Source organism: Crinia signifera, chromosome 1 (assembly GCF_055691185.1).
Source record: "Crinia signifera chromosome 1, ASM5569118v1, whole genome shotgun sequence".
Classification (NCBI taxonomy): Eukaryota; Metazoa; Chordata; class Amphibia; order Anura; family Myobatrachidae; genus Crinia; species Crinia signifera.
The window spans coordinates 161,246,048-161,390,226 of NC_139217.1; the positions used below are offsets into that span (position 1 = coordinate 161,246,048).

A 144,179-nucleotide genomic window follows, 5' to 3' on the forward strand; every position below is an offset into this window, starting at 1 on the left:
TCCCCTCGCGGGGCTCGCTGCGCTCGCCACGCTTCGGGCTCGGTGGCTCGATGCGCTTGCCACACTTTCTATTCTCAACTCCACGCCGACGTGGATAGTGGGGGTATGAAAAGGTCATAGGACTCATACCGCCGCCCCACGCGGGCTCGCTGCGCTGGCCACGTTTTGGGTTCACTTTTTTAGTAGGGGGTTGGCGTGGGGCTGCATTTACATCGTAAGCACCCATTTGGGTGCTTAAAAGCACCCTTTAGGGTGATTATACAATTTTTAATCGTATAGGGGGCATACATACACCATAGTATATGCACTTTAGTATTTTGCATCGCACCCATCGCATTCATTGTACATATAAAACTACATACAATCCATACAATTGACTCGACATACAATCATCGCACGCATCGCGTACATCGTACATCGCACATGAATAAAGTAAACGATGAGTGCGATGCATGCGATTTAAACGCATACATCGCAGTCATCGCATCGCACGCATCGTAGCTTACTATACTACTGTTTTTCATACGATACATGCGATTTAAAAACCGAAATCGCACGTATCGTTTAGATTGTATGCCATATAAAAATTTATATGATTAATGCGATGGGCGCCGTGCTAGGAAAGCAGTACCTTTTTCAAATATTGAATTTTCCCAATTCCCGACAAATCGCTGATAATCGATGTTTTGATCTCCAGTTTTTATTGCTGCTTGGCAGAATTGATTTACATTGAGGAATTGGGGATTGCGCTGATGTATGTCCCGCATAAGATGTGCCAGTGAAAGTAAACAAAATTAACCAAGTGGGCTTATTAGCAACAGGCGGGATAATCAGCAAACAAAGGTTGAATCCAAGATGTGTAAGCCAAGTGAGAATGAGAAAGAAACCCTCTGACATTAATATAATATGAGGTATATACTATAAAAGTATATGCTATTGCTGTGGGTGGAGCTAACTGATATTGGATTAGATGGTGATGTACAGATACGTCAGTATCTAGGTAATTCTGTATTATATCTAAGTAATACCGGGGTTTGTCATTTTGGATTTTTTTCTTTAGTTTGTGAGTCAAACTTTTTGTTTTTAGACTAGGGCAGGGGTTTCCAAACTTTTTTGAATCACAGCAGCCTAGAGTATGAGAATGTTTTTCACGGTACTTCTAAGCCAAAAGTTTCTTATTGTGAAATGTAAAAAAAAATTGCATTAAGTAAATTGTGCTAATATGTCATCCTTAGGATCAGATATGTGATTGTCCACATATTTTCTGACTAGCATTGCTTGGGTTTGGTTGTGCAATTAGCATCACTTGAACTTTATCCTTCTCTTGGGTTAAGCTTGGCAGCTCTTCCAACAGGCCCAAGAGGTGGCTGCCTAGTGTCATCTGAAGTTCTTATTCAAACCTGTCCAGCGGAAGGCCCTGAACATGCTCCCCATGCCCATGGTGTGCCCGGCATACACCTCTCTGTGGCTGGCTCCGGGATCTCAACACATTTATATGTCCTCTACCCCCTCTATGTTATGCAACTTTGCCATATATCTTGCTTCGCTGACCAACTTTGTGTAGTGGCCAGACCGTTTTTTGGAGTCTTAGTGGCCGGTAACATATTCTGGGCCCAATCAAGCCACCACATGCTGGTTTCATCCAAACCAGTCCAAGACCTATGCCCATGACACTTTTTTTCTTAAACCCCATGTCCTCTACCCCCTCTATGTTATGCAACTTTGCCATATCATGCTTCCCTGACCCACTTTTTGTAGTGGCTGGACCCCTTTTTGGGCCCTGAGCAGCCCCACAGACTCAGGATCTGGGTTTTAGTGATCTAATCTTGACTCAATTAAGCCACCTTGTATTTGTTTCATCCAAATTGGTCCAACAGTGTCCGAATGCATACCGGACAAACAAACAAATAACAGACAACAAATATGTAAGAGATGGGAAGTCACAAGCACTAGTTTTGCCTGTTATACTGACCAATTTGATTTTTAATTACTGATCCTGAACCACCAACCCGAGGTACCCCTGCAAGAGTTTCATGGCACCCCAGAGTGCCACGGCACACAGTTAGGGAACCAGTGGACTAGTAACCAGCCTCGAACCTCTCATGGTATGGGAAAGTGTGTGTGTGTGTGTGGGGGGGGGGGGGGATTTGAATGTATTTGCATTCACTTACCATTGAATAGATTCCCCCCCCCAACCCACCCTCCGTGTATGCAATGGCTGAGTAGCTCTGGACCTACTTAGTGCTGCAATAGATTTCCTATGATCAGGGCCACTGCAGACATCAGATGCCCTCCCATAAAATGTCTGGGTTCCATCTGCGATTTTCGGATCCTCCCTGAAAACACCTGGGTCCCTCCTCCAAACCCCGGCCGGCTGGCAATCTTCTTGCAAACGACGAGCAATGAAAAGCTATGACTGGCTTTGCACGCATGGGGACCATGCGCATGCAGATAGCGTACCGTGCGCATGCTATTTGTCAGCCCTGCAAATTGGTCTGAATTGAGCCCTATAGAAGGAGGACAAGCAGCATATTCCTTTTTTCCTTTTTAATATCAAACAATTCTGTTGGTTTTTTGGTAGAAATGTTATTGTTATCTATTATGTGTACAAAGTATTGTAATTAATATTTAAAATGGATAAAAGCGCTGAACATATTTTCTAGATGCACTACATTTGTTTCATTTGAATCCTGTTATTTTTATAAAGTCATATAACCACTATTATTCTCTCTTTATGCAGTGATAAATTATATTTATTGTGCTGTACTCTCTGTCTTCTCTATGTGTGATTGAGCAGGATGCTAAATCAACAAACAGTTGACAAAGTCCTGATGGGAAGGATGATGAATTGATTGTCATTACTGCAAAGATTACCAGCTGACATTATGAATTTTCTTATTAATACAACTTGTGTAGTCTATCATCCATTAAAACGATTTTAAATCAGGCTTTCCTATTAAGTCTGTCGGCCAAACAGCTTCTATAATTACAGGTCTACACATTATGTCTCACTTTGTCATAGGTAGCATTGGGTTAGTGTTGACAGGAATCTGTGGTGGTGCTTGCTAGTTACCGGAAAAGTAATATAAAGAGTAACATGTGTACAGTGTCTTTGGACGCTGATCCTCCTGGCGCTTTAAATTAATCAAATATAGATAGATATAAACAAGTGGTCCATGGGATTGGCAGTCCCAACCCAATGTGGATTATAACAAAGAAAAAACATTCAAATAGGAACACTGCGCTTGGGAAGATCTGTTCATTAATATTATAATTGCTCTAATGGAAATATGCAACTAAGCGTGATACTTATAACACATTTATTAGAGCATATTTCTATAGTATAAACATAAAGTTGCAACACATAAAATGCAATAAATAAAAAAACAGATGATAATTAAAATTGGGGTTAATTGGTTATCACACCCAATATTTAGCTAACAAAATATCTCATTTGTATGTCTATAAATGATGGTCAAAGTATAGAAAACCACCTGTGGATATTTGGGAATTGGACTTGATTCTCCACTGGACAATAATATAGATGTTTTCAAATTCCTACTGTTTAGGATATAGAATGCCGGCATCCCAGCAGACCAGGGAGACAGAGGTTCATACAAATTGTGATTTAAAAGTTCCTTTAGTAATGTGGGCAAATTTGCTGCCAGCAGGAGCGTTCCTGTGCAGGTTGTGTGGGAGTTTCCACTCTTCGTGTGGTGTTCCGGTGCTGCACTGCCGAAGAGGTGTGTGAACATGTTGGCTCTCCGTGCTGTGTCCTGGGGCTGCACCGACAAGGATGTGAGTATGCAGGCTGGCGTGCCCGTGCCTTAGGCTTGTCAGTCAGACAGCATGAGATGCAATCAGCAGCAGGGAGGCAGCAGCTGTTCTCAGGGGCGTAACTAGATATTCGTAGGCCCCATAGCAAAAGTTTGTAAGGGCCCCCGATTTAGCAACTGATGGTGATAAATGTATGTAAAACATATTACTTAGACAGTAAAGATGGGCCCCCTTCAGCTCTGGGCCCCATAGCAGCTTCACCCCTAGCACCTATGGTAGTTACGCCTTTGGCTGTTCTCTGCTACGATGGTGTGCACCTTTGACCAGGTACAGTAGCTCTGTTGGGATTTTTACGGTGTTTTCGGGGATTTAGCTGCAAACATTGTTTGATAAATTAGCCCCTTAAGCACTGAGTGCCGCTGTAGGGTCTGTGCTGCCCGAGGTGCTCTAGATTGTAATTGTCGGAGGAATGAAGGTCAACGCATTTCGTCCCTTAGGGCAGGGCAGTCTTTTTGTATGGGCTTATTGGGCACTTTCCCAGGGGTCCTCTCCTGATAGCTGAGGATCCCCTTTTTCCAGGGATACCAGAATTTAGGAAATCGGCCCTGGGGAACTGGAGATATCCAACTCCAAAACAGCAGTCCACATCCGACCTGTTAATTGCAATTCCGAGTCATATATCTCAGGTTCTCTCTGACTTAGAGTTATCTGAGAGTACATTCCAAAAGCTGGGACTCTTCCCTTTCTGTCGACACTAGCGGCTTGTCTCTATCATGCCCAGAACTAGAGATATCAGCCTTCCAGCAGCCGGTCCCTGCGCCAGTAGTGTAGCTAGGTTTCACGGTGCCCGGAGCAAGGGCATGTTTCGCGCGCCCCCCCCCCCCCCCCTGATTTGTAGTAGGTGGGACCCTTGCGTGGCAAAAAGGGGGCACAGCCTAACATTATACCACGCACCGTAATGCCCATTACACATAAAGACACATGCCGTAATGCCCATTACACATAAGGCCACACATGATGCCCATGATTGGTGGCGTGGGTGGGGGAGTGGTGGGTGCTGAGTTACTGCAGTTATCAGCGGGGCAGATGTGGGGTGGGCGCAGGTGTGGGAGCATAATACAGGTACACCGTAATAAATAATAACACCAGTACTCAGTCACCAACAACATACTGTATGTAGCACCTAAACCAGCATCTAATGCTGGTGTTGGAAACACACAATAATTAGCTGTTACACACTTTTAACAAAACCATTTATAAGCACTTACTGTTACAAGGGATGCAAACAGTTAAAGTGCTCCAGACACATGCAGCTTGCTCTGTGTAGCAGCAGCATGATGACAGTAGGGAGGGCTCCGTAATTTGAGTGCAGTGCAATAGTTCCTAGCCTTTTGCAAGGAACAGAAAGTAACACTAGTAAGTCACAGTACTAGTGTTTGGCTGCTTGTGAGGACTGTGGACGGGCTCCGTAGTTTTAGGCTGTCAGGGTCTGCCCTGTACTGTATGCTCTGCTCGGACGGAGGGGAGGGAGGGAGCTGTATGCTCTGCTCGGACGGAGGGGAGGGAGGGAGCTGTATGCTCTGCTCGGACGGAGGGGAGGGAGGGAGCGGTATGTCTGCTCGGACGGAGGGGAGGGAGCTGTATGCTCTGCTCTGCTCTGCTCGGACGGAGAGAGGAAGGGAGGGACGGTTGACATCGCTGCTGCCCTGAGTGGGATAGCTTACCTTAGGTACAGCGGCAGCACACAGCAGCGCTGCCGAGCACACAGACACAGCTGTGGGGATGGAGAGGCTAGAGAGAGCTCCTCCCTGCACTGTGGAGCGGCCGCTCTGTAGTGTCAGACTGGGGAGCGGGCGAGCAGGGCAGGGGGAGCCGGTGGCAGAGCTCCGGCGCCAGTTGACATGTCTGCGCCCGGAGCATGTGCTCCACCGGCTCCACCGTAGCTACGCCTCTGCCCTGCGCCCCCATTGATCCTAATTAGGGTAATCCTGACATAGGGCCAGATGCACTAAGCTAAAAAAGTGATAAAATGGAGAGTGTTAAACAACCAGCCAATCAGCTCCTGCCTGATATTTTTCAAACACGGTCTGTGACATAGCAGTTAAGAGCTGATTGGCTGGCTGTTTATCACTCTCCATTTTATCACTTTTGAAGTTTAGTGCATCTGATCCATAGTATGTTTCTCTTCCCCTATAAGCAGGGCTGCCATCAGAAATAGTGGGGCCAGGGACAAAATATGCAGCCCCCCCCCCCCCCACATTCTACCTCTCTGACCTGACTGCATCTCATTGTGCTGCAGAGCCTGGATGGCCGAGCATGCTGCAATCTCTACTTGTACAGCAAGTGCATAATTTTGTCTCAGGAGTCCCTCCACTCATAGTCCTCCCTTACCAGCTTCTCTGAGTATTCACTCCTCCTCACTCAGCTATGGGGCCCTCACTGCTGCCGCATTGCTGGTTACAAGGGGGAGAAGTCCGAGTAGTATTGCTGTGTATGTTTAGGTGGTTGGTCCAGGGGAGAGGCCCATTTCCAGGAAGTATACAGTTCTGATTTATTCATTAAATACTCTTGCTGTTCACACTGTGGATCATTATGACCCAATCTGTGCCGGCGGGATGTGGAAAATCAACAGCTGCACAGCTGGTAGGTGACCCCAGCACCCCTCCTGCCTGCCTCCTCCAGATGCTGGACTGCATCTCTGTCCCCACCGTCAGAAAGATGCTCTGGCTTTTTCCCATTCAGTTTCAGCTGACACAAGTAGACTCCAAAAATCGGTTGGTAGGCCAGTGGCAGTCCCCCTCTCTGTCAGGGCCCAAGACTAATACCCCAACTTCCCCCTCAGATGGCAGCTCTACCTATAGGATCCATGAGTGTGAGTTTCCATCTACTTGCAACCTTTATAGTGAAAGCCAAGTGCCCGCCTGCACCGCAGCAAGCTTGCATCCTTACAGCCCTCCACAAATGTAAAATAGATAGATCAATGGATCACTAGATGCTGAGGATACATAAGGTGAGTTGTACTAAGCCTTTAAAAGGTATCCAGTAGAGAGTGACAAACCACCAACCAACCAGCCCCTAACTGACATTTTTCAAACACGGCCTGTAACCAGGGGCGGTGCAAGGCACCGGAGCACCCCGGGCGAGTCGGGGTGGGGGCGCCCCGGTGTCTGCCGCCCGGGTACCTGTCCTGTGGCGCTGTAAAGCTGGCGGCGGCAGCGGGGGGTCCCTGCAGTCAATAAGAAATAACGAGCGCTATCCGCCGGGCTATGCGGAAGCGCTTCTGTTTTGGAAACACTGGCCGCACGGCGCACGCTGATTGGCTGAATCTCAGGCAATCAGTGTACGGCCAGTGTTTCCAAAACAGAAGCGCTTCCACATAGCCCAGCGGATAGCACTCGTTATTTCTTATTGACTGCAGGGACCCCCGCTGCCGCTGCCAGCTTTATATACGCACAGCGCCACAGGACAGGTACCCGGGCGGCAAGGGGGGGAAATTCCACCCTCCAGTGGCCGGCGCCCTAGGCAAATGCCTAGATTTGCCTAGTGGTGGCGCCGGCCCTGCCTGTAACATGGCAGTTAGGAGTGTAAGGCATCTATTCAGTTTGACCTTATCACCATTCATATGATCATATGATTAATGTGCCCGCTGATGTGCATGTGTTCAGAGCACACACCCACGATCCATAAGATCTCACAGTTTCATGTGCTCCTGTCAGTGGGCTGCAGCTGGGCACAAGTAAGATCTGCAAATAGAACTTTCAGTGATTAGCTGATTTTTCTTCTCACATTTTAAGATAAGCTTACTTTATCAAACCTCCCAAATGTCCTGGATTTTCACGGGACAGTCACAATTATTTGTGACTGTCCTGCATCCCACCTGCAGCCAGCTATGTCCCGTGGTGGTGGTGGTGCAGTTAGGAGTCCCCCTGCCTGGAGGTATGCTTTAACCTGATTGTAAGATAGATAGATAGATAGATAGATAGATAGATAGATAGATAGATAGATAGATAGATAGATAGATAGAATGAATTAGTAAAACTCTGCTTTATCATCTCGGTAGGTCTATCATGTAAACATAAGCAGATACTGTAATGCAACTGTTTGATAATTGTCATTTCTATTCCAAGCAGAACATAACAGTATATGTTTATGATTATAGCCAGTCACATGATGATCCTGCTGAGGTAATAAATGACAGTCTGGCAGCAGTTCACTATATCTCCCCAGTCATGATAGGTACCAGGAATTTGTAGCCACCTGGTTTGTAAGCAATGTATCTTTTTATATGCTTTCTTTAGTACAGATGGCATCCTTTGTCCAAATATATCGGCCGTTCCGTTGAAGGGCCTATATAACATGTCGGCGGGTGTGTACCAGCAATATGTCGGTGCACTGTGGATGTTAGTTCTCAATTTGGGAACTAATAGCCCTTTCAGAGACCACAATTGGAAATGGAAATGTTTTATTGATTTTCAATATATACAGGGAAAACAAAACTCTGTTGATTTCAATATTGGTAGATTGTAAAAATTAAAAGCTATGCATACAGAAACATAAAGGGAAGTCATTTTCAAGAAGTTGGCCCAATAATGACACTAATAGTTGAGGAGGCTGAATGTCTGAGGCAGTGACTGAGATATACTGACTCTCTTGTACATTTACTACAGAGAATAACTGGATGTGGCAGAAAGCCAATAGATGAACATGGCCCTCAACTCTAATCAATGAACTACTGTTTTTTTTCTTTACAGCTGTACATGGAGTTTAATGAAAAATCAATACCTCTCTGTAATTCAAACCTACAGTCAGTGGGCCCAGCTATTTCTTCCCTCATTAGAAAGCAGCTGAGGAACAGTTCAACTCCAAAGGAAACATAGTAGAGAGACGTAATAAAGATTTGTGTGCATACGAAGCTCCCTGAAGACATATAGTTGTAGGTATCATTAATTTAATTTTATAACCTTCAAATCCAAAATGTTACAATGTTTTATATATTTTAAAATTAGACCTATTCAAGTACTGTTAACTTCAAGTCACTTTATTTACATTTTTCTCATAGTATATTCATATCAAGGACTAGCTATACTGGCTATTACTGCTGCATGCCCGGCACCTGTGCTACTGTATGTGTTATGCAAAATTTTACATTATACAGAAGCTCACATGTTGTCAGAGCTACCAGGGAACAGTTCCAACCAGTAAGAGGCCAGTTCCATTAGCTATGAGGTCCTTGTAGTAGCCTAATGCATTGTGTGATGCTCAGTTAATGACTTTGGCTAATTATTTGCTCTTATTTCATATAGTCTTTGAACATGGAATGATTGTTATTGCCAGGATGATGGTTTGAATTTTGCAGAAACTCTTGGATTCTGATTCAGAGATATACACTAATGGGCTTGCATCTGTGTCTTTGTACGTATTTACTGTGCCATTATATGCAAATATCATAGAAGCCTGGGTTTGTATTAGGGATGTGCAGCGGTCTGTATCTCCAGCCATGTTTTCCACCGGTCTGTATCTCCAGCCATCTGGATCTATTTCAAAACACCACCCTTCTGTGTTTCGTTTTTCGTGTTTTGGATCTGTATTTTTTTTTATAGAAACATAAAAATCGCTAAAATCGCAGAATTATTATTTTGTTGACCGTACGCTATTATTAACTTTAATAACATTAATTTCCAGTCATTTCCAGTCTATCCTGAATACCTCACACCTCATAATGTTGTTTTTAGGCCAAAAGGTTGCACCAAGGTAGTTGGATGACTATGCTAAGGGATACAAGTGTGAGGCACAAACACGTGGCTAATCTAGGAGTGGCACTGCAGAGGCAGGCAGGGTGGCAGTTTGAAAAACTAGGCCACAAAGAGCACATAATGCCAAAAAAAGAGGTGCAAGATGAAATTGCCCTTGGGCCCTCCCTCCCACCCTAATGTTGTGTAAATAGGACATGCACACTATCTTTAACAAACCAATCATTACAGCGACAGGGTCTGCAACATGACTGTGGCTAAAATTATTGTTTTGTATTGGCCCCCACAAAAAAAAAGAAGCAAATCATCTCTCCCTGTGCAAACTGGCTCTACAGAGGCAAGATGTCACCCTCATCCTCATCCTCATCCTCTGAATGTACATCCTCATCCTCACAGATTATGAATTCGACCCCACCGGAATCCACCATTACAGGTCCCTTTTTAGTCTCTGGAGGCAATTGCTGGACTTCGCTGAAAAATTGAGGAACATCATCTTCTCCACATTTTGTGGACGCAACCTCCTACGCCGCTTGCTGACCAGGTTCCGGACTGCATTAAAAACTCTTTCCGAGTATACACTGGAGGAGGGGCAACCAAGTGCATGCATGCACTTGGAAGATGTCTATGCAAGTGTATAAAACTCACAGCACATTCATAACGCAGGATAACTGTTAGCACTCAGAGACACAGAACAGCATTGGAGGGGCGGTGTCTGCAAATCAGTGAGTGCGGTGAACGTGGGCCCCTCTGGGTATACCGTGCACACTGCACCCATTATAGAAACACCTATCGTGGCATGTCACTTTTAGCCAAAGACCCACAGCATCTCACACAGGAGGCTATGGTCAGATGGAGAAATTTCTCCTGCCAAAGGGCATGTGCAAGTTTCGATGGTGCACATTTAGATGGAACAACACCACAACATGAGGGAAAAGGGAATTTCAAAATAATGACCCTGACCAAAAATTTAAGTCATGAGCTCAGTGCCGTGAGAAGGCTATCACTATGCCATGTGCCATCCATGGTAAGTAGTGTTAGCAATTGGTACAAACAATGTGTATATTTGGCATCATGTTGCTTTTCAGAATGGTGGTGGTGTTGGGAATGATTTCTTAAAACACATTAGGCCCATGTTTACATAATAACTATTGATTAGCCTGAGTATAAATGCTGATCCATGCTAATCAGGTACATTCCATTACCATTAAGGCCATAGTCTATTAATCTTCTAATGGCTACTTCAAGCTGGATAACGCACTGCAGTATGTTACTGACATCATATCAAGCATTCTTCACAAATATAATAGGGAGTTTAGTGTGTTCCACAGTCCCCATATCTAAATACAATAGAGCACCAGGGATGTTTTAAAGAGATTTGCAGCATGAATCTGTAGCAACATACACCAGTATCTGTTGGAATATTTTATGAGGTTGCAGTCAGCATCCTGGTGGTCAGGATACTGGCGTTCAGTAGAGGGTTAGGATACGGGGATAGAGTGTTAGAGTCAGGCAATTACAAGGGAAGGTTAGGCTGGGCTGTGTGTTTGTGTGTGTGAGGGGGTAAGGTTTAGTTAACAGGGTATGGGGGTTAGGGATAGGTACAAGTTGGGCGTGTCAGGGTCAGGCTGTGTATGTGTGTGTATGTGTGGGGGTGTTAGGCTGCTGGAAACTGAGTTTAGGGTTGGGAGGGGTCAGGTTGAGGGTAAAGTTTCCTTACTTGACCACTGTCAGGATACCCTAGATTTGGTTGCCGAGGATCCTGATCGCCAGTCATCCATATGTATCACACTTTCAGCATCTGTCTTGGAGCACAGGGTCCTATCCAATACTAGAAGGGTTGCCAATGAGTCTATGCCAGCACCTTATCTTTTTACATATTGTGATGGCAGAGGCAGCATCTCTCCACATGAGAGTCATGTGTTGGATCCAGATCAGGTTTTGGAGCACTAGCAGCAACAAGCTTGTGTTATCAGAGGCACCTGTGCTTTCTGGATTTAAGTGTTTCCAGGGCAAAAGGAAAATGCTCTCAATGGTGGTTTAGGTGCCCTGTAGTGCTTGTATTATGCTATAACATGTATGCTGCAAATGCTGTAACCATCATTACTGTGCTGACGTGGAATGCTGTTTACCTGCTATGAAAAATAAAGACCCAGTGTATGGGCTCAAATTATCACAATATATAAAGACATATTTCGGTACTTATGTAATATCTGGGCTCCCGTTTTTCTTATGAGACCGCATCCCCTCGCGGGGCTCGCTGCGCTCGCCACGCTTCGGGCACGGTGGCTCTCTGCGCTCGCCACACTATATAAAATCAACTCCATGCGTAGTTGGATAGTAGGGGTATGAAAAAATGGGGTGCATTTAACATGGGAGCCCAGATAATACATAAGTACCCATATTTCTTCTACATGTACATGTGTAATAATGTAGCAAAATATACGTACTCATTTTAAATCTTTTCAGTCTGTTTCTATTCTACTGTTATTACTCAAAATTCAAGACAGGAACATGGATTAGTACAGTACCATTTGTCGCACTCAAACTTTTCCAATTTGTACCTTACCTATACTTTGATCTAACTTCTCTCATCTCATCCTCATGCTCCATCTGTTCACTTTAAAGTTCACAAGTGGGAATTATCTGTCAGAAAAGTACCTAATTCACAGGAGGAATTACATTATTTTCAGAGAAAAATGATCTCTTTTATTACCAAATGGTTTGCTCTAATTATTAGGGGCCGAACGTCATCTTCCTATTGTCGCATTCTCGTGAGACCCAGATTCTAAATAAGTCCAGGCTTCCGGAACCATCTTCATTTCGCAGTTGATTTCAGACAGCATGGATGTACTACTGAGTGAGGGCTACGAGTGGGCTGCATTATTGTTTATTATTATTATTATTATTAATAAGATGGCATGTATCATTATTAAGGATGCATTATTGGGGCTACTACTATGGAGGCATTATTGTAGCTACTACTATGAAGGAAACTATGGGGCACACTGCAAAGGGGGAATTACTGAGGAGCTACCACTATAGGGGACACTACAACTGGGGGCATTACAAAAGAGGCACTACTACTATGGGGGCACTACTAGGGGAGCTGCTACTGTATATCATGAATGCTATTTTTTTTAAATCAAATACAAAATATATTTTTGTTTTTAACTGCAGAGATGCCCAGTGTCCCTTATCAATCCGGGGGTGCTGCATGGGTGCAGTATAATTCCAGGGGTGCTGCATGTGTCGTGTATAGTTTCAGGGGTGCTGTCATGTGCAAAATATAATTCCAGGGGTGCCCCATATGTGCCGTATCAACCCAGGGGTCCTCTTCTTGGCAAAGAGACTGAAAGCTCCGGAAAAACAGCCGCATGAATAAACTTGGCTCCATCTGTGTGCCAGGATTGCTGATATATATTATATATATTGATACAGTTTTGGATGAACTTCTTTCTGATAATTGATGGTTACAATCAACAGGTAAGTACAAAGGGCCTGACGCATTTTGTCATTTCAATGACTTCATCAGTGGCAGTATAAACAGCATATCAATTAGACGGTTTGTACATCACTTGATAAAGGTGTGGGCCACCGATAGAGTTTTAAGGATCACGATCCAATACTAGTAGTTCCAAATTTAAAGGCGGAATTCCACCATTGATGTATCTTCAGAACACTCGTTTGATTGGCTCAAAAAACGCTGGTATGTGTTAACTCAATAACAGCAATCAGATTATTGCTCAGGGAGTGAACATGTGCACTGCTGGTATCCAAAACTGGATTCCAGTTTTGGATCCCAGTGCAAAAAAATCTACTTTAAGTTAATTTAATTTAAATGACACAACAACAATGGAGAATCATTAGGACCCAAAATGATGAATTATGATTTCCAGTAGTTGTCGAAGTGAATGTGCATCACCACTACCGATGATAAAAAGATCATCGCTATATCTTTTTAAAATCAAAATGTCTGCACTAAGGTTACCCGAGGGAAGGAATAATATTTGCTCAATATGGTGCATGAATGCATTTGCGTAAGCTGGGGCCACAGCGGATCCCATGGCACACCCAGCTATCTGCAAAAAAAATTGCCCTTCAAACAAAAAATATTTTTTTGTTAACACAAACATCAAAAGGGTAAGAAAAAAATCAACTGGAGGACCCACATAAGCCAGATCAGCCTCAATCAGGTGTCTGATCGCCTCCACACCATTGTGGGGGATGCAGGTGTAGAGGCTGGTAACATCCACTGTCCCTCTTGCTGGCGAATCGCCAGACTGTCTCCGCTGGCGATCTGCCAGCAGGGAGACGCTCCATCTGACTGAGACGCGCGTGCGCTTCAGGGAGATGGACAGGGTTAGGGGGTGGGGTGCGGGGAGGCGGTGGGGACCCCAGGTGACCGCCGACAAGCCGGCGGGGACCCGGGGGAAGCGCCGTCGGAAGGGGCTGCGCGCGCATCGGCTGGCGATTCTGCCGCCATCCCCTGCAAAGACAAGCCCGGCTCCATCTGTATTGCACATTATTACCCAATCTTGCAACAGAAAAATCAAGAATACATAATAGTGCAGTAGTATTACATAAATAAGGAACTAGTCGTTGAATGCAAGGATTTAAAATGCTGTCTAGATATACTGACACTGGATGCACTAAGGACCCCTGGACGAGATGATGGGACCTCCCAGTGGATGTAGGGGGTCCTTATGCATCTTAGGTAAGGTATAGTAGAGAGGCACAACAGGAAATTCAACTAATAAAGCTGTACATAATTACATCAGTAAGTTATCCATTCATTACTGCTAATTTTAAGATGTTATCTACTGTAATTCACTCTTAAAGGACACAGTGGGATCTTTATCCAATAAATAGTAGGTCTCCATCCGCTAATTATCTGTAACATTCACTTTTGTAGTCACAGATATTTTGGACTACCACAGATCGCGCTCCTGATAATTATATCCCTCCTTTGAGATAGTTGTTCCAGAGCGATAAGTTGAGATTTAGTCATATTATTTTTATTAACTTTGATAGTTGACTTCACATGTCCATCTCCAATTTGATCAACCAGATGGGAAAAAGTCCTTACCGTAGGGTTGACTGAGGGAGGGTCAAATTTGGACCGTGGGATGATTCTTCTAAGTTGTTCTGAAATGGGGCTAACAGAGTCCTGCTGTAAAACTGGTTACTTCACTGTAGCCTTGCTGAGGTGATCTCTACGGTGCAACGTACAGTGCAACTTGTATGAATCAACCTTCCATTGGAAGGGATCACTTTTCACCGTTGGAACAAATAAAAGTCCTTTTCCCAAGACTTCTAATTCAATGGAAGTCAAGGGCACATCTGAGGGGTTGAAAACTAGACTTTGGTCTTCCGAGGAGGTTGGCCTCTTCCTCTGCCTGAGGTTTTGCCTTGCCCTCCTGGTCCTCTTCTGGTGGTGCCTGTAGCCATAGCCCTTGTAGTCATCCCTAAAGGTAGGCCTGTATTACGACTAGATGGCGTGGGCTCACTTTCAATTTGCAAGGTACTAGAATCTTTAAATCTTTCATTTTAATTTTGAAAACGGCGTGATTTGTGCTGGTACAAATTAGTAGAGCGCTGGCCTTCTGCTTGTCCGCCAGCATTTAGCTAGGGGTAAACTCTCCTCTGGTCATAGTCCAGCAATAAGGTCTTGTTTGTATTTCTCAATTTGTGTCTTTATTTTATCCAGCCAATCCGTATGAGTGTCATGAATCAAAGTGGCCTTAAAGTGGTTTCAAATGCTGAAATTTGCGACTGATATAATTTTTGTTCGCGTATCGCCTCCCCAATTACTAATAATAGTAAATCCTGTGAACATTTGTTTATGATGGCTATCCATCGGTGACAGAAAGCCACATTATACCGTCCGATTGTTTTTCACACGGAATCCCCAAGGAATCTGTTTTTTTACCGAAAATAATCTGACAAATTAACGCTGTGGCATAACAAATCGCATTCCCTTTGTTTGAGACACAATATTTGTCTATACAGCACCTCAGGGGTAAGTGGCAAGATATCATCATCACATTTTTGCTTAGATAAAATTGATTCAGCATCTGCATAAATAAAACTAAAAGTTTCACTGAGATCAAGTCGGATAAAGTCCAGAGCCTCATCCAGAATTTGACTAGCAGTCATTTTGCTTTAAGAGGTAACAAAACAAACAAACAAACTGACACGTAGAGAAATTTGTGCTGCATGTACCAGACCTCAATTTTCAATGTGGTCCCAAGGAGGAAAATATCAATATCAAAAGGTTCAGGGTGCCATGGTCATACATAACCAAACATCAGACAGGTTCAGAAATGCACATATCCATATCCATAGTTACCCGGCACTCCTTATTAATTATGTTCGTGCTGAGGTCTTATAGTTAAAATTCCTTTAATCGCCATTATGGAAAACACCCCATCATCAAGGACACATAATAGCAAGTGAACAAAACACACATATAAATACATGAACATTGACAATACTCCCCACCCCCCATGTGGACCCGGTTGGATGAACACTAATCTCACGCAGCTGGAGACATCTCTGCCACCGACAATGCTGAGACGTTGGTCCAAAGTACACTGGAACCAGCGTGTATGGGCAGACTATCTAAGGAATTTTATCTATAAGACTGTTTGAGTGCCGCCTTCAATCTGCTATCTATATATATATATATAGAATTACTTTTTTTTTTATTATTATTATTATTTGGTAGTTCTGTTTAAATCTAGTTAAGGAAGCACTGCGTTACCATGGTAATCAAATGCATTGCTGACCATGTCTGGCCAGTGCAGCATCCTAACTCACTCGCCACACTCCACGCCGGCCGCATTGGTTCCACTTCCGTTTTTTTTTAGTTCCGGATGCTGGCTGATGACACCCGGGGGGAGAGATAGCGTGGTGATGATGATTGCGCGGTTGGGGCAGTAGCATAACATCCCTGCCAGAGGTAAGATTGGTTTGCTCCACTTTCTTATATGTGCTCATCTATATTCCCATTTGTGGTTACCCTTTGAAAAAGGCCCGTCAGGGGACATGTATGGCTGTTTGGCTTCAAGATTGCTGCTTATACTTTGTCTTTTTGTGGATTACTAGCTGCTATGGCCTGTCTATGAGATGAGTATCTATTGATATTAAACTGCATTCATAAAACGCTTATTCTGGATGTGCTGGTCCTATCTGTTGCATTGCCTAATGGTTATTGCAGTTGATTGATGGCTGTATTAATTTATGACATGGCACCCACCATTGATTAAGCTAAGTGTGCAAGCAATTTATATATATATATATAGACAGTTCAAGTCGGCACTCCAATAAGTCGGTAGAGGTCGGTAATGGCCCCGGTGCCATGCAATGTGTAAAAACACAATGATATAGAGACAGGTCGGTGCCGGCACTCGTGGGACTTGATAAGAAAAGATGACAGACACAGCGGTCCGTGAAGCTTCACGGACCGCTGTGTCTGTCATCTTTTCTTATCAAGTCCCACGAGTGCCGGCACCGACCTGTCTCTATATATATATATATATATATATATATATATATATATCTAGAAATGGGCAGAAAGAAGGCGCTTCATGGTGTAATATTTCAAAGTATGAAATTTATTAAAAGTATATTCCCGGATGTAGGTAAGATTAGACTCGTACCACATATAAAAACACTGTGGACTGGGTACCACAAGGCATGGGTTTTTAAAACCAATGGCATAAGCTGCTCACACTGTACCAGGACCAGGACCTCGCTTGGACTCAAACGCCGCAGAGCTGGGTTGCAGGGAAGCGTAGAGATTCACAGCACGTCGGGGACACCAGTAACCAGGGCAGCTGGAGCGTCGTAGGCCACGCCCTGACGCGTTTCGTCACTTGCGGACTTCGTCAGAGGGCGTGGCTACAACGTACGCTCATAATGTTTATATAGGGATAGCCCCGTCACAAAGAGCAGGTAAAATAAGGGTAATGAGAGCCAAACGTAAGTGGACGGTCCTTAGGAATCTGGACTTTGGTGTATCCCATCCCTCCATGATATATACAAGGGACTTTCCATACTGGCACCCAGAGGGACTAACAGCTAAGCGCAGTCTTTCAATTACCTATTTCAATATATATATATATATATATATATATATATATATATATATATATAGCATGGATTGATCAGGTGGCACTCAAGGATTTTTCAACTTGCAAAAAAACGTGTTTATTCCTCCGACATGTTTCGGACTATTGCCCGTCCTCAGGGATCAATCTTACACACACAGTGATACAAATATATAGCAGTGTTCTACAAAAAAAGCACGCCCCCCCCTCCCGGTGCAATTTCCTGTAATCAAGCACTCACCTGCGGTCACCTCGCCAGGCTCTTTCCCGCCGTCTTCCCCTCACCATGCTAACGCCGGAGACGCCGAGTCAGGGGACACCTTCACTTCCGGCCTCCCCCTCTTACGTACCACCTGCGTTCCACATAGTGGTGCAGACTTCCGGGTTCCAAGCCTCGCTCTCGGTGCCGCTGTAAATGCATTGCACAAGAGTAAAAATCTGAAAAAATACATACACACAATACATCAATATACACTTTTAGATACTAATATAAACTAGTGCAAAAATAAGAGGCTTGATACAAGCCATGTAAGAGGTCTGTAAGTTTGTCTGTGTGTGTAAGTTTGATCCCTGAGGACGGGCAATAGCCCGAAACATGTCGGAGGAATAAACACGTTTTTTTGCAAGTTGAAAACTCCTTGAGTGCCGCCTGATCAATCCATGCTGTACAGGGACGTTGCAGCCAGTGAGGAAGGCACCAGGTGGTATACCATTGTCAACAGCGGAGTGCCAGGCAAGATTGGAGCTGTATATATATATATATATATATATATATATATATATATTTATATATACAGAAGTACCAACACACTCGCCATTCCTACGAATGGGGTGCAAACAGCACCCACACTTCCCAAGTTGGGGTGCAGTGGCCTGCATACCACATACTCTAGTAAATACAAATACAGGGGGCCCAGCACTCACTACAACAAACTAACTCACCTTAACACAGTGGTTCCCAAAATTTTTCAGTCCAAGGCACCCTTTGGGTCTCCATGACTTTTTCAAGGCACCCCTAAGCCAAAATAATTACCGAACTGTCCCTTTTTTAAAGTAGTTGGAATAAAACAATGCTAAAATTATTATTAGCTTGCTTGTAAAAATAATAAACATAAATTCAAGAAAAAAATATATTTCTTTAATTCGATTTCTTTCAAAGAACAATTGACAGCGTTAACAGGAATAATATCAAACAAAATAAACAACAATAACATTTATTAAAGAGTGATCAACAATGACAACACTTATTAATGGGATATGTGAGCCTGTTGTGCACTACACAACTTTTCAAACCTTGGGATCAGCTTGGACACGGCCACCCTCATTTCCTGTTCCACATTGATTTTTGAACGATACTTGCTTTTAATTACAGCAACTGCTGAAAACCTGGCTTCACACAAATATGTTGTGGCAAAAGGAACAAGGATTTGTTGTGCTTTAGCACTGAGCATCGGATATTCATCTTTAATGGATATCCAAAATTCTTGAAGTCCCATGCTGCTGAATTTTGCTTTCAAGGTCTTGTCACAGGAAAGCTCAATTAGTTTTTCTTCTTCTACAGAAGTAAATTCTGTTGGGGCGCTAGTACTGAATGGATCTTGGATCCATACAAACTTTTCCATATTTTCAGGAAAATATTTTTCAAACCAGTCACTGAGGTTTTTTAGGTGCTGCTCAAAAACTGATTTAAGTTTATGTGTCAAACAAACATCATTGGATGTAACAAACTGATGCAACATGGGGAAACAGTCATCGTAACAGTCTTCATTTACTTTTCTTCTCCAAAGAAACAATTTTTTCCTGAATGCTGATACCTTCTCTGAGAGTTTCAGAATGTGGGTGTTGTTTCCCTGCAGTGAGAGATTCAGTGCATTCAGTTTGTCAAAGATATCACAAAGGTAGGCTAACTTGGACAAAAACCCGGTACCCGGTATCCGGTATCCGGTTCTTCCTCAGCAAGATAGGAGTAGAGTTCCTGGTGTAATCTATAAACACGAGAAAGTACATTGCCACGGGAGAGCCATCGTGAGCTGCAGTAGTACAACAAAGATGTGTGCTCAGAGCCCATATCCTCACACATTTTTCTAAAAAACCTTGCCTTCTGTGGCCGAGTCTTTATAAAATTTACAGCTTTCAATACACTTTCCATCACTGCATTCAGTGGAGGACTCAGATGCCTTGATGCAAGCGCTTCCCTGTGGATAATGCAGTGGGTCCACAGTGCATCAGCAGCTTTGCTTCGTATGAGTGCCTGCAATCCTCCGTAACAGCCAGACATAGAACGGCCACCATCAGTACAGACACCAAAGCACTTTGTCCAGTCTAACTGGTTTTCACTCATAAAAGTGTCAATGATCTGAAACAAGTCTTGTGCCTTTATACCGGCGGTTATAGTTTTACAAAAGAGAAGGTCTTCCACAATATTGCCACAATCTATAAAGCGTGTGTAGCAAATCAGATGAGCATCCTTATTGCTGTCTGTTGCCTCATCTAGTTGCAGTGCAAAATCCTTCCCTTTCATTTTTTCAATTAATTGGTCCTGTAGATCTTCAGCCATATGTTGGATTCTGCGACTGATGGTACTGTTTGATAAAGGTACCTTCGAAAGCAGTTTTCCAGCTGATTCCCCAACCATAATGTTAACCAAATCCACTGCAGCCGGTAGAATCAGTTCTTCTGCGATGGTGTGAGGCTTTTTACACATCGCAATTCTATGTGCCACCTTGTAGGATGCAAGCAAAGCATTGCTTGGTATGGATGCTTGCTTAAAAAATGAGCCTTTTTGTTCTTTTAATTCTTTTAGCTTTCTGATGAAGAAATCACGCGGTTTCTTAGCCATGTTAGGGTGATTTGTCTCCAAATGGCGTCTTAGTTTGCTTGGAATCATGCTTTCTGCTGATAATATCTTCAGGCAAAGTACACACTGTGGACGCTCTTCATGGTTGACATCTACAGATGTAAAACCGATGTCTAGATAAGAATCGTCGTATCTGCGATGTTTCCTTTTCTTTCCAACTGCACCACTGGTCTGTGGTTCTTCATCCTTTTCTTCACTACCAGTCTTCTTTCCAGTGTTCAAAAACCTTTCCATTTTTTGTGCAACAAAATAATTCTGTACTGGAGCAATCACAATAAATTAATTTAAGTTGAAGGCAAATCCTTTGTAGCTTCTATCCGATAAGTTACTGTAAATTGTGCTTCCAAAAAGCAACACCATAAAAACAGGGGAAATGCTACAGGTTACAATTATAAAATCCATACACCCCCTTACTGATAATTTAGTCACACAATTAAGGCTGAGCAATGGATCATACGCAGTTGCTTAGCATACAAATATAGGTAACTAGGTGTTATAGGGAGGTTGGTGGTTTGTAGTAGGATGAAAGAAAAAACAGTTAATTTGTAGCCATTTCGAGTAGCTGAGCAAAACTGATCTTCTTAAGGGGCCTACACACGGGGAGATGCAGCTAAGCGTACTGACTGATGCTAGATCGCTCAGTAAGATTGCTCAGCACACAGCAAACACTGGCCCTGACCGATTAATATCCCACATGGTGGATATTAATCACTGGGCAATATCGGCGTGCAGGTCAATGCATCACTATCACTATGGTATTTTGTAAGCAATCTAGTGAGATCACTTACAAAATGCCCCTAAAACACTACATGTGAAGGCCCTGTTAGCCGTGACATATCGACGCAACCAGGGAAAGAACTCTAGGGGCCAAAAGTAAATTTTTAACATAGATTTCAAACAAAAAATACAATGTGCAATTGCAAATTAACAATTCGTCAGAAGCAGAGAACTTAATCTTACAATGGTACCTCATTTATCGATTTTGCTTAAAATGGGATTGACACCAAAAATCCCCTTCTATAAATAATAAAGTACAGGTTTGGTACGATTGGTAGGAATATGCATAAACTGGGTCAGCCCTTTTAAGCCACCGGAAACCCTTGCACTGTTGTTCCTACCTGACTAGGCAAATGTGATTTTACTTGTGAAAGCAGGCAGGATACTGGAATACTGACATCAACAGATATGCCAATTCCAAAATCCTGACTGCCGGCATCCTGACTGTAAGTATAGAGTGGCTTAGACTTCTCCAGTGGTACTCCAGCCCTGCGTCAATTGCATCACCATACTTTAGTATGGCGAGTGTGATTCATGAAGGAATGGAAAGTAATGCTTTCTACTCCATGGCGTTCAGATTCACCATCTCAGAAGGTGGAAATCTGTACATCGATGCAGAAAAGGCAAGAACGCTAAGTGCCTGTGACCGGACGCCTGCCCTTAGCTCTGGCTACGCCCTTTGGGTCCACAGATAGCGGTTCCTGGTCTCACGGGACCTGGCCAATAGGGGATTCCCTGTTACCGTCAGTAACCGCCTGTTACTGACTCCACCCACTACGCAGTGGGCGGGGTTATCGCTGCCACCACCAGACTCCTCCTACGTGGCGTCTGGAACCACGGATACCTCCTCAGGCCCAACCGCGGGCACCTGAGTACTACCTGCGTCGACACGCTGCTGATGTCGACTAGTCCCCCACTGGTCACGGACCAGGCCTCTGCTTTGGTAGCTGGCAGAGCGGAGACTCGGAGACGCTGGATGCTATGCCCAGAACAGCCGGAGAACGGAATTATTGCAATTAATTCTGTTGGTCGCAGATGAAGCAGTCTTCTTGGGCAAAAGATGGTTTATTTGCTCAAGTAGAAGCTCTGAAAAGAGCCCTCTCCTAGGTCCCTAGGAGGTACAGCATACAAGTGATGTTACAGCATTCAGATACAGGCAGAAGTACCACAACTTGGGCTCACAGGCCCTGCTTATAAAGACAGAAAACACACTGCATTGTCAGATCCTCCCCCATACATTTACAATTTGCATCTCAATCTGACATGTTACTTCTAGTGCATAACGAACCAAGATTACATACTACAAAGGATGAGTCCAATTTCCTTAGAATATATAACTTCCAGGAACAGGGGAGATATTAATCTCCTGGACATGTTTACATAAAGAAACACAAATGTCTGCATTACCAACACCTGGCACACAGGATGGCCTGGGTTCAGTGACCCATCACATATAGTACATAAATTTCCTTATCACCTTTTACACAGGGCTTCAGACACAGAGCCTACTCCCTGCTGTGTATTGGACACTCACAGACCTTCTGACAGTTTAGCATCTCATTTCCTCATCACCAAGATTTGCTAAATTCCTTCCCCCCAGAAATGTACAAAGTGCATTGTAAGTCCAGAATGCATTCCTCAATATTCAATACAATATACACAATATATGGTGCAGTCCTAGCTCAGTGCCAAACATATATTACATAAGTACATATAATCTGTGCCTGGTGCCCACAGCAGGCTACAACTTACATCAGCACTGCAGAAGGGGTCCTGTCCCAGCTCAGTGCTACTCATACAGTTTAAAACATGTCAAGTGCCCTTGTTCTGAATAACGGCAAAGCACGGAGAGTTAACCCCTTCAGTGCTGTAGCCGCCATTAACCACGTGTGCCGGGCTCTCCGGCCACACTTCTTCCCCCCCCTTCAAGCGGGAAACCAGAGGGCCATGTCCCAACGACTTGGCTCCTGGTCTCGCAGCCCATTTGGGGGTTACTGGGAGTGCCTGGGGGTGTTGGCCCCCAGCCTAGACAGTTCCTCCAGACTGCAGTGGGCCATATCCGGTTGGTGCTGAAAGTCCACATAGTCACCACAGTGTCCAAGTCCAAGGCCCCACAACAACAGTCTGTCTGTTTCCCCCAATGAAGGGGCCAAACCTTCATCAGGTGGGTGTTCCTTCACCCCAGTGGGGTGCCAGTGGCACCATCTGTGCCAAAGCTGGTCTGCTGCATACACAATTGCCACCCAGTGTGTCCAAATTGTGGCATACCCCACCTCCCACCATAGCAGTATTCTGCTCACACAAGCCACAGGGTGCTCCTGCCCACATGGCTCCTCCTGGCTCAGTACTGCTCCCAGTCCGTGCAGTGACGCAATAGTCCGTACCACAATGTCCTGGTAATAAATATGTGTCATCAGCACTGGAGCTGGTACCAGAGCCTCCTTCAGCGACTGGAATGCCAACTCACAAGCAGGTGTACAGTCCACTGTCTTGGGAATACCCTTCCTAGTCACTACTGTAAGGGACGTCACTACCAAACTAGAGTCAGGGACAACTGGTCTGTAGGGCCTTACAGTTTCTAAGGTCAGTACCTGTCTGGGGGTTGTGGGCCGGAGACAGCCTCTGGTCGCCTCTACCTTCCTTGGTCTGGGCCTACCCCTGTCTCCTCCCACACTATCCTCCAGGCACTGCACCCCTGTCACTTCTCCCGGGCACCCGTCTGCAACAACTGTCAGACCTGCCCTCCTGTCCTCCTCAAAGGACCTACGTCTTGGGGAACCCACCCTCTCTGGTGTATCCCCTTCTACCTTCCTGACTACCCTGGGCTTGAACCCTTCCTGCCCGGGCACACTCCCCACCCCATCAAGGACGCTGCGAGCTTGGCACCGTATGCCTGTCAGGGATGGGTCAGAGAGCGGAGCCTCCTGAACCCCCTGCCAGTGCCCCTCACTTTCTCCTAAAGGGGGATACTCTACAGGGGCATCTAGGTTGGGATGTCTAGGGTCATTCTGGTTGGGGTCAGTCATGTAAAGGTCAGTGTGCTCACTCATACTCACCGCTGGAGTTGGCAAACCACTAGGAACAGGAGCATCGCTGGGCACCCTCACAGGATACAACAAGCTGGCACACACATCCTCTGTGTTGCTAGGGGACGTAGGCACACCAGAGGCAAAAGGCATGCTGGGGAGATGCACTGATCTAGCCGCTGTAGTCTTTTCCTCTGGGCTGGTTGATGCTGTGGTTGGCTGTGCTGGCAGTTGTCTTGCCGCTGTGGTCTGTTCCTCTGGGCTGGGCTGTGCTGGTGTTGATGGTAAGGACGGTAGTCTGGCAGCTTGACTGCAGGCGATGGCGTTAGCAAATGTAGTAACGATTCCACCCCCAAGATCATTCCCCAGGACTACATCTGTTGGGAGGCCATCCATGACGGCAACATCTCGCAACTCTGGTCCAGCCCCCCAATCCAGGTAGACTCTGGCCATGGGCACCTCTCGCTCCGCTCCATCTGCCATTGTGACTTTGGCAGTGCGACCCTGCAATACTGCAGCAGGATCAATCAGTCTGGGGCTCACCACAGTGATTGAGGCCCCAGAGTCTCTCAGGCCTTCCCCCTGCAGGGGCCCCACTTGGACCGACTGCAGGTGCCGCCACATATTCTGTAGAGGCCGCATGGCCATGCAGGTGACTCTATCAGCAGAGTCTGCCTGCTTCTCACCACACTCCATGGGACTGACTGGAGGGGGTACAGTCTCTGTGGGCTCATCTCCACGGGTCAAGCAAGCAAGCTGGGCTCCAGCACTCGGAATTGTAGCGCAAATCTGGGGTGCCGGCAGTGTGGGACAGTTCATCCTCAGATGTCCGATTTTCCCACAGCTGTAGCACTTCTTGACCAGGTGGGGCTCCGATGATCCCTGATTACTCGCAGGGACGCTGCGGGGCGATTGCTGGCCAAGAGCACCCGGGTTGGAAGATGCTTGCTTTGGGGGGCGATGAGCTGAAGAGGGGTGTCCCCCTGGTGGTAAAGTCCTTTGTAGTGGGCTGCTACTTGGGCGTTTCAGCCCCTGTGACCGAATTGCCACATACTTGTCCGCTAGCTGGGCAGCCATCTTTATGCTCGGAGGCTCCCGATCTAGCACCCACTCCTTCACTTCCTGGGCACACCTGCGGTAGAACTGCTCCCTGCAGATCACATCAATCAGGGTGTCCCAGGTTGTGGCCTTTGATTCCTGCACCCACTTCACCAAGTACTGCCGCAGCTGGGTGGCAAACTGCTCATGGGTGCTGCCAGGATTCTTTGGCAAGTCCCGAAACTTTTTCCTGGACTCAGGAGTTACAAAAAACCGTTGGAGGAGGGCCTTGGCGACAACATCATAGTCCCCACAGTCCTCATTGGCCACTCCTCGATAGGCCTCCAAGGCCTCTCCATGCAGGGTGGGCACAAGGTGTTTTACCCACTCCTGTTTGGGCAAATCATGTAGTTTACAAGTCCTCTCAAAAACTTGCAAATGTCCATCAATGTCCCCATCACTGTCGGCAAACTTGGCAAACTGAATCCGTCCCGCTCGGGGGGTAGCAGCGGACAACGGCGCCCGGGGTACCACAGCCTGTGGTGCCCGCTCCGCATGCCACATCCGAATGATGAGCATGCGTTCTTGTTCCGTTGCCCTCTCCCCTAATTCCGCTAGCCGATCTGCTAGGCTATCCGCGCCGTCCACCCTGGGACGCGGGGATCCTGGCCCTGCTAGGGAATGTTGGGAAGCATGGCTGCTGCTAGAGGGGGCGGGGCTTGTGAGTCTCACCGGGTCCAGATGAAGGTCCTCTGTGTGGCTGTCCTCCTGGACACGGTCACCATCAGCGTGCTGCACCTCCTCCCGACTCGACTCCTCCAAGCGCTTGAGCGCCGCCCTCATTTCGTTTACAGTTGCTTTGGAAGGGATATCCACACCCTTCTCCCGACACACGATCTCGAGGTCATCCTTCGACATTCCGCTGAAGTCCGCCATCTTGCGCGTTCTCCTGGCTGCAGTTACTCCTCCCTGAGTAATTCGGCTTCTCCAATCGGGTGACTGAAGAGCCGACTGGGTTAAACCCACCGGCTTGCCACCAATTTCTGTGACCGGACGCCTGCCCTTAGCTCTGGCTACGCCCTTCGGGTCCACAGATAGCGGTTCCTGGTCTCACGGGACCTGGCCAATAGGGGATTCCCTGTTACCGTCAGTAACCGCCTGTTACTGACTCCACCCACTACGCAGTGGGCGGGGTTATCGCTGCCACCACCAGACTCCTCCTACGTGGCGTCTGGAACCACGGATACCTCCTCAGGCCCAACCGCGGGCACCTGAGTACTACCTGCGTCGACACGCTGCTGATGTCGACTAGTCCCCCACTGGTCACGGACCAGGCCTCTGCTTTGGTAGCTGGCAGAGCGGAGACTCGGAGACGCTGGATGCTATGCCCAGAACAGCCGGAGAATGGAATTATTGCAATTAATTCTGTTGGTCGCAGATGAAGCAGACTTCTTGGGCAAAAGATGGTTTATTTGCTCAAGTAGAAGCTCTGAAAAGAGCCCTCTCCTAGGTCCCTAGGAGGTACAGCATACAAGTGATGTTACAGCATTCAGATACAGGCAGAAGTACCACAACTTGGGCTCACAGGCCCTGCTTATAAAGACAGAAAACACACTGCATTGTCAGATCCTCCCCCATACATTTACAATTTGCATCTCAAACTGACATGTTACTTCTAGTGCATAACGAACCAAGATTACATACTACAAAGGATGAGTCCAATTTCCTTAGAATATATAACTTCCAGGAACAGGGGAGATATTAATCTCCTGGACATGTTTACATAAAGAAACACAAATGTCTGCATTACCAACACCTGGCACACAGGATGGCCTGGGTTCAGTGACCCATCACATATAGTACATAAATTTCCTTATCACCTTTTACACAGGGCTTCAGACACAGAGCCTACTCCCTGCTGTGTATTGGACACTCACAGACCTTCTGACAGTTTAGCATCTCATTTCCTCATCACCAAGATTTGCTAAATTCCTTCCCCCCAGAAATGTACAAAGTGCATTGTAAGTCCAGAATGCATTCCTCAATATTCAATACAATATACACAATATATGGTGCAGTCCTAGCTCAGTGCCAAACATATATTACATAAGTACATATAATCTGTGCCTGGTGCCCACAGCAGGCTACAACTTACATCAGCACTGCAGAAGGGGTCCTGTCCCAGCTCAGTGCTACTCATACAGTTTAAAACATGTCAAGTGCCCTTGTTCTGAATAACGGCAAAGCACGGAGAGTTAACCCCTTCAGTGCTGTAGCCGCCATTAACCACGTGTGCCGGGCTCTCCGGCCACAGTGCCCTATTAAGCAGCACCTAGACAACCCCCCTTTGCCAGCTTGTAAAAGTCACTTATAGCACTGTAGCTCACATACCCAGTGGTGCAACAAGTACATTTTTCTTGGTGGTACTGAAAGCACACGCTGTAGGTGTGGACACATGGCATGAGGGGGGTGTGGTGACATAAAGCTTGAGGAGTAGCTACATGACAATAGGAGTGCAATGCCCATTGCACATGACGCCACACACCATAATGTCCATTACACATAATGCCACACACCATAATACCTATTACACGACACCACACCGTAATGCCCATTACATGTTATGCCCCACATGTATAATACCTTGCAGATGAGGCTGGGTTCAGCGGCGGTAGTGTGGAGAAGGAGGCTGGATTCAGCGGCGGTAGTGTGAAGGAGGAGGCTGTGGTCAGCGGTGGTGTGGAAAAGGCTGTAATTGGCTTCTGCAGCTGTGAAGAGGAGGCTCTGGTCAGGACAGAGAGAGTGACAGCATGGACAGTCAGAGTGATGGCGGGGACAGTCAGAGTGACGGCGGGGACAGTCAGAGTGACGGCATAGACAGTCAGAGTGACGGCATGGACAGTCAGAGTGACGGCATGGACAGTCAGAGTGACGGCATGGACAGTCAGAGTGACGGCATGGACAGTCAGAGTGACGGCGGGGACAGGCAGTGGGATGGCAGGGACACCAAGAGGGATGGCAGGGACAGGCAGTAGGATGGCAGGGACACCAAGAGGGACAGCAGGGACACCAAGTGGGATGGCAGGGACAGGCAGTGGGACGGCAGGGACACCAGGAGGGATGGCAGGGACACCAAGAGGGACGGCAGGGACAGGCAGTGGGATGGCAGGGACAGTCAGTGGGACGGCAGGGACACCAAGAGGGACTAGGACAGCAGGGACAGTCAGTGGGATGGCATGGACAGTCAGAGTGACGGCGGGGACAGTCAGAGTGACGGCATGGACAGTCAGAGTGACGGCATGGACAGTCAGAGTGACGGCGGGGACAGGCAGTGGGATGGCAGGGACACCAAGAGGGATGGCAGGGACAGGCAGTAGGATGGCAGGGACACCAAGAGGGACAGCAGGGACACCAAGTGGGATGGCAGGGACAGGCAGTGGGACGGCAGGGACACCAAGAGGGATGGCAGGGACACCAAGAGGGACGGCAGGGACAGGCAGTGGGATGGCAGGGACAGTCAGTGGGACGGCAGGGACACCAAGAGGGACTAGGACAGCAGGGACAGTCAGTGGGATGGCATGGACAGTCAGAGTGACGGCGGGGACAGTCAGAGTGACGGCATGGACAGTCAGAGTGACGGCATGGACAGTCAGAGTGACGGCGGGGACAGTCAGAGGGACGGCATGGACAGTCAGAGTGACGGCATGGACAGTCAGAGTGACGGCATGGACAGTCAGAGTGCTGGCATGGACAGTCAGAGTGACGGCGGGGACAGTCAGAGTGACGGCATGGACAGTCAGAGTGACGGCATGGACAGTCAGAGTGACGGCATGGACAGTCAGAGTGACGGCGGGGACAGTCAGAGTGACGGCGGGGACAGTCAGAGTGACGGCGGGGACAGGCAGTGGGACGGCAGGGACACCAAGAGGGATGGCAGGGACAGGCAGTAGGACGGCAGGGACACCAAGTGGGACAGCAGGGACACCAAGTGGGACGGCAGGGACAGGCAGTGGGATGGCAGGGACACCAAGAGGGACGGCAGGGACACCAAGAGGGACGGCAGGGACAGTCAGTGGGACGGCAGGGACACCAAGAGGGACTAGGACATTTTTCAACACACCCTGTACGTTACCTCGTAATTTTTTTTGTTTGCTATGTACGGCGCTGCGGACACTTTGTGGCGCCTTATAAATAAATAAACGTACTACTACTACTAGGACAGCAGGGACAGTCAGTGGGATGGCAGGGACACCAAGAGGGACTAGGACAGCAGGGACAGTCAGTGGGATGGCAGGGACACCAAGAGGGACTAGGACAGCAGGGACAGTCAGTGGGATGGCAGGGACACCAAGAGGGACTAGGACAGCAGGGACAGTCAGTGGGATGGCATGGACACCAAGAGGGACAAGGACAGCAGGGACATCACACCCCTGCTGTGGGCCTGGCACACAGCCCAGCACTCACAGCGTGGCTTTTACAAACCTCCTAGACCCCCCCCCCCGTAGCACTGAAATCAACTGTGTGGCTTTACAAACTCAGACATAACCCCCCTAACCCCCCTCCCCTCCCCCCCCAACTGTCAAATGTACTGCCACTCACCAGATATGATCAGCAGCAGCCTTCAGGAAACACACAGTAACACAGACGCACCTCCAAGGAGCCCCGGATGTCCTGTGCAGTCTACCCATGTCCAGTGGCTGCACAATTGATTGACACCCTCCAGGGAGCCAATCCTGAGGGAGCGAGCGCAGGCAGTCCTCCCCCCCCTCCCCTCCTGCCGCGCTCACTCCTGCACCCGGGCCGTCCGGCGCACAGTGACAGGAGCTGCCTGTCACTCACTGACGGCACCCGCTCCTGCTTTCAACTGCGGCTGCGTGTGTAGGGACTCTGGCGCCGCGGCTCCCCTGTCACAGCGTCGCGGCACACCAGGGAGCCGCGGCGCACAGTTTGAGAACCCCTGCCTTAACATTCAAATAATCAGATGCAAAGAGAGTATATAGAGTGCGCCAATATAAACGCCACCACCAGCCCAAATAACGTTTGTAGATGACTTAATAAACAATAGTTGCAGTAGTTTTAATCAATTTTTTTATAAAAATATATATTTTTAAATGTATCAACATATGGTTCTTTACAGCAGCGTGCGGTCCAGTGATTTAGAAATCAGATTTCCATCTGAGGTTCATTTGAAACCCAGATTTCCATATAATGTTCATCAGAAACCCAACGCGTTTCGTCAGCTAGACTTCATCAGGGGTATGTAAAATCTCGATGTTGTAGTGGTCATTTATATAAAAGTTTTTTCATATAAAAGATTTACTAAATCCAAAGCGTGTAGGTCCTCTTGGACTCCTTATAGTTTAAAAGACCTTCACTGGTATCGAACGATGTTACTTGAATTAGCGAAAAATCGCATAATCCAGAAAGAGGGTTATCGGATGGTCCAATTCAGTTACCAAAAACAATCAAAAGTAAGGGTCCTACTTTTGTACTCCTCCAGTGCTGCCACTGATTTCTAAATCACTGGACCGCACGCTGCTGTAAAGAACCATGTTGATACATTTAAAAAAACATATTTTTATAAAAAAAAAATTTAAAACTACTGCAACTATTGTTTATTAAGTCATCTACAAACGTAATTTGGGCTGGTGGTGGCGTTTTTATTGGCGCACTCTATATACTCTCTTTGCATCTGTTTCTTTTCTCCCACTAACAGGGGGGACCTTATAGAGGTGCAGCCTATTGCTCTTGAGCGCAGTGAAAGGGTTACCCTGTCTACACATTCAAATAATCAATTAAATAAATAATGGGGTTTTAGTTCATGAATTGATCAATGCATTGTATATATATATATATATATATATATATATATATATATATATATATATATATATATATATACAGTGGCGCAAGTAAAAAAAATTCTTAGTGCTACTAATAGCACGTGTCAAAGGTGCACGGACATGGATGTGTCATGAGGGGGCATGGTCATATGAAACTAGGGGAGTGGTTTCATGACAATAGGGGCATGGCCACACACCATAATAAACCTTACAGATTATGCTACAATGCCTATTACACATTATATAACACACTGTTATGCCCATTACAAATTACGTGAGTGTATCTAATAAATGTTATTTTTTACCTACAATGTTGCACTATATGTCATTCTTCTCAAGTTTGTAGGAGACCTACGAATTCTATCAATTGAAAAGACCCTGCTACATGCCTATGAAAAAGCATTTCCATGTGAGTGCATTCAATCACCATTAAAATTGGTCTATTTTCGTTTACAATATTTGCACTATGGTCTACTTCTTTCTTCCAAAGTGTTAGGGTCACTTGGTACAGAAAGCGATTAAATTACCATAAATTACCATAAATTGAGTAAGTGTGATTTATATGTATTTTCGCCAGGGTTGCACATTCTTTCTCCATTACAAATTATGCCACACTGTAATGCCAATTAAACCTTATGCCATATGCCATAGGCCATGACAGCCGGGCAGACTCAGATTAGGTCCTTGGCTATTTTGAAATTATACACTGGTGCTCCTGATTGGCTGCCGGACCGTGAATTCCAATTTTCTTGCGAACCAGTGCGAGATTTAAAAATAGCCTCGAACCTGCTCTGAGTCTGAATACAGCTGGGCAGCCCACTGCTCTCTGTCTGGCTGTCACCGCTTTCACTTCTGCATGGCTGGTGGATTTCATCCCCCCTTGGCAACAAGTATTTCACTCCCCTTTAGCAATGAGTATGTAATCCCCTTGGCAATGAACATTTAACTTCCCCATGGCAACAAGCATTTAATTCCCCTGTGGCAATGAGCATTTTAATCCTCCCCCATGTGGCAAAAAGCATTTAACCTCCTTTTGGCAACGAACATGAAACCACCTTGTCAATGAGCATGAAACCCCTGTCATCAAGCATGTTACCCCTGGCATTGAGCATGTAACCTCTGGCATTGAGCATGTAGGTAAGCACTTATGTGACATAATATGTAATGGGCATAAGTGCTGTGTGGCACAATATGTAACGGGCATCACGGTGTGTGGCGTAATGGGCATCAGGGTGTGTGGCACAATGTGTAATAGGCATCATGATGTGTAGCACAATGTGTAATAGACATTACGGTGTGTGGCGTTATGTGTAATGGACATTACAGTGTGTGGCCTTATGGGTAATGGGCATTACATGGCTCCGCCGCGTGAAGGGCTCTACTGCACTAGTAGTTGAAACTGTGATACTATATTTCTAGATTTGCCAGTGGCTGCCATGTGTGCCAAGTGTTTAATATAATTTATGGGGTGCTGCTATATCAACCATATAATTCCTGGGGTGCTGCCCTTTTTTTGTAAATTAAATTCTGTAATAAAAAATTTTTTTGTACTGCATGGGGGCCACCATGTGTACCGTATAATTCCACGGGCGCCGCCATGTGTACCATATAATTCCAGGGGTGCCACCATGTGTGTTGTATCAGGTCAGGGGTGCCACCATGTATGCTGTGTCATAGATTCAGGTAAATTCATTTATGGTTTAATTGTCTAAAGTTATTTTTCTGTTAAATTAATAAAAAATACAGAGATGAGGAATATGGGGGATATGCAATCTGCCGCTGCTATTTCTACACATGGGAAATAGCGGCGGCTCCCTATTCAATGCTGTCATTAATGACAGCATTGATGCGGGATGACGGCAGAACGGGCCCGACTTCAGAAGCTGTCGGGCCTGTTCTGCCGATAACGGCTGTGGATTGTCATTATCCGGGCCGCAGATCGACAATCCACGGCCGTTTTCGCGGCCACGCCCCCTTGGCGCCCATCGGCAGGCGGGACATTGAATCCCATCTGTCGTTATGTGGTCGATTTGACCGCAAACGGGCCTGGATCACGGCTGTCGGCGGGTATCGACAGCCGACATCCAACATTGCATACCCCCCTATGTGTGCACTATATAAATAACTTAATAATAATTATAATAGTAATAATAAATATATATAGTTGCTTTATATAATTGTTTATGGGTATTGTTTTCAGCATGCTGTTTCATCTCTGAGAATCCTCTACCGAAGCAAAATTTATTTTATTTAAAATTCTTCTGCAACTTTTCTCAGCGTACTTACACAATATGCATTGTTGAAATATACAACCATAACAAACTCCTGTTGTGTGAGATCATTCATTAATTATGCAGGATTAAATCATTGTTTAACCCTTTTTATAAGTCACTTGTACTTGTGAGAAGATATTTTTTTTTTTTTTACAATTGATTAGGAATCAAACAGGATGTTTTCAGTTACTTTTGATTTGTGACATTTTTTTGTTTTGTTTTATTTTTCTCTCTTCCTTAAAAATGAAACTGACACAGATCAATACCTTTGATGGAAGGTAATAATCAGGCCTATTAAGTGACAAAGGTTTACTCTGTAACAGCTGTGCTGGCGGGAGAGGAGAGCTTGTCTGACTAATGAATCGTGAAACAATCAGGCAGTAGCCATTTGTGTTTAGATCTGTAAATATGGTGTGGTTCAAGTGCCAGACCATTGCCGGCACTCCAGCTGGGGGCACAGATGGTCCACATTCAAAGCAGCACAAGTGTAAGGAGGGTTTTTGTTTTTTTGCATGATTTTATCTTTTTTACTACATTGCACCTCTTTGAGAAATTACAGTATCACAGTATGCATGATAAACTTCCCTAAACAAAAAATATTATTTTAAATGAATCTATATATACAAAATAGCTACAGAACAAAGTGTAGATTTTCTACTTACATTCAAACATATAATATTAAAACATTGCAGTACTGCAACCGTATAACTACATTAAAGCTGTTCTATCTGGCCTTTTCTTCAAGTGCAGAAAATCTATTCAGAATATAATTTAAATGCTGCTTGCTGGCTGGATACTGCCACATATCTTTGAAAGTCTGCCCCACATCCAAAGTTACTGTCTGGAATTAACGACCTGTTAACTGCTGTGCTACATCAGAATGTATTTTCTACTTTTGCTTTTTCTACATATTATGTTTAATCCAATATGATGGACATTTCTATAACCACATTATTCACTTTATTCTTAATATACACAACTTAGTTTTACTTCCAGTTTGGGAGGGATTAGGGAAAATTCTACTTACTATAGAGTGGTGAAATGGACAAGTGGAGAAGTTGCCCATAGTAACCAATCAGCTTCTACCTATTATTGTAACCTAAAGCAAAAGCTTGCATTATCATAATTCATGCAATAAAGGATTATAGAGCCAAGTAAACAACATACACCTGTCATCTAATTAGCCGTATCTTTAGGTCTGGTGATTCAGACATGTAATGTTATTGTGGCTGATAAGTCATGCACAATAATTCATAGATGTTATGTCATTGTGGCAGAGGAGCAATGCACTGTAACACTCAGTTTGTAGCATTTAAACATTTAACCTCAGCAAATATCTCTGATATCTTCTGTGGTACCTTGTACAAGTACTTCATATTTGTAGGCAACCATGAAAATAAGGGTTTTGGGGGGTTATCACACACATAGTACTGAATAATTAGGCCCATTTGTATTTTTTTGTTGCCTGCTGTTACTCACTGTTACACAATAACACAATCAGAGATTTCACAATTTATTTAAACAATAAACATTCTTGTGCACATCATTAATGTCACTGTAAAATTTCATTTATTTTTCATTATTATCATTTAAGTGAAGTCATGTTAATGTCCAGAAGAGTTATGGCAGGCAAAGATACAGTATGTGCACCATTGTCATATTATATCAAATAAATACTGTTTTAGTGCTTAGTTGTACCCCGTTCACACCAGGTTGTTGCTAGGTTAACTATATATATATATATATATATATATATATATATATATATATATATATATATATATATATATATATATATATACTGTATGTGATGGTGGTAGTTCATTTGTATGTGTCCACCACAATAATATAATAATAATAATAATAATAATAATAATAATAATAATAATAATAAAATAAATAGCCTCTCTGCCCTGGACTGAAGCTTCACATATAAGGAGGCTTTAAAAATATAATATAAGTTAAACATCACAATCTAATAGACATAGGGCATACTTGCCTACCTGACCCTCTCTGGACTTCCCTGGTAATGTATGATTGCCATTACCTTTGGGGGGCTAGGTAATTGATAAGAAAGGTGTTTCACCACAGGTGATGGCAATCATACATTACCAGGGAAGTCCAGGAACAGAGCATTTTCTCCCTCATGGAGAGGGTCAGGTAGGCAAGTATGACATAGGGCCTGAATCAGACCTGCACGCAGGGCTGCAAATTCACAGCCCTGCCGATTATCGGACGACCCCTGCACATGCACATGGTATGCTGTGAGAGTATGCAAGCTGTCTATGTAAAGACAGCCAACGATGGCTGTACTCAGGGTGATTGATGCCCGGTGACCATTTGGGGGCCATAACTCTGGGAGTGTTCCAGAAAATGCAGGGGTTTCCCTCCTGCTGGGAGGGTGGGCCGCTGATGTCATCAGTGGCCTCCTTCTCCCCATTGCCATCGCAGCGCTGAGTAAGTCCTGGCTTACTCGCTACTGCAAACAGAGGGGCAAACCATTTGTTGAGTCATTCCTAATGGTTTTCCCCTCATGTTCTCGGATGCGGGAATTCACGTTTACCTGATCACTGGGCTCTGGAGATTTGCAGCCCAACAATCAGGACTGAATCAGGCCCATAATACATAAATCACATTTACATACCTCCCAACATGAGCCATTCCAGGAGGATCACCATGCTCTGCTCCTGGACTTCCCTCTTAATTAATGCTTGCCATCATCTGTTTTGAACAGGTTAAGTGATAAGAAATGTGTTTCACCACAGGTGATGGCAATAATTAATAAAGAGGGAAGTCCAGGAATAGAGCATTGTGTCTCTCCTGGAGAGGGTCATGTTGGGAGGTATGCATTTATATGCCTTTAAACAGGGACTTCATAGAAAATGTTTATAGATATAATACCAAATAATGAATCTCCAAATAAAAATTGGTGTTAATATATTCACATATCTTAATAGTAGAATAAACAATGCTAAATCTTGAACTCAATATTTGGTTATTTTAGTTAGAATGTTCAGATATTTGTTTGTTAGTTTCCAAATAGTAGCAAGTGGAAATTGTATCAATTATTCATGTAGAATAGGTGGTAATTAGTACTCCTTGTGATGTAATAAGCAGATGGTTACATAGTTATGATTAGAGACAGGATTATATGCAACAGAAAAAGCTTGAAATATGCATGCAAATATGCATGAAAAAATACCTAAAATATGCATGAAAAGTCTTCAAATATGCTACATTAAATAATAAAAAAAGTAATTTTTTACTTATTTATTCAAAAATTAGCATACAATTAGTTGCAAATAAACCTCAAAAATAGGCCCACAGCATCTGCAGATGTCTAGTGCGGTACACAGGATTTTTTTCTCCCTGGCTGCTATAGCAGACTGCAGCATCCTAGGCTCTTATGGCATCAACTACACGGACCCTCATCTCCAGCGCTGATGGATCCAATGTCAGCATAGTGTGTGAGCGGTGCAGTGGAAGGTTTCCTCCCTGCGCTGCATACTCACTGTGACACGGCATTTCCTCTGCGACGCATGATCTCACAACCCTTCTGCCCGCCTCCTCTGCTGCAGAAGTCTCTCTTGGTGTAAAGTCCCAGGCCAGGGGCAGACAAAGGTTCAGGAGCTTTGTAATGGCATCCGCCCCGACTGACTTTTATCAACATGGATTGGCAGTTAGAGCAGTGTCAGACATAGCGTACATCCAAGGTTCCCCACACTGCGCACATATTGCCCCAGCCTGCACACTCTACCACTACCTGGCCAGCAGCAGCAGAGCAAAGCAGTGCTGTGACTGGCGGGTGGAAAGGGGGCAGGGCCTAAAATATGCACCATCACTAGATTTTAGGTAAAATATGCAATAACCAGTGAGAATGGGCAAAATATGCAAATGCATATGCAAATATGCAAATGCATATAATCCTGTCTCTAGTTATGATAGTCAAATGTAATAGTCATGGCAGCTTTCTTACAATAATTTGCTACAGTAGAGTAGCTATAACTGTATGTTGCCAGTCCTAATCTTGGAGATTCTTAGGTTGAGCCTATGGTATGCTGTTTTCTTCAGCCACTCAGTTAAGTGCTCCGTCCTGCTGTAATCGTTGTGTTGTCGGCAGAGTTGTGCCAGATATTATATAGCACAAGGCTGTTTGTGGGGACAATGTGTAGCAGCTGTGGGTTAATTGTCCAAAGGTATAGTCCCGGTGACCTGATGTATAGCTGTACTGCTTAGATTACATCACTTAAGCCGCATGTAGGAACAGTCTAGCAGGCATGGTAGAGGTGGTTTCTCCAGCGATAGCTGATGTAGGATAGTGGTCTGTTGGTTCTGGGGCTGGCCAGCTAGCTCCCTCTCCCAGGATATACCGCTCTCTCCTATCTGTCCCAGCACAAGCACTATCCTTGGGCTCCACATGTTGACTGGTACTAATAGCTCACAACTATTCTGCAGATGTGTTCTGGGGGTGTGTCCTGACACATTTCTCAGCCAATCGGCTGTTTCCTCACAAGAGAGATTTATTAAGGCTCTTTCAAAGGTATAAATGTCTTATGTCTATTAGATTGTGATATTTCCGGGTAAACCCTGTCATACAAAACCTGGGTCCAGTGATCCAGCATTTCAACCTGGGTGGTGACCTGGGTTGAACACAGGAAGGATCCTGTTCGATGGGACAGTGTAACCCAGTCATTCCAACCCAGGTCCCATTCAATGGACATGGAGAGCTGAGTCACCAGTCCTTGAAGAAGATATAATATATAAGTGCCGGCAGAGGAGTTAACACTACACCCATGTGCAGTGTGAACATTACCGACCAAGAAATAACTGGTCTATCCCAGGTTTGATCTGACTTGGCATCATGTTTCAAATCCCAAGTCAGAACCAGAGATTTGGTCTGAAAGGTGTTTAAGTAACTTTTAGAAATAACCAGTCAACCAAAACGTCCCAGCCATTTCTATAAAGATGTTATTTACACAAATAAATCAAATTCAAGTCATTCGCAGACTAGACTAGGCCTTTTGCTCTCTCTGAGTGGCAACTATCTGTTTGCAGGCCTCTGAAAATTTGCACAACAGTGATCAGGTTGAATCAGCATGCTAACACGGTATGCTGTGTACACATCTGTACAATCAGTTGGTACTGCTTTAGGAGAACTGATATGGATGGCAGTGGTCAGGATACTGACAGTGGCATTTCGATGGCCAGAATCCCGACAGGGGCTCTGTGTGTATGCTTACCTTCTCCTTTTACCCCCAAACTATAACCCTTCCTATAAAATCCTAAACCTTCCCTCCTCCCACAGCCTAACCTTAGTTTCTAAACCTAACCCCCCCATTTTATGTGCCTAAACCTTCTCCCCACTGTCTAACCATAACCCCCCTTCCCTAGTGCCTAAAGCTAACATCTCCACTTCTATCGACCCAAGCTTTAGTAAATACTGTATACCTCTTATTCTGTCTAAATGTGGTTGTAGATGTATTTTTATTTGCCCTTTGAATCATATAATCATGTAGAGGGGTAGGGCATGACAAGTAGCATTTTTTTCTGCTTTATGTGATAAATCTGGAATTGTATTTTTATGTATTTTATTTTTGTAAATTCTAGCAGCCAATCAGAGATTGCTGTGGGGGGAGTAATCATTGAGTTAGTAATATTTGGCAGCAGAGGTATTTTACTTCTTGCTACAGCAGACTGATCTTTGAATATTAGTTATAACAGGTGATTCATTAATGCGGTTGTGTTGGGGTTTTAATGGTTGTGTTGAGGGTCCACGTGCTCAGGTGTCAACACTGACACCCAAAAAAGTAAAAATGTAATGTTGTTTCATGCATCGACCATGCACATGTCAACATTTTGCTTGTTTCAAACTTTTGTCAATGTCGACTTTGCGCAAGTCAACTGACGACCAAGTGACTGTTGTCCTAGTCAGCTATCCAGTTTTCACTTTGAGCTCTGTGTGTAATTGTCAGTAGATTCAAACCAGAAATCATGGATACCCATGGATCCATTACAACTGGCAGTACCACCTGGATATATGATATTAGGAATTGTTACGAGACTGCTGTTTGAGTATTGGAGACATCTACCCTAGGGCTTGTCTTGACTGCTATTGTCTATAAATATGGCTGTGGCGCGAAATCAAGAAACTAAAAATGTTCATTGTTAATTGTTTTTGCTTGCTGTGAAATTTAGCAAACCAAAAACATACCGCACAAATGACGTATACACTGTAAATGTTGTACTATATTTTAGCCTTTAAGGTGCCCATACACGTTAAATGAGATGCAATGAGATTTATTTATTTATTTATTTACAGTTTCTTATATAGTGCAGCAGATTCTGTTGCGCTTTACAATAGTAGACAGTGATAAAACAAACTGGGTAACAACAGACAAACTTGGAGGTAGGAGGGCCCTGCTGCAAGCTTACAATCTATAGGGATATATGAGATGCGATGAGATGCGATATTGTATACAATATTAAATACAATAATTGTAACGCGTATGGGCACCTTTAGTTCACTTCATACGAAGCAGCACAGGCCTTTTTATTTTTTTAAGTAAATCAATCTGTTATGCGTTTGCAGAAGGCATACATGCACTGTTAGAAGGAGCTTTAACCTTTCTTTATGAAAACTAAAATGCTGTGGGCAAATATGGAAGCAAACAAGACATTTCATGCTGGAAAGCCCTCTCAGGAGACTTCAGCGTGTATGGTACTCTCACCTTTCCTGTTGAAGCAATACAATTTTTATCATTTTGATCTTTTGAAGAAGTCTTCTTCAAGGAAAACAGTCTGGGGAACACTGTTGGTATTTGATGGTAGACATATCTATTGAAATGTCCTGCTAACATCCTGACAATGTACTTTCTTTTTCATCAAAGCATCCTTATATAGCATCTGACAGATAGTGTGCATGGTGGGAAATGACAGCGCTGGCCATCACGGAGGACAATGGAAGACTTACACTGCACTCTTATAGAGGCATCACAATCATTTCATATTCTCACACTGGGAGTTATGATAGTATACAGGTTTTATGTTCAAGCAGTATTTGCATTATACATAGATGTTGAGATCCCTAAGCCAGTGTGATGTTTTCTTTTAACCAATGCACAAGGGCAACAGTGTGAAACATTTTTGATGACAATAATTGGAGGGGCATGCTGATACTGGCCGCAGGGTAATGTTATAAGTGGGTTTGTCTGGATGCAAGGCTTTACATTTCTGCACAATAATGTATATCAGATGCTGAAAACCAAAGATATTACAGGAACTCTCGTGTATTACAGTAAAATGTGAATCATATTTTTTTCTTATAATATTACCCATATTGCTAGAGCCTATACTATATTTACAACACAGGTTAGAAAATAAAGAAATTAAAACATCGCTTTCTTATAGAGGTAGCCTTGGGGGCTTATAGTGAGCCTTAGGGGCTTATGCTGTTAGGCACAAGTAAAAAATAAGCAAATTTGCTTCAAAACATACTACTGTATATTGCAATGCAAGCGGTGTAAATGCTGATATTTATTTTTCTGCATCCAGGGTAACTATGATCTGCTTGTTCATGAAGGAGCTAATTCAGATGTGGTTGGAGTTGCTATCTGCAATAGCTCTGTATGGGATTGCAGTAGGAGGCGCCTATTGCATGTAGACACCTCCCGCTGCACTAGTGATATAACCTGCTTTCTAGGATGCAGCATCAGATCAATGACACACCAATGACAACATGCATGCTGCCTGCAAATCTCTGTGAAATCCAGTAAATCCCTGTGAAATCACACCGGGGTCATCCTTTCCCATAAAAGGCAGTGACACATCTCTATTTGGAGAAACCGATGCTGTTGCCACCCCCTCCATGTCCCCAATCACTGACAGTCTGATGCCGATCACCATCTGACAGGCGCAGAATGGGCACTGCACATGAGAGAAGTACAGATAACTGGTATTTTTCACATGATGGTGCAGATCCACTAGGATCTGAGTAACTCTAGTGCACAAATAGTGGGCAGCTTTGTTCTTGCATTGAGATTGTAACTTGTGCTTTGACACACCCTCCCCAACTATTGATATTTTTAACTGCATTTAGGGGGTTATTCAGATCACTGCTTTGCTAAATTGAGTCCTGCAATCAGGTATACACCACCCTGCCAGAGTGAAATCCCACCCCATGCAAGCCTGCAAATTGCTTACCGTGTCATTCACAGGCTTGCACATGATTTCACTCTGGTGTGGCAGCGGCTAAATGATCGCAATTTGGCCCAAAGAGGGTTGTTTTCATAAGTCCAGATATTTACAAACTTTTGCTAAGCAATATTCATGTGAGAGCAACAAATACACATTGACAACACGGATTTTGATTGTTCAGGTGTCATTAAATAGGGTGAGTGATGTACATGTGCAAGTGGATGTTAGAATTTTGATGAGCAGTCAGGTTTTGATGAAACAATTGTCAATTTAGTTTTTTTTTTTCTTCAAAAGAAAGAGCATTGAGTCAGAGTGAACTTTTTCCCACTTTGTGCTGCAAATTGCTGCAAAAATCTGGGCAATTTTTATCTGCCCTACATTGTGTTGAAATAAGGAATTATTTCTAACACTTTTGATATATACATACAGTATACAGTAAACTTTTGGCATATAGTAACCTTTCGAGATACAATAAATTGTTAGGATACATTAAACAATACATACAGATGGTGTAATGGTTAGCATTACTGTCTCACAGCGCTGAGGTCATGGGTTCGATTCCCACTATGGCTCTAACTGTGCGGAGTTTGTATGTTCTCCCCGTACTTGCGTGGGTTTCCTCTGGGTACTCCGGTTTCCTCCCACATTCCAAAAATATACTGATAGGCTAATTGGCTTTAAACAAAAAAAAATAACCCTAGAATGTCTGTGTGCATCGACATGTGGTAGGGAATATAGATTGTAAGCTCCCCTTGGGAAGGGACTGATGTGAATGTTCAACTATACTCTGTACTGCGCCACGAAATATGTGTGCGCTATATAAGAAACTGTTAATAATAAATAATACACAACATTATATGAATGCATTGTAGAACTCATAGATTTGTTTGTGCTCGATATTGAGGAACATGGATGATTACTATATATTATTATGCTATTTCCCCCAAATGTTATATTCTCTTTGTGACAAACCTTGGGTGAGAGAAATACAGGGTGATATTTGAAATCAGCATGCCATAACCTATCACAATAATGCTGCGTTTTCATTGCCACCCCTGCAAAATCCCAGGTTTTTGTTCCCGTGTTTTTGGCGGGGCACAAAGCATCTCATCTCTACAGACCCCATTCATACTGCACCTTAGACCCGTGAAATTCCCGTGTCTGCCCCGTTCACACTGCTTCCCCTGGTATGACTGCCATTAAGTGGCATCTAAGAGCAGCTTCGATTGGATGTTTAAAAAGTATCTTTGATTGGCTGTTTAAAAAGCAGCTTTGAGCAATGCAATGAACTTGCATTTTTGCATTTTGTGAGAAAAACCCGGGTCTAGTCTGTTCACACTACCATACACCCGTGTATTACCCAGGAAAAACCCTGCAAAAATCTGTGTGTAATCCCGGGACATAACACCCAGGAATTTCACAAAGACCCTTTCACACTAAGATTACTGCTTGACCTGGCAAAAACCCGTTTTTGCGGCAGTGAGAACGGGGTATAAATCATAACATTGCAGACAAGTTTCAATTGTGCCTCTCGTTTCATTGCAACTGCAGGCATTGAATTGGTCTATGCCGTCAAAAATGGTATTCATAAAAAATGGTACAAGTACATTACTTGCTTGAAATTACAAGTTGATATATGCTTTATAGTTGCAGCCCATTTGTGTGATGCCTTGGTTTATTTGCTTATGCTATTGCTACTTTCCCTCGGGCTAATGCAAGGATTTCTGTGGCTTCAAGCGGGAACCCACTCTGTCCACAGAAGCAGCTGCCATCATTGCCACTTGTAAAAATCTTAATTCTAATGGCAAGAGACACATTTAAAAAAGGCTAATATTCTCTGCATGTACAGTATGACTCAAATAGCATGTAGAACCCATGACACTCCCATGACACACCCTAGAAAAAAGAACAGCTGTGGGATATAGCATGGTCATCAGTCAGATCCTGTCCATAAACACCTTTTCACAGAAAGACAGATCTGGCCAAGTGAAGTTTAAAGCTGAGTAAACACAAGCCAATATCGATATATCGCCTGTTCAACTGAACAGCTGATATAAATGTGGGCTTGTTGATGGGTGTGTATCTCAGAGATCCTGGGAACAATGTAGTTCACATACATATTGCATTGGCCCTGCAGCAGAGTTGATGGTTAATAATATATATGCAGATATATCAGCACATTGGTGTGTGTGTACAGATGGTCAGCATACTAACTGTACACTTGCTGCCCAGGCTGCTGGTAACTAACATAACAACTGGGCAGATGCATTTAAATGCCTGTTGTGATGTCAGATACAACAAATCCAGCTGATGATTGATAAAAGTTTATGGCAATCGCCAGATAGTTTGTTGGCCTCATACCTAACTATACTCTCATGCTCATCAATACTGCTATGAGCTCAAATGAACAATCTCATACGCTACCTATGGGTCCTTTAGCCCCATCACCATACAACCTCAACTCCTCCTATACACACAGCTCGTCCTGCAGTTGCAACTGACGTCGGAGAACAAGTCCTCCCCTGAGTCCTGATCACCGGCCACCGATGCCTGCCTGCCTTTAATTATTAATATTGTGTGCCACATAATGGACTTAGGGCCAGATGCACTAAGCTTCAAAAGTGATAATATGGAGAATGATGACCAGCCAACCCATCAACACCTACCTGCCATGTTACAGACTATGTTTGAAAAATGTCAGGCAGGAGCTGATTGGCTCTGGCTGGTTATCACTCTCCATTTTATCACTTTTAAAGCTTAGTGCATCTGGCCCCTATTACGGGGACAGGGGAGAAGGAAGTACAGAGCTGTTGCTGCTGCCTGGCACAGAAGTGCAGGGACAGGATGGAAGACCTGGTGTGCGCTGCTGCTGCTGGGAGTGCAGGGCGGGCGGACACGGAGCAGCTTGGAGGAGCATAGTGAAGAGCCAGGGGTAAGCCGCAGAGCTGCTGAGTGCAGGGTCAGGGTGGGGGGTACAAGGAGCTGCCGGGAGTGTGGAGAGGGAGTAGGGAGGTGCCAGGAGCGGAGAGGAGCCAGGTGGGAGCCGCAGGGCAACCTCTGACAGGAGTGGAGTGTGTGACAGGGGTGTAAGATTGATGGCACAGTGAGCTGCCAGGAGCAGGGGGAGATGGAACAGAGCTGTGGCTGCCAAGAGCCTGGTCCCTGAGTGAGCTGTTGGCAGCACAGAGGTGATGCAGCAGGGGGAGCCTGCTGTGAGAGCTCCTGTGCTGTTCAGGGCCAGGCAGAAAACAGGAGCAGGTTAGTGCTCCCATGGTCTACCCCTTCAGGCAGCTCAGTGTCCCGACCATTACTTATCCCCCCATCCCAGTGTCTTTCACCCTGCCAGATCAGTATCTCCCTGTCTTCCCTCCCCAAACAGCACACTGCTGTCCACCCAACCAGTTCACCGACTCCCCAGCCCAGTGACTCCTTCTAACTGCCCCTCAATAAGATTCCACTCAGCTAGTCTGTGATAGTGTCCCCTGTTATTGAGCCCAGTGAAACCCCTGTCATATCTCTGTTCCCTTCTTATCCATCACATCCATATGTCACTGCCTCTCCCTGTCACCCTCCCCAGTCACCCTAAGCCTCTCTGTCAACCACTGCATCTACCTGTCACCCTCTACCTCTCCATGACACACTTTACTTGGCATCACTCACTGCCTTTCCTCGTCATCCTCCCCTTGTCACCCATTCTATATTGCAAGGCCAGTCCCATTTCTCCGGCACATTCAAAATAATTTTTTGATGGATCCGCTCCTGTTCTAGGTGCAAAAATCTAGAACAGCGTCTGCGGGTGTTTTCAAGAGGACAACCCGCTGCTGCTTCCAGGAGCAGCGTGCAGGGACTCACTGCTCACGTCGCTGATGACAAGGGGATGGTCAGCAGCTGCTGGTACCCGCTTATATTGTGAAAGGGATGAAGAGGGGATGGCTGGAGAGGAGGAGGGTGGTGGTGGTGGGGGATCCCCCAGATTTAGTACCTTCTCCCATGGCAGTGAGCATTTAACTCCCATCTGACAACAATCACAACAAGCATGTAATCCCCTGTGGCAACAGACATTTAACCCCCGACAATGAACATGTAATCCCCCATAGCATTTAACCCACTTGGCATCAAGTATGTAATCCTCTGTGGCAATGAGCATTTAACTACCCCAGGCATCGAGCATGTATTCCGCCCCCCCCCACTCCCCTTCCTGCTTTTTTTTTCAATCTATAAGGAAGGGGAGTGGGGCGCATTTGTACCTGTTCACACTGGGAACCAAGAAGGCTAGAAACAGCACTGGTCATCATATGCAATTAATCAAACTAAGTACAAAATTAATTCAGTTGCATAGATATTAAATATATATGCCCATTTCCTCCCAAGCAACTGCATAATTAAATTAATATCATTTGCAATTATTAAATTAAAATATTGTTTAATTACTAGAAAAAATATTTCACATCCTTAAATATGTCAACTCAATGCCAACCTTTTTCTGAGTTCACAGTCAAGTTTGAAGTTCAGAGTCAAGAGTATAACAAGCCCTTTTGACCTTAGAAACAAATAACAGCTTGTTGTAAAAGATCCTGGTGGTCTAACTTGTGTCTGCAAAGGGCAAGGTCAGAGTTCGTTATTGTATTGTGTAGATGAATTGCTTGGCTTGCACTTTGTAATATTTGTGGCTATGTCATTTTATTTTGCAAGCTGAACTCTTGAAGACCCATTGCAGTGTGAAATCTATTTATAGTGGACAATGGATCCTCTTGTTCAGTTATAAATGATGGTGAGAATTTCAGGATGTAGTCCATAAAGTTAGTTGCTAATACAAGCTTGTATACTTTATATTATAAAAAATAGAAGAATGATAGCTGTATATATATATATATATATATATATATATATATATATATATATATATATATATGTATATATATATATATGTATATATATATATATATATACAGTCATCTCCTACAGGCTCTCTTGAGAGGCCCAAATTTGCTGTTACTATCCCTGGATGAACAGCCATCCACCTTTATCATTGGTATTGGTATTAGTCCAATAGGGAATGGTGTGATATGTCTTTGGCTTTTTATATATAATTTTGTAAACACACTATTCATCAAAATTTATTATTGAGAATTTTGTGGAAGTTAAGATTACAGAAATGTTCCATTCCTGCCAAAGAAAACAAATTCTTGTGGCTTTACCAAGAGTATCATGAGATTCTATTTTTGCTGTAAGATTTTAATACTGTTCCCCTGATGAAGTCTGTCTGGACGAAACACATTGGGTCGTTTCTTTAATGCCATATCACCTCTTTGAAGGACCAAATAAACAAATATTTGATGAACTATTAATAATTATCTTATTTAATTCAATTAGCACATAGTGGAATATTGGGATTACAAACTTCATAAGACATATATAAATAAACATAATACATAATATGCCCAAAACACATTAAGGATATATAAATTGTGCATTATTTTAAATCTAACATTACATACAAAATACATACAAATTATACTATAACAGACTTTGGAATTCCAGAGTATTTAAATATCATTAAAAGCAGAAAAATTTACATAGATTATGTATTAAAATATAAAGTTAATTTTATAAGAAAGAACTAATTTCATATGACTCATTCAACCCATGTGGAACCATGGTGTTGAGCGTAAATATCCAGTACATTTCTTACTGCAATCATTTTTTATCCAACTCCTCTTTGCTTTGAACTTCAAATATGATGGGTCTCAGTTACGACATTTAAAAAGTGCTTAGGTATGGAATGATTATCCATTTTGTTTTCAGGCTTGCGAAAAGTAGAAAATGGTGGATGGCGCTGAATTCAGTTCTCAATTTCTTTTGATGGAATTCTCGCAGAATTGAATAGCGTGATTTTTGCCTGTAGACAAGAAAAAATAAAATAAAAAACAATAGTGAGACTGTTCTCTTTAAATATAAAATGTGGGTATAATTTTTTTAATGGGTGTAGGTAAGTGTACCCGACTCACAAAATAAGTAGTGATAATAGGTGCATAAAGGTTTCTTTATCAGAACATCAAAGTGTTAAGGTGAATTACCAAATATCTGGAAAGTGTATAATCAGAAGAGTACCATACTCACATGACATTAGGCCGTGGTCCTCTTATAACAGTTTCTTTGTTTTTCTGAATTTTTCCTCCAATTAAGGTTCAACAGAACAGTGTGACCACAAAACATTAAAAATTATTTTTCTGAATTATCGTGCAGTATATTAAGATGGTTCTTTTTTATTAAAAACAGGATAAAAAAAGTTTACATGAACTATAAGGCACCTGGGTGTGGCAATAAAGTGGCCACACCGCTGCCCCAGATGTCTCACAATGCAGGATAACAGAATAGTAGTCAATCACTCCTCGCCTGATTGACTTTTTAAAAAAAGAACCTCATATTTTTCTAAATGGAGGTTTCTTCCTTTTTATGACTTACACATCTACCATATTGTAAGCAAATCAAACGAACCTAGGGGAGGACCTTGTAAAGATACTTTTATATGAGGATTCCCATCTTGTACTATGTGAGTACGATATGCACCTTTTCTTTATGCGTTAATTTTTTTTAAAGATACCTTTATATGCTTACCCACGTCCCCACCTCTTGTGAGTACGGTACGCATTTGTGTTGAGCATAGACAATTTTATAAATCTTAATATACAGCACGATAATACAGAATTTTTTTTTTCATATTTTATGGTCACACTAATATTAATTGCAGGAAAAATTCAGAAAAACAAAGAATCCGTTATAAGAGGACCACGACCTAATGCTGTGTAAGTACAGTACGCATCTGATTATACACTTCCCAGCTATTTGTTAAATTGCATTTAGCTTAACACTTTGGTGTCCTGATAAAGAAACCTTTATGCACCTGTTATCAATACTTCTTTTGTGAGTTGGGTACGCTTACCTACACCCATTGAAAAATTATACCCACATTTTGTATTTAAAGAGCACAGTCTCACTATTGTATTTTATTTTATTTTTTCTTGTCTACATGCAAAATCACGCTATTAAATTCTGCAAGAATTCCATCAAAAGAGCTTGAGAACTGAATCCAGCGCCATCCACCATCTTCTACTTTTCACATCCATTCTCTGGAGGATTTCCTGTGGTCCTCACTTTGCTGATTAAAAAATACAAATAAACGGCATGGGCGAAAACGTAGACAATAAATGTGCAAAAATGCTTGTGATTGAATACTCATTGTACCCCTGGTGAAAACATCACTGATTAAATACCCCACAAATCCTCTTTGGGGCAGTCGTATATGCCCAATAAACTGGTGCATTTTAGCACTAAAATGTGAATGATTGTGGATGTAATTTGTGACTCTCTAGTTCAAAGAAATGATTATAGCCAGGGCTTACGCTAAGATCAGACTTACAGCTATCAGTAGGTTGCACTGTGAAGTTTCTTTCTTTAACACAGCAAAGAGGTTAATTCTTGCCAGTGCTTACCTGTGCAAAATAGTGTGGGCAAAAGATACAGCGATCAAAAACAGTGATGAGATTTTTTTTAAGCGACATTAACCATCATGACCTAGCAAAATGAAGGGAAATGGTTTAACAGAACTGTCAGATTCAATATAGCTAATAAAAGCATGGATAAATGTTTATTACGTAGCGGAGACAGATCATTTCTGTACAGAAATTGAGGATGACCTTTACTGATCGCTCTTATCTGCCCACTATCCTAGAACAGAAAAGAATGCAAAATAAAACCATATCTTCTAATATTTATTCAAGAATAGCAATCTGATGTTGTAAAGGATACCAGCAGTGTAAATTTAATATGCAAGGTTGTCACCCTGTGTATCTTGAATTTGATATCATCTCTATAATGGTGGACTTAGCATTTTCCTAGCTATTTTGACTCTTGTGGAAATGGCAAATACACAATGGTTTGCTCGTAATGCACAATAGTTTGCTAATGGACAAAACCATGTGCACTGCAGGTGGAGCAGATGTAACACGTGCAGAGAGAGTTAGATTTGGGTGAGTTATTTTGTTTCTGTGCAGGGTAAATACTGGCTGCTTTATTTTTACACTGCAATATAGATATCAGTTTGAAGTACATACCCCACTTAAAATACTGTAACTTTCTCTGCATATGTTACATCTGCCCCACCTGCAGTGCAGATGGTTTTGTCCAAATGGGCTCTGCTAAATCACCCCCCAATGGGAGAATAATTGCTGTTCTTTCATTCTGTATGTACAATAATTCAATTGATAACACTCCTTAAGGTATCAGTTTAAATTTTTTATTCATATTTACATTTGTATACCTAATATATGTATCACTTATAGAGTGTTCCATGGTGGTGCAAAGTGTTTCCTATTGGTAGACATGACTAATGCCTGATTATTGGTTCTAGATAAATATAATACATTATATAATAATTTATATTATTATAAATATAATAATGTATACAAAAGTATTTAGAGCTATAAATCAATGACACATAGCATATGTACCTAACTCAATCCTAACCGCAAATTTCACCCTTACCATAAACCCTAGCCATACAAACCTAGTCTGCTAAACCATACACAAACTTAATTATGATTATTATTAATAACACTTTCTTATATAGCGCATACATATTCCGCAGACCCCTCCCCCCACCCTTTTTCTACACTAAAAGATTTATTTTTTATGGTAAGTGAGAAGTGGACAGGACTGACTTATATGTCACATATATTACCTGTGCCTAACATGCACAGTGCACATAATGTGACTTTGGTGTATGGCCAGTCTGAACGATGTCATGATGTCACACAGTAATCCCCTAATGTTACTCTGGAAACATTTTGGACAGTCTATATTTCTTCATGGAGCCTTCCATGGACCCCTAGGTGCTCATTTAAGTTACCTTGTAAGAAGTCTAGGCCAGGTGTGTGTGGGGGGATGGGGGGGGGGGGGGGTCACATGTTTAGTTGTTAGCCTGTTAGAAGGGAGAGGCTTGTTTTATAGCTACACTCTCAATGTTATGCAATGTGGGCACAGTTGGTACGTTTGGTTTAGTCATTTTAATCAGAAGTTTGTACAACCCTTAAGGGTCATTTTGGATTGGCTTATTATTGTTGGAGGATGAGTTGGATACCCTGAATTGCTAGCCAACTCAATAGCCTTTGGGTGGTCTCGACCAACAGTGTGATGTATCATGAGTTAGTGTACGAAATAATGGACTGATTTTATTTTAGTCAAGTATTTGGTGACTAACACACAGAACACACTTCATCTATTTATGCTTTAAAGGCAAGATAACCAAGGTTTTTTATGAAACATGTTGAAATCTATTCAGGGAGAGAATGAATTAATAAAGGTGATTTCTTCAATTGAGTGACAGTTCAGTTAAGTGTAGGGATTGGTGTAGGTCAGTTTAGGAATGGGTTATAGCTGTTAGGCAGTTATCACATTCTCTTTGCTTCTGATCGCCCACCCTCCCTTCCCTCTGAGTAATCCTTCATTGCACTCGTCCAGCATATTTCACCCAACCAGGGTCAATGGCATTTCCTGACCCGAGTGGCAGTGAATTGTGCTTTGGCATGGGTGTTGGATACCTCCTACTTGATTAGAAAATCAAAGTTAGCATTTACAAGTTGTAATTCATACTTTCTTTGACACAGGGATAGTTGACCCCTGAAAGTTGTGACCTAGCTTTGCCTAGGACATGTAGTTGGAAAATGTTGCCATTCTTTCCTCTGTCACCCTCCTTAAGTTATAATTAAAGCTGACTTTTATTTTTTGATGGGTACATTTGGTCTTGTCATTTTAGTTGTTACGTTAGTGTGTTCAGTTTTGTTCTTGATCTTCTGTCATCTGACAATGGAGAGTTTAGATCACATGAAAAATATATGTCTGCATTGGCCATATAATAGTATTTAAACACCATTAAAACATTATTATTAATTAGAAGGAAAGTACATTGTAGGTTAGAACTACTAACTAGGCCTACCATACTATCCCTATAAACCAGGATATTCATGAATTACACAAGTTCTGTGGCTGAATGACTTCCAGAGTGCATTTTACCTGGTTTTTAATCAGCCACAGAACCTTTGTAATTTGTGAGTGTCCCAGTTTAAAAGGCTAGTATGCAGTGGCGTAACTATAAATTTTGCTCCCCCCTACCAAAAAGTTTGTGGCGCCCCTCCCCCCCCAGGCTCTCCAGCGTGTTTCCTCAGTGTGTGACGTGATGATGTCACACTCATAATGGAGAAGCTGAAGCAGGAGAGAGGAAGAGACCAGCAGACACTGCTGCTTCCCTTGGCTCTGACACATCCCAGGCCCCCCTAGCACGCCCATCCGCCCGCCCAACCTGTACACAATAGTCAATAGCTGGCTCTATGTACAGTCAATTGAATCAGTGGGGGGATTTGTCATCTCTGCCATGGCCACACCCGCTCTGCGGCTGATTCACCTCCGGTGCTCAGTCAGTAGGCAGCGGCAGGCAGCAGCATGTCGGTGCTTCGAGCGGGTGCCGGCGCCCACACAGACCCTGCTGCTGCTTGCTCCCCCAAGTGGCTGCTGGGGCTGCCTTACAGTAGTTACGCCACTGCTAGTATGGTAAGCCTAGACCAAAAGTTGTTTCTGCCATGGAAAAAAAAAGTGGCACTTACAGTACTTCATGGCTAACTCATTCTTGAGCTTGTGGAAACCACATAAATGAAATAGTCCTACATATAAAGCTATCTAGAATTAAATAAGATTCATCATTTAACTGGTTGTTATGAATTTATATCCAATTACATTATATGTGCCGCTGTTGTCTCTTCACTATCCTGTACTTCTGTTCCTGAAGGCACCTGGGTTACCTGTACTGCTGGAGGAGTGCCAGGCCTACACCTCTACCTCTATATATATATATATATATATATATATATATATATATATATATATATATATATATATATATGAAATGGAAGTAGGTCTTTATAGCAAGACTTTAATAAGTTGGTTATATACAGTAAATGAGGATATCTGCATATAAAAAGATAGCAGAGAAGGCCAGATAGAAAAAAGCTTTAGGGGGCGTATCCAATTAAGTGAAAGGTTTACCCCGCAAAAAACTTGTGCCCAGTTTTATATTAACCATTTGCAGTCTTTTTTTTGCAATTCAAACAATCTGGTTTCAATGTTTAAATTAATTGTATTTTTTTTTTAATTCAAAAATGGTCTTCATTGAATGTTGAACAATGTTAATGTATTTTAAAGTGGCTCACCATTGGATCTGCTACTAGCGCTAGGGCTGTTGAGCCTGACATTGGGCTAGGCATTGTACTTGAAAGGGTTAATGCAGTTTTGCATGTTCCTATACCCATGGTATCCAGTTTGTATGTGCCAAAATCTTAGAAGCTCCAGTAGTCTTCCTGTCAGCTACCCTTCATCATTTCACTGGGAACGAGGATGCCAGCTGCCACTGGACACAGGGTTCAAACACACAAACACACACACACACATACATACGAACATACATGGGGGTTTACACACACTGAGGGGATGTGCTACTTACCAAAACATTTTAACAGTGAGGGAATTTCAAACACACACCCCAGCGGTTATGCACACACAACACCTGGCAGGCGCTAAAAGGGGTCTCACACACACTTACACATACTCATATTGCTGCAATATTCAAAACTCTTCATCCAATACCAAAAATCTCGCAGCTGCAGGAAAAATACAACACTTACGATATTTTTGGTAAACTTGCACCTGTTTCTATAAGGCCCTAAAACATTATGGAAACCTTATTTTTTCAACAGTACTTATTGTTTGTTCCTTTGGTTTTTAAATGGATTTTATGATAGTCAGGTGTCCTTACCCATTACACAATTACTACCTCTGGACTGTTCATTATTCAATTTAATTACTAGGTACATCAAGGTGACTTCTGGAACGTCTGCTACAAGTACAGTAGTCAGTCACAGTAGCTAGTCCATGGTGAATAGTAAAGCAATGTACTGCATTTAGAAGTTGTAAGATTGGTCTCAAGACCTACAGTACTTTGAATAACTTTAAATGGTAGAAAGAATTCTGATCCCTAACCAACTACAAAGGAATCATATGAGAGTTGCATAACTGTTGGATATGATGTGCCTTTCTGTGTCTCAGAATTGCTACAGGAGATAATGTTCTAGCACCCCAACCTAAAAGAACCTGATTAATGTAATTACGGAGGACTTCATGTTTTGAGCTTCCAAAAAATCATAGTATATTGGGTAGAGTCATTGTAATTTGGTAATGTTGATCTCTTTTTAAAAATATTTATGTTAATAAAGCAGCAGTGTTTTAAATTTGATAGGTACATCGCTGATGTGTAATGGGCAACCAAATGAAATTATTTTCACTTATCAAACTTGCTATTATTTCTCTTTTTGAAATACAAGTACTTTGTCATAATGATATCAGCTTACAAGAAGTAAGTAACCCGTTCAATGTTTAAGCATCCATAGATTTATTTCTATTGTCCACACAAGCACAAGGCATAAAGACATCCGTGAGTGCATAGGACAGATTTATCAAACTCTGTAATGTTTCTCTTCACCTCAAGGACTAGGAATCTAATTTTCAAATGAGCTGCTTTATAAACAAATCTTTTTAAGTAAGAATCAGATATGTTTCAGTGAAGAAGAAGAATGCTAATGGTTGTAAAGAAATTCAAAGATTAAATGAGGTGTGAATATTTGGAGGATGAGACAATTACCACATCAGAAACAATGTATTTGTAAAGCTAATTTCTCCAGAACACGAACAATTTCTGTACACTTGACCCCTTCTTGACTGCCTTGTCCATGCTTGAACTCTCCTTGAACTTTTTAGATCTGTACTGAGAGTATGATATGGGCCTGGCTATCTCTTGCATCTGATATAGTTATCTCCAACTACCCTAAAATAAAAATAAGGATGATTTAAAGCCAAAGTCACTTGACATAAGTTTGTATCTGGATTAACCTTTACATACAAGGGAGTTACGTGAACACTTCTGAGTTTAAAATGTTTTATACAGATGGAATTTCAATGGGTTGAGCAAAATGCCTAAAAATGTTAAACACGACACAAATGGTGGACATTTGCTATCACTGTTGAATTGCTTGGGACTGGCTATTTGTGAATGCATCACTGCAGTGGCGTAAGTTTGTCCCAGTTGCCCGGAGGCAAGATATATATCGCCCCACCACTCACACACTTAACCTGAAATATCTATCTATATATATAGTGATAATACATATATTTAAGAACTCAGCTACAGAAGTGATATTGATGGCCTTCAATGAACTGATCCAAACTTGCAGGGGAGGAGAGGTGCCCCCTTGAGAGCAGGAGCCCGGTGGCAGCTGACTCCATTGCCTCCCAGAGTTCTGCCTCTGCATCACTGAATACTCATCTTCATTGCTCATACACATACTATAGGGACAGGCAAATACCAAGTACAGTTTCTTCATTGCTTAGAGTCATTTATTTTGTTTCCATGTATGAGCAAAATAATTACACACATATACACACACACACACACACACACACACACACACACACACACAAGCATAGCATTTGCCTTACACTGATAGATGCTATGGGCCTGATTCAGATTTGCACTCTAATGCCTACACAGCTGCAATTTTTCAAGGCTACAAACATGCAAAACAATGCAAATGTAGTATCCACTCAGAAGAAATATCCACCTGAGCCATTGCAACATCCCAACATCTGTTTATACATTTGAACCTTGATGTAGATGCAAGGAACATCAACTCCATAAGTGTATAGTCTCACATAATGGCTGCAGTAAATACGAATGGCCACAGTAACTATGATGCTGGTGCCACTATTTTAGCGAATAGGGTATCAGTTGCGCACTGATACACACCACAAAATGGTCACCTTACGCCTGCATATTTGCTGCACCTTCCCAAATGGTTCCTCACAAAAACATGATATTTTGATTTCATTTTCAGAAGATTTCCTTTTATCAAGTTACCCGGGTATGATAAACGTCTCAATGAATGGAGAAAATTTAAGATTGTTTGCATCTGTCAGACCTTTTCTTGATTGCCAGACGGCCTAAGAAAACCCTTCAGTGTATGGCCAGAATAATGCTTTTGTGTGCACAGTTAAGAAATTATTTGTTATTCCTCGCACAGGAGTTGGAGCATTAGAGAAGTATCTCAATGTGCATATTTTTTAAAATATTGGAGAAATTACCCAAATATTTTAGCAACTTCCGGAGCCCCTGATGTCTGGGTCAGAGAAACAAAAATATCATGGATTTCATTTTGCTTGGATATTTCCCTGGGTATTATGATTGGAGAAATGCTGCTATATCAATAAAATTATTATTATTTCCACCCCCCCCCCCCCCCCCTCAAAAAATATACTGGTAGTAATTCTACTGTGTGTTTCTAAAGGTCAGAGATGTATCAAGTTTCAAAAAGTGATAAAGTGGAGTGATAAACAGCCAGCCACTTATCCACATTTTCTCTTTAGAAAGTTTGCTACAACTTCCTGTAAAAAGCACATACTGTAATATCACCTAATATGCAGGGAAAGCGGATGGCAGTTCTTACATACATATGACAGTGCCATCTGCTGCACCTTCATGCCTGTGATGGTGCTTGGGTATGAAATCCAGCCTAGCCCCACACTCCCACTCCTGGTAGACACAGACCCATATACCTGCCACCTACTAAGGTAACTACTAGTGAAGGAGGGTGACCTTCAAGGATGTGTACATGTGTGTAAGGGAAGGGGGAGGGCATTTATTGCTGCCAAGAAGGGAGATGAGGCCATTTTAAGTGAACCTGTAACACCCTAATATGTTTGAGGATCAACTGGTGACCACTTTGATTACTGATTCCCACACTACACCAGAGTCAGGTGGTACTCCAAAACCCAACACAGTAATGACACAATAAATAAATGTGATGAAGAAAGAGAGAGTGGGTTGCGCTTATATTAGCTGCTCAATTAGTATTGGGATACTGAAAATAGGTATATATATTGAGCGCTTGAATTATTTATCATCCTCCCATCTGTGAGGCTCGCCTTCTCTGGGGGATTGGGATGAAAGCTCGATGGGTGGGAGCTCGCATGCATGCGGCCATTCCCCGGACCCTACCGGAGCATGTATGGGTCGTGATGTTTGAAACAGATAGTTATAGCAGATGAGGCTTCATTGTGTTTAACTTTGGTGAACTGTCAAAGAACATCAGAAGTAGTTACAAAGGTAGTACTAGCTCTATCAACCAACTGAACCAGAGCTGATTTATTCTCATATACAGTATGCATATATAATTGAGTTAGGGTCTTTTGGCCTGATTCAGTTGTACTATTGCTAAGCTCTGCAAAAGTACATCTGCCAGCACTAGGCTGCATGGGAGCGAGGCCGACCCACTCGCTGGGTCCCTCCCTGCGATGTGCCTGCAAAATTGCTAAAGCGCATGTGTTTCGCGCCACAGTGAAGTGCTTGTACATAACATACATACATACTATCTGATCGCAGGGCTCTGAAAAATCACACAGCACAGGTCACATCTGAGTAACCCCCTTCATTCCCCAAGTTTTTGTAAAGATTGTTCTTGTGCCTCATATTCCTTCCTATAGCAGAAGTGTGAAGGTGGAGACATTTGCTTTGTTATATGTTTCTAATCTTTAAAATCTTTGTAATGCATTAAAATGATGGAAATACAGTAATGCATTAATCAAATACAACTGCTATATCTCCACAGTACATAAAAATCTAGAGATGAGATGTTTAACATGCAGCGCACAGTGCGATGCAGATTGCGTATATATAACATGATGAGCAACAAAAAGAAATATAATCTACATTGCTATGCTTCCCTTAACAAGCAGAAGGGAAAATGAATTGAAACATTTTCTTGATTGCGTTTATCGTCCTTTCCAGAAATGAATGAGCACGTTTCTCTGCTCCTACCCAGACAATTTCTCTCTCCTTCTCATTCCGCTTCCTAACCAAGTGTCACAAGATGGTAAAAGTGACAAGCTTAAGAAAATGAAGATCTCATTCTGTTTGAATATTATGTTAACCCCCGAGCCTCACTGCTTCATTTGTCAGCTTTTCCATATCTCTCTACCCCCGCCATGCCTGACCCTTTTGGTCTGATTATGTATGATAAATGTGCACATTTACAGTGGGGATCTTCCCATATATCCAGACCCTCGGCCTCTAGTCACTCATGCAGATAATAACAGCAGTTCTACTCACTTGGCCATAACTGCAAGCTTCATTAAATGGAAAGGATGTCACCAATGTCCCTTTAGCAGTCTTTTTTTTAACCAAAAGGCTTGCAAAATAATGATCATGTTATAAAATAAGATAATTTAGTAGCCTAATTTAAATGTTTTTGCTTTTTTTAATACTTTTTTCAACTAATTGCTTGCAAAAGGGTAAATCAACATTGTTAGTGAAATATTAGGAGTATAAATTATTCAGAACTGATGGGTAGATGTATGAAGCAGTGATAAGGGAGAAGTGATAAAGTGCCTGGTACTTTATCACAGGCCAATCATCTCTTAACTGTCCCTTTTTAAACCCAGCCTGTAACTTAACAGTCAGGAGCTGATTGGCTGGTGATAAAGTACCAGGCACTTTATCACTTATCGTCCCTCATCACTGTTTCATACATCTACCCCTAAGTGTATGGTGCTCTTTGATAATGTAAGCCCTGATTTAGGTATATGCAATATCGATGCAGTGGAGCAATCTTTTTGCCACTATGCATGCACTTAAACTGCGCTGTGCTCCTGCAGCGATTGGTTAGTGGTAACTTTGTGGTATAATTGTTTGCAGGACTTATTACATTACCTGTAGCCATGTAGGCTTATTGTGATCAAAAGAACATTCAGTTTTGTTTCTTTGGTATCACTACAAACTTTTAAACATCTGGAGTAAAAAAGATATTTAAAAACTATCCATATACAAGGGAAGTTACAATGGGGGAAATTTACTAAAGGAAATTTGTAAAAAAATAGGTGTATTTGTATCCAGAAATATACTTATTTTTGACATTTACTATCCCGAAAATATGGCAATTCGTATTCGTATTGATGTGCTATCAATACGAATACGAATTGCCATATTTTCAGGATAGTAAATGTCAAAAATAAGTGTATTTCTGGATACAAATACACCTATTTTTTTACAAATTTCCTTTAGTAAATTTCCCCCATTATATGTCTAAATTGGTCTGAGTTTCCCAGAAGGAAATTCATTAAAATAATTGTTTCAATAAGGTGGATGCCATTGCATATTGAGAATTAATGAATGTAACATTTATTACAATTTTTTAAGGTTTATTTAAGTATTGTTTTATTATTGTTTTATTATACATGTGATAAGATTTAGAATATTATCTTTATAATAATAAATAAAATAAGTAAATTAGATCAATACAGTGCGCTCTCTGTTCTTTACTTTTTGGTTAGTGGTAACGTATGCACAGAGAATTTATATACAAAGCGAGTGACAATTACTCATTGTTTAGGGGAGGTAATGGGGGCGGTGGCCTAGAAAAAGCAGATGGGTTTGACTCTTTTTGGGCTCCAGCATCTTGGCACAGCTGCTCAGTCTGAGGAAGCAGAGGTCCAATTGTCTGACTGAAGTGTTCTTGGTCAGGACTGGACTGACCTACAGGGGAATCCTCCAGTAGAACCCACTTCCCAGAGGCCTACCCCTCCTGTAGTGATCAGGTTCCAGACTGAGCACTAGACGTGAATATTATAGATGTTATATTATACTGCACAGAACTATGGTGTATTATCCAAAGTGCATTGCTGTTATTAATCTGCTACCATCTGCATGTCCTAGCCTCTAAGCATGGGCTACTACCACTGCATTCCCCAGGTGGGCCTTAATCTTTTGAGTGCCAAGGGAATTTGTCAAAATAGGTGTGAAAATTGTAGAAACAAACATTTTTATTCATCATAATGACCTGTAATGTTTACCTTATATTGGAAATTTTGGGTGAGATTTAATAGGATGAGATACAGTATTCAGAAAGTGAGAGATTTTGGAAGAAATCTCCAGTTTTTTAAAGCGGCAATCCTTTACACTTCAAAATCAAACTGGTTTTGCAGTGTAAAGAATTGCCGCTTTAAAAAACTGGAGATTTCTTCCCAACCCTCACACTTTCTGAATATCTCATCCTATTAAATCTCACCCATAATCTTTTTTTACACAACATTTTTCATTTGAATTTATATAACAAATGTGGGCGGCGCTGGCATATTTAGGGGATATTTTGCTCATCTCTCACAGAGATGTTGGCTCTCAAAGGGTTAATGCCCAAATCAAACACTGTGACGATGTTCCCAATATCCCAGCTACGTGAGTGGAGGATGTGAGATGACGGCTCATGTATGTTCACAACACAGCTGTGTATTAGCAAATTTTAGTAAGTATTCTGCTAACAAAATTGCAGCTGCACAAGCAACTGCGGGCACCTCTGCATCACGCCCATAATTATGATGGTGCTTAAATGAGTTGATTAGAGGTCACACTTGCCTACATTTGAAAAATCATTTCAGGGAGAATGTGATAGTAACACCTATGAGGCAGCATTAAAGTGGACATATACTGCTTCACCAGCGCATTGTTGCACAGTTGCTCAGTAAGATCTACTTGTTGATGACACACATGTGAAAAAGCATCCAGATGTTTTTATATTGAAAAGTATAGGTTACGAGTGATCTTCACATTAAAGATAACATGGATTCCTGATAAGAGAGCGAGAACATGGTGGGCTGGCAATGCCAAGCTTTAGGCTTTATTATTTGGCATCCCAGTTAGCCCATATCAGTAACTGGATCAGGGAGGGGGAAGAGCCACCCGGTCTGTGGGATCTGGTTGGAGTGGTTGCCCCGGGACAGACTCTGCTTCAAGTAGTCTTGGCGGCGGGGTGTGGTAGGGGGACACCGCCGATCTTGGTGCAGGCAATAAAAGTATGGAAACGAGTGGGTAGAGTCACCAATTATGAAGGACTTGATCCAGACATGCACTTGTTTTCCTCCAAACATCTGGAAAAATTTAAAATATAGCAAGGGGGTAGAATCTGGAAGAACTACAGTATTAACACGGTGGGACAGATGTATGAAAATAATCTACTAAAATCCTTTATACAACTTCAGGGGGAATTTGGGATACCCAAGACGATATTTACAGATGAGGAGTGCTCTCTCCCAATATATTGGGGTTGAAAATCCACAAACTATTATCGAAACACCAGTTAAAAAATTTATCAACAAGATCAGTGGGGGGCAGAGAGTCTCTAAAATATATAAATATTAGAGATGTGCGGCGGCCACTTTTTCGGGTTTTGGTTTTGGTTTTGGATCTGGATCTCCCTTCGTGTTTTGGATCTGGATTGGTTTTGGCAAAACCACCCTTGCGGGTTTTGGTTTTGGTTTTGGTTTTGGATCTGGATTTATTTGGAAAAATGCTAAAAATTGCTAAAATAATAGTTTTCAGGCCTGTTTTTGCCCCTAAAGTGTTATTAAGCCCAATAACATTAGTTTCCACTCATTTCTAGACAATTTTGATCACTTCACAGCTCACAAAATCGTTTTTATTTACTGTAGTAGGGCCATAAGGTTATCCCGAGGTAGCTGGTTGACTAAGCTAGGCGACAGCAGTGGGCATCACATACATGTGGACCTTACACTTCCAACCTGGCACATGTCGGAAGCAGAGCAGCACTACAGGGGCAGACATTGTGGCAGTTTAATAACCCCCCCACTTGTAGCTGCACTCCTCTTTTAGAACCTCCACACCATTAGCAAGAGAAGAGAACATTTGATTAGTTTAATATCTAACAAGACCCCTATCTGGCGTGAGGTCACGTGGTTTGTGAAGATACCTCCTTATCAAACTTGATCAGACAGGCTAGGCGTACGTTTTCCATTTCCTCCCTCACCACTTCACCACATTACATGTGTTCCTCCCGAAGGCACGCACTTGGTCTAGTACACTGACCATCAGCAGCTGTTTGGACTACTTCTTCCCAAACAGGATATATGTCGTCACACTGGACACAGGATATATGTCGTCACACTGGACACAGGATATGTCGTCAGTCGTCACACAGGACAGGACACAGGATATATGTCGTGAGTGACTTGTGACACTGGACAATGGATAAGATATAGGCCGTCACACTGGACACAGCCCCTTGTATTAATGCTGCCCCTGTACACAGTGTACTACTCAGCAGCACTGCAGCCCCTGTGTGTGAGCACTGCAGCACTGAGTTAGTTAAATCACAAAAAAAACACAGGGTTCAGGGCTAAATAAAATAAATCACAACACAGGGCTTAGGGCTAAATAAATCACATCAGGGCACTTGCCACAGGACAGCCCCTGGACAGTGGACACTGCAGCCCCTGCGTGTGAGCACTGCAGCACCTAGTTAGTTAAATCACACTACAGGGCTCAGGCCACAAGTCTACAACACAGGGCAGTGAGGGCAGGTCACGGAGCACAGCACAGCACGGAGCACATGGCACGGAGCACAGCACAGGGCAGTGAGGGCACAGGTCAGGTCACGGAGCACATGGCACAGAGCACAGCACGGAGCACACGGAGCTTCCCAACCACCCTCTTCCCTCTCCAAGATTGGAGTGAAGATGGCGGGCGCGCGTGCGTCTTTTATAAGATCCCGCTCCCGCGAGAATCCGACAGCGCGATGATGACGTTCGGCCTCGTTATTGGTCCGGAATTCAGGCGGGAACTCCCGAGCCGGCTCGGATCTGGCCCGGATCCCCGATATTCGGATCTGTCGGATCTCGGGGATCCGGACCCGCTCATCTCTAATAAATATCTGTTAAATTATAACCAAGAGAATGACCTCCCAGAGTTAAGAACTAAATGGAGGATAGATATCCCAGAAATTAGTGACAAGGATTGGAAGCTGGCCATGGCATCAATAAGGGGTGCGACTAACTCCCTTAGAGTCCAGCAGGTCCAAATAAATATCTTACATAGGACCTATATAACTCCCGTGAAGTTGAGTAAATTTTCAGGGAACACAACGGACAGCTGTCCAAAGTGCAGGGAACTGGGATGCTCCTTTTTCCATCTGCTTTGGCAGTGTAAAGAGGTGCAAATCTTCTGGCAAAAGGTAAGGGATATATTGTCCCATCTCAGAGTGTACAGCCAAGCAGCTGTTTACTGGGTATTTGTCCGAAAGAGGACACTACATCTGAAATAAGACAAAATGCTCTAAACCTTTGTTCAATCGCGAAGGTCATCATAGCGAGATCCTGGATGGCCAAAGAAGCCCCAGATATTAGTAAATGGGTAGAATTAGTAAATACCACTATAGAGCACGAGAAACATATTCACATGTCAAGAAAGACAGTAACAAAATGTTATAAAGTATGGGGGGGTTGGTATAATAAAGGGTATGTATGGGGGGGATGTATAATGGGGCTCAGAGAATTGAAAGGGGCACCCTCTGGTATTCCTGTTTTCTCTTTGTGTCTCGGTCTCTTACTTTGATGTTTTTTTTAATAGATGTGCTCCTCATTATATGTGTTCTGTAAGTTTACACTGATAGAAATAGCACTAACAAACACAATTGAAAAAGAGAGCACTGACGAACACTGTTGAGAGTTAAAGTAAGTTTTTTCACTTTATTATATAATAGTAAGATTAACAAAAAAAAATACATATATTAACCCCTTCCCGACATTTGACGTACATTTACGTCATGGTCGGGAAGTACTTCCCGACACATGGCATAAATGTACGTCATGGGTTAAAACTGTCACCGCGTCTATAGACGCGGTGACAGTTTGGAGATGTCTGCTGTCCCTGACAGCAGACATCCCCCCTCGCCGCCCGGGGGGGGCAGGGATGCCCCCCCCGGACGGCGATCGCTGTGATTGGCTGTTCAAATGTGAACAGCCAATCACAGCTATTTCTGTGTTACCGGCGGCTATGCCGCTCGGTAACACAGAAAACGGTGGTGATCGGTGCTGTTAAATACAGCACCGATCACCACCGATGAGCTGGCCCCCTCCTCCCACCCGGCACTCACCCGTCCAGAAGCAGGCAGGCTCCCCCGGCAGCAGCAGCAGCGCACGCAGCGCTCCCCCCTCCCCCCTCCCCTCCAGCCGCAGCAGCAGCTTCATGAGCTGCCTAAAAAGTTTTGGCATAATGAATGATATATATCAAAAGTTTTGGCATAATGAACTGAATGATATATATATATATATATGTATATATATATATGTGTGTATATATGTATATATATATATGTGTGTATATATATATATATATGTGTGTATATATATATATACACATATATATACACATATATATATATATATATGTATATATATATATATATATGTGTGTGTGTATGTATATATATATATATATATATATATATATACACACAAACACACACATATATATATATACATACACACACACATACATATATATATATATATATATATATATATATATATATATATATATATTAGAAAGATATTCCCGACATATGACGTATATATACGTCATGGTCGGGAGGTACTTCCCGACCGAAGACGTATATATACGTCATGGTTTTAAACTGTCACCGCGTCCATAGACGCGGTGACAGTTTGGAGATGTCTGCTGTCCCTGAGCCCCGGTCGGCGATCGCTGCGATTGGCTGTTCAAATGTGAACAGCCAATTGCAGCGTTTTCTGTGTTACCGGCGGCTAAGCCGCTCGGTAACACAGTGATCGGTGGTGATCGGTGCTGTTAAGTACAGCACCGATCACCACCGATCGCCAGCCCCCCCATCCCACCCGGCAGCGCCCCCTCCCTCCCACCCACCCGGCTGCCGCAGCGCCAGCACCCCTCCCAACCCCCCACCAGCCGCAGCGCCAGCCCCCCTCCCAAAGCTGTGGACCAAAATGGGGTCACTTGTGGGGGGGTTCCACTGTATTGGTGCTTCGGGGGTCTTGCTAATGCGACATAGCACCCACCATTCATTCCACCACCAAAAATCACTCCTTCCCTTCTGAGTCCTGCCATGCACCCAACTGGTATTTTTTGGTCACATGTGAGGCATTGCCGTACTCGGGAGAAATTGGGGCACAGATTTTGGGGTGCTTTGTATCCTTCATTCCTTGTGAAAATGAAAAATTTTGAGCCAGAACTGCATTTTTCTGTAAAAAATTACATTTTTTTACACAAAAATGCAGATCTGGCTCAAAATTTTTCATTTTCACAAGGAATGAAGGATACAAAGCACCCCAAAATCTGTGCCCCAATTTCTCCCGAGTACGGCAATGCCTCACATGTGACCAAAAAATACCAGTTGGGTGCATGGCAGGACTCAGAAGGGAAGGAGTGATTTTTGGATTTTGCAGCACAGATTTTGGTGGAATGAATGGTGGGTGCTATGTTGCACCAATACAGTGGAACCCCCCCACAAGTCAGCCCATTTTGCAAACTACACCCTTCAGGGAATTCATCAAGGGGTATAGTGTACATTTCAAACCCCCAGGGGTTTCACCAATTTTGATACAACTGAGCTGTGAAAATGAAAAATTAATTTTTTTTATTTTCACTGCCCAGTTGTACCACAATTGGTGAAACCCCTGGGGGTTTGAAATGTACACTATACCCCTAGATGAATTCCCTGAAGGGTGTAGTTTGCAAAATGGGGTCACTTGTGGGGGGGTTCCTAACTTTTAGCATCTTATGGTGCCTAGAAACCTACATGGTGCCTAAAAAATAATCTCATAAAAAGGAGGCTCCAAAATCAAGTAGGTGCTCCTTCTATTATGAAGCCTGTGGTTTAGTCACCGTGCACACTAGGGCCACATATAGGATATTTATGAAAACCAAAGAATTGGGGGAATCAATTTTTAGTCACATTTCTCTAGTAAAATCTACTGTATTCGTTAGAAAAATGTATTAAAATTGAAACTCTGCAAAAAAAATGAAATTTTGAAATTTCACCTACACTTTGTTTTAATTCCTGTGAAACACCTAAAGGGTTAACAAACTTCCAAAATGCTGTTTTGAATACTGTGAGGGGTGCAGTTTTTGAAATGGCATCATTTATGGGGGTGTCTCACATACAAGTCCCTCAAAGTCACATCAGAACTGAACTGGTCCCTAAAAAAATCAGTGTTTGAAATTTTCTTGAAAATTTGAGAATTTGCTATTCATATTGTAAGCCTCCTAGTGTCCCAAAAAATTAAAAGGAAGTTGAAATAATGATGGAAACATAAAGTAGACATATGGTCTATGTTAGTTATTAACTATTTTGAGTGGTATGATTATTTGTCTCACAAGCAGAAAATTTAACATTTTGAAAATCGCTAAATTTTCCATTTTTTCACGACATTTTGGTATTTTTCACAAAAAAACACAGACTGTATCGACCCAAATTTACCACTAATTTGAAGTACAATGTGTCACGAAAAAACAATCTCAAAATCACTGGGATAAGTAAAAGCAAAAAAAAGTTATCCCCACTTAAGTGAGACATGTCAGATTTGAAAAAAATGGCTCTGTCAGGAACGCAAAAACTAGCTGTCAGGAAGGGGTTAAACATTTGTAAAAATTCACCATAAAGTAAATTAAGAATAAGACATATACTGGGAAAACAGGCCGAAAAGGTTAGGTGGAGCAGTTAAATTAAGATTAAGAGGATAATTACAGGAGGAATTAGTAAAGTAGATGGCCAAAGTATAGAAAGGTAACAAAATAGCGGAGTATAGGAAAGAACGTGAGGACAAAAAGAGCTCTCTAATGTAGGTGAAATCATGCTGTTGCGTTATTATGATATCTTGTACTACTGTATATTGGATGCAAGCAGTGTAATTGTTTGTGAATGGTAAGGTTTTTTTTTTATTACTTGATGTTAAATGTATATGTATTGTCTATTTTTTAAAAAAAAGGGTCAAATAAAAAGGAATAATAAAAAAAAAAAAGATAACATGGATTGCCCATGACAGAGGGGTAGTAGTCCTACATGACTGGTTGGGTTGACACTGTGTAGGGTGACAGTCAAGAGGTCAAAACCTAATGGTCGCTATGCACAAGTTTGACATAGACAAAAGGCTGACACAAGCAAAATGTCAATATGTAAATGATTTGCAATGGAAAGAGGAGTAGTGGATACACTGCACAATGAAACAGGAAACAGTGCTGCCTAAGGCCCTCATTCTGATTTGATTGCTTCCCTGCTGGGAGCAATGTTTTGAAACCACGCATGCACGTAAGCATCTATGTGCATGTGCAGCCGATTTGTGCGAGAAGGTTGTGGCAAATCGATTATTCACCAGCCCACTCACACCTAGCAGTGCAGATGGGAGGCCACACACTGCAGTCGCGCCCATGGTAATATGCCGGTGCTGTTGGTGCAGGGGGCGGGCAGCTGAATTCAGCGGATGTCAGCTGCCCGCCTTCTTCCCTCACAGGGGTGCCACAGATCTAAGACACCAGAGATTATCTTAGATCTGCGAGCGCTAGAGTAATCATTCAATGGTCGGTGACCATCGAATGATTTCTACCCTGCACGCAAGCTGCAAATGGATGTCTATGCAAAACATTCATTTGCATGCGTGCTTGTTTAATCTGCATGTGGGAAGCGGGCAGGCATTTCTGCGGGTCACGTTTAGATGACCCGCAAAGCGAATTTTACTTATTGCGGGTCAACGAGAATTACCTCCTAAGTGTGTAAATAGGGATATTACCTACTCCCCGAGTGAAAAATAGATACAAAATAAGGCTACAAACAATGGCGCAAGTTGCCACGCAAGATGTTCATGAATAAGGGAAACCTTTTATTTTCAAACAAGGATAACAATTTATGAATCAGTAAAAGACATAAACCGACATACATATCCAGACCAAGATTGAAAGCACCAGGTTTCTGATGAAAGATCAAAGGTCTCTCACATGTATAATAACTACTGTAGGCTATGCTGGGTAAGGGCATAGAAAACGCTCAACACCACCGCAGAAGTCTATTTCTTTTGTGAAGAGTCCAGAAAAACTATAAAACAAAAGGGTAAGAGAAAGTACAATACATTACTTGTCAGTGGCGTAACTATAAAATCAGCGCCCCCCCCCCAGTCAGCAGACAGCCACGGCCCCCTCCCCCCGAATTTCAGCCGGCAGACCACCCCCGGAAATTTCGGCCTGCAGCCCCTCAGCCCTGCTTTACCCCTCCGCCTGTCCCCGCTGCCGGGTCTGTGGCTGGGACCCGCAGATCTACATGTCTGCGGTCCCGGTGATTCTCCTAATGAAAAATGAACTTCATAAAAATGGCTGCCCCTAACAGCAGACCATAAAGTGTCTGCTGTAAGGGGGCGGACATTTTGTGAAGGTCATTTTTCATTAAGGCAGAGCAGAAGACACTAGCAGCGCCCGGACCGGCTCAGAAAAGTAGTTCTCCAGGTCCCAGCGATGGCGGCGAGCAGGGGGAGTTGGAAGTAAGCAGGTCCCACTGGCAGTGCTGCGCAGCAATAGCCCTGCAGACCCCCGGCACTTCTCACCTACTCAGTGCCTCCCTGCCGCCGTGGGGTCTGTGGGGCCATAGTTACGCCACTGTTACTTGTGTTACTAAATTTAACTATGTGTGTACCAAATTTAATCATGAAGCCAAGAAGCTTTGCCCTTTCACATCATTAGCTAAAGAGTTAAACCTTTACACAATGCATCTCTTATGTCTTGCTATCGTAGTGATACAAATTTGAAAGAATATCTTGTACCTACAGTTAAAACTAAATGTGGCAAACAGCAACAGTATACAATTTTACTTGCAGCTAAAAGGGTTGTTTTAAATGTGCAAAATTGTAAAATTGTAGTTTCGATGCTCGATGTGAAGGGGGTTTCATGTTTGTTGCCAAAAAGGGTTTCATGCTTGTTGCCAGGGGGGTTATACATTCTTGTTGCCAAGGGGGACTACATGCTCATTGCCACAGGGTAGTTAAATGTTTGCTCCCAAGGGGGAGTGAAATGCTTGTTGCCAAGGGGGAGTGAAATTCTCATTGCCAAGGTGGAGTAAAATGCCCATTGCTCGGCTGTCCTCAGTGCAGGTCCAAGGCTTTTGGAAATCTCCCACCGATTCACGAGCCAATCGGCGCTCGTGGTCCGGCAGTGTGAGTGATCCAAACACCCCAAACTTCGATTCGTCTGTCCAAAACACTTTTTTCCAATCTTCTGCTGTCCAATGTCTGTGTTCTTTTGCCCATATTAATCTTTTCCTTTTATTAGCCAGTCTCAGATATAACTTTTCTTTGCCACTCCAGCATCCCATAGTCACCTTTTTACTGTATGCTGAAACTGGCATTTTGTGGGTACCATTTAATGAATCTGCCATTTGAGGACCCATGAGGTGTCTATTTCTCGAGAATCTATTGTACTTGTCTTCTTGCTTAGTTGAAGACCTGTTTGTGCTGTTCTCTGAAGGGAGTAGTACACATCGTCATAGCAAATGTTTTGTTTCTTGGCAATTTATTTCATGGAATAGCCTTCATTTCAATGAACAAGAACAAGAATAGACTATTAAGTTTCACATGAAAGTTCTCATTTTCTGGCCATTTTGAGAATATAATCAAACCTACAATTGTGATGCTCCATATACTCAACTAGCTCAAAGGAAGGCCAGTTTTATGGCTTCTCTAACAAGCAAACCCATTTTTAGCTGTGCTAACATAATTGCACAAGGGTTTTCAAGGGTTTTCTAATCATCAATTAGTCTTCTAACGCAATTAGCAAATACAATGTACACTGGAGTGATGTTTGCTGGAAATAGTCCTCTATACACATATGTAGATATTCCTTTAAACCAGACATTTGCAGCTTGTATAGTCATTTAGCAAATTAATAATTTATATATGTGTATTTCTGATTAACTAACTGTTATCTTTATTTAAAAAATAGTGATTTTCTTTAAAAAAAAATTCTAAGTGATACCAAAATTTTGAATGGCAGTGTGTATGTATCTCAACCAAACCCCTTCTTTTTCGTGCTAAATTCTGAAAGATTATTAGTTTGCTGCCTGTTTCCACAATACCCCTGTTGGCTAAGGGGAGTTAGAAAAGATACGAGAACAAGTGTGGAATGGCGCACTTCTCAAATTCAGTCCATAATATATTAAACAAAGTCCATAACTTGGTGTTATTTTCTTTATTAAAAGTCTTTTAAGACAAAACGTGCTGTTTTCACCCCTGGATCCCAAACTTTTGCAAAAGCTCCATTGGTCCCTACAATAGCCCACACACCCCTGGCCTATCGCTTGGGTGGCTAATCCACCATCAAGAGCAAGGTGTTTCTTCACTGGAAAACCTTATATCAGGAAATCCCAGGTGCTGCTGATTACACACCTGAGATTCTGCTACTGCTCTAAAAACCTGGTCTGGATCCTCCACATTACTTTCATGTGGGGAGATGCTTTTTCTGCCACAATATATTATATACGATTATATATATATATATATATATATATATATATATATATATATATATATATATTATATATAGACATTGTAGGGGCTCTGCACACATTAAATTAACTGATAATAAATAGTGGAGATTTGGTTCATTAATTGATCAATGCATTTAAGCCTGCAGCCCCCTTCAAGGGGCCCCACTTTTCTGCAGGTCCTAACACTATCGCTGAAAATGGCTGCAATACACATAGCTATCACATCAATGTTTGATTCCAGGCATGCTATCTGGTCTGAAGCTCACAGCACACTTTGCTTTTATAGGTGAGCAGCTACCAACACACCTGTCACTAATCATCTAGGGAAATGGTTAACATAAGCTATGGAATCTTAGTTAAAAACAGGGTGCATGAGAGAATGTGACCACAATAAGACTAATTAAAAAAATTAATCTTATAAACAATATATACACTTAACATCGGCACTCACCTTTCCTAGTTTTGGGGTGCCATATGGCTTGTGACCACATTGTTTAAACAGACATTGTAGGGGCTCTGCACACACTAAATTAACTGATAATAAATAGTGGAGATTTGGTTCATGAATTGATCAATGCATTTAAGCCTGCAGCCCCCTTCAAGGGACCCCACTTTTCTGCAGGTCCTAACACTATCGCTGAAAATGGCTACAATACACATAGCTATCACATCAATGTTTGATTCCAGGCATGCTATCTGGTCTGAAGCTCACAGCACACTTTGCTTTTATAGGTGAGCAGCTACCAACACACCTGTCACTAATCATCTAGGGAAATGGTTAACATAAGCTATGGAATCTTAGTTAAAAACAGGGTGCATGAGAGAATGTGACCACAATAAGACTAATTAAAAAAATTAATCTTATAAACAATATATACACTTAACATCGGCACTCACCTTTCCTAGTTTTGGGGTGCCCTATGGCTTGTGACCACATTGTTTAAACAGACATTGTAGGGGCTCTGCACACACTAAATTAACTGATAATAAATAGTGGAGATTTGGTTCATGAATTGATGCACCCTGCACCCTGTTTTTAACTAAGATTCCATAGCTTATGTTAACCATTGCCCTAGATGATTAGTGACAGGTGTGTTGGTAGCTGATGAAAATATCGATTGGATATTGAAACGTTGTTGTATGCTAATAAAGAAAACTACTTTGAACAGATTATCGCCTTTGGAGTGCTGCACGTCCTTATCGTCTATATATATTTATATATATATATATATATATATATACAGATGGAGCCGGCCTCCCTCTTGCTGGCGAATCGCTAGATTGTCTCCGCTGGCGATCCGCCAGCGGCGAGGCGCTCCATCTGACTGAGACGCGTCTCAGTTTCCGGGCAGTGGGGCGACGGGAACCCTGTCCGTCTCTGCTTCAAGGAGACGGACAGGGTTAACAGGATTAGACAGGCGAGCGGGGAGGCGGTGGGGACCCCGGGTGACCGCCGACAAGCCGGCGGGGACCCGGGGGAAGCGACGTCGGATGGGGATGCGCGCGCATCTCGTGCGTGCTTCCCCTTTCGCAGATCTGATGGCGGCTGGCGGGGAATGGCGGATGGCGAATCTTCCGCCATCCCCTGCAAGAGCGAGGCCGGCTCCATCTGTATATATATATATATATATATATATATATATATACACACACACACACACACATATATATATATATATGTGTATACTGTATATATGCTTTGTCACATGTGGCTCTTTTATGATATGCATGTGGGACATGTGGGAAAAAGGACATCGCTCATTGCACAAATACCTAAACTTCATACAAAAATTTGTTTTATTGCACATCTCTACATCTTTGGCCGATCCTTTCAATTCATTTGTTAACAGTATAGTTCTTTAGAACACCATTTTTCTTTCATTTAATTGTAGAAATATTCCCAGCAGTTACATTTGTGGGAGGCAGTAAATAATTCTGCGCCACAATACATATTCCAATATACTGCATGCTGACCTGCTCCGAGCCATTTTCAAAAACACCTAAATTCTTATGACCTGAAATGAACAGTAACATTCTGTTACTGATAGTATAGTGGTAAACACCATTATTTATAATGGCATTGTTTTCTGATGCCTCTTTTATGTCCGTTTATTAGTTCCTTGCATGGGGCCAAGATGAACAGTACGATTCATAATGTCATTGTTTTAAAAATGCATTTTCTTGATGACATATGGATGAATTCCGTTGGTAAAGCTGTTTGCCAGTTGGCTTGGCGGACAGTAGTAATGCAAATTCAGTTTGTGTAGTGCTGTGAGAGCATTTGCTAATAGATGCTCTGTGCAAAGCCTGATAGATGCTTCTTCATGGATATGATTCTGCCAGAAGCACCACTGAGATGTTCATGATGTCATTCTGCTACATTTCAAAGGTTTATATCTTTACATATGTATAGTGCAAAAGTGGACCAGCACAATGTGATTTTACAACATATCTTTAAACGTTGTTTAAAAATACAAGTTTTTTTTTTTTTTTTGCTAAAAGTCAAATTAAAGTTAAACGTGAACAACTAGGCCCTTAGAATGGCTGCCAATGTGACATCCCCATAGGGAAGGAATAGGCATTTAGCATGGCACTCAATGTGACTGTAAGGTTTCAACCCGAGCTGCTGCCAGCTCCCCTGGCTAATCCATTTTAGCGGTTGGACATCCTAACCCTACACTGGCTTGGTGTACAGCTCTTAATGGAGCATGTGTATTGTACTGGAAATGCTGACAATCTTGGTTTTAATTGTCGCATACCCTTGGGAAGATAAGATGAGCCAGAAAATGTCATATTGGAAACCTGCCTCCCCAGCATTTCTGGTATCATACTCTTCTGTATTCCTTGTCCCTTTGTTTCTACTGTATCCAGGCCCAGATTTCCCACAAGGCAAACATACAGGTAGGTGTCTGCTTAGAGCCCTGCAGGGCCCAAGGAGGCTATGTCCCATCCATGATCACAAAGGCTGGCTTCAAGTTAAATGTTTTACAGAGACTTAGTTATGAGCTCAGACCAGTATTAATTTCCCAACTACTGGCACTGCAAAAGGTTCCCAGAGGAGCTCTGCAACACCACCACATGACATCATGCACTCCTTGAGTCCTACTGTCTGCAGTGCAGAGGAGGATCTGCTGCCAGTCCCAGCACAGACGCAACTACCACTGCCAGCATCATGGACAGAATGGGCTGCAGTAAATAAGGGACACTTCCTGCTGGGTCCCGCACACCCCACAGTATAATATAATGCAGCTGGACATCATTAGGTAATGGTATGGGTGTAGCTTATACATTGTCGCCAACCTTTTGTGCCAGTTTGACTGTGAGCTCAGTTTCTGGCTTCTCCAGAATGAGCTCAATTGAGGAGCTTTTGCAAACTTCTCCCTAGAAGATGTCAAAATGAATTGCCCATGTCATTGGGGTCTCTACCAATATATAAAGTAGTAATACATTGGTTTTCTCTCTTGGTGGTCCAATTTTAGGATACTACATGATGAGTATACAATGATTGCTTGTTATTAGAAACCATGTTAGTGAAATAATTGGCTGTATTATACAGCCAATATAATATGATGGTTCATCTGTCAGTGTAATGTGATGGACTCCTTTACTGGAATTATATGTAGGGCCAGGGCCTGATTAACCAATAGGCTGATTAGGCAGCAGGCTGGCGCACTGGGTCCTAGGGGGCGTAACACCAGCACAATATATTACGCTCAGATGGGAGTGTTACCTGGTGCTGCCAAAGTTGGGGTCAAGCGAGGTCTTGTGAGATCTGGGGACTGCGGGGGCAGTGGTGCCTGCTGGGATTGCCACAGTCACTGAGGCAGGGACGCTGGGTAGAGGTGATCCTGTGAGAGCCGCAGCTGGCTCCGCCACCAAAGCTGTGATTGATGCCACTGCCACCATTGCCAGCACTGCTAGGACAGTAAGTGGCAATGTTACAGATTTTTAGCTGAATATGAGCAAGGTGGGGAAGGTACTGTATTAGCCAAGGGCAGCTGGAACCCTTAATCAGGCCCTGTGTATGGCATCATAGCAGCTGGTATATATGTGTTTTTTGCTGTTGGGGCAAATGGGTTTTATTTATTCCTGTGGAGCCAATGTGTACCTATTGGGGGCCAAAGTATTTTTTACCTATGGGGACCATTATGCTTTATTTGTTTGTTAATAAGGTCAATAGGAGGAGCGCTGGCGGCTGAAGGGGAATTTGAAAACAAAAAACAGTTTATAACACTGGGCGGCCCTCTGAGAGAGCTCTCCCAGCCAATCAGAGGCAACCCAGAGGCGTAGGGTGCAGCCAGGGCACCCGGAGCAAGCTCATGTCACGGCGCCCCCCCCATATATGTTTATATAAACACACAAATATCAGCATGAAAATTTTAGCAAAGGATGCCAGCAAGAGAATAGGGACAGTGCGCACCGGACTGTCATAAACCAAAAAAGGACATGTCTTTGCTAGATAGGCATGTGTCCCCTCAATAGTACCCCCAATTCAAATTACCCACTCACTTCTGCAACATTTTTCACATTCTATCAAATGATAGTGTTTCCTATTAATTTTAAGTCACATGTTAGAATATGCACACACACACACACACACACACACACACACACACACACACACGTATTTTTTCACCAAATACGCGCACATTTAAAAACAAACACTCCTTTCTCCTCTATCACTTAAAAATATGCATGCAAATAAACACAGATGCCTACTGTCACATTTATTACGGATCCTCCCACACCCCACCTGCATTGTCTTTACCTGTTGTGGTTACCTGTTGCAGAGGAAAAGAGCACTTACCCCTGCAAGCAGGCAAAATGCCATGTAAAGAACTGCTACTGATGATCATGAGGTGATCCGCGCTGGCAGCAGGGCAAGAAGAGACAGGCCAGCCTCCCCCTCAGCGTGTATGTCACTGACTGCCGTGGCTTCTACTGCGGGCTCCTGGCTTCAGCTGAGCCGGTGGCTCTGTGCATCAGGCCAGACGCTGCCACCCTCACACCCTTCTTGTACAGTATGCCGCTTCCGCTGCAAAGTCCTGGCTGATAGCTCCAGCGGCTCCGTGTATAGGGGGATAGAGACCAGCCGCTGCCGTCTGCACACCCCTCTTCGTGGGTGTATGCTGCTTCCGCTGCTGCTGCGGCCGGGCTCCCCTGGCTGAGGTGTAAGTTTTCAGCAGCCAGTGCTGGGCCGGCTCTGTGCACAGGTTTGCGCTGCCTGACATCCACATAGTGCGATTCACACAGTGCTCTCCAAGTTACTTGCACCACTGACGGCGCCTTACAAACTACCGGAGCCTGTAGCTTGAGCTCCACCAGAACCACCCTCGCTACGCCTCTGGGGCAACCTAGTGTTTTAAACAGTTGTTTCAACTTCTTCAGCCACCGCTACACCCGCCACCCACCAGCGCTCCTTCACAGCGCTACGCAACTCCGACGCCCACCCTCTTCCAGCACCCGATGTGGCATCGCAGATGGCATGCAACATCAGGTTGTGGAAGATGGCACTTTAGGCACCATAGGAAGCTATGGGACATTGTATTGTGTTGTTGCATCGCACTAGTCCATCTGATAACTGCTAAACAAGTTTGATTGTTGCAAATTGTATCAGACCTACAACTTTATTTTTCAAAAGCTGAGCAATAGATTTCTGGATGTGCAGTGCGTAGGTTGTAGACACATTCTGACTGTCTGGTTGTAAGTTATCATTTCTGACTAAAGTGCTTGTGAAATGTTAAGGCACAGAACTGTATATAAGCATCACTGCTCCTCAAAGAAGTCAGAATGTTCGTTTCTTTCACACACTTGTTATAAGATTCAACAGAGGCCGCTGGAGAGCCCTTTACGTCTATAACTACAAGAGTGGTCGGTGGCAGCAGGAGATTTTTGACCAACTACTTACTGCTTTTGGGGAGGAAGTATTATGCCCATCCACTGTGCCTGAGTAGCTTGCAGAATTCTGGTGTGGGAGACAGACTCTGGAAGACAAGAAGCACTATGGCCAACCTGTGTCTGCCATCACAGAGGAGAACATTGGTGCCATAAAGGTCACAGTTGAGGTGGAGGTCAGGGTGACTGTGGCTCATTTAGACAAAAAGATAGGCATCTCATTGTGATCCATCCACTTTATTCTTTATGGAAAGCCTGACCTGAGCAAGATTTTGGCATGCTTAGTGCCTCATCAACTTACTCAAGAGCAGAAGGACACTCCGGTAACTTGGTGCTGCAACATGCAGCCCAGGTTTTAAGGCAGTCACTCAAACTCTGTCTGGGAGATCATCTGTGGGGATGAATCCTGGATCTACATTTCAACCTTAGACCAAACAACAGTTGACCCAGTGGTGCACCCCAGAAGTTTTTATGTGAGAGCAATGTGGCCAAGCCATTAGTGTTTTTTTTTTAGGCCAAGAACAGTCATGTATCCACCTGGGCCAATGGCTGCAGCAAGTGCTGGAAGCAATGGAACCAGTTTTGCTTACCTTATAATATGCCATACCTCCCAACATGACCCTCTCCAGGAGGGACCCATTGCTGTTTCTGGACTTCTCTGGTAATGTATGATTGCCATCACTTATGGTGGAACGCCTTTCTAATCAATTAACCTGTTTGAAACAGGTGATGATAATCAGATATTTAGAGGAAAGTCTGGGAGCAGAGCATTGTGTCCCTCCTGGAGAGGGTCATGTTGGGAGGTATGATACGCTATTGTCTACTTTTATTGTTTATATATTTTATAACTTCTGTACCTGGGAATGAATTAGATTTGAACTTATTATTTGACACTATCTACTGTACGATACTCAAATAAAAAAGTAAAAGTGATTTTTCTTTTGTATTATTGTCTCAGTGCTTTATTTTAGTGCATATTCCTGTTTGTATTGATACAGGTACAAAGCAAAAAAAAAAAAAAAAGTATTGAATAATATAGAAGCGGACCATAATGTAGCAAACAGAATCCGTCAAATATGTTACAGTGTATAATATATAAATAAATATATGAATAGATTGAGAAAGCATAACAAAGTCACTGGAGTTTCTTGAAGTACTGTACTGTGTGTAGAATTCCCTCTGTGGGGCCATGCATGCATGGCAGGAGGAGGGAGAGGGGGGTGTACGTCTCAGTCAGCTGTATATTACTGATCTGTTACCTTAGTTCTCAAAGGCTATATACTTGCCAGATTTTCAGGGTAACACTTGCTCAAGTAATGTTCCAGGTGGTGTCTACAGGTAAACTAATTAAGACTCAATTAAAGCAATTTGGAGAGCCTGTGTTGTTTGCAACCATTGAGAATTTAAACCTTTACAACAGTGAAGTTGTGTTTTTTATGGCTGAAATACCGTATTTATCTCCAGTAGATTGACAAGGTTATTCTACACTTATTATACTACCAAAGTATAATACTTTATAAAGATTGCAAAAATGGCAGATGCTTTGTGGTGCATGAAACATACTCTTCCTAGGAGTGGACATGGTTTATTTAATGTGTTTAATGTTTAAATTAAACAGCCAATTAAATTGTCTTTTTATTGGCTATAATCAGTTATAAAGAAGACAATATATATTCGACACAGACAGGGTCGGCTCTACCATAAGGCAGCTGCTTCAGGGGCCAGAATCTGGGAGGGCACCACTAAGTCTCACAATAATAAGAATGTCTATGAGGAAGACGTACTTGTACTTGGTGCAGATGGTGGCTACGGAACTTCTATTGCCACCTCCACACTTTTACTTGAGGGGCTGGAAAGTGGGGTTGGCAGGAGGCAGTAGGTTGAAGTTTTGTCTAGGGTGCTGAGAAGCCTTACACCAGCACTGTACATAGTAATCTACAGTATTGAACACATTGTAATGCAGTAGATACTGTATGCTATAAATTGTACAATATCAAATCTATTCTGCAAAACAGTATAATGTACAATGCAGGCCCCAGATGGCTGGTGGTTCAACAATTCAAGTAATTGATCTATTGGTAATATCATGTATCTGGTGGCTGGGAGGTGATGGGAATCTAATTGGTGAATTACCTAGAATTATAAATTATAGACCTTAATATCACAGACTTCCTGTTTCTGCCATCACAGACTCTAGCCAATCCCCATGCAGCTCTCCTTATAAGTAAAGTGGGTTGAGCCCTGGAAAGTTGCCAGTACAATGATGTTTCCAGAGTAATGCATGTCTCCACAGCTCCAGTGAGATCCTGTTGTCTTGGTATCCACTCACCATCCTGCTGCACAGTCTGGCTTCCAACAGTGTCCTTGGAGGCTCATCCCAGCTTAGTTCTGCATTGCTTTCACCAAAGTTGTCTGTCAACTCCTCAACCATCGATTCTCATCATTGACGGTCACTATCGATAGTCATCGTTGACTGTCGCCATTAATAGTCACCATCGACTGTCTTCATCAATATTCCTCATTGATTGTTCTCAATTGACTATTCAAACCATCAATTACAAACATCGGTCCACATCATCGACCGGTAGCTTCAAAGGCACCACACTCTAACATCCTTCTCTAGCATCGATGCCATCAATCATCTGGTACTGTTTGCATCTGCTGATTTTAAAGTTTATTTATGGTCTTCTATACTTTTATCTCCTCAAGTACCATCTTTTCCCAATCACCTTCAAAGAGTCCACACTGATATCCACCACCACTGGTAGCCAGCATCAGTACCCATTATAACCAGATGTATCCCCCTGTGTCTGTGGTATTGGTACTCCAAGTTCCATATAGAGTACAGCTTATTACCTGCCAGTGTCTTCCAAGATACTCACCTCTTCTTCATTCTTCTTTCTTTTAAGAGAAAAGCCGAGAAACAGAGCATTATCTCCCTCCTGGAGAGGGTCATGTTGGGAGGTATGGATTTATAGTTCTCCCACCTTTGTTGAACAGGTTAATTGATAAGAAAGGTGTTTTTTACCACAGGTGATGGATATCAAACTTAGGAACAGAGCATTGTGTCCCTCCTGGACTATTTAATACAGGAGGAAACTAATAAGTCTCAGTTTTTAGTCCCAGGCAATTGGCCAGACCAAGGCTTAGCAGTGCCATCTTACCAGCATTATATGCCCATGGGCAAAGCAGTGCCGTGGGGCCCCTACCTACACAACCACTCACATAAATAAAAATGTCATTTATCAAAACAATTAAGCCTATATTTATAGGTTTCAGCATGAAAATCAGTGTTTAAATATAGAAAAAAAAACATGCTGCACAGTAGAGAATAATTCACAGAAATGTTTGGACAATATAAGACTTAAAGTTAAGGCCCATACATACTGGGAAATATTGTTAACAGTATTGCTCAAAAAAAGGGGCTTCTAACCAATATTGTTCACAATATCGTCTAGTGTGGACACTATTAAGTGTCCACACTAGACGATATTGTGAACAATATTGCTATATACATAAATGCCTACCTCCCTCCCCCACACCTCTTATATACTACTGTATATACCTATCAACCCCATTTTCCTTCCCCCCCTCTCACCCACACACAGTCCTTATGTAGTCCATACCATAACCGCCCACATACACCCCATATATCTTTGAAGATTATGAGGCCATGCAGTTAACCTATGTGTTCAGGCTCTTGCGTGGCTCCGGAATGTAATAATTCATTGCTGGCTGCAGCAGTCTTATTCAATGCTGATCTCTCTTTCCTGCAGGGCTGGAGGGGAGCAGGGCCATCGTGAGGCACAAGAAATTGAGCCAGGGACAGCTTGGGCTGAGCATGTTGCTATGTTTTCAAACACATCCGGTGCCTAGTCAGCTTCTGGCAACCATCGGTGGCTGGCTGAGGAAGTATCCCCACCTCCCTGCATGCAGCCATGAGAGGGGCCATGGAGCCCGATCAACCTGCCTGCTGTGATGGAGGGGCTACATTGGTTGCCCGGGAAGCAGGGAGAGAACCAGGCTGCAGTCCACAACAGGCAATTAGCATGGCCCCAAATGCTATAAAGTTTGCTTGCCCTGGGGGGGGGGGGGGGAGGTGCAGATGTCACCCTGCCTCTCTGCGTCCCACCCCTCCACTTGCTCTGCAGCCACAAGCTATGGACTGGGCTGGGCAGTGGGCCCCTAGGACTGTGGGGCCCTCGGGCAACTGCTCAGCAAGCCCATGTGAAAAGATGGCCCTGAGGCTTAGAGGACCCCTGTACCTTTTGTGTCCCGTATCAATGGCATCCCTTGCACCCACAATGTCAGCTTACAGTACCTTTGTTTATTTTGTGTTTGTACTGCAGTAAATATGTTATGTAATAAAACTTCTATTTTAAGAACACTGCACAGGAATGAAGGACTGAAAGCATACCTCCAACCTGACCCTCTCCAGGAGGGACATAATCCTCTGTTTCTGGAATTCTCTTTTAGGGCCTTATTCTGATCTGTTCACATGGACCAGAATATTCGCAGTGGCTCCGATGGTAGGCATATGCACATGTGCAGAGTCATTCGATGGTCGCCAACCATTTTATGATGTGTGTGGATCCCACTAGTCTGCGAATGGATGTTACTGTGTAACATCCATTCACGAGCCCTGCAAGTGAATCACCCTTGTGAATGGGTGGCAGCCAGGCCACCATTTGCAATGCGGGGCTTGGTGGACTCACAAGGCTGCAAATTCGCAGCCTTGTGAATCAACCAGAATAACCTTAATTCCTTCACCTGTTTTAAACAAGTTAACTGCTCAGAAAGGTGTTTCAGCACATGTGATGGTAATTCTAAATTAAGAGGGAAGTCCAGGAAAAGAACCTTGGAGCAGATGTAAGCCTTAACAAGAGATAAATGCAAGGGTGATAAAGAGAGATAAACATCCAGCCAATCAGCTCCTTACTGACTTTTTTTCAAACACAGGCTGTAACATGGCAGTTAGCAGGTGATTGGCTGGATGTTTATCTCTCTTTATCACCCTTGCATTTATCTCTTGTTAAGGCTTAATACATCTGCCCCATTGTGTGAAAGAGTCATGTAGGGAGGCATGCTGAAAGGAAAGGTGAAGTTGGCAGCTGTTGCTTTCAGGTTTTAATTTACATGTTTCTACAAACACAGTGATGGGCGTTCCCATGGGCACAGCCCATCACAGCCACCCCACACCCCCTGCTCACACTGCTAGGTGTGAACAGGATAACAACTAAGCAATTAGCCGTGCCCACTCGCACCAAGTGGCTGCACATGCTCATAAATGCTTATGCGCATGACCAGTCACTCAACATCGAATAAGGGCCAATGTGTGTGTTAAGTTTGTTAGTGTGAGGGTAATATGTGTTTGGTGGGTTTTCAGTTAGAGCGGGTTCATTTGTAAGTGTTTTCCACACATTACTTTACATTAAAGTCTAACGGCCAAATGTACAGGATGCCGGCCGAACTCGGAGGTTTTCATTAAAAGGGGCAATTACTTACAAGGAAAAACCATGCCTTGTAAGTGATGGACCCTTTAAAAAAAGCCTCAAAGTTCATCCGACATCCCAAACGGCGGCCAAACTTGGAGGCTTTTACATTTTTTGAGAGCTGTATGTCATTTTATTAGTGAGTGCTATGGCCAGTATACTTTACACAGGGGTAGAGGGGTCGGTAATGTAGTATAGGATATAGTGGTGTCAGTTGTGTAGTGGCGGGTATAGAGGGGGTCAGTAGTTTAGTGTAGGTTATATAGAGGTCAGTGATGTGGTGGTGAGTATATAAACTATTATGGACACTTTTGCACAAGGGAGGGGGAGCTGAAACATACCATTGTATGTACCCTCCGGGCACCATGGCACCTAGCTACTTCTCTGAACAAAATACACATCACAGTCAATGATAGTCGATGACACATCTACTGTACATATGGGATGTGGGTGTGGTACAAAATGTTGACATTTAAAATGATACATCATGATATTAACATTGTGAGTATCTATCTATCTATCTATCTATCTATCTATCTATCTATCTATCTATCTATCTTTGCCATGATAGCAAATCAGTCATTAGAATGAAGACAGGAGTAACAAGTGTGTGACCCTACCTTTTTCGCACATTTTGATCAAAACTCACCACATTTCCAGCAGTATGTACTGCTACACATTTGTATAATGTCCATATAAACGCTTGTTCTCATATATTGGGCGATATGTACTAAGCCTTAAAAAGTGATACAATGGAGAGTGATAAACATAAAAAAATCAGCTCCTGTCTATCATTTTTCAAACATAGCTTGTGACATGGCAGTTAAGTGTTGATTGGCTGGTTGTTTATCACTCTCCATTTTAACATTTCAAGCTTAGTACATCTTGCCCTGAGTGTGTACATCTGGCTCTGGTACTAGCCAGTGCTTCTCAAGCCATTTACCTCACCGCAAGTCTCTGCTAAAAGCAAATATCACAAATACTACATCATTAAAACATCAAACTTGTGCATTTCTGAAATGTCCTGTACTACCCTTACATAATCACTAGATGGCCAGTTATGTCTTTGTTAAACATTTTTTGTTTCCCAAGTACTGATATGTGTAGTAGTACAAACACGGCCCTAATATTTGAGAAAAAAATTATCCTAACCAAAAAAAGCTTTGCATGGAAATAGATGTGAAATACCCATACAGTACTTTGTAATGGCAGACTAAGATCACCTTACTGCATTAGTCAGTAATGCTTCAATTACAGTACCTCTGTTTTATTGGGATTCTTTTAAACCATCACTCCGAGCTCATTAACTCTTTGAGTGCCAAAGTTGCTGTGAGAGATCGTGAAAATATCTGCTCAAAATGGCAGCATTGCTCACAGCGACTGTTCTTTTGGTATAAATAAATACAGATACAGCCAAGTCACTTATTTGAAGTTTAGTTTGCTCCCAAGTTTAGTTTGCTCCCAAAGAAAGAACAGTCGCTGTGAGCGACGCTGGCATTTTTAGCAGATATTTTGAGGATCTCTCACAGCAACGTTGGCACTCAAAGGGTTAATAAAAAGGTCTGCGTGGCAATTTTCACACCTATTTTGACAAATTCCCTTGGCACTCAAAGGGTTAAATTGCATGTAACCCAAGTAAACTCTGGGTTTCTTACGAATTTGGTTCATATATTGTTGGCTCAAATGTTTTTATTAGAGCTTACCACAGGCTGGGAATTTTATTAATTGTATTTTTCTTTTTGCTGGCTTTAAATTGTACTTATACCATACTTGCCGACTTTTTTTTCTCCTCTCCGGGAGAAGCCGGGGATGGGGGGGGGGGCTGGAGGGGGGCCCAATTTTCAGGAGCCTCCCGACAATTCCGGGAGGGTAGGCAAGCCTGACTTATACACAGATGATATTTTGTAATTATTTCCTACGACATAGGTACTGGGTCTTGATCCACAGTGTACTGTGTACAGATGACCGCGCATGGACACAGTGCAGTGGGCTCATGCACGAGCCATCTGTGCAAACGCAAGGTGATTGACAACCATTTCTGTACGGAACATCAGTGTTTTCTGGGAGTGCTACAGAAAACGCCAGCGGCATCTGGCCATTGGGAGGGAGGGCCGCTGATGTCAGAAGAAGCCTCTTTCTCCCCACAGCCTTCACAGCACTGACTAAGACTAGACTTACTCAGCAGCTGCGAACAGGAGGGAATCCATTTGATGGTGTGTGCACACATCACCATCGAATGGATTCCCTCCTGTTCGCAGCCGCTGAAGGCTGGATTTCAATCATGTAGGGCAGCATAGGGTGGTGCTCACCTGATTGCAGGGCTCCGAACACTTGCTTCCCAGTGATCAGGTCTGAATCGGACCCTGAATGCAGTGGGAGGAATTTGTTGCCCTATAGAAACCTATTGACTACTATTGCTCCTCCCCACAGAGAGGGATCCAATAAGATCTACCGTACATCTGTATGTCCTATAAGCAGGGTTTAAAGTGGTCATGCAGAGGTGGGGGAACTCATTTCTCTATGACACCTAATTACCCCCCTCCCCCCATTAGGCAGAGACAGGGCCAGTGGTAGGGTTTTTGGCACCCCCCTGCAAACTAGAATGCTTTTCTGTGAGAATTACTGTGCAGGGCCGATGTGGAGGTTAAAATGTTCCACCTCACCATTAGAGGTGGTGGAACTCAGTTCCACCCGTTCCCACTCACTTTAACCCCTGCCTATAAGGGATGTAGTTATAGAAAAATATTTACTAAAGTATAGGTTTTTAGAAGTGAAGATGTTGCCCATTGCAACCAATAAGGTTCCAGCTATTATTATGGAAAAGGTGTTATATAAATACAGCAGAATCTGATTGGTTGTTATGGGCATCTCCCCTTCTAAATACCTGCACTTTATTAAATATACCCCATAATGTTGACATTCATAATGTTGACCAGAAAATGTTGACAGTTTTGAAACTGACATTTATGAAAAGTTGATATTGAGCATGACAGCTCAACAGCCAATTTGTGGGATAGCTGCAAAAATGAAGCATCTTTAATATCTCATTGTGGGCCGGATGCATTAAGCTTCAAAAAGTGATAAAATGGAAAGTGATAAACAGCCAGCCAATCAGCTCCTGCCTAACAGTTTTCAAACACAGGCTGTGCCATGGCAGGTAGGAGCTGATTGGCTGGCTGTTTATCACTCTCCATTTTATCACTTTTGAAGCTTAGTGCATCTGGCCCTTTTTGCAGTGCTGGATTGCAGAATCACTTATACCCCTTTCACGCTGCAGCTCTTAACCGGTATATTGCCATTTTTTTAGCCTTTTAAACCGGTTAGAGCTGCAGTGTGAAAGCGCCAGTCTGCATTTACTGGTTACAAATAACCGGTACTTGCAAATGGGTAAAAAGCAGTGCCGTTTTTTTTATGCAGTGTGAACGGCTCTGAAATGGTATATAGGACTCAGGCAGCAGTTAGCACTGAGCTGGGTATCAGCACAGTGAATATATAATAATCGGAAGCCGCTAATTACATATGCGCATATGTAATTAGATGCTCATTCGTATGCACATATGTAATGAGCGGCTCCTACTGACCCGTGCATGCCCGCTGCCCGGATCCGCAGCCAGGTACCCGCTCTGCCTACTGCATGGTATATTACTGGTTAATTACTGTGTACCTTTCACCCTAACCCCTATAATGTTCTAAGCCTATCCCCCCACCCCACAGCCTAACTCCAAGTCCCTTGTGCCTAAACCTAAACTCCCCTTCCAATGCCATATCCTTCAGTTGCCCGCATAAAGTACTTACCGGTTGGCATCCCAACAATCCCTAATTGATGTCAGGATTACGGTGCCTGTCTCCTGGCAATAGTTGGGAGGCCAGCGTTGGTATACTGGACGCCAGCATACTGAGCATCCGCATCCTGAATGCCAGGATGCTGACTGCATTTCCGGCGGTGAGGTGAGATGCTCGAGGCACTATTAATGTGTATGCGATATCAGAGAAAGGCCCCAGAAATAGTCATGACGTGCTTGTATTTTTGCTGCAACTCCCCAATAACTCCCCCTCACCTCTGTTACAAACCACTGTCATGGCCGTCGCTTAGCGACAGGAACACTGTGTCATTAGCTGGCTGCTTCAGGTTACTGATATCCTAGAGTGATAAAGTTTGCAGCACTGAGCTGATCTGCACTGTGTCAGGTGCTGTAATCATGCAGACTGACGGGCAGATTTATTAAGCTCGGTGAAGTGATAAAGGGGGAAATTTACCAATATGAAAAACCTAGTTTTTCGTATTGGTATTTTCCCTACGACTGCATACGACTGTTTAAGTCGTATGCAAAGTCGTGTTCCGGAGGATCAGTTACAAAGCAGTCATATACGACTGCTTTGTAACCCTCCGATGGTGTAATGATTCGTATTAGCGGCCGTATATACGGCCGCTAATACGAATTATTTCTAGCAGTCTGCACGGATCAGTCAGATCCGTGTAGGCTGCAAGGTATAAAAAAAAATAGAAAAAATAAATAAATTAAAAAAAAAACGGCGTGGGGTCCCCCCCACAGCCATAACCAGCACCAGGCTGAAGGAGCCGGGGCCGGTAATTAAAAATCAGGGAACCCGACAAATAGGGGTTCCCCGATTTTTAACAACCAGCCCCAGGCTCCAGGTCCGGGGCTGGTTCCCAAAATACGGGGGACAAAATGAGTAGGGGTCCCCCGTATTTTAAGAACCAGCCCCAGGCACAACCAGCCGGCAGGGTAATGTCACAGCCGGGGGACACTTATAATATAAGGTCCCGCGGCCAAAACATTCTCCCTACCGACCAGTCAGCCTGGCCAGGGGCCCTGGGGGAGTGGGGACCCCCCCAATGAAGGGGTCCCCCCCCTCCAGGACTTACCTGACCAGGCTGAAGCCTGGTGCTGTCCTCGATGCCCCTGGGCGGTGGGCATCGAGCTGATAAATGGTGTAAAAAAAAGATGAACCTATTGTTTTTTACTGTGGCACTACAAGTGCCAGCAAGCCTCCCCAGCAAGCTGGGACTTGGAGAACCACAAGTCCCAGCCTGCTGGGCATTAAAGGGCCCGCTGGCACTTGTAGTTCTACAGTTAAAAAAATAGTGCACAAAACACACTGACACACTTTTAAAATAAAACTTTATTACACACAAAGCCCACACATACTAATACTTACCTATCTTCTTCCCATAGGTCGCCCTGGTCCTGTGTCGGCGTCTTCTGGTCCTGTGTCGTCTTCTTCCTCCATGTCGACCGTCGCTGTCGCCGTCCGGATCCGACGAAATCCATTTGGGAAGCTGTGGAAGGAAACCATACTCACCTGTCCCAGCGCGACGTAGTCCAGGTAAGGGTCTTGGCAAAAAAACAAACCGACACCCCGAAACCAGACCGGACTGACGGAGACGCACAGTGTTTACATCGTGCGGCTCCGCCTCCCGAATGCCGCTATTGGCCGCCTTGCGGCCTAGCGGCCAATCAGGAGCCGCTAGGCCGCAAGGCGGCCAATAGCGGCATTCGGGAGGCGGAGCCGCACGATGTAAACAAACACACGTGCGTCTCCGTCAGTCCGGTCTGGTTTCGGGGTGTCGGTTTGTTTTTTTGCCAAGACCCTTACCTGGACTACGTCGCGCTGGGACAGGTGAGTATGGTTTCCTTCCACAGCTTCCCAAATGGATTTCGTCGGATCCGGACGGCGACAGCGACGGTCGACATGGAGGAAGAAGACGACACAGGACCAGAAGACGCCGACACAGGACCAGGGCGACCTATGGGAAGAAGATAGGTAAGTATTAGTATGTGTGGGCTTTGTGTGTAATAAAGTTTTATTTTAAAAGTGTGTCAGTGTGTTTTGTGCACTATTTTTTTAACTGTAGAACTACAAGTGCCAGCGGGCCCTTTAATGCCCAGCAGGCTGGGACTTGTGGTTCTCCAAGTCCCAGCTTGCTGGGGAGGCTTGCTGGCACTTGTAGTGCCACAGTAAAAAACAATAGGTTCATCTTTTTTTTACACCATTTATCAGCTCGATGCCCACCGCCCAGGGGCATCGAGGACAGCACCAGGCTTCAGCCTGGTCAGGTAAGTCCTGGAGGGGGGGGACCCCTTCATTGGGGGGGTCCCCACTCCCCCAGGGCCCCTGGCCAGGCTGACTGGTCGGTAGGGAGAATGTTTTGGCCGCGGGACCTTATATTATAAGTGTCCCCCGGCTGTGACATTACCCTGCCGGCTGGTTGTGCCTGGGGCTGGTTCTTAAAATACGGGGGACCCCTACTCATTTTGTCCCCCGTATTTTGGGAACCAGCCCCGGACCTGGAGCCTGGGGCTGGTTGTTAAAAATCGGGGAACCCCTATTTGTCGGGTTCCCTGATTTTTAATTACCGGCCCCGGCTCCTTCAGCCTGGTGCTGGTTATGGCTGTGGGGGGGACCCCACGCCGTTTTTTTTTTAATTTATTTATTTTTCTATTTTTTTACACTGTAGCCTGCACGGATCTGACTGATCCGTGCAGGCTAAAACGCAAATAGAACAGGAAAATGGTGTTCTATTTTCCTGTCGTATTTGCGTGGGTGTTTCACACCACTAAGCAGCCGTATTGTCAGTACGGCTGCTTAGTAAATCAGAAACCACCATTCTTTTGAATGGTGATTTCTGTCGTATCCTATCGATGGTGTAGGGCATTCGTATTTGTAACTACAAATACGAATGTTCCATCTTTAGGACTACGAATTGTTGTATTTTTGGGATTGTAAATCCCGAAAATACAAATTCGTAAAAAAAAGGTGTATTTCTCCCTACGAATACACCTTTTTTCTACGAATCCATTTTGGTAAATGTCCCCCAAACTGTCTGGTTTTTATCACCAGTCAATCAGCTCCTACCTGTGCAGTTAGAGGCTTGGTTTGAAAAATGACAGGTTGGAACTGATTGGCCGGTGATAAAAACCAGTTTATCACTTCACCAAGCTTAATAAATCGGCTTTTGAGTTCTCTGTGGATGGCAGCACTCAGCTGGTTCTTCTAGTTAGTTAATCAGCACCTTATAAATAAGATATCTTTTTGCTCAGTCAGTGTTGGTGATATCTTCTACTAGCTAACTACTTGAAAGATTCTGTTAAGAACTTTGGAAAGATCCTGTGTGGCGCCCTCTAGGAAGATCTTCTCAATTTACTACTGTCAGGAAAGATTCCAAAGCTAATCTTGGAAGAAAGGTTCATGTTTGTTTCTGTGTTTGTATGAAAGATTCTACTAGGTGAACTTTGGTATAGGTAAAATTAGTCTGTTCCTGACTAATTTTCTGGAAGATTCTGTCATATTATCAGCTCCAGAAAGGTCCAGAGATCCCTTTTATTCCCAAGTAGAAATGCTTATATCTGCTGCTTTTGCGCTGAAAGATTCCATTTGGAAGGATCCTGGAAAAACCTTGTGCTGCATGTCCATTGGAGAATCCTGTCATTACCATATTCAGGAAAGCCCGTGGATTCTTATTCAAGGAGATACTCAGAACACCCTGTGGAAAGATTCATCATAGTTCCAGTCCAGGTTTTGTCCAGATCACTCGGGTCCATGCCATCCGTGCCTGTCCTGGGATCCCTGTCACCAGTCAAGCTAAGTCCTTGTTAATATATCATTTATTCCAGCTGCCTTGCTGTGTCCTGTTATATCTGTACCGACCATTGACTGTGATTTAGTGACTGTGCTAAGCCTTTCTGGCAGATATCCTATTTACCAACTTGGGCAGGGCCGGCGCTACCACTAGGCAGGATTAGGCAGCTGCCTAGGGCGCTGGCCGCTGGAGGGCGCCCCTTCAGCCCAACAAGAAGCCTATCTCTCACCACGAGCAGCACTACTATACAGCTGACGGCAGCCACGGGACGGGGAGCGGAATCTCCTTGCCAGCAGCAGTCTCTCAGCACTGTCAGCAGTAGCTGAGCGGCGGGCTGGGGAACAGTAACCAGAAGTAAATAGACGGTAGGAGCCGGGAGTGGGCTGGGCAGCAGCAGCAGCAGCGCGGGGAGAAGGTCTGTCTGATCCTGACAGTCGGGTATTGGGTAAGCTCCTTTGCGGACTCCACGGCTCTGAGGCAGAAAGCTCTAGCCATTGGCCAAACTTTAGCAATCTTCAGGTTAACACGGCACCCTCTCTTCATTGTAGTGCTGATTTTTCCTCTTATTGTCCAATATAGAAATACGTATGTTCAGCCCCAGTATAGGCAGGCAGGGACAGGATTGATCAGCGCTTCTCCCTCCCCCTCATGCTGCAGTCCGTCAGACAGATAAGTGTTTGCTACATCTCACGCTGGGAGCCAGGGACAGTGTGTAAACTATATCTCCCTTTCCAAGTGTATTCAAATAGTGTTTAATACACTTGAATAGTGGCATGTAGTTTGCAGACTACCCCTTACTCCTAGAGTTCATGAGATCTCTATGACCGGAAGAACGCAGAAGAGCTGCCCAGTACTACTAGCAAGACAGCAAAATAAGAATTATGAATGTGCTGTATGGGGAGTTCTGGATTTAGGTGGGTGCCTCTATCATCCGTTGTGAGTGTGTCCCTTTAGCCTATGTGAAATCCAGATGATGTGTCCCCACTAGTACTCCTACCCAGTATCTTCTACAACTCCCACCCTCCCCTCACCACCTCCCCCAGCTACCAGGTGCCACTATAAGTACCCCCCACCCAGTCCCTACTACTACTACCCTCACCACCTCCCCCCGCTACCTTATGCCACTATAGCTACCCTTCACCCAGTCCCACCTACTACTAACCTCACCACCTCCCCTGGCTACCTCGTGCATTTATAACTAACCCCACCCCCCCCAAGTCCCTACTACTACACTCACCTCACCACCTCCCCCAGCTACCATGGGTGTGTGTGTGTGTGTGGGGGGGGGGGGGCGCGCGGGGGGAGTAGGCAAAAGGTTTGCCTAGGGTGCCAAGAAACCTTGCACCGGCCCTGAACTTGGGGGTAATCCTACTGACTAGTTTACAGATGCACCTTTAGCAACTGTATTGTGGTATTCTCCTGCCATCTAAACACCACCTAGCGGTTCTCTGTCTGTTATATGTCTATTTCCCAGAGGCATTAAGACCTGGCGGTGGCCTAAGTACCGGTGTGCCTGCTTGCACTAAGGGAACAAGGGGTCATTGTTATATGCAGAAGACCCTCCACTGAGGGGCTCTAGTTACTTATTCAGCAGTACAGGGTTCCCTAACACCCCCCCAAAGGCCCCTGCCTGTTTGCAAATAAATCCTCACTGTGACCAAAGCAGTACATGTACAGTGTTATTCAGAATTATGCGCTAATGGACGATCATCGCACAGCTGCCGAAAAAAAGGTTTTAGGTATAACTCTGAATCAGGCCCTCGCTCATAATACATAGCGCGCTTAATATATAATAGCCAAATAAAGATTCTTTATTCCCAGGAATTGCTATGATAACGAATCTTTCTTTTCTGGTGCAGCCCACAATTTTTAATAAACATGCCACTGAGTGCAAAATTAAGGGTGATAATGAATATTAATTAAATTAATTGATGATGCAAGGAGTAATTAATGATACGCTTGAGGGATGATTTAATGACTTAAAGTGCTAATTATGTTGAATGGAGTAAATACAATAATGTTGAAAAAGGTAATGATTTTGGAGGAATTTTTAATTAATGATGAGGGGATGTTTTGTTGGTGGTCACAAAATTGCTCTTTGTGTTAAATAGCATTATAAAACTGCTCTTTTTTATATAGTGATCTAAAATTCTAATCTAATCTGATCTAAAAATGCTCTCTGTATTGTATGCGGTCTCAAAAATGAGCTCTGTATTGTGTGTAGTCTCTACGTGTTTTATGGTTCTAACAATAAAGTTTTTTGTATTATATATAGTTTCAAAATTCTCTTTGTTTTCTTTTTCAGTCACTGGGATGGCTCTATACTGTATGTATCATTGGGTTCTCAATGTATTGCTTTAGTTCTTTTTATATCAATTGTCTGTAGGAATAAATGTAATGTCAGCAGTAATTATTGGTGTAACTGGGATGCAAATAATTTATTCAGATATTGATATCTGATTTTTTTTAAATACCCTGGTTTGGGAAACCTATTTTTCCAACTTTGTTCCCATCATGTCAAAAGCTGTATATGCTGAAGCATTAGTAATCATCTATATATGTCTAGTGTGTGTGAGTCTCCAAAACACTGCTATCTGCTGGCAGAAAGTGAAACCATCTCTTTCTCAAACATGCACAAACACAGAAGGTACATACAAAAAAATGGTTCCTAATTGTGCTTCTCTTTTAAGACTAACAAATCAAACAGACAAGGTAATAATGGTGGTGGCAATCAGGGCACAGGAAGTCCATAAATAACTACTCAAATATATGTTTTCAAGATTGTAGGTTTTACTGATATATCTATCTAGTTAGCACAATAACTTCATATGTTGTATGCCATGTCAATTAATACATTGATATTCTCTTTTTAATCTAGATTTTATAGATGAAAACAGTGGTGTGCATTCCACAGCAATAGAACGCACGATTTCCGCCAGATATATTCAGCTAACCGCCCAGGGCCGTCTTAACATTATATTGGGCCCCTGGGCAAAAAATTCATTGGGCCCCATGGCAAAAAATTCAGTAACCCCCCCCCCCTTCCCCCGCAAGTCCGGGATGGATATAGGGGCAGGCAGGTGGTACCTTTGCAGCGTGGGGTCCAGGCAGTCCGGGCAGCAGTGAGGACACTCCGATCCGGTCAGCGCCGCAGCAAGGGTCCGGGCAGCGGCGGCTGGGAGGTTGTAGTAGTCTGCAGACTGCAGTGTCCGGGAAGCGCTGAGTGAGTAAGCATCGGACACTGCGGACAATGGCGGCAGAATTTGATAATTCAAAAAGATAGGCCAGCTGCTGATTGGCTGTGAGAGCAGTGTTTGATGTGTCCGATGCTCACTCACTCATCGCTTCCCGGACACTGCGGACTACTACAAGCTCCGAGCCGCCAGCACTGCCCCGATCCTTGCTGCGGCGCTGACCCTTATCCCCGCTGTAGCGCTGCCCACCACCCGCCACTGCAGCTCCCAAGTGAGATATGTCTGCACACTGCTGGGTGGGTGTATAGGGTAACTACAGCCCGTACTGTCCTCACCTGCTCCCTGGCTCGTCTGCCACCAGCCACGTCCTTCCAGCCACTCTCCCCAGTGCCGTCTTTCCAATTGGGATGGGCCCCTAGAACACTTGGGCCCCAGGGCAACTGCCCATTAAGCCCAATGGGAAAGATGGCACTGTAACCGCCCCCTAATGACAAGCAAATGGCGTGCGCTCCACAGACTAGCTTTCAAAGCTTTTGCTTTGAGCGGGCTTACTAGTTATTTTATATTATCATGTATTGTGTTATCAATGGTAAATATAGTTTTTGTAATAACACTTACTTTCCACACAGTTTTTCAGGCTTCTGAGTGGAAGTCATAATAACTTGATGCCAATGTTTTTTGCTTCTCCCTTTCTTAGTCAATAATATTGGCACATGTGTGCCAATTGACAGTGCTGTAAATAATATTCTGTGTGAAATACTTTTGAAAATGTCCCTCCCAAAATGGCTACAGGTTTATGCAAATTTAGGAGAGCAATTTCATTTTGGCTCAGATAAGGAGGCAGGAGAACCCCTTGGCAATGTTGTATTATTAGTAAACTATTGAAAACCCTGTCAAAATGACACCTCAATGTACTTTCACTTTGAACTGTGACCGATTTTAACCCACAAACGCTCCACCCCACCCCAAGTGCCTATCTGCTCCTACCTCTAATCTCTGTCTTCACAGCTCCCTCTCTTTATATCCAGCAAGTTTGAAACAGAGTGGCCTCTAGTTGTCAATGGCGGTACTTCACTTCATAGAGATGAGGATTAGCTAACCTTTTAGATGTTACAGGCTGTGTAAAAATGAGATATAGGAGCTGATTGGTTGATGGTTTATCAGTCCATTTTATCACTTTTCAAGCTTAGTACATCACCTCCCATCCACCATTTTGGCAGGCACACTCAAATATTGCATTTTTAAAAGGTTTATGTATGGGAAGGGTGGTGGTGCATGTAATTGTTCACACTGGTGGCCAAGATATCTAGGAACAGCCCTGATAACAGATGTGGTTAATTAATACTGTGGGGGATAACCAATTAGTTGGATTGACTTGATTTGTGAGTTAATATGGACAGGCGCAAGGTTTTTGGAATTCAATTAATCGGGGATATGTAACTTTAATGTTGACTGCATTATATGGCAGTCACTGTGATACTGCCTACATTATATAGTAGTCACTGTGATTATATGGACCCTGTCAATGGACTGTTTTTTTTTCTATGATTATGTTTTTACTAAAGTTCAAATAATATAATATCCCCCTTTGTTATAAGGTATATTGTCATCCTATAACAAGAGAAGCTCTCCAACCCATTTTCCCTTACTAATGTCAACCCCACCATCAAATATCTCAGGTATCCAGGTTAGTTTTGCCTAGCAATTTAACACAAATTGCAGCCAAACACATTTGGACCACTGACTGATTGGAAACAAGTGTAGGTGGCCATATGTTGGGGGTTATTTAGACCCGATCACATTGCTGCTTTTTGGCAGAGTCATGCGATGAGGTATACGCTGTCTAGACATATTAAATCCCACCTGCAAGGCTGCGATAATCCTGCAAAAATTTTGCAGCACTGTGATTAGCTACAAATCCATTTCCAATCACTAGCACATCTCTGCGTAGTCCAGGACTTACTCAGTTGCTGTGGTAGAAACAGGCTGACTTTATTTGACTTCCCTTGAAACGCAAGGGCACACCTGCATTTTTCATGACCCTAACAGAAAACGGGTGTTTACCACCTACAAACGCTGGGTTTCTGTCAATTAACCTGCGTACGTCCCGCGATCAAAAAGTAGCAGGATTTTATTGCAGGATGGCCTCGCACATGCGTACTACAATGTACAGATGTAGCGCTGCTCATTCAGCCTATCTATGGTGGTTATAGCGCTAGCCCGCTATGGTGGTCCACAGTGCAAGGCTTCACAATACATTTTAGCAGCTTGGCGATTAGTGATGGCATTGCCGGATGAGTGCAATACCAGTGATCATCCACCAGATGTCACTTTTTGAAATTTTCACTGCACATGCGTGAATTGTGTACTGCAGCATGTGCATGAAGTGACTACAGTATTAAAAAGCTCTGTAGTGCAGCAACTACTTCGCTACTACTGTACTGTCCAGTAAGCTACAGTACTGTAGCAGTACAGACACTCCCTCCCGTCCTCTTCGCTCCATCGCTGACCGCCGACTGACCTCTCACCTAATCACCTCCTCCCACTCCCGTGTCCAAGACTTCTCTCGCGCTGCCCCCCTGCACTGGAACAACCTCCCGCCACCCATCAGGCTTTCTGATTCCCTTACCTCCTTCAAGCGCTCCCTCAAAACCCACTTTTTTCGACTAGCCTAGCCCTCCTCCTAACCTCTTTTGATCCTCCTATCCTGCCTCCGTTCCCCTCTGTTCCTACTTATCCTGTTGTTTTTCGTTTGTCCACCCACCTATTTTTAGTATGTTAACTCTTATGAGTAGGGTCCTCCTGCCTCACGTACTCACCCTACCTCTTTACCTCACCTGTCCTCCTTTCCTGTTCTTCTCTTCCTCTGCTTCATCTTCAGTCTCCTCGACAATTTTGACACCTACTTCTGAACTGATGCTGATTTTATTTCTACCAGCTATACCCCTATTTATACTGTATTTTTCAACACACCCTGTACGTTACCTTGTCATTTGTTTTTTGTTTGCTATGTACGGCGCTGCGGACACTTTGCGGCGCCTTATAAATAAACGTACTACTACTACTACTACTACTACTACTGTAGATAGACAGCTCTTATCAGGTGTGTAGGCTAGTGGATAATTGCGCCGCTCTGCATGTTGTACATTAAAGTACAGTATGCCTGAGTTTGATTCATAAAGGGACCATTTTTTAAACACATCTATAGTACAGTAGGTCAGTTAGAGTATACAGTATTTAATACCCAAAAAAATCCTGCCTCCCTATAAAGCTTTCCGCTCGTCTGCACGGGCACGGAAGCAAGTGCATCTGCATGGGTACGAACAGCTTTTATTACATTGTACTGTAATGGCTACAGCTATAAGTGATATCTCTATGTATAAATGGGTGGACATAAAACCTCCTCCCTAAGTTCCACGATGCCAAAACACTATGTTTAGCCTCTCTATACAGCGGTACTCAGTAGTAATGAGCGGTACTCAGTAGTAATGAGCTACAGGGGACCCTACATCCGGTTGCTTGCCGCTGCCCTTACTGATGTCATAAAAACTACTACTTAGTCTGTTCTGAAAGCCAAGAGTCTCATCTTCAATGTAGTACCAATCTCTAGGACACATAGAACCAGAGATAGGGTGCAAAATAGAAACATTTTTCTCCATTGGCTAGAATGAACCCGTTAATTCAGACACTCCCACGTCAAACATGAGTCACAGGAGCCTCTCAGACACTCCTATTGTGGATTAGTGTTGAAGGTATTGTATTTAGCCCACCCCAACCCCCGCCTCCCTTCCCCCTTCCTAGAGGGACTTTTCATAAAGAATGCAATGGAAGAAGCTGATTCAGTCAATCTTGCTGGGGGAAGGCACTATACAGACATGGGGGCAGATGTTTTAAGCCTTAACAAGAGATAAATGCAAGGGTGAAAAGGAGAGATAAACATCCAGCCAATCAGCTCCTTATTGACTTTTTTCAAACACAGGCTGTAACATGGCAGTTAGAAGGTGATTGGCTGGATGTTTATCTTTCCTTATCACCCTTGGATTTATCGCTTGTTAAAGCTTAATACATCTGCCCCATTGTGCGTAATGCATAGTACTAAACATTACATGGCATGCTCTATGGTTCTTGTGCCCTCTTAGATTGTGACTTCTTATTCTGTGTATTCTTCTGCTTGATGCCCTGTTTATTATGATATGTAACCACTTCAAATGTTACGTTTGCTTTTGTTATTGAAACAGTTGCATTTGGGAACTGTATCTTTCTTTTAGTTCTCTGTATTTGTTCTCACATGTAACAACTGGAAGATCACTATTCACTTACAGTTTTTAAAGTATTATTATCTCATACTTAGAGGTGGTGCTATTTATATTCCTAATGTTTCTATGGCTCATTGAGGGAATTCTGATTGTACTAATCAAGTTGTAAATATTGTAATATAGTGCACTGTTTTAGATTGTTTAAATAACATAATATAATATAGAACATTCAAAAATATTCCAATAAAAAAAGAAAGAAAATAAATGTAACCCTGTAGTCGAATTTGGGTTTCCAGTGTGCAGAGCGGCGCAGTTATCCACTACCCTACGCCACCTGGTGATGTGTGTAGCCTGTAGAGTGCTCCTATTCAGAGGCAGCCGCAGCACTGTTGGGGAAACCTGAGTCGTGGGAGCATCTCAGACACTCCCAATGTTCACCATTTTGGTGCCGCAGCGATATTCTCAGGGAGATGAGACCATCTGTAGTATACTGTGTAAGCTAAACTGCCTGTGTACTGTACAATATCGTGGACAAGATGCCTTATCTGTATGCCAAATAGAGTGAGTGCAGCTTTGAACTATTGCGCTCTGCTCTAAACACACAGTCAGTGCCGCCTGATAAGTTGGTAGAGGGCTGATTTATTGAGAGATTCTGCTCCTTCTTATATTGGGTTCATTCACTCCCAGGGGTGGAAGGGGTTAATGCAAATTTAACCTATTCAGCATGCACAGGAGGGTTGATAATGTGTTATACGTTCCCATACACAAATATATATATATACAGTATATATATGTGCGCAATGCTTTCATACATCTGCATCCTTGCAACCTGTGTTCATGCAAGTTTAGTGCTGCATCTTAGGTTGCTAGAGTTGTTAAAATATCTCTGATTTAAACTCTAAGCAGATTTCACACATACAGTACATGGGGCTGTTGCCAGTGTTGAGATCCTACGGGAGATATATTGCGTATTGCAGAAATGAAAACTCCTCTATAGAGCAGTAATATAGACAGGTTCCCTTATCTGTATGCCAAATAGATTAAGTGCAATTTAGGGTTACTCCACTGTGCTCTGAATACGCGGTCAATGCTTATGATTTAGTGAGAGCCTCTACTCCTTCCTATTGCTGACTGGACACATGAGATTAGCACTGGGTCATTTGAATGAATAAATAGTGTTCGTTGACATAATTTTTTATCACGTTGCACAAATAAAAAATATTGTGCCAAATAGATTAAGTGCAGCTTTAGGTTACTGCACTGTGCTCTGAGCAAGCATCAATGCTGTCTGATGTGTTTGGAGAGGGCTGATTTAGTGAAAGCCTTTACTCCTTCTTATTGCCGACTCGGCACATTTGGTTAGAGCTGGGTCACTTAGATGGTTAAATAGTATTCATTGCCAAAATGATCACAGCACACACACAACAATTATACTAACACACAGCAGAAGTACAGTTGTGAAGTACAGTTGGAGCCCCAGCGATGTTCACGGGGATGAAACGCACAAGTGTCTCATACTGTAGTATACTGTGTAAGCTCGCTCCGCTTGGTGAATGGCGGGGTTCCATTGGTACAGTATATCAATCCACCACTAGATTGGTGGAGCATTAGCCACCCAGTTGTGGCAATTTGTATTGCATGGTGAGCATCCACACCCCTTGGCGGACGGGTGCGCAAGAAGAAAAGAGGATCGCAAAAACCTCTGGGTAGCAGGGAGTAATCAGCATCTGTTGGAAGAGGTGGGAGGGTCACCAAAGGTGGCCCAAGGGCGCCTGAGAAGAGTTGTTTTGCTGGAGCAGCGGTCTCAGAACTCGGGAAGTCTGACCCAAGGAAAATGGTTAATGGAAAGAAAAGGGATTTGAGACCGCGCTCGCTAAAAAGGCATGCAACAGGTGTAGTTAAAACATTTATTTCTAGAAAAATTACATATAAAAACTGTATAATAAAATATCAATAAAGGAAATTGAAATTATCACAGATAAATATAGAGAGCAGGGATAGTCACCCACAGTCCGGTTTGGAAAATTGTCCTGTATCCGTTCCTATGTTGCCTCCAGGTGAGTGTCCTGTGACAGGACACTCACCTGGAGGCAACATAGGAACGGATACAGGACAATTTTCCGTACCGCCGCCCCACGCGGGCTCGCTGCGCTCGCCACGCTTCGGGTTCACGTTTATAGTGGGGGGGGGGGGGTGCCGTGGGGGTGCATTTAACATTGTAAGCACCCATTAGGGTGCTTAACATTGTATAAGCACCGATTAGGGTGCTTATACAATGTTTAATCGCATCGCATCGTATGCCATGTACAATGGCATACAATTTGAAAATTGTATGCCATTGTACACTAACCAACGAAATCGCGTCGCATCGCATACCATCGTATGCGTAATGGAATGCGATGCGAGGGGCGCCGCCAAAATACACAAGTACCCATAACACATTAATACATATATTCCACACAATATGATATGAGTTGTTTTCTGTTCATGATTATCAATTTTTAGAGAGCATTGACTTTTTGTGGGGGGTTTTCATGTAGCACAGCTCTCATTTCACTTTCCTTCCTCCCTGTTAACCTCTCCTCCTCCTTCTCCTACTCCACTTATGTCTTTATAATTTTTACTACATTAAACCTGGAAGTGCTTTGTGCCTGCCAGAAAGACAAGATGGTCCTACAGCCCTGCAGCCAATCCAACAGCTTGGTTTGCAAGGAAGAGCCTGGCCAACTAAGTCACATTCTGACCTGCTTCATCTGTTCCATTGAAATCCTCTGGATCCTTGCAAACTTCTGATAGCTTTCTGCTCCAGTACTCTAAAGCATAAATACCCTGGGGGAACAGAGGCAACAAGTTGTATTTTACAACACTGAGATGTATATCAGAGTTACAGCACACTATGGCCCTTATTCTGGTTGGTGCGGTCGAGCCGCATATGCGGCTCCGACCGCACCAGACGAATCCCCGCCCACCCTACGGATCGCCACGGCCGTCCGTACACGGACGGCTGGCGATCCGCATAAAAATGGTGGAGGCTACGCCTCCACCATGGTGGGAGCTGCCCCCTGCATTCGATGGTCGTCGACCATCGAAGGCAGGTCCGCACGCCGCGGCAGCTCCCGCAAGCTGAGACCACACGGACAATCGTCCGTGTGGTAGCTTGTATGGGGGCTGAAAGCTGACATCCGGCGACGTCAGCTTTCCGCCCCCATGAGTTGCGTCATGGCCTCATTACCATGCGTACGCCCCGCGTTTGCATGGGAACGCCCATGAAACGCGGGGCGTACACATAGGGAAATGAGGGCATGATGCCTCTCACGCCCCTATACGCCCCCTTTGCGGCGGACGAAATACGTCTGCGGCGAAGGGGGCTGCACATGCGCAGATTCACCTCTGCGCATGTGCAGAGTAAAAACATCGGCGGTACGGCCGCACGCGGGCCGTACCGATCCGATTAGAATAAGGGCCTATATGAGGTTTCTAATGTAGTGAAAATAATAGAAAAATCATTGTTGATATTGAAAAATAGGAATAGCCACACACAAAATAATATTATATCAGTATGAGACAACTACTTAATTATAATTTATACTTTCCCTCCACAACATACAAACTTGTGGATACATTTTGATGAAAATGAAGTGCCCTACAGTCTGGGTACAGTGTTACCGTACTTACCATGTGCGGCATTCATCTTGGTAGTCTGTCTCATATGGCCTTATTCTGGTCGTAATTTTCCGAATTCTTTCGGATTGCGTTTTTTAGCCGTCTGCGCATGCGTGGGCAACGCTATGCGCATGTGCCACGCAAGGTCTCCGTACTCATTCTCACTAATACCGTACAGAAAAGTGCACCGCATTCACTCGGGAAATATGGGCGTAATATGGGCGTCATTCGGAAGTACACAGGGGCGTAGTTTCAAAGTGGACTAAACTGGGCGTAAACATGGGCGTACACGAGGGAGTGCACTAATTCTGGTAGGAGTGCATTCGGACAGAACACCGACTGCAAACGAACCAAAAGGCAGAAAATATGCGGTCTCCATAAGCAAGTATTGCTTTGCGGACACCACTCGGTCATGTGCTAGGCATTCGGAATGCCCAATTAGTACGGCCGCACCTGAACCAATGTCAGCTGAACACAATACAATCCACTCCTCTACTCATTACTCATTAATAACACTCTTGTCATTGCTTCAATTGGAACCATTGCAGCTTAAATGGACCATTACAAAACACACAAATATATGCTGAAAGCACGGCTGCATTTTGTACACACATTTACACTGCAAGCAATGGACAGAACTTGCTACCACCTAATATAAATATCCATGTCACTTTTTCATTCACCAATAACAGCACACATTTGGGGATCAAATGAAAAATTTATTACAGTTAGGGAAAACATAAAATTTTAAGAGCATGTTTTTTTGGCACATGCCAAAAATTAAAGGTACCATAACAGGAATTTTACAAACAAACAAAAATGTACAAAAATGTATTATTTTCATACATAGCCACAGCAGAATCATTAGGAACACATCAGGTGGCTTCACAACAAAAGTATAGCACCAACACTTCAAGTACAGCAGACAGCCGAAAGAGGGCAACAGGGGAACCAAACAAAACATTCGAACCGAGGGCAAATGTGGGTACCCTGTGCACGGGATTGGGTTGCACACATGAAGCTGACACACACAGCTTAATGAAAGATTTGGGAAGACATAAGGGTGGAGATTAATGCGGAGACAAGTTCATTTTCTGGCCCGTTTGGCCCTGGTAGGGTCCTTGCCACGTGCAGCAGCTCCTCGGCCACGGCCACGTTGGGATGGTGGGGCAGGTGGAGCAGATGCTGTGGAAGGGGGGGATGGTATTCCCCTTCTGCCAGCAGGGAGTGCTGGTGTAGGGAATGCACCAGAAACGGCTGACAATAGGGCCCTATTGGTGGTAAGTAGCTCCGCCACAAGCTCGTTATGGCGAAGGAGGAGGGCTTGCTCTGCCAACACATGCAGGATGCCAGCTATGGACTGCTGGGTGGCAGCCATGGCCTGCTGGGTGGCAGCGATGGTCTGCTGGGTGCTGGCAATACCCTGCATCACCTCCTCTGTCCTACGCAGCCGCTCTGATGCTAAGTCTCCCTGCTGGCGAATCTGCCCAAGCATCTGCACCCACCTGTCCAAATCCTGTGTGGCCGTTGGCTCCTGCTGCTGCACATGGCTGGCACGTGTGGCAGGTGGCACTGACTCCTCCGCCTCCTCAAGAGTTTCACTGCCGCACGGTGGGGATGATGCTGAAAGAGAAACTTACAATTACAACACATTCCGATAAAATTAGTACAAACTACTTATGCCATGCAAACAAATTACCTTCTAAATCAGCCGTCCGAATGCGGAGGACCGGTGGGCGTTTCTTCGTACAATGTCCGCACAGCGTGGCGTGCAGTCCGCTCCGAAAGAATTCGGAAATTAACGCACCAACCAGAATAACCTCCATAGTTTGATACTATGTAGTGTCTCTATGGAGACAGAATTCTCCTACTTAGCTGCAATGAGAGACCTGATTAATAACTATTCCAGCATCCCTGCACTGTGACAGAGACACCGAATGCTGTATAAGCAATGAGGCTGACATAAACCACGCAGGGTTCCAGCAGGCTGCACTTGCTAGATGTCACATGTTATGTTAATTAAGTTGGGCACAAGGCCTATCAGAGCCAGGGCTAGGGATTAGCAGGCTTAGAACTGATCACGAGTTAGTGTGATCCTCCTCTGTCTCAGGAAGCTGTCCCTATTTTCTCTTCTTCGGCGGCGGTAAAGAACGGTCATCTCTAATAGATCTGTGTGTATGTAGATAGTGGGGTGCGCTCTCCCTTGACAACGATTGTCATGGGCCATGCTTCTGCATGGGGGATGGCCATTTACCATCTGCCTCGATGGTTGTGTAGGGAGAGTAAGCCCAGCGATGGTATGCATGAACATCTTTAAACCCCACTTTCCTATAATGACCGTTCTTTGGTTCCGCCACCATTTTCTAGTTATACCTAGTTGCTTGTCAAAATAAATTTTGACAGTCTGTTTGAAACGCCAGCACTTGTGTCCGTGTTTTTATTTTAGATAAGTTTATAGATAAGTTAAGCTAAGTTATGGTTTTATGTGATGGTCTTGGGGTGTGGCCTGTGGGGATACCCGCTAGTGAGTTTATGCAGTATACATTCACTGGACATGAAATCCCGCTATGCTCAGTCTACAGGTATGCTCCACCACTAGTGTACATGTACCAGGAGTATGACTGTTCCTGCTTTTTATGAGACAAAAGTCTCCTGCTTAGCTCCTATGAGAAACCTGGTTAATACCTGCATATAAAGCTTAATACCATAACAAGGGTAGTACATATTTGGCTTAACACACTGTGTATTTAATATGTGGGTTTACCATCCACAATCTCACTGATTGGAAGTATGTGTCTGAACAGGGTGGTGCTCTGGTCATTATGGACTTTAAGACATACAAAGAAGAACTTGATGAACAATTAAAGGACACATCTATATACCGAGTCCTACCAGCGGACCTTACCCATTTGTGCCAGGAAGAACTTACTGATCTATTAAAAACAGAGGTAGACTATCATACCTTTTACAAAACAACTAATGGATGCTTTTATTCCTGCCTACCCAGTGGTCCCGGTAATCTATGCCACTCCAAAAATACAAAACTCTATGACCAACCCACCGGGTAGGCCTATCATTGCTGCCAGTAATTCCTTCTATCTTTGGTAGCAGTATACCTCGATTCACTGTTGTATTGTCAGTGTGTTAGGTGAATCTGAGTTGTGAGATGAGGGGATGGTGCTGCTTTCAAACAATAGCTGAGCCAGATATATGAAAGTCCTTTTTTATATGGTATGTTTATTAACAAGAATTAAGCAATCAGGCAAGACTGACACAACGCCTAAAGGTCAACAGACTGGAGTGCTCGTGAGGTCACAAGTACCAAGGTCCAGTCCAGAGTATTGAATTTTTCTTGGTCCATTACTTAGTCAATACTAAGACCAATTTTCTTTTGTATATACAGTAGACTGGTTTCCATAGATCATTCGTCATGGTGATGTTTTGTACAACTCACCAGCCGGTTGGTGTATACTGCTGGTGCAGGTTTGCTGGTACAGCTTTATATTGCAGGTTTCTCTCAAGTTAAATTGGAGTCTTGAGTCTCCATCATACCACTTATACAGTGCATGCAGTACTAAGTAAGGCTCTAGCAGTCACATGGTGCAGCAGCACATTAGGTTGGAGGACAACTGCTCAGAATGTATGAACATATCATTGGTGTAGGAGATTTGACAATTTGGACAGTTGTATGCCTATGCTTAATTTTAAATAGCCTGCATTCTGTCTGTATGCCCACAACACACACATGTCGTGGGCATGTCAATACCACCATGTTGCTACCCATTAATGCATATTCAGCTACAACTGAGATGCGACAAGATGTATGAAATTCAAAATCATTTGTAATTATTTTAGGCCCATACACACTAGATTATCTTTCTAATCTGGCTGGTTGGAATGAAAATCTGGAAATTTCTGGGAACAAATTACAATCAACCAATTTGTCTATAGGACCAATTTTTGTCTGTTTTTAATGTTTAGGGTCTAATGGTCATTTGTCATTTGCTCCCAAAACTTTCCAGATTTTCATTCCAACCAGCCAGATTTGGAAAGATAGTCTTCTAGTGTGTATGGGCCTTAATATAAGCAGAATTATGCTAAAAATAAACAACAAAAGATATCTGAATGTATTTGGAAGCGCTACAGCTATGAATCAGGACATATGTATTAAAACATATAACGCTTTCACAAATTGGTCAGAATTAACATAACATCATGTTTTAAATGACATCAAGCTAAAATACAGTGTTCTGGTATTTCAATGCTTAAAAGCAATAACCACAAAAGCATTAGCCATAAAGAAACCATACTGTGCTATTTCTTAAACCTCTCATCTCAAAATAGGTGCTTCTATGCCATCAGGCTGGTTGGGGGAAATTATATTGTATTCTACTTCACATGTGATGTTGCTTTGGGCAACCAATCAGATCCTGTCTACTATCTTCTAGAGGGTGCTAAATAAATAATAAGTAGATTTTGATTGGTTGCCCATAGCAACATCACATGTGAAGTAGGATACACATTTTAGTAAATTTCCTCCGCTAACTGTTCTATTATCTTTATGGAAAACCGTAGATTGCCCAAAGCACAAACTTACCAAGGGGATTCTGCAGGGACCGGCTCCCCCAAAGTATTGGAACCTGTCCTTTGGGACACCCCAGAGGCAGAACTACCATTGGTTCCCTGAGGACTAAGGGGCCCACCTCTGCCCCTGTCACCTCTGCCCCTGTCAACCACTGTTTTTCCCTGTCACTCTCTGCCACCCTCTGCCTCTTCCTGTCAGCCACTGCCATGTTGAATATTGTGAACTTGAGTTGAGGTAGAGAGGCGGGGCTCAAACTATATACTGTATCTGCTCCTGGGCCCACCACCCACAAGTTCTGACACTGGAATACCCTATACAGTATTCAGCACATATGTGAAAATTACAGTAGTAAGAGTTTGTGTAGCATAAACCTGAAATGAACGCTACACAATCTCTACTTTATTATCCACATGGTCAACAAAACAGATAAAATCTATTTGTATGCTGTCATATTTCTGCTTCACATGGCATTTGACTCAATCTGTGCCCTGGCCAGTTCAGTTTCAGGGATCTGCGTGCATTGCCAGTATTGTACTATGACTCCAATTTGGCATATAACAGTTCATAAATTGGATATAAAGTCTGCATGAGTTTTAAACCCATATAAAATCCATTACAGAAAGTATACTGTTGCCTTTTTATCCTTACCATAAATGTTTTTTTTCTATAATATTTTAGATTATTTAAATAGTAGTACCTATATTCATAATTGGGTTATACTTATTATTAGAGACAGGATTATATGCATTTGCATATTTTCGTACGCATTTGCATATTTTGCCCATTCTCACTGGTTATTGCATATTTTACCTAAAATGCATATTTTAGGCCCAACCCTCTTCCCACCCGCGAGTCACAGCACTGCAATGCCCTGCTGCTGCTGGCCTGGTAGTGGTAGAGTGTGCAGGTTGGGGCAATATGTGCGCAGTGTGGGGAACCTTGGATGTACACTGCTCTAGGCTGCCAATCCATGGTGATAAAAGTCAGTCAGGGCGGATGCTATTACAAATCTCCTGAACCTTTGCCTGCCCCTGGCCTGGGACTTTACACCAAGAGACAGACTTCTGCAGCAGAGGAGGCGGGCGGAAGGGTTGTGACATCACACGGCGCGGAGGAAATGCCGTGTCACAGTGAGTATGCGGCGCAGGGAGAAAGCGTTCCACTGCGCCGCCCTCACACGCTATGCTGACATTTGATCCATTGCGCTGGAGATGAGGGTCCGTGTAGTTGATGCAACAAAAGCTTTGGATGCTGCAGTCTGCTGTAGCAGCCAGGAAGAAAAAAAATCCTGTGTATAGCACTAGACATCTGCAGATGCTGTGGGCCTATTTTTGCGGTTTATTTGCAACTAATTGTATGCTGATTTTTAAATAAATAAGTAAATAATTACTTTTGTTATTATTTAATGCAGCATATTTTAACACTTTTCATGCATATTTTAAGTATTTTTCATGCATATTTGCATGCATATTTCAAGCTTTTTATGTTGCATATAATCCTGTCTCTACTTATTATCATTTATTTGGTTTTGCATGGAAATAAAACATTATTGTACAAAATGTTGCAATACATATAACCAGAAACATGTAAGTGATAACAACAATGGGGGAAAGTAATTTCATGTGACTTTATTTCGGCATCTTTTGGTGTTTTGGTGTCACTTTACATGTTATGAGTCTTTTTAATTTTGGTGCTCATCTATATGTCTGCTATTAACTAATTTTGGGGCGAATTTAGACCCATTTGTACGGGTCAGAATTCGGCCCCTTCCCCAATGTTTGGGGTCTGTGTATGAGCATACGCAAATCCCAGGAGCAAATGGCTTCAACGAGTTTCATACTCCTTTAAATTTCAGTTATATCAGAAACAGTAGTATAGTTAAAAATGGGCAAATGATGAAAAAACATGCACGTATCAAAACAATTGGAACTAAGAAAGTGAACTTTTTTTTAAAGGTAAATGATAACAATATATAGTATATGTGTTTGCATTCTCCATTGCTACCACTGTATGTATACACACAGGTATGTGATCCTGTCAAGCATCAATGTGCAGGAGGGATTGTGAGCTTAGCTACTGTGACCAATACAGGAAGATGTCATAACATAATATAACATAACAGAGGATTACAAACTAAATTATCAAAGTACCATATTCTGCCCATCCAGTATAGCCACTTAAGTAACATTTAGCATCTTGCTATATAGTGTCAAGGTATTCTACTCAGCTTTAAAACTGTAAATAGACTTTAAGGACTTGCAGAGACCCATGCATTTTGGTTTTGGATCTGTATTAACTTTATGTTTTGATTTCGGTGTTTCAAAATTTTGGTTTTGGATCTGGATTTTTTTTCAAAATCTCTTTGGTCCTACTTTATTATTACCCTCAATAACATTAATATCAAATCAGTACAACTCAGTTTTGACCATCTCACAGCTCTTCACCAATTTCATCCAACAGTTGGCTAAACTAAGAAACAAATCAGTGGCATATAGATCTTTTAAACAATGTGTTGAAACTTAGTAATGCAAAGACTATCCCCAATTGCACCCCCCCCACCCCAAAAAAACAAAACAGCCCATTATGACAACAAAAGTAAGAAAAATGGTGCAAGACGGAATTGCCTTTGGGCCCTGATACCCATTGTTATGCTAGATATTAAAAAGTACAGACACAGGTGAACAAACCATGCACGTCCGCAGCAGGAACCACATATTTTGTTGCTAAAGTGTTTGGTTTGTTCAGATGCCCACAAACAACATTTTTGGAGGACTTATGATGAGATTGATGATCAGCGGTGTAGCTAGGTGCCATGGTGCCCGGAGCAAGGGCATATTTTGCGCTATATAAGACACTGTAACGGAATCTGCTGCGCTATATAAGAACCTGTAACGGAATCTGCTGCGCTATATAAGACACTGTAACGGAATCTGCTGCAATATATAAGACACTGACGGAATCTGCTGTGCTATATAAGACCGTGTAATGGAATCTGCTGCGCTATACAAGACGCTGTAACGGAATCTGCTGCTCTATATAAGAACCTGTAACGGAATCTGCTGCGCTTTATAAGAACCTGTAACGGAATCTGCTGCGCTATATAAGACACTGTAACGGAATCTGCTGCGCTATATAAGACGCTGTAACGGAATCTGCTGCGCTATATAAGACCGTGTAACGGAATCTGCTGCGCTATACAAGACGCTGTAACGGAATCTGCTGCTCTATATAAGAACCTGTAACGGAATCTGCTGCGCTATATAAGAACCTGTAACGGAATCTGCTGCGCTATATAAGACACTGTAACGGAATCTGCTGCAATATATAAGACACTGACGGAATCTGCTGCGCTATATAGGCCCGTGTAACAGAATGTGCTGCGCTATACAAGACGCTGTAACGGAATCTGCTGCACTATATAAGACGCTGTAACGGAATCTGCTGCGCAATATAAGAACCTGTAACGGAATCTGCTGCGCTATATAAGACACTGAAACGGAATCTGCTGCAATATACTGTATAAGACACTGACGGAATCTGCTGTGCTATATAAGACCGTGTAACGGAATCTGCTGCGTCATACAAGACGCGGTAACGGAATCTGCTGCGCTATATAAGACGCTGTAACGGAATCTGCTGCACTATATGACAACCTGTAACGGAATCTGCTGCGCTATATAACAACCTGTAATGGAATCTGCTGCGCTATATAACATGCTGACAGCTTTAAATAAATAAATATATATACATATAAAGATATATACAGCACAGCAGGGCAGCAGCAGAAGCCAGAGAGATTCACTCTCCCTCTATACATATGCCCCACACATGATGCCCATTATACATATGCCCCACACCGTGATGCTCCATTATACATATGCCCCACACCGTGATGCTCCATTACACATATGCCACACACATGATGCCCATTATACATATGCCCCACACCGTGATGCTCCATTACACATATGCCACAGTGATGCTCCATTATACATATTAAACACACATGATGCCCATTATACATACAGTATGCCCCATAACGTGAAGCTCCATTATACAAATGCCCCTCAGAATGATGCTCCATTAATCATATGCCACACACCGTGAGGCCCATTATACATATGCCCCACACCGTGATGCTCATTAAACATATGCCACATATATGATGCCCATTATACATATGCCCCACAACATGAAGCTACATTATACATATGCCCCACACTTTGATGCTCATTAATCAGATGCCCCACACATGATGCCCATTATACATATGCCCCACAACGTGAAGCTCCATTATACAAATGCCCCACAGCGTGATGCTCCATTATACACATGCCCCACACATGATGCCCATTATACATATGCCCCACACACATGATGCCCATTATATATCAGTGAAAAGGGTATGCAGGCTAGAGTCACAGGCCGCCAATTTACCTACTGCGCACACAGTTTAAAAAAAAAAGCCATTGTGGGCATGCTCCTGGGATCTAGCAGCCATGGTTCCCGCCTGTTACCTGCCCACAAAGTTCTCCAGCACCGAGCTCTTCCCCGCATTCTACCCGCCCACCATGGCTATCTGCGGCAGCTCCAGGCGTCCTGCAGCCGGTTCACCAGCGGGATGAGCTGCTCCATATCCCGGTTCCCTGTCATTACTGCTGTCCCCGGGCGCTGCTGGCTGTGGCAGGAAATGCGCCCACCGCTGCTGCTGGGGGTCGCGGTGCCGGGCTGCTGGTGCTGGGGGGGAGGGGGGCTACCGGATCCTGCGCCACTGTGTGGGGTATGTAATCCGGCGGCCGCTGTCATAATTAATATGTCAGCCCGCCGCCCGGCCCCACCGTCCGTGACGTTTGGCGGCAGGGACCGGGCGAGCAGGGCAGGAGGAAGGCGCCGAGCAGGGCAGCCGCCGGCGCTGCACATGCTGCCCATTAGCAGACTACAGTGGGATCATTTGCGGAGGGGGGACGGGCCGGCGGCGCCATTCGACCAATCGGCGCCCGGAGCATGAGCTCCAGTGGGTCCGCCCTCCCTACGCCTCTGTTGATGATTAGGGTGTTAATTACATTAAAATCTAAATTTCCCCTCAAATTACATAACGTGGAAGAAATGTTTGATGCACCTGCTTTTCTCTTATGCATTTCAGTCAATTCACACACACAAATTGTACAATAAAAAATAGCAATTATTTTGAACTTTTTGCGCAAATGACAACTCTCATAGCGGGGAGTCACACTGCTCATATTTATTAAAACAATCTTGCATAGGTTGTTCAAAAAAGTGCAAATCTTTTTTAGTGTTTTTTTTAAATGACAACTCACAGCAGTGAATCACAATGCTTATATTATGTCAGCATAGGCTCAGTGGTGTATAATGCACACAGCTTGTATAAAAAAGAGCAATTATTTATTTTTTGAAAATGACAACACAAAGCGGCAAGTCGCACTACTTATTTTATTATGTCAACGAAGGTGCTTATGTTTAATATGTCAATAACGGCAAACTGACATACAGAGCACACAGCTTGCATAATAAAGCAATTATTTATTTTTTTGAAAATGACAGCACAAAGCAGAGGATCACACTGCTTATATTTATTATGTCAACAAAGATGCACTGCGGTATGGCCTGCGGAGTCTCATACAGCATCAGTGTGACATACTTAGACAATAGATGTAACTAAATACATGCACTATAAAAAATAATATACAATGACTTGCTAACTGTATGCACTGTGCTCTGGCTGCTGAAGAGCAACACCTGACAGCATTGCATCCACTGCTGATTTGAAAGCAGTGCTTGCCTATGACTAATACAATGGCAGTTTGGCACTGTGCTACAGTATGATGTATGTAGAACAGAAGATAAAGTTTAGTAAGTAGCATTGTGGTTATGGTGCACCCAAATATGGGCACAGAGAACAGCGAAGCAGCAGACTGGGTAGTAAGCAGGCAGCACAGCAGGAGGCTGCCCAGACAGAGATGAGGGGGGTGGCGCGGATCGGCGGGGGTCAGGCAGGGTGGCGGGGGACGCGAATGGAAGCCCATAGGCTTCTATGGGGTTACTCCAGCGAGAGCTGGTGTTACCCTCCCCCTGTGCCAAAGCCCCAATGATGGGGCTTTTTTGCATATAAAAATGTGGTAAAAACCCTGATAACAAAATTTTCACAGCATTTTCAGTTTGGTACATTCCACCCACAGAGCTGTTGGCCCACAAAAGGTTAAGAAAATGGACCATTGTCCTTTCTATGTGTCTTTACAGCAGTTATTAGGAAAGATGTTGCAATGTATCATTCATAGGTGTAACCAGTAAATGTGTTTTGAATAAATATACACCACTTGGTGTGCCGTACAAGACCGAAACAATTACATTTGTTTATCCAGCAGTCTACATTGTAATTGATCTCCAAGCACAGATCAGATGTATTTAGGGCGATATGATTTCTAGCCATTGCTCCCTTGGTGTTGCCATGTGCTTCAGTGATATGTTAATGGGTGCTGTCAAAGATCACATGATATAATTATAAGATGACATAAAGGGCTTCAATGCACAGTAGCCAGTAAACTGGACCATTCTTTAAAGCAATGTTTTAAATTTAATTCACAGGAGCAACAGAGAAAGGAGAATGCAGATGTTAGTGTAGATTGAAAACAATGCATGCTGAATAATTTTAGGGTCATAAAAATGAATCCAAATGTATAAAGACTTTAATTTTAATTATAGTCTCTATATTCCTCCTCTCTGTTGACACTAAATACAGATTAAATTGGCTTTGCTTTGGTAAACATCATAAAATTCTGTAATGACTACAAATATTTTTCCCACATTTTGCCGAAATTTTTATGTATATGTAGATTAATATGCTCTGTTAAGAAACGTGATTTTGCAACTTTGTCCAAGTGATAGGTTCTGACAAGTTGTGGTTCTAGCATTGTATATAATGTACACCAGGTGGGATGACAGCGTAAATTGAAATCCTGATGTTCACAGGGTCATTTAAATGAAATCAATCAAACCCAGAAATTTAACCCAGTCGCCGCTGAGGGTTTTCTCACCCTCTATGCTGAGGCCGTATTTTTTTTTTACATTTTCACTTTTACCATTAATTAGTCACTGATATTTTTTTATTCATTACCTACACAAATCACATTGTACTTTGTTTATATTTGATGCTTTTGTATTTTGAGGAACTGTTTTTTTGCTCATTCTAACACATCAACTAAAACTTGAAATTGACAACAAAGTGGAGTCTTTTTAATTGAAATGTAAGTAATTTTCTAGTTTTTATTTTTTTCACAAATAATATTTTTTGATTTTATCATTCTCTCTCTAAAATCATTCCACTGTTCCAAACTTGTATTCGCAAGGATTTTATGTGAAGGAAATCAACGAAAATAAATGCACTTGTTCATGATAAAGATTTTCTCTCTATATTGTTTACTGCTAATTTTGCCCATCTCATCTTAAATGCTAATCATATATAGGAACAATTACAAAAGTAATAAACCAACTGCATCACAATATGGGAAAGATTTAGGGTGTCATGTAATGTTGCTCAAGTGCAGGCAGTGTGGTCTGCCAGCCAAACTCGGACATTTTAAAGGGGAATTCACTTACAAGGCATGATTTTGCCTTGGAAGTTCGGACAGCATCCCTCACTGAAGCCAATGCATTACATCTTGCCACGTCCCCTGCCACGATCTTCCCTGCCACATCCTCACTGTCCCGGAGCCTGTACAATGCAATTGACAGGTGACATATGCATGTGCAAAAGTCTGTTCTATGGGCTGAATTGGCTGCAGCCCATAGAACAGTGATGGCTAACCTTGACACTCCAACTGTTCTTGAACTACACATCCCAGCATGCTCTGCATCAGTTTTAGCATGGCCAAATAGTAAAACTGTAGCAGGGCATGCTGGGATGTGTAACAACAGCTGGAGGTTAGCCATCACTGCCATAGAAGCTGACTATGGCTGAACAGACAGGAAGCCACATCTCTGCCTATAGCAGCTACTACTGTAGGGCGGGAACACCTGCCAATGGGACTGCATGTCATGTGTAGACTGACAGCTAGGACTTCAATAGGAAGTCACTGTCACTTAAGGTGAAGCCAATGCAGTATTACGGATGGCATCCGGCTTTACTGATCTGGGTTTCAGATTTTACTTGGGAGGGCATAGCCATTTGGGGCCAGGTGCATCTTCAATAAAATGTTTATTTTCTTGTTCTGTTCAGTGGTCTTCTTTCTTCCTTTACAAATGATGAATTTTTGGGCAATAGTTCTACTGGGGCATGATACTTATGAATATTTACTAGAAAGTATTTGATTTGAACCAAATGTCTGTTGTTGTAACAATATTATATATTTTTTTCCTCATGGTGCAATGCTACAGTAGGCACAGAATGTGTTCTGAACTATATTTGTATATACTGCCCTTTTCTGCCCACTGTAATGACAATTGACAACAATAAGCTGTATTTTATTCCTAACCGGGACCATATTAGTATTGTATGCTTTATTATTGTTGCCTATGGAAATGCTGCTGTATCCCTTGGGTTGTAAGTTGTAATGAAAACATCTGCTGCTTCTGTTGTTGTGAAGTACATACCAGTTGGAACAGAAGTTACTGTAAGTATGGTTTCCAGTTGTATAGCAATTGTTTCACAGCTGCACATTCCCCAGAGTGCACTGTTTGCATGTAATGACACAAGCATATAACATGTTCGGTTTGCCGTACAGGCATTACTAGCATGCATCAGATGTTTGTAACTTGCTTTACACAGAGCAAAATGTTTAAAAATAACACTGAAAAGGTCTTTTACAGAAAAGCAAAAAACAATTGAGAGCAGTGTTCTGCCTGTTTAAATTAGGAATGTGTACCTGCCACTGTTATTTGAAACGTGTTTTGGATCTGTATCTCTGCTAGTGTTTTGGATCTGGTTCTGTTCCAAAACACCACCCTTCAGTGTTTCGTGTTTCGGGTCTGTATTTAAAAAATAAATAAAAAAACATTAAAATTGCTATAATCACAGAATTCTGGTTTTATTTGCTCCTACGCTATTATTATCCTCAGTAACATGTAGTTTTTAGGCCAAAAGGAGGTAGCTGGATGTCTATGCTAAGCAACACAAGTGGGCGGCCAAACATGTAGCCCATCTAAGAGTGGCACTGCAGTGGCAGACAGGATGCCAGTTTGAAAAACTAGGCACCAAAGAGCACAGGATGCTCCCCCCCCCCCAAAAAAAAAGGTGCAAGATGGAATTGTCCTTGGTCCTCCGCCCCACCCTTATGTTGCGTAAATAGGACATGCACACTGTCTTTAAAAAAAAAATAATTTCAGCAACAGGGTCTGCCACACGACTGTGGCTGAAATTATTGGTTTGTTTGGGCCCCCACAAAGAAGAAGCACATCATCTCTCCCTGTACAAACCGGCTCTACAGAGGCAAGATTTCGTCCTCATCCTCCGATTCCTTATCCTCTTCTTTATGTACATCCTCATCCTCACAGATAATACATTTGTCCCCTCCTTCTTTAGTCTCTGGAAGCAATTGCTTTTCTTCATTTAAGAACTGATCATTCACTTTGATGAACATCATCTTCTCCACATGTTTTGGAAGCAACCTCCTAAGTCGCTCGCTGACCAGGTTTCCGGCTGCACTAAAAACTCTTTCGGAGTACACACTGGAGGGGGGGGGGGTTTTCCTGCCAGTGCAAGTATGGACTGTCTGACATGTCTACTTGGATGCTGTCAATAAAGTAATCCTCCACCATTTTTTCAATGGTGACAGCATCGTATGTAGTGACAGTAGACATGTCGGCAATCGTTGGCAGGTCCTTCAGTCCGGACCAGATGTCCAAACTCGCTCCTGCCTGCCCTGCATCACCGACAGCGGGTCAGGTAGGAAATCTGAGCTGTTTCCTCGCAGCCACAGGTGTGGGAGAAAATTTAGGAGGAGCTGTTACCATGGTCCGCTTCAGATGACAATCTCCTGAACAGCAGGTCTTTGCACAGTGGAGTTCCAGTGCTTCCCAACCTCTTGTTTAAGGTGATGGCTCAGCAGGTTCATGAGTCTTTGATGTCCCTCTTGTCTTTGGCAGGCAGTGGCAGAATGGCAAAAGTGTCCCGCAATTTTGCTGGCCACCGCAAGCATCTCCTGCATGCTCCTGTCACTTTTGAGGAAATGATGCACCACCAAATTTATTGTGTGGGTAAAACATGGCACATGTTGGAAATTTCGCAGATGCTGCTGCTGATGTTGATGCAGAAGGCAATGTATCTACCCAGTGGACTGTCACAGTCATATAGTCCTTAGTTTGCCCTGAAACACTTGTCCACATGTCCATGGTTAAGAGGACAGTGGGTACAACCGCATTTTCAGGGCACTGCGGACACTTTTTCCAATGTCTCTATACATCCTGGGTATAACCTGCCTAGTGAAATGCAATTTAGATGGGATTTGGTACCGGGGACACAATACCTTCATCAATCATCTAAATCCCACTCCACAGATGGCAGACACCGGACGCACGTCTAATATAGCTGTTTGCCATAGGATGACCGCTGCCGTAATTCGTCATCATCATAATCGACTGTTGGATGGTTAATTGCTTAGTCAGAGACGTAGCGTTGTTCCAACTTCCACTCTGGGATGATGAGCGACTCCAAGCAGCAGTGACAGCAGTAGGGGTAGTGCTGCAGGATCCTCTGGAGGAATCCTGGATAGAAGAGAAGTCAGTCACATGGCCTGCAGGACTAACTCGGATCCAGATGGAGGAGGAAATTGACGAGGAGTGACTTGTTGGTGTAGTTTTTAGGTGCATGGATGCAACAGGATCAAGGGATTTAGGTGTCCCTGGACTGCTTAAGGTCCTAGCCACAGTTTCTGTACTAAACAGTGAGTTATGAATGAACTTCATGTGATGCATAAGTGAGGTTGTCCCTAGGTGGCCAAAGGCCTTGCCCCTGCTTATTGCAGCTTTATATAATCTACATAGGGTGAGACAATTGTTCTCCAGATCTTGATAAAAATAATTCCAGACCAAAGAGGTGGATTTTTTAGTCTTCTACCTAGGCATGGTGACAGCCTTTTGCATCCCATTGACAACAACTGTCTCATTTAAGCAAACCACATTACCATCAGCAGCATCCTCCTCGTCAACTTCCTCCTTTGCACCAGCTACTAGACTGTATGTCACCCTTCCAGGATAGGCAGAGTGCATGCTGAAAATGGTGGAAGGTGCCACCTCTTCCTGTACAGTGATTGGAAGGTCAGGCATCGCAAACTTATCCATAAATTATATTTGGTACTTGTGTATTATCACGGCGCCCATTGCATCGCATCGCATACCACTAATTAAGGTATGCGATGGCATGCGATGGGACCCGATTTGAGCCTTTCCCCGGGCTGAGTATACAATTTTAATATCGCCATGTTAATGCCTGATTTGGGCTTATTCCCATGTTAAATGCCCCCCCAGACCCAATTTTTTATTGTATACCCACCCTGATGGGTAATGAGTATGTTAAATGGCTCCCCATTGTTAATGCCAACCCACTATCAATGCCAACCCGAAGCGTGGCGAGCCTTTTCATACCCCCACTATCCACGTCGGGGTGGAGTTGATGTTATATAGTGTGGCGAGCGCAGCGAGCCGCCGAGCCCGAAGCGTGGCGAGCGCAGCAAGCCCCGCGAGGGGACGCAGAATATATTTGAAGTCATCCGCGTTCCCTCGTGGGGCTCGCTGCGTTCGCCACACTGAGGGCTCGGTGGCTCGCTGCGCTCACCATCATCACGCTGCTAACATCAACTCCACGTCGACGTGGATATTGGGGGTATGAAAAGGTCGAAGGAAGCATACCACCACCCCTCGCGGGTTTGCTGCGCTCGCCACTCTTCGGGTTGGCGTTGATCATGGGCCCTCAAACTGCGGCCCCCCAGATGTTGTGAAACTACAAAACCCAGCATGCCTTGCCACAGTTTTAACACTCCCTTATAGCAAAACTGTGGCAAGGCATGCTTGGATTTGTAGTTTCACAACATCTGGAGGGCCGCAGTTTGAGGACCCATGGCATTGATAGTGGGGTGGCGTTTACAATAGGGGGGCATTTCACATAGTTATTACCCATCAGGGTGGGTGTACAATCAAAAATCGGGTCTGGGGGGGGCATTTAACATAGGAATCAGGCATCTGGGTGCCTGTACAATGCGATTTTTGGTTGTACAATGCCCTACGATGGAAATTGTGGGCGCCGTGATAATACACAAGTACCTTATATTTATATATTTATATATTCAGGCAACTTTATTGCTAAGGATTAGTGGCACTCATCCTCAACAATGCATGGGTAGAATGAAGTGGGGGCTTGCCTTCTGAAAATTGATGTCTATGGGAGTAAGGCAGGTGTAAGAAGTGATAACAAACTGATGTTATTATGGGTCATCTTCTGTAGCCACTAAACTACAGAAATGTATGTTATCAATAAATGTGGAGTGAGCATTGAAAGTGCTCTATTTTCCCAAATCTGGTAGTTGCAGACCTCTTGTATGTGACCACAGAGATATAATTCATTTCTGATCACTTCTGATCATGCGTGATCCTCACCATAGAACATCATGCACTACACAAATCATTATGAAGTCCATGGATTGGAGAGTATTTTCCCATCTTGGCTTTAATAAACTCAGGAATTTCTCTTTTGCTTGAGGTTTCTCCATAGTGGTTGTTATCTGGTGATCATAAGACAATATCAATTTGTACTAACACCATTGGACACTCCTTGGTGATTTGTGATTTCATGTCTTTAGAAGGTACAGTTGTTTGCTGTGTTTTTGATGAAGCTAACTCACTTACAATTTCTGGCGGGGGGAGGAGGGCTTAGATCATTGTGGGAAGCTGATCCACTAGTCATGAACATACTGTAGGCCAGGGCCCTAGCTGTTCCTTGCCACTCTGTGTCGTAAATTGCATATTGACAAGCTTATGTTTCTCCTCAAATGATTTACTTTTTTTTTTTTCTTCAAGTTACTGAACTTTTCCATTTTGGATTTTACATGCCCTCTATGATGACATTGGGCATTGGCAGATGATGTTCCTGGCATTTCATGCTCTATAGACAACACTGGCTGAGACTACTGGCTGAGACTACATAACAGATAAGAGAAACTAACTAAAACATCTTGTGAAATCTGAAATTTAAATTTATATCTTGTATTTACTGCCTACACTACTTAAAGCTAAATCTGTCTGTTCAAATCCTCTCTCACTCATGGGGCCAGCTGAAGATTCCACTGCACTGCCCAAAAAGCAACAGTGCCTTTAAAACTGGGTATACATGAGCAGCACAAGGATTATATTGGCCATACTATTTTTCTGTCTTATATGCTCCGCATGCTCCCACACAGTACCTAAGCAAGCATCCTCTGACTCATGATGATTGAGGCTGTAGGAAGCATTTGAAGGCTACCCAGACACCTTTCTATCCTTAGAACCAGAATTATTTTCTGAAAAATAAGATCTGTATGTATACTTTATCTCTCCGAGCCTTTATCTCTCTGAACTACGAATCTCCTTTAATCTTCTCTCATTCGCTGGTACAGCTTTAGTTGACGGTTGCTCTGCTATTATTACGCAACAGCCCAAACTGGACACTGTTCACAGGAACAGCAGAAAGACCTTTCCTTGGGCCAATTTCAGGCAATACATTATCTCTCCCCTGTTCTCTCATCGATCATCCACTATATATTTATATAAAATGATGAGACAGCAGAAACAAGGTGAGAAACCAGATATTGTATCCGTTCTTTGATTTTCTCTTTCCCTGCATATGTAATAAGGCCTCAAATCGTTACAGTTTACCAGGGTACTCATATATGCTTCAAATTTGATACAAGAGTACTTAATTTGGTTACATAGTCTGAAAAGCTTTTTCAAGTGTTTCTCTTCCCTGAACAAACCAATTCTCTAACATACACTTAAACCAGCTCGAACGTTTTGTGTCTCATACTAACAGGAGAATACTGTAGAACTCCTATTGAAATTGTGGGCAATTATTAGTTCGTATAAACTGGTGAATATTTGTTGTGTGAATTTAAAGCACACCATTGAACAGACATTTATGTGTAACTGAGCACTGTGCCTTATCAATTGAAATGTATTTATTTTTACATGTGTATTTTTTCTTCAGCTGAGTCACAATAGAGTAACTGCATTCAGGGGTGTGGTCTAAGATTCCCCGCAAGTGGCGGGAGGATTGCTTTTTAACCAGTGTTTATTTGTTATATATGTTCTTTGTGTGCCCTTTTTTGTATCTCTTGTCTTGAGATCAACCTATCTTACAAAATAAACCAAATAAAAGCTAAGTTTTAAATGTATCAACCTATCATTTTTCTCACAGTATAATTTTGACGCATGGGATATAGGGGTTTTGTTTGTGGGTCGCACAAGACACAATAATAGAAAGGACCCCCTTTATTTCAATATACAAGACCAAACGGTATTATAAATGGGGGTGTGCTACCTTGGACATAGGTTTGAGACAAATATAGAAGACAAGAAAAAGATGTCCTGTGTCGGTGCACCGATTGTGGATAGAAATAAAATCTAACTTTTATTAGTACATTTAAGAACTGCGAGATAAAAACAAAATACAGTAACAGACAGGGGTGGGATATAACACTCTTAAAACTAAGGTGGCAGGCAGACTTTTGTAGTATAATATGATTTGTGTACTGTGTTCACTGAGAACCATGTGCTGGTGGTCCGTACAGGGGATAACCTGTGCGGGCCACTTGCTGGTGTCTTGGCACCGGAGGGTTAAATAACCTCTTTATTGTGTGCTCAATACCAGTTAATTAGTAACCAAGGAGACAGTGGGATGCAGTGCCACGGCTAATGGAGGTTAAGTCACAATAAATTCCGTGACCACCGTCCCTGGTTACCGGGTGCCCCTTATGAGCGCACTTTGTCAGATTGCACTTGTTGCTCCCATTTGGCTATAATTTTGCCTATAAATGGAGTCTATGTGCTTATTCTGGAGTGCCTCCGGGTGGGTCCACTGAGCCAGTCCTATGGAGTCGCCTCCAAAGGGACCTAGCTGTTTAGCAATATAAAGCCCTTATAAGGGCTGGAGCGATAGCGCACAGGTTCAAAATTATTTCAACATTAATATGAAAATAAACAAAACTACAATCGTCTGCCCGCGCACCGCTAGCCGGCACGCTAATTTTGACGCATACAGATGGGGCCGGGCTCATCTTTGCAGGGGATGGCGATGGCGACGCCATTCGCCATTCCCTGCTCCCGCGCCATCTGTGTGTCGGAAGGGGACGCGCGCGCACGAGGTGCGCGCGCGTCCCCTTCCGACGGTGCTGCCGTCCCCTTCCGACGGTCGCCCGGTGCCCACACCGGGCGCCCGCACCCCCCCACAGCCTCCTCGGGTCCCCCCAGCCCCCCTCGAGCGGGAGGCGGACAGTATTGCGTCCGCCTCGCCCGCCGGCTGCCCGGATACTGAGACGCACGTGCGTGGGGGACGCACGCGCGTCTCAGTCAGATGGCGCGCCGCGTTGCTGGCGGATCGCCAGCAGCATGCTGCTGGCGATTCGCCAGCAAGCATAAGGCCTGCCCTATCTGTACATCATCCATCTTAAGTGTGCCCCCAAAAAAGAGTCTTCTTTTTCTACCTGTTTTGTCTATGTTATCTCTGACTCAGGGGAGCACCTCCAACCCTATATACATTTTGACACTGATTGATATATCAGGTTATTTAATTGGGACTTGGATCTTGCTTAAATCTACATCCGCCCTCTATCGTGACTGTGATTTTTTCTAAAGCCACGGCGGAAAATCCTGTGCGGGAACCTTTCAAAAAATTGTATATTTCATGCTCTATGTCATGACTAGTGGCAGCAGCTTCATCACTAGGAGGAAGTGGTTCTTTGTTCTTTCACTATTTTATCCTGGACTGGACTTACAGTATGTAGCGTATCAATGGACTTTAACGGTGGTATTACTAGACTTATGCAGCAGTACCAATGGACTTTAACAACAGTGCCATTGGACTGGCCTATACAGCACTATAACTGGCCTGGTCTATGTACAGCACTATCACTGGACTGGCCTATACAGCACTATCACTAGACTGGCCTATACAACACTATCACTGGACTGGCCTATACAGCATTGTCACTGGACTGGACTATACAGAACTATCACTGTACTGGACTATACAGAACTATCACTGGACTGGCCTATACAGCACAGCATTATCACTGGACTGGCCTATATACACTACAGCACTGAGTGCTGTCTATCACTGGACTGGCCTATACAGCACTATCACTGGACTGGACTATCTAGAACTATCACTGGACTGGCCTATACAGCACTATCACTGGACTGGACTATACAGAACTATCACTGGACTGGCCTATACAGCACTATCAGTGGACTGGCCTATACAGCACTATCACTGGACTGGCCTATACAGCACTATCACTGGACTGGACTATACAGAACTATCATTGGACTGGCCTATACAACACTATCAGTGGACTGGCCTATACAGCACTATCACTGGACTGGCCTATACAGCACTATCACTGGACTGGACTATACAGAACTATCACTGGACTGGCCTATACAGCACTATCACTGGACTGGCCTATACAGCACTATCACTGGACTGGCCTATACAGCACTATCACTGGACTGGCCTATACAGCACTATCACTGGACTGGACTATACAGAACTATCACTGGACTGGCCTATACAGCACTATCACTGGACTGGCCTATACAGCACTATCACTGGACTGGCCTATACAGCACTATCACTGGACTGGCCTATACAGAACTATCCCTGGAGTGGACTATACAGAACTATCACTGGACTGGCCTATACAGCACTATCACTGGACTGGCCTATACAGCACTATCACTGGACTGGCCTATACAGCACTATCACTGGACTGGCCTATACAGCACTATCACTGGAGTGGACTATACAGAAATATCACTGGACTGACCTATATAGCAGTATCACTGGACTGGCCTATACAGCACAGCATTATCACTGGACTGGCCTATATACACTACAGCACTGAGTGCTGTCTATCACTGGACTGGACAACAGCAGTATCGCTGTACTAGTATTAATAACTACTACTATCAATGGGATGGCGGGCAGGTGGACACACGCTGCCTCTTCACTCTCCTAGACTGGAGTGAAGATGACGTCCTGCCGCCCGGCCCTTTAAAGGGTCCAGATCTCGCGAGATCCGACGGCGGGATAACGGGAGGTCCGGAGACCCGCACTCTGAGTCTCCGAGTCTGAGCAGGATTTCCCGAACAGGCTTGGAGAGCGAGTTCGGATTGGGGGTGTCCGGATTTCCCCACTCCGAACTCGCACATCCCTATGTAAATACACTGTATACCTAACTGTCTGCTTACTGCATTCATAAATTCATGCCCACTTACCAACTTTTAGTATTGCTTCATGAAGAGCAGTCTGCACACTTTTTTTTGTAGAATTTTTGAATGGATGTGCATGTAGGGAAAATAATAAAACATCACTTTCAAGTCCAACCTACTCCTACTATAGAACCAGCATCTTCAATAAGTAATTATTTTCCTAAAATACTGCTCATTTTAGCCTCTCATGTTTTTTATTTTCATTATTTTTGTTTTTCTTAATATGTGTATCACATATAGTGGTGTATTTATAATGAGTGAAATGTGCGCGGTGCACACTGGCCCCTGAGTACCAAGGTGGGCCACACCGCACACACACTGCACCAATTGTTTAATAATTACCCTCCGGAGTCCTGCGATGAAGGCAACAATGATGCTGGAATCCCCAGAAAAATGGACACAGCATCATTTTTTGGGGGGTCTGCACATGCGCTCTAGTGCTTAATTGCAGAAAATATATATGTTTCTGTAGTCACTGAACATGTCAATGAGACTCATTTTTATGTCATATAGGACAGAGTAATGTGAGCAATCATTAACCCTTTCAGTGCCAACATCTCTGTGAGAGAAGTGCAAAATATCCACTAAAAATTCCAGTGTCGCTCACTTTTGTTTTAATTCAAATAAAAAAAGTGTAAAAAAACCCAAAACATTATTTTTTCTATGTATTGTAAACATTACAGGTCATTATGATGAATAAAAATGTTTGCTTGGCAATTTTTACACCTGCTTTGACAAATTCACTCAAAGGGATAAAGATAAAAATGACTCCTATATACAGAATGCCGATGTATAATCTCAATTTCTGTCATGGCCGTCCCCATCAGAAAATAGCTTCCAGAATTGTCTCTGAGTCCAGGAAATCTCACCCTAAAATAGTTATATTCGTTATATTCTTATAAATGCAGCATGTATATTTTATATAGAGGGTGATCCACTATGTGTTGTAGATTTGCTAAATCTCAGCATGAATGCACATGGCAGCACACATGCGTGAGGGCTTAAACTGTGATTATGCAAAATGCAACCGTGGTCTACTGTAAGTGAAGAATGGGAGTAGCAGCAGGGCTGCAACATGGCATGGGTGTGCAGTCCTAACAATGGCAGCGTCTGGAGAGTTTTCGGGGCAGAAAGCACTGGCTATGTAACATCACATGCAAACGCTTCTATCTTTGCAGCAGTGGTGTTGCAATAGCTCTGCAACCCCCGCGGTCGCTTAGAGGCGCTAGGAAAGATTGGGCGCCACGGGGTCTGCGGAAGCTATTGCTGCCACCAAATCTCTGATGCCCGCAGTGCCTGTCTGCACTGAGTCCTGGTGCTCCTCCTCCTGGCCTCCTGTCATTTGTAAAATGGCCGCCCCCTTCACAGCAAACAGTTATTAAGGATGCTAGAGGAGGCAACAACCTCCTCTTGCATCCTAAATAATGGTCTGCTGTAAGGCGGTGGCCATTTTGGATTTGACATTCAGAGAGAGGAGCAGGAGCACCGGGACTGAAGATAGCAGCAGGTCCAGGAAGCCACCGGGGACCGCAACGGATTGTAGCGGCAGAAGATGTAGCGGTGAGGGGGTAAGTGCGGGTGAGTGGAGGTGGGGCGCGCACACATTTCAGTGGCGGGGGGCGCCAGAATTGTAGTTACGCCACTGCTTTGCAGCTTGGCTGCGCAGGTACTGTAGGGAGCTACAATATTATGTGAGCATAATATTTGTAATCACATAATGGAGAGGGACCCTGTAGTGGTGCAAGTAGAAAACATGAATTAATGGTATGGCGCAGTAAAAAATGGGCGTGGTCATATGACACTAGGGGGGGGGGGTGGCTGGAATATTGCATGCCGAAGGCACATGGCCAAAATTTACACAGTAATGCCTGTTACGCGTCACACACCCAATACATATGACCCATGCCATAATGCCCGATACACATTATGCCCCACACCATAATGCTCATTGCGCCGCACAACTGATGCCCATTACTAATATGCCCCCCCAGTGCCAGATATGCGCCCATAGTGCCACACATATGCCCTCAGTGCCAGATATGCCCCCACAGTGCCACACATATGCCCCCAGTGCCAGTAGCAGCAGCATGTACAAAAAAAGTGGGTTTGTCAGTGTACCCTGTGCTCATTAACAATTATTGGGGTGACACTTATGTATCATCAGCTCCAGGGAGATCTGGTTTTGTTTCATTACATTTTTCTTTTATTGGGTGCATTGGTTTTCCTTACAGGCAGTAAAAGACATGTTACGGAGTGTAACCTGCTCAGTTACTGGCATATTTCATTAAACACAGCAGTAAGGAAACGCATTCCATTCGGGTGGGGTAACATTCCCCACGCATAACTAAACTTCCGTCACCTCGGCCGCCATGGTTGACTGTTGACAACAACATCCACCTATCACAATAACGCAGCGCGCTCTCCAGTTCCACAACTTGCGTTGCTATGGAGAACGCGGCCCTCTATCCATGAGCCTATCTATCTGCGGCCCGACAGGAGGAGGGATCAGGCGGTTGCTCACCTTGCAGCTCCTTCCGCTCATTCTGCTTAACTTGGTGCTCCTTGAGCAGCTGGGAGAGCATGGTGGGTGGAGCCATGGAGGAGGTGAGAGGCCCGGAGGGACAGCTGAATAGAATGCCAAATCTGATGGGGAAGACCGGCAGCGCCGCCGCCCAGCCAGAGGAAGCAGCGTGTGTGGCGGAAGTGCAGGGAGAGCTTGTGATCTGTCTGTCTGTCATCATGGCTCCGGTATCCCAATCATCGCTGCTCTAGTACACAAGCCATGCCCCCCGACACTTACATATGCACGCATGCGCAGTAAGAAATTTGGGGGGTATTTGTTATGGCGGTACGGGGTACCGGCACAATATGTTTTACCGGTAGGCCGTACCACCCCGTACCGCCATACTTGCACCCCTGGGGACCCGGCATGCTGGGAGGCACTCAGAGGCAAATTCCTTCTCAAATGGACAAAACCAGGTGCATTGCAGGTGGGGCAAATGTAATTTGTGCAGAGAGAATTAGATTTGGGTGGGGTTTTACTTCAAAGTGAGATCTATATTGCAGTGTAAAAATAAATCAGTTAGTATTTTCTGCACAGAAATAAAACAAGTTACCCTAATTCTCTCTGTACATGTTACATCTGCCCCACCTGCAGTGCACATGGTTCTGCCCACTTGAGAAGGAATCTGCCTCTGTAAGTGAACTAGAATAAGGGCCAATGTGTAATGGTCAACACGGTGTGAAGCAATATATAATGGGCATTATGATGTGCAACAATATGTAATGGAAATTACGGTGTGTAGCATAATGTGTAATGGGTACTGCAGTGTGTGAAATGTCTAATTAGCTTTACAGTGTATAATGTGTAATGGGTACTGCAGTGTGTGAAATGTCTAATTAGCTTTACAGTGTATAATGTGTAATGGGTACTGCAGTGTGTGACAATAGGGGTCATTCTGGTTGACTCGCAAAGCTGCAAATTTCACAGCTTTGCGATTCATCTAAATGCAGCCCGCTGCATGCATGCCAATTTCTCCGCATGCATGCGAATTAATGTTTTGCGGGGGTGAAATCATTCTATGGCCACCAACCATCAAATTATTTTGCAAGTACTCACAGATGTAAATCAGTCTCTGCTGACCTTAGATCTGCTGCACCATTGTACTGGAAGAGGGCAGGCAGCTGACATCCGGTGATGGCACCCGTGTTTCGGTCACATTACCATGGGAACACTCAGCATTTTCATGGGAACACCCATGAAACGCTGGACGTTCCGATGGGGGCTGCCCGTCCCCTCCTCCCCACACCCCCTGCCCGCACTGCACCATGTGAAAAGGCTGTCGAATAATCAATTTGCGATGCCCGCTTGCAAACAGAGCCTGCACATGCACATAAAAGCTTATGCAGAACCAAAACATTGCTCCCCCCTTGCGAACACGCAGGGAGTGAACAAATTAGAGCGACCTCCTATGTGGTATTTTGATCCCGAGCCCAACCCTTTCACAGGTGCTTTCACATTGCAACTCGACCCAGCAATAACCTGGGTTATAAATGCGATCTGAAATGGGTATGAGGGGCTTTACCTGGGGCAATGTGTATAAGTGACACTACTATGACACTATTATGTGTCCACGCCACTTTCCCACAAAGCTAGGCCCTATATTTTTGGCGCCCACCTTTGGCGCACACTCTTCCTTTTTGAGTATGGGGGGGGGGGGCAGAAGCATATATTTGCACCTGGGCCCACAACTCGCTAGTTCCGCCTCTGCCTTGCAATGTAAGTCATTGTTTGCTTGTTTTTTCCTCATTTATGCATTCCGTTAGGGGCTTCAAACCCCTCTGTCTCCATATAAATAAACTATAATAATAATAATAACTATCCCATACATTAAGGTAAAAAAATAATTCCTATACACAGTAAAAAGAAAACAGTATGATATAAGTAAAGTTTTCTAGCTGCCAGTAAGGAATGCCTCTGCTATATAATAGGAAGAAGAGTATATGCCGGCATGTGGCTAGTGACATCCTCCCCAGCTTGCTAATTATGACTGTAAAATTACAGGTGAATGACAGTCGCTTAAACAGTAATTCTGTTCCTTGCAGCTGCAGCTGCTTGCTGGCTTAATGCTGTAATTGATAGATGCTGCCAGTCGCTTAGGCGGATGGAAATTAATACTTAAATTACCATTGTCAGAGGGCATGATCACGTCATCTCGTTTACATTTTTCATCTTGAAACTGGTTAGAGTATATGTTTATTCTAAAACAGAAAATCAGAAAGTCAGCAGCGGCAAGGCACAGCAATCAAGAATGTATTTATACAGTAAAACAAGGCAGGAGACAAATAGAGGGTAGACCATTTAAATTAGATCTCATCAAAGGCTGTAAAATGTGACACGAAGCAACTGCTAATTCAGGAATATTGATGGACATGTCTGATATTTATGTCTGAAACACTCGTTTTTTTTTTGTAGGGAAGTTTCATTTTTCAGATGGTTGGCACAAAGAAGAGCTCTAGCTGATATAAAGAGCGTAACTCCGTCTTGGACATATTGTGGGTAAGGGCATCTCATACCTTAATGACAAAAACTGACGCACTGAACGCTACTGTCCACTGTGAATACTTTCCAATCTTTGCAAAATAATCAATATTTGTTATCAATATATCATACTGGGGGGAGAGTGTCCAAAATATAAAGGTTCTCTTCATTTGTGGGTATCCATACTAATATATGCCCTACGTACGCCATATGAGATGGATACTTACAATTTTAAAACATTACATTTCACCAATAATCTAATTATTAATGATAACAGAATATAACATATTTACAAACAGCTACATTTTAACATGTATACAAATACTTCTATTTTTTAAAGACCAGTTAAAATACTTTATTCCTTATACTGTATCTGCAAGCAAAGGAATTGATCTGCATCAGAATGTGAATCAGAATAGAGATAGGTAAATTCTATCATTAATTCAAATGTAGAAATGATTCAAAAAATTGTAGTAAATTCAATATTACAGGCAATTTTTCTTATTTTTTTGTACCCTTTTTCTGACATGTGGGGGCCCTTTTCAATGCTGTCTTTCCCGACAGCATTGAACAGGGATCTCGGCAGTACAGGCCCGACTTTAGAAGTAGTTGGGCCCTTTCTTGTGAGAACGGTCATGGATTGTCGAGCTCCCAGCCTCAGCTCAATGATCCACAGACGTATCTCATGGCCACACCCCCTTTTTCGGCATTTGGCAGGCGGGACATTGAATCCCACCTGCAGATTGCCAGTCGAGCCAGCTGAGAACAGGATGGGGTCACGGCTGTGAGGGCCAGCCTGACATTTGTGACCCGGAATTGAATATCCCCATTAGATGGGATGTAATGTGCTGCGAGTCCGGCAGCCATGTGGGATGCCAGCCGAGGTCAGTTTTTTTAAAGGGGCAAAACCAGGCCTTGTAAATGATTGCCCCATTAAAAAAATCACTGAGTTTTGCCGGTATCCCACATGGCTGCCGAACTTGCAACGCATTACATCCTGCTGAGCTCTGTAAGCCTGTGCATTGGGCTGCGGCAGCTGATCCTTGGGTAACAAAACATCACCTTGTGATCAGATGTGCTGGCCGTCTCCCCCCTGCAGTCTTTGGTCGGCACTACAGCCCAAGGGCAGCAGCCACCAGTGCTACTAAAGCCCTGTGCACACTGGTCAACTTTGACCTGAAAGCCACTCAGTTTAATCGTCTTTCGTATTAGTGTACTAGTGTGTGCGGGGCACCAATGAGCACTGATGCGTGCTCCTGCATCAACACTGCCGGCCGCCGCTCATCTGCTGGTAAGATGAGCGGTGGGGTGAACGGCTTTCCATAGCGTCCTGTTATGGAAAGTCACCCACCCATGGGGAAAATCGCTGGGCAAGGGGAAAAACGCTCAGTGTGTATGCACTGAGCATTTTTCAGGCCAGCGATTTTCCCCATCATCGGGCACCGCACCATACACGCTAGGCAATATCGCAGTGTGTGCTGGGGAACCAAACCCTTAAGCAGTATAACAGTTGGTCTAATTCAGAACTGATCGCAGGGCACATTTTGTTAGCAAATGTACAAAACCATGTTATACTGTAGGCGGTGCAGATGTAACATGTGCATAGAGAGTTAGATTTCAATCAGTTATTTTGTTTCTGTGCAGGGTAAATACTGGCTGCTTTATTTTAACAGTGCAAATTAGATTTTAGTTTGAACACACCCCACGCAAATCTACCATATATACTCGAGTATAAGCCTACTTTTTCAGAACATTTTTTATGCTGAAAAAGCCCCCCTCGGCTTATACTCGAGTGGTGGTCCCACTTGAGTCAATAAGTTTTCCCAGTTTTTTTGTTGTAAAATAGGTGCCTTGGCTTATATTTGGGTCGACTTATACTCAAGTATATACGGTAACTCTCTGTGCACATGTTACATCTGCCTCACCTGCAGTGCAGTATGGTTTTTGTCCATTTGCAAACAAAATGTCCCTTTTGATCAGGTCGCAATTAGACCCAGTGTGACGAGAGAAACTTTGTAAATCTGCAAGAAAATTAAAATTTTCCATTTGTGAGTTGAAATGAAACATATTTATAACACCCAAATTAAAATGTGGATTGTGATAAACATGTCCCTCGGTGACTACAAAAACGGAAAACCATTATTATTTAATGCTGTTATTTTTCCATACCCCATGAAAACAAACACATGCAAGGGATATTTTAGTACTGTTCTTTTTTGTGTGTTTAATCTCTAATATTCATACACAATATGTTACTGATGTTTTGTATACCCACAACTGGTGGGGCCTATAGGGAATGTGCGAAGTACACAGAACAGTGCTTAACCTGTACCAAGCCATGTTTTAAATATGATTACTCAAGTATAACGAGGGGTGCACACCAAATTGCAGTGACATGAGATACAATGCCCCCCTGCACCCTGGATCCATGATAACTATGCCAATGGTTTCACAGTAAAATGAGATTTCTTATAGGAAGCTGACATTTTATAGTACAGCTCTAAAGGGCATGCTTAAACATAAATGTAAATTGTACAAATTTGATGCTAGTAAAGATAATTTATGAATTGTAAAGTATGCAGGTGAGAAGAGTATTTTATTTTGTACAAATAAGCCAGAAAGGCAGATGAATTGAGAGTCTATGAATCTCATTTGAAAATATCATCTTGTGTAACATGCATTTTACTGTGGACTCTCATTATCTGTCCTGCTTCTCCATTTAAAAAAAATGCTACATTTTGCACAAAGTGAAACTCTATAGAGAGATGTATAGTGATGCATCAAACATTTGAGAGCAATACAGTGGAGAAGTTGCCAACCAATTAGCTTCCAACTGTCCTTTTATAGCTGCACTAGATAAATGACAACTAGAAGCAGTGCAAGGGGTGCAGGGGTCACCTGGGTGCAGTGCAAAAACTAGATTTCTGTCAGCTGGTGCAAGGCAGTACTTATGTGCCCCCCACACATAAAAATATAATACAATAATAATTCTAATTATACCACACAGGAGTACCCCTTATTCCTGTTACACCACACAGTAGTAGCCCATATACTGTAGTGTCCACAGTGTGATCAGAGTGGATACAGAGTTACAGGTACACCAACATCAGTCACTCACCCAGGAGTACAGCTGGCTACAGTCCTCAGGCAGTGATAAGGCCTCAGTCCCCAGCAGCGGCCGCCATCATTGCAAGGTTCTGAGTAGTAAAATATTAACTATAAACCCCATCCTACTCCTCATCCTTATCTGGTCAGCCTGGTGCAGTGACTGGCGTGCCTCCTTTAATTCAACAACTGGGTCACGTGACATGCCCCCTAGTTGCGGTCCTGTCTGGGTGTCACCCACCAAGGGGTGATACCACAGTGCTGACTCCTGCTCAGTAGCAAGAGCCGGGTGCTGCACTGTAACATTATGTCCAGCTGCCGCCACCTATTACAGTGTAGGAGCTGGTGCTGCAGACATCACAGTCCGCAGGGATAGCTCAGCAGCTACAAACCCCCACATTGATGAAAAAGAGGGATTGGGCCACAAGACCATGCCCACAATCCATGTGACCATGTCCTGACACTTGGTTTCGCTGTGCATGCTACAGAACACTGACGCTCTAGGTGTCGAAAGAGGTAGGGACACTGCTGACTAGAAGCTGGTTACTATGGGCAACTTCTCCACTTCTTCTTTAAAATGTTTTGTATACAGTTGTTCCCGCTAGGTGTGTAATGTAAAGTCAAATTTAAATATGCATTGACTGTATTAGAAAAAACATGGCTCTGATCTTGTGGTATTCATTTATGCAGAATGTCAATATCTCATGACTAAAACTAGGTACACATCTGACGGGTGTTGATGGAAATGTCTATGGTGTCTAGGCCAACAGTCAATAGGTCAATATAAATATTGGAGTCAGTCCCAGAAACAATATCTACAGAAACGGCAGCTTTTAATGAAAGCTTTTCAACTGATTCAAAGTCACCAGGGAGGAGAGGTGCCCCTTGGGAGCCAGATCCCAGTGGCAGATAACTCCATTGTCTCCAAGAGTTATGCCTCTGCTGGTGAAGTGATGAAGTGGAATGGGACCACGCAGCAGCCTATCAGCTCCTAACTGTCATTTTTTCAGACCCAGTCTATAACTTGACAGGATTAGCTGGTGCATGATCACCTTTAACTTTATCACTTCACCAGGCTTACTACATCTGCACCAATGTTACATGCCAACAAAATAATGATTAAATAAGGAAAAGCGTGCTATATTTTCAAACTATAGTATACATAGGACTGTCACACTGACCTGCAGTTGCTGTCAGATATCTCAGTGGAATTTAAAGTTTTCGCATGAATTTCTTTAACATTTTAATAGACAGCTGCCTGGCATGCACTCGCTTTCCCCAATAATGTCACATTTTGAAAAGATATGCCCAGTGCAATGCCAATTACAGGATATTAATGGCAGGATGGCATGCATATGCCTGATCTGGGAAGCAGAAGGTTAATAGACGAACAGCTCCAGAAGATCCCATTTATCAGTTTCTATTTATCTCTCCTTGGGAGGTGGCAGGTTTACAGTAAATACCTTCTGTCCTCCTAATTTTCTAATGATGGGGATAATGATGGAGAATGGGGAAGTCATTAACAGGGACAGCCTCTGTGCATCACTCTGTCAGGCACATCTCTCCCAGACCTGCAATGAGAAGTGATGGGGCCCAGCTGTTCAGCAGATTCCAATCCCTTCTTTCCACTGCCAGCCTAAAAAATATTCATAAACAAAAGTGAAACGCTGTCTGACTGCACATCCATCCTTACAGCATCCAAAAACATTATGCACCTCTAGACACAATTTCCAATGCTTATGTTCTCACATTTTAAAGATGCGAGTTTGCTTATACAGATGTACCGAAAATAATTACTGTGCATGGTGTTCTGACCATAATTGATTAAAAATAAATCTCTTTGTGTATATCCATCTATCTATCTATAATATATATATATATATATATATATATATATATATATATACACATATATATATATATATATATATATATATATATTCTATATATATGAGCGAATTTCCCAAATGAATGGGGAATAAGAGGCGGCACTCTCAGAACAACGTGGCAAAAAAAGTGTATTCACAGCATATTAAAATTAGTGCAAAAACGCAGCCTGTGTCAACAGTTTTGGAGCCATCCGCTCCTTCCTCAGGACAGCTGGTGCTAAACTTTCACAAAAGTGCAGTGCAGAAAACTAACCAGAATGGCATAAATTACACATTTATATAACAAACAGTGCACTTACGTAATCCTGCTGCCGCGCTGGGTCCGGAGGCAGGCTTCCGGCGTAGGCTGTGATCACATGACTTCCCACTGTTGTGGGTTGTCAGGGCAACCCGCTGGCGTCCCCCCCCGGGCTTCAGGACGGCAAGTGCAAGTGGTCAATAAGGTATGCGCGTTGCTGTAAAGCTTAACAGCGCATACTGACATGGTGCTAAAAAAGAGTGAAAAAAAGGGCAATGTTAACCCCTTCCCGACATTTGACGTACATTTACGTCATGGTCGGGAAGCACTTCCCGACACATGGCGTAAATGTACGTCATGGATTTAAACTGTCACCGCGTCTATAGACGCGGTGACAGTTTCAACATGTCTGCTGTCCCTGACAGCAGACATGTCCGTGCATGCCCAGGGGGGGCTGCGATGCCGCCCCCCCGTCGGCGATCGCTGTGATTGGCTGTTCAGTGTGAACAGCCATTCACAGCGTTTTCCTGTGTCACCGGCGAATAACGTTCGCCGGTGACACGGGATCAGAGGTGATTGGTGCTGTAAAGTACAGCACCAATCACCGCGGGGTGTAAGGGTGACACTGGTGTCACCCCACCTCACCCCGCCCGCCCCCAAAGGCCGTGATTGGTTCGTCGGACCGACGGACCAATCACAGCCAAGGAGGGGGATTTAAACTAACGGTGACTGCACTGCAGACGCCATTCCGGTCTGGAATAGCGTGCAGCGCGGTCACCGTACCCCCCTGCCGCCATACTGACCAGAACCTTGCTCCATACTTGCTCCATACTTACCTGATCGCTGCTTCATCACTGCTTCCTGGATCCTGTTGCTACTTGTGCCTTCCTGTGAAATTGTGCTGCTGCAGTGTACTAGCTAGATAGAGAGATAGAGAGATAGAGAGATAGAGAGAGATAGAGAGAGATATAGAGAGATAGAGAGAGATAGAGAGAGATAGAGAGAGATAGAGAGAGAGATAGTGTCAGAGAGTGCTATATTTTGTGCTGCTGCAGTGTGATATAGTTATAGATAGAGAGAGAGATAGAGAGAGAGAGATAGATAGAGAGGCCTAGTGACAGAGTGCTATATTTTGTGCTGCTGCAGTGTGATAGTTATAGAGAGATAGAGAGAGATAGAGAGAGAGAGATAGAGAGAGATAGTGACAGATTGTGCTATATATTTTTTATATAACTGACTGCTGCCCCCTCCTTTTGTGCTGATCAGTATAAATTAACTGATCAGCAACTTTTTGGGGGCGCAGGTTTTTTTTATATATAGATATACCTGTCAGTGCTGCTGCTGCAGTGTCATAGAGTGATAGATAGTGAGAGATAGAGAGATAGAGAGAGATAGTGACAGAGAGTGATAGAGAGTGCTAAATTTTGTGTCTGCTGCCCCCGCCTTTTGTGCTGATCACTATATCTGAGGTGATCAGCAACTTTTTTGGGGGTACAGAGGTTTTTTTTTTTTTATATATACCTGTCAGTTGCACCAAAGGTTGTGCACCTGCTGCACCTCACTGGTAATCAGTGTCGCATCACTGATCACCTTTTTTTTTTGTGTGTGTGCTGTGGGGTCTTTTTTTAATTTTTTTTTTACACACACTGTGATTTTGTGGGTGTCCTGTGGCCGCTGTGCGCTGATCAGTGACGTACATCACTGATCATCTTTTTCGGCACAGGGTTGATCTATTTTTTTTTTTTTTTTTGATCAAATTCCTGTTGCCTTTGAGCGCTGTTCAGTGACAGACGTTACTGACCAACATCTGTGCTCAATTTTTGGCGCAGGACCTTTTTTTTTTTTTTTAACCCCTTAAATTTTTTATTTTTAACCCCTTCATTTTTTTTTTTTTTATTGGTATAAAGTATTTTTTTTTTCTGCACCACATACACACTACACACTACATACCCCCCGGATTGAAATAAAGTTTGTACCCCCCCTACACTATACACGTGTTGAAACATTTCACTACCAGTAACACAAAAATAAAAATGGCATCCCAAATGTCCTCCCAAATGTCCTCCCAAATGTCCTCCCAAATGTCCTCCCAGTCATCCAGGAGAATGTATTCAGTGGAGGAGGCATATGCCATGCTTGCTTCTGACTCTGACACAGCCAGTGATGCAAGCGGGGAATTTGAAGGATTCGCCTTAACCTCATCTTCCTCCTCTAGTGATGAGGGACCCCCTCAAAGACGCCCCCGTAGAGCAGCTGAGACCCCCCCCCCCAATAATTGATCTCGTATGGACCCCACCACCAGACAATTTTGAGCCCCAGGTTCCTGAGTTTTTGGCCATGCCAGGAATCCAATTTGATTCCACAGGTCTCAGAGAAATTGACTTTTTCAAATTATTTTTCTCTGATGATTTTATAAATTTAATGGTGGACCAAAGTAATTTATATGCCCAGCAGTTTATTGCTCAAAACCCCACGTCATCATTTGCTAGGTGGACCCCTGTAGATGCAGTAGAGATGATGACGTTTTGGGGTCTGGTGTTTCATATGGGCATAGTAAAAAAGCCAGAAATTAGGCAATATTGGAGTACAGATGTTCTGTACAGTACTCCATTTTACCGTATGGCCATGACCCGGACTCGATTTGAGACAATTCTTAAATTTATACATTACACCGATAATGCACAGTGCCCACCCAGAGATGATCCCACCTTTGACCGGCTATTCAAAGTCAGGCCGGTCATTGATCATTTCAGTGCCAAATTTGAAGAGGTGTACATCCCTGAAAAATTTATTTGTATCGACGAGTCCCTTATACATTTTAAAGGAAGGGTTAAATTCCGCCAGTACCTTCCCAGTAAGAGGGCAAGGTATGGCATAAAAATGTATAAACTGTGTGAAAGCACCTCAGGGTACACCCACAGGTTTAGGGTTTATGAAGGGAAGGATTCAAGAATTGAACCGCCAGAATGCCCCCCCTCCCTCGTAGGTGTTAGTGGGAAAATTGTCTGGGATTTAGTGCACCCCTTCCTGGATAAAGGTTATCACCTCTATGTGGATAACTTTTACACCAGCATCCCCCTGTTTAAGGCCCTTGGTTCAAGAGGTACAGCAGCTTGCGGTACTGTGCGCAAGAACCAAAGAGGCCTCCCAAAAACGCACATTGCCCAAGTAATGAGAAGGGGTGAAAGCAGGGGAATATGCAACGAAAATATGTTGTTGGTCAAATATAAGAACAAGAGGGATGTCCTTATACTGACAACAATTCACGGAGACAGTACCACCTCCATCCCTGTACGAGGTACCAGTACCCACACCTCCAAACCTAATTGTATCCTGGATTACAATAGGTACATGGGCGGAGTTGATCTTTCAGATCAGGTACTGAAGCCGTACAGTGCCCTGCGGAAAACAAAAATCTGGTACAAGAAGGTGGCCGTGTATATCATCCAGATGGCACTGTATAACGCTTACGTGCTATTCCGTTCTACCGGCCAGAGGGGGACATTTATGCACTTTCAAGAGGAAGTCATAAAGGGCCTAATATTTGGGAACCAGCAGGCAGAGGGCCCCAGTACTTCTAGTACTGGCCCCCGTATTGTACCAGGGCAGCATTTTCCTGATGAAATCCCCTCCACTGGAAAAAAGGGCAGGACACAAAAAAGGTGCAAAGTTTGCTATAAAAAGGGAATAAGAAAGCAAACTATTTTCCAGTGTGACACTTGCCCCGACAAACCCGGCCTATGTATAAAGGAGTGTTTTAAAATATACCACACATCTATGGAATATTAGGTTCATAATTTCACCGTGCTTCGGGGGTCTTGCTAATGCCACATAGCACCCACCATTCATTCCACCAGAATCTGAGCCGCAAAATCCAAAAATCACTCCTTCCCTTCTGAGTCCTGCCATGCACCCAACTGGTATTTTTTGGTCACATGTGAGGCATTGCCGTACTTGGGAGATATTGGGGCACAGATTTTGGGGTGCTTTTTCTCCTTCATTCCTTGTGAAAATGAAAAATTTTGAGCCAGAACTGCATTTTTGTGTAAAAAAATGTAATTTTTCATGTTCACTGCCCAGTTTTATCAAAATTGGTGAAACCCCTGGGGGTTTGAAATGTACACTATACCCCTAGATGAATTCCCTGAGGGGTGTAGTTTGCAAAATGGGGTCACTTGTGGGGGGGTTCCACTGTATTGGTGCTTTGGGGGTCTTGCTAATGCGACATAGCACCCACCATCATTCCACCAGAATTTGTGCTGCAAAATCCAAATATCACTCCTTCCCTTCTGAGTCCTGCCACTTTTTGGTCACACATGAGGCATTGCCGTACTCGGGAGAAATTGGGGCACAGATTTTGGGGTGCTTTGTCTCCTTCATTCCTTCTGAAAATGAAAAATTTTGAGCCAGAACTGCATTTTTGTGTAAAAAAATTTAATTTTTCATTTTCACTGCCCACTTGTATCAAAATTGGTGAAACCCCTGGGGGTTTGAAATGTACACTATACCCCTAGATGAATTCCCTGAGGGGTGTAGTTTGCAAAATGGGGTGACTTGTGGGGGGGTTCCACTGTATTGGTGCAACATAGCACCCACCATTCATTCCACCAGAATCTGTGCTGCAAAATCCAAAAATCACTCCTTCCCTTCTGAGTCCTGCCATGCACCCAACTGGTATTTTTTGGTCACATGTGAGGCATTGCCGTACTCGGGAGAAATTGGGGCACAGATTTTGGGGTGCTTTTTCTCCTTCATACCTTCTGAAAATGAAAAATTTTGAGCCAGAACTGCATTTTTGTGTAAAAAATGTAATTTTTCATTTTCACTGCCCACTTGTATCAAAATTGGTGAAACCCCTGGGGGTTTGAAATGTACACTATACCCCTAGATGAATTCCCTGAGGGGTGTAGTTTGCAAAATGGGGTCACTTGTGGGGGGGTTCCACTGTATTGGTGCTTGGGGGGTCTTGCTAATGCGACATAGCACCCACCAAAATTCCACCAGAATCTGAGCTGCAAAATCCAAAAATCACTCCTTCCCTTTTGAGTCCTGCCATGCACCCAACTGGTATTTTTTGGTCACATGTGAGGCATTGCCGTACTCGGGAGAAATTGGGGCACAGATTTTGGGGTGCTTTTTCTCCTTCATACCTTCTGAAAATGAAAAATTTTGAGCCAGAACTGCATTTTTGTGTAAAAAATGTAATTTTTCATGTTCACTGCCCACTTGTATCAAAATTGGTGAAACCCCTGGGGGTTTGAAATGTACACTATACCCCTAGATGAATTCCCTGAGGGGTGTAGTTTGCAAAATGGGGTCACTTGTGGGGGGGTTCCACTGTATTGGTGCTTGGGGGGTCTTGCTAATGCGACATAGCACCCACCAAAATTCCACCAGAATCTGAGCTGCAAAATCCAAAAATCACTCCTTCCCTTCTGAGTCCTGCCATGCACCCAAATGGTATTTTTTGGTCACATGTGAGGCATTGCCGTACTCGGGAGAAATTGGGGCACAGATTTTGGGGTGCTTTGTCTCCTTCATACCTTCTGAAAATGAAAAATTTTGAGCCAGAACTGCATTTTTGTGTAAAAAAATGTAATTTTTCATTTTCACTGCCCACTTGTATCAAAATTGGTGAAACCCCTGGGGGTTTGAAATGTACACTATACCCCTAGATGAATTCCCTGAGGGGTGTACTTTGCAAAATGGGGTGACTTGTGGGGGGGTTCCACTGTATTGGTGCAACATAGCACCCACCATTCATTCCACCAAAATCTGAGCTGCAAAATCCAAAAATCACTCCTTCCCTTTTGAGTCCTGCCATGCACCCAACTGGTATTTTTTGGTCACATGTGAGGCATTGCCGTACTCGGGAGAAATTGGGGCACAGATTTTGGGGTGCTTTTTCTCCTTCATACCTTCTGAAAATGAAAAATTTTGAGCCAGAACTGCATTTTTGTGTAAAAAATGTAATTTTTCATGTTCACTGCCCACTTGTATCAAAATTGGTGAAACCCCTGGGGGTTTGAAATGTACACTATACCCCTAGATGAATTCCCTGAGGGGTGTAGTTTGCAAAATGGGGTCACTTGTGGGGGGGTTCCACTGTATTGGTGCTTGGGGGGTCTTGCTAATGCGACATAGCACCCACCAAAATTCCACCAGAATCTGAGCTGCAAAATCCAAAAATCACTCCTTCCCTTCTGAGTCCTGCCATGCACCCAAATGGTATTTTTTGGTCACATGTGAGGCATTGCCGTACTCGGGAGAAATTGGGGCACAGATTTTGGGGTGCTTTGTCTCCTTCATACCTTCTGAAAATGAAAAATTTTGAGCCAGAACTGCATTTTTGTGTAAAAAAATGTAATTTTTCATTTTCACTGCCCACTTGTATCAAAATTGGTGAAACCCCTGGGGGTTTGAAATGTACACTATACCCCTAGATGAATTCCCTGAGGGGTGTACTTTGCAAAATGGGGTGACTTGTGGGGGGGTTCCACTGTATTGGTGCAACATAGCACCCACCATTCATTCCACCAAAATCTGTGCTGCAAAATCCAAAAATCACTCCTTCCGTTCTGAGTCCTGCCATGCACCCAACTGGTATTTTTTGGTCACATGTGAGGCATTGCCGTACTCGGGAGAAATTGGGGCACAGATTTTGGGGTGCTTTTTCTCCTTCATACCTTCTGAAAATGAAAAATTTTGAGCCAGAACTGCATTTTTGTGTAAAAAAATGTAATTTTTCATTTTCACTGCCCACTTGTATCAAAATTGGTGAAACCCCTGGGGGTTTGAAATGTACACTATACCCCTAGATGAATTCCCTGAGGGGTGTAGTTTTCAAAATGGGGTGACTTGTGGGGGGGTTCCACTGTATTGGTGCTTGGGGGGTCTTGCTAATGCGACATAGCACCCACCAAAATTCCACCAGAATCTGAGCTGCAAAATCCAAAAATCACTCCTTCCGTTCTGAGTCCTGCCATGCACCCAACTGGTATTTTTTGGTCACATGTGAGGCATTGCCGTACTCGGGAGAAATTGGGGCACAGATTTTGGGGTGCTTTTTCTCCTTCATACCTTCTGAAAATGAAAAATTTCGAGCCAGAACTGCATTTTTGTGTAAAAAATGTAATTTTTCATTTTCACTGCCCACTTGTATCAAAATTGGTGAAACCCCTGGGGGTTTGAAATGTACACTATACCCCTAGATGAATTCCCTGAGGGGTGTAGTTTTCAAAATGGGGTGACTTGTGGGGGGGTTCCACTGTATTGGTGCTTTGGGGGTCTTGCTAATGCGACATAGCACCCACCATCATTCCACCAGAATTTGTGCTGCAAAATCCAAATATCACTCCTTCCCTTCTGAGTCCTGCCACTTTTTGGTCACACATGAGGCATTGCCGTACTCGGGAGAAATTGGGGCACAGATTTTGGGGTGCTTTGTCTCCTTCATTCCTTCTGAAAATGAAAAATTTTGAGCCAGAACTGCATTTTTGTGTAAAAAAATGTAATTTTTCATTTTCACTGCCCACTTGTATCAAAATTGGTGAAACCCCTGGGGGTTTGAAATGTACACTATACCCCTAGATGAATTCCCTGAGGGGTGTACTTTGCAAAATGGGGTGACTTGTGGGGGGGTTCCACTGTATTGGTGCAACATAGCACCCACCATTCATTCCACCAAAATCTGTGCTGCAAAATCCAAAAATCACTCCTTCCGTTCTGAGTCCTGCCATGCACCCAACTGGTATTTTTTGGTCACATGTGAGGCATTGCCGTACTCGGGAGAAATTGGGGCACAGATTTTGGGGTGCTTTTTCTCCTTCATACCTTCTGAAAATGAAAAATTTTGAGCCAGAACTGCATTTTTGTGTAAAAAAATGTAATTTTTCATTTTCACTGCCCACTTGTATCAAAATTGGTGAAACCCCTGGGGGTTTGAAATGTACACTATACCCCTAGATGAATTCCCTGAGGGGTGTAGTTTTCAAAATGGGGTGACTTGTGGGGGGGTTCCACTGTATTGGTGCTTGGGGGGTCTTGCTAATGCGACATAGCACCCACCAAAATTCCACCAGAATCTGAGCTGCAAAATCCAAAAATCACTCCTTCCGTTCTGAGTCCTGCCATGCACCCAACTGGTATTTTTTGGTCACATGTGAGGCATTGCCGTACTCGGGAGAAATTGGGGCACAGATTTTGGGGTGCTTTTTCTCCTTCATACCTTCTGAAAATGAAAAATTTCGAGCCAGAACTGCATTTTTGTGTAAAAAATGTAATTTTTCATTTTCACTGCCCACTTGTATCAAAATTGGTGAAACCCCTGGGGGTTTGAAATGTACACTATACCCCTAGATGAATTCCCTGAGGGGTGTAGTTTTCAAAATGGGGTGACTTGTGGGGGGGTTCCACTGTATTGGTGCTTGGGGGGTCTTGCTAATGCGACATAGCACCCACCAAAATTCCACCAGAATCTGAGCCGCAAAATCCAAAAATCACTCCTTCCGTTCTGAGTCCTGCCATGCACCCAACTGGTATTTTTTGGTCACATGTGAGGCATTTCCGTACTCGGGAGAAATTGGGGCACATATTTTGGGGTGCTTTTTCTCCTTCATACCTTCTGAAAATGAAAAATTTTGAGCCAGAACTGCATTTTTGTGTAAAAAAATGTAATTTTTCATTTTCACTGCCCACTTGTATCAAAATTGGTGAAACCCCTGGGGGTTTGAAATGTACACTATACCCCTAGATGAATTCCCTGAGGGGTGTACTTTGCAAAATGGGGTGACTTGTGGGGGGGTTCCACTGTATTGGTGCAACATAGCACCCACCATTCATTCCACCAGAATCTGTGCTGCAAAATCCAAAAATCACTCCTTCCCTTCTGAGTCCTGCCATGCACCCAACTGGTATTTTTTGGTCACATGTGAGGCATTGCCGTACTCGGGAGAAATTGGGGCACAGATTTTGGGGTGCTTTTTCTCCTTCATACCTTCTGAAAATGAAAAATTTTGAGCCAGAACTGCATTTTTGTGTAAAAAAATGTAATTTTTCATTTTCACTGCCCACTTGTATCAAAATTGGTGAAACCCCTGGGGGTTTGAAATGTACACTATACCCCTAGATGAATTCCCTGAGGGGTGTAGTTTGCAAAATGGGGTCACTTGTGGGGGGGTTCCACTGTATTGGTGCTTTGGGGGTCTTGCTAATGCGACATAGCACCCACCAAAATTCCACCAGAATCTGAGCTGCAAAATCCAAAAATCACTCCTTCCCTTCTGAGTCCTGCCATGCACCCAACTGGTATTTTTTGGTCACATGTGAGGCATTGCCGTACTCGGGAGAAATTGGGGCACAGATTTTGGGGTGCTTTGTCTCCTTCATACCTTCTGAAAATGACAAATTTGGAGCCAGAACTGTATTTTTGTGTAAAAAAAATAATTTTTCATTTTCACTGCCCAGTTGTACCACAATTGGTGAAACCCCTGGGGGTTTGAAATGTACACTATACCCCTAGATGAATTCCCTGAGGGGTGTAGTTTGCAAAATGGGGTCACTTGTGGGGGGGTTCCTAACTTTTAGCATCTTATGGTGCCTAGAAACCTACATGGTGCCTAAAAAATAATCTCATAAAAAGGAGGCTCCAAAATCAAGTAGGTGCTCCTTCTATTATGAAGCCTGTGGTTTGGTCACCGTGCACACTAGGGCCACATATAGGATATTTATGAAAACAAAAGAATTGGGGGAATCAATTTTTAGTCACATTTCTCTAGTAAAATGTACTGTGTTCCTTAGAAAAATGTATTAAAATTGCAAATCTGCAAAAAAAAAGAAATTTTGAAATTTCACCTACACTTTGTTTTAATTCCTGTGAAACACCTAAAGGGTTAACAAACTTCCAAAATGCTGTTTTGAATACTGTGAGGGGTGCAGTTTTTGAAATGGCATCATTTATGGGGGTGTCTCACATACAAGTCCCTCAAAGTCACATCAGAACTGAACTGGTCCCTAAAAAAATCAGTGTTTGAAATTTTCTTGAAAATTTGAGAATTTGCTATTCATATTGTAAGCCTCCTAGTGTCCCAAAAAATTAAAAGGAAGTTGAAATAATGATGTCAACATAAAGTAGACATATGGTCTATGTTAGTTATTCACTATTTTGAGTGGTAAGATTATTTGTCTCACAAGCAGAAAATTTAACATTTTGCAAATCGCTAAATTTTCCATTTTTTCACGATATTTTGGTATTTTTCACAAAAAAACACAGACTGTATCGACCCAAATTTACCACTAATTTGAAGTACAATGTGTCACGAAAAAACAATCTCAAAATCACTGGGATAAGTAAAAGCAAAAAAAAGTTATCCCCACTTAAGTGAGACATGTCAGATTTGAAAAAAAGGGCTCTGTCAGGAACGCAAAAACTGGCTCTGTCAGGAAGGGGTTAAAAGCGTATGTTAAAAAACAAGGAACGCTGTATTTGCAAGGACAAGGGCTATATTCTAATCATGTTGTCTATGTCAGTGTGCTTAAAAAATGGATCACTGTAAGTGTGCTGTTTGCGCACACTTGAATCTGCGAAGGATCGCATGTATTATTATAAACACTTATTATACAGGTAATTGCACAGAACAACATTATAGGAAACATGAACTTCAATATGTGACAGATAGACAACTCATTGTACTTTCACTGGGCAATCTGACATATATGTGGTAATTATGTATTTAGTATAAAACAACTGTCTCGAGTGGATGCTTCACACTGAATACCTTACAGATATGTAATAAGGCAATTTATATTATTCATAGAAAGATGTTAAGGGAAGTTTTTTCGTTTAGGCCTCGGGGTGCTGCAGTGTCTAAGACATAAATCCAATATGTCTCCCGCTGTAAGAGGCGTTTATGTCTGTCCCCACCACGAATTGGTACGGGGACATGCTCAATGATTTGGTAGCGTAAGCTAACCAAGGTATGTTGATGGGCCTTGAAGTGGCGGGCAACTGGCTGGTCGATGTCTTTACCAGCCAGGCAGTTCTTTATAGCTGACCGGTGAGCTGCTGCTCATGCCTTAAATGGTCGACTCGTCTGGCCGACATAATACAGCCCACACGGGCATTTGATAATGTATATTACAAAGGGGGTGGAGCAAGTGACCACTTGGTTTATAGTGTATTTTCGACCAGATCTAGGATGTTTGAAAAAAGAACCTGTATCTAAAAAACAGCAGGCGGTGCATGCAGGGCACCTATAACAACCGGGTGCTTTGATTTGAGTGCCACTGGGTATTGGTGGGATAAGATTGGTCTTCACCAAGATGTTGCGAATATTTTGGCCTCTTTTAAAACTGGGCATTAGGGTGGTTTGGGCAAAACACGGTAATTCTTGGTCCGTAGTGACCATAGGCCATGTAGCGTTAAGGACCCTCGGAAGTGCTGCACTTGTAGAAGAAAAGGTTGTTACAAAAGGGATTCTTTTCCTAGTATCTGGAGTAATCCTATCCTAATCGTATCCTCGTTGTAAAAATGTATTTACGATGGTATCTAATGCCTGATCAAGTTGGTCATGGTTGCTGGTGATTCTGGCGATTCTTAGCATTTGAG

At 43.5% G+C, this 144,179-nt stretch overlaps 1 protein-coding gene across 1 annotated transcript; it reads right to left on the reverse strand.

Annotated features, from left to right (window-relative positions):
- Positions 1 to 14,709: 14,709 nt before the first annotated feature.
- LOC146060107 (protein FAM200A-like) lies at positions 14,710 to 114,428 on the reverse strand. The gene is made up of 5 exons (XM_083173013.1): positions 114,324 to 114,428; positions 99,329 to 99,413; positions 19,566 to 20,755; positions 18,932 to 19,488; positions 14,710 to 14,992 (listed from the first exon to the last, which is right to left on the reverse strand). Exons 1-5 carry the CDS (start codon positions 114,426 to 114,428, stop codon positions 14,710 to 14,712), a joined length of 2,220 nt encoding a protein of 739 aa, XP_083029139.1.
- Between the last annotated feature and the right edge of the window lie 29,751 nt (positions 114,429 to 144,179).

What these genes read in the sequence shown, in the direction of transcription:
- LOC146060107 (XM_083173013.1), bottom strand. Translation starts at nt 114,428, where the DNA reads ATGATGTTCATCAAAGTGAATGATCAGTTCTTAAATGAAGAAAAGCAA. An exon ending in CAATGGAACAGATGAAGCAG is followed by an intron (nt 20,756 to 99,328) that starts GTCAGAATGTGA and finishes TGATTGCTCCAG; the next exon opens with TACAGAATTATTTTGTTGCA. An exon ending in AACCGGATACCGGATACCGG is followed by an intron (nt 19,489 to 19,565) that starts GTACCGGGTTTT and finishes CTCTCACTGCAG; the next exon opens with GGAAACAACACCCACATTCT.